Below are 144,179 nucleotides of genomic sequence, written 5' to 3' on the forward strand. Positions count from 1 at the left end.
CATGGTTACCATAATTTAAAAGTGATCAGTATTTATACTGATGTTTGTTTGTTCTTACTATATATTGAGACTGAATCACTTACCTTTTACAGAATAAAAAAGATTTAAAGCAAAAAGAAAAGAGCGGTGTTTTTTAATTTCTCTTTTTAGGCCTTTTCTACAGAGATCTCCAAGTTAATTACAGCTGTTAATTTGAAGTAGACTGAGCTCTATTAAATGTCTCAGTATGTATTTTTCTTCAGAATTAAAAATGCCCTTGATTCAATTTAGCCTAACTCACTTTGGAAGTGAAATAGGCTATGTTAAATGAAGGTCACTTTAATTCTAACTGCAAGAGTTCGCACAAAGAGTTCACCAGGCTTTTGTACATACTCTGCACTCAGTAAATTAGGAATGATGAGGACCAGTAGTCATATATCTAAATCTAAGCTTCACTGTATTCTGCTCAAATGCATGTCCTGTAAATTGTGTCCCACTGTCACATGTCACTGTATTGGTAAAGAAGTCTAGCTAAAAAGGTTTTTAACGCATAATCAGCTCTTAAGCTGTAATATCTTTAGTAGTGGTATCTAAAAATAGAAAAAAACAGTTGAGATGTTTTTCCTGGTTTATTATTTGTATCTAGAAGCATATTTTTTAAACAGAAAAAAACCCCACTTTCCTAAACCTGGAATTTTACCCATTTATCTTTCTACAACCTGTTGATTTTCTCTTAGGGTTACAGCACAGGTCCTAGAAATACTGGGAGTTGTACACATATGACTAATTGAAGGTAATACATCCCATTTGCTCTCATGGTTATTATTTCTTCTACACACACCATCTTTTTCTGCAAGTGTCCTTTGTTCTTAAGAAAACAGTCGTCCAAAGCAGAGGTGCCAGCAACATGCAGTTTGTTCATGGTTCAGACCCCTGGCGCTTGCAGTCAAATTAATACAAGCTTTTGGTTAACGTTCGGCTTCTCCCATCTGCTTTATTTGTGTTGTTATTCTTTGGTTATGATTTCAAGCTCTGCATGCTTTTCTGCTTCTAATATCTTTGTCTTATGCTATTTTAAGCTCTTGGTTATATCTAAGGTGACAGAGCACTCTAGTCCAACACTTATTCAAGTTCTAGTTTCTTGGCAAAGTCTAAAGTGCCTCATCTGGAGCCTGCTTCTCCCAGGAGTCTATTTCTGTGTTATTTGCTCCACTTTCTGTTGAAAACCAGTGGCTTTTTAAAGTCAGAAGGTGGTGGGGTTTTTTAATCCATGAATCTTCATTAGATCTTGCCCTAAGGAAGGCTAATTCCATGCTTTATCATAACACCTGTAACAGATAAAATTGTCTCCCCAGTCTTATAAACTACAAAATATTTTTAAACCTTCAGGTTCAAAGCCTATAACTTTCATATGCTTCATTTTTATTTAGAATATATTACTACTCAATTTTCTGTAACAGCTTCATGAATACCCTCCTTCGCTTGGATTGCTGAAAACTGTTAAATACGCCAAATGCATCAGCACTTGCTATTTTCAGAAGGAAAACCTCCTTCTGGTTGACTTGCTTTTAAATAACACTTACTGCTTCCAGATGTACATTGAAGTGTTCTTGCCTTCTTTTCCAGTAGTTTCTGGTATTTCCAGAGTTTGAGCTTTTAAATGCTCCAGTTTGTTCTCAATGTCTTTCTTTGATTTCTATTTATTGCTAGTGCCATGAATGAGGAGTCGTCCAGGCTTAGAGGATTACAGTAGATGTTCTTTAATCCTGTGCATCTTCAGTGCCTTTTCTTCACACTTACAAGCCACAAAACTAAACCTCTTAAAGAACATTTAGACCGGTAACCTTTAATTAAGAGAAAGAATAAGCAAAAAAATGTTTAGTATCATATTCATAGGTGTGAATCTATCAAAAAAAAAAAGTGTAAGAAACAAACACTAAAAGCCACTTTGCATCTGAATAAAATCAGCCAAGAAACCAACTTAGAAAGTTTATTTAATATTTACAGATCTATTTTTGGTTTGTGTTCGACCGACAAAGCTAGAAGGAGAAATATCTATGGTGCTAGCCAAGAAGAACATATTAATCCTCAGCAACACAAAGAAGTGGATATTTTAAGTGGTTGTAATGCAAATGTCAACATAAAAGCTTTTTTCTCTCAGCTCCAGAATCTGAGAAGCCTTTGGCAGAATGTGCTTTGATATTAGTAGTATTTGATATTGATGTTCTGTATATTTGATAGATGCATGACTGATCCACCAAGAGAGAGAAATTGAATGTTTTCAAGCATTTTGTTTTTAATCTCATGAAACAGAGAACCTTGACTTCTACTTGCGTTTAGTCCAAGCCAGATTTATTTTAAACTCAGATTCACATTTGAAATGTTGAGCTATTTTCTAATAATAGTTGAAATAAATATAGTGCTTCCAGTGAAACTTTATTTTTTTTTAATCCATATTAAAAGATGGCAACCATGTGAAATACATTTTTTTCACAGGAATGTGAAAGACAGGGCTTTTTAATTGGTATTAAGTATTACCATTTTAATCATCACAGTTATATGAAAGAACTTCATTCATTCCACTTTGTGCAAAGGGCAGGTCCATTCCCAAGTAATATATTAACCAATAAATGTCTACATATAAAAATTACCCTCAAGCATTTTTTGTTTCCAATGCTGTAATTTCTTTCAAATAATTTCTGGTAAAGACAATTAATCAGGATCTCTAACAGAGGATGTATAGAAGTCTGACCGTGTTAGGCATAATGCCTGCACTTACTTGTTATGCCCAAGTGCAACATTGTAACTCAGAGGTGATGGGGTTTTGTGTGTAGATCACTTGAAACAGCTGCTTTTTGTCCTTGATATCTTTTCTCAGAAATCTTCCCTTCTGTCTACTTCATTGATCACAATAAAAAAATCCTGTTATTTAACCATAATTTTCTTTTGTTCCACCTAGTTTTCTTTATAGTGCTACAATTAAAAAAATACATAGATTTCCATTCCTCTCCAAGTAATGTCATTTTCTGTACCCTGAAGACTTAATATGCCTCTGCTTTTTCCTGCTTTTCTATCCCTTTTGGCCTCCCTTCATTCCCTCTCCCACCCTGTTCTATTTACTTGGTCTTTCCCTTTGCTGTACTGCAAACATACTACCAGAATCGTTATTTTGTAAGCATTCACAAAGTTAAGGAAAGTCAGCAGCACACTTTGGTGGTGTTTAGCATCCCTTGCTTCATCCATATAATTGGGACATTAGATCTTACCTTCGCTAATAGGGTTGAACATAAAGATTCAGGCATGCCTCAGTCAGCTGAGGCCCTACCTGGCTGTTACAGAAAAGACACACCACAGGTGAGATTTCTAGTGCCCTGAGCTCAGACGTGCAGGGGCTAAGGCCACACAAGCCACTGTTGAAGAGATTTTTTTTTTTTATGAAGTCTCGAATGAAATCTTGCTTTGTTCATACTTGAATAAAGTTCTGCCATCAGTGAGATCAGGATGTTACCTGCAACACTGGGACTAGGTTGGTTTTCTATTTTCACAGCTGTTACTTCTTACAAATCATCCTAAAGAAAATACTTTGCTTACATGCTCTTTTTCATTTCTGCTATAACATTCAATCACTTCATTGCAAAGAGAAGAGTATAATTAGCCATATCCATTCTCTCAAGCTTAGCATAGGATGGTAGACTGAATGAGCACAAAAGACATGTTAGAAATGGTTCTCCTGGTTAAATAATTTATTTCTGTAATTTTTTAGGAGCGATAAATGCAGGTTACATTGCTCTCCTACAGTTAAAAGCACTTTCCATACGGAGGGCAGGGGAGGGTATTTCCTTTCTACCCACTACCTGTTTGAAGGGGGAACTATATGGTCTTTATAATGATCCTTTAACATGGAAATATTATTAATACAGTCAATACCAATGTTTATCATTTATGCAATGCTTTTTCATTCGTAAGTCTCAGGGTGAGACAGCCAGATGAAGTCAGAGGCTTCTGAAAGGTTCTGTGGTGTTGGAGGGTGGCAGTCCCATAGCAGTTGGGATTTCAAGAGTGGAGAGAGGAGACAGGCCGGAGGAGGTTCAGGCAGAGCAGGAAACCCCTCGGGGAGGGTGGCTTCACCCTGCTGTGGGGAGGAGGGCATGGTAACTGGTGAAGGAATGAAATAGCGCAGGACAGAAGAGAAGAGGGTTTGAAAATTGGTAAAGGGAGGTAAACAAAGCCAGGAGAATTGGAGCACATACATGTGCAGAGAAAGGAAAATAGGTAAAATCATTATGGAAAAGAACAGGTAGAACTTTCCTCATTCAACAGGAAAATATGCAACGTGGTCTTTTAAGAAAGAAAATAGTAGGGGAAGTAACCTATTTCATTTGGAGAGAAAAACTGTTGCTTATGACTAGGAGAACCTGTGATTTTGTTACAATCTCGGCAACACACGCGTGGTCCAGGATCATCCCTGCCTGTGTGCCTGCTCCATGTGTGGAGCTCTCTGCTCCCTGATGGCTCTGAGTGGAATAATTTGAAGACTTCTGGTCTGGAGACAGTCTTTTCATATATGTTTGGACAGCTGCATCACAATGGGGGCCTAATGTTGAATGAGGTCTCTGTTTTCTGCCATAATTGAAATAATAAATCATAATCACTCAATAACATTGTCACTATCACTTCTTGGACATAAAAATCCCACGAGACCATAAGGAAATGCACATCATGTTAATATTGTCTATTGCAGTCACAGAAATTACAACCCATAGTCTGAACCAAATTAAAAAACCGTCATGTCAATGCAAAGGATAATTGTAGCAGTCTTTTGTTTCTTTGCTACAACAAGTAATTGTGAAGAATTGGAAGGACTCTTTTACCCCAGGCTGTGTGTTTCTCCATAGGCAGGGTGCTCTGCAAAGCTCCTTGCCTTTTTGTGATTCTGGAGACTACAGCACAGACAGGACAGGCGCCCTTAAATCTCTCTGGTTTATCCAGACCAACCTCTGTAAACATCAGTGGAACAACAACATGTGATCTTCAAAAAGCTGAGGAAAAACCAGGTCATTTTGGGATGGACAGATCCTGTGTACCCATACCTGTATGAGGAGGAATATGTTTTTGCAAAGACTTATTTTGCACATTTCTTCTTGCTGCCTCCTGACACACCGCATCCTTGTAATATAAATCTGAACTCTTAAAGATTCATTTAATTTGTGGAAGACCCTCACTGTTGTCCAGACACAGTAAGTACTTCCATTCAGTGCCTTCCTATGTCCTGTATTTCTTGCATGCGGAGCTGTCCTATCTAAGTAGATACTGATGCTGCGCTACTTAGTGTTGTATGGCACAAAATCAGATTTGGTAGGTTTTACTACCTGTTGCAAGAGAGACTGCTATAATTCTAGATTTAACTGTTCCCATAAATGCAAATGAATAGTCCTTGTCTCCATTACAATAACTTCCACTTTCTCTGCAGAAGTATCTTGCCACTTCTATCACTCATGTCCTCTGCTGTGACATCCCAGTTTGAGTGGGTGAAAAACCGTGTGTGCTGACTTCAGGCTGTCCTCCTTGCCAGGGTAACAGGCACTGCAAGAAACTCAACTGCACTGTAGAGGCACCTGAGCATCTGACACTATGTGTATGAGTAAGCAAGCCCCGACGGATCAGAATTCAGTACATGTAGTTAGATTTTTTTGCATTATACATCCTACTGCCTCTTGTAGTACTGGTATTAGGAAGATTTTTTCCTCATGTAATGAAATTTCTTTATCTTGCTGCCCTGGAGAAGTTAGTATTGATTCTAATATCATCTCACTATGTTGGTTTCTCTCAAACACCCATCTAGTAATGAGATGACTAGGGAAATATTTCATCCCTTCTTTACTGTACCACATGGTACAGATACATCTATGATGCCTTTGTAAAGAAGATTATTTCTCTTTTATAGTAATTATGTTGCAATACATCAAACGAACTGATAACTTCAGACTTATTTCAATGAACCCGTATGAAACAATTTTCAGTTACACCTGGTAAGGTGTGGATTAAACAGATACTGAGAACTTTCATACTGTGAAAGGACACATTAACTACATGAGAAACAGCGTAACTTTGGTGGGGAAGAAGTCTCCCTTGTTCCAACTTTCCTCAGAGGTTCCTGACCATAGTGCTTAAATAATGGTTTAATTCCTATGTCCAACGGCAAAGGAGGAGTGGCTCACATCCCTCTACGTGGGCCTGCAGGCTGGCAATAGCATAGGTAGCCTTTAGCAACACTGTATGATCCTACCCTTGTTTGTGAATATTTATGAGAACTGTTTTTATTTCCTGGATGACCACATTAACTTACTTGACCAGCAGATATAAATTTCCACTTTCCTTCAGCTTATGCCTCATTTGGTCTTACTGCCTCATACAGTGGAACTTTTCTATTTTTTTTTAAACTGGCTTGATGGCTGCTCAACCGAAAGAAACTCCTCTCCAAACTGCTGAAGTTCTGGGATGCCCTTTGTCTTAAATGGGGGCAGACAGCAGATGGGAACTCAAAGATATTATTTGAAAAAAGCCCTCCAAGCTTTGATTAATAAACAGATAAACTCTGAAATGATATTTTATGTAGTTAAAAATAGAAGTGCTCATATATAAAAGCTGTTCAAAACCAGGCCTGAACCAAAGGGGGCCCATTAAGCTTGAGAGTAATTGACTGTAGTCTACGGATACCCTTGGTGTTACGGTATCTGCTTACATCAGTACTGAATTTCATCCAGAGCATGTTTGGAGTGATGAGGACTATAAAAAGTTATTGTATATGAAATCTGCGTTATGTCAATATCATACTGCTACAGCTTGTAAATTCACATTGATCTGTATAATAAAAGATGTTTACAGGAGTAATGAATTCAATCAAGTACATGTTTACTGATATATAAAAAGAAATAGCAAACCATCTTGCCGGGCATTTGATTTCCAGGAGATAATCCCAGACACTACTCTGAAGATTAGAGAGATGGGAGATAAGAAGCTGTGACAGGCTGGCAGTATCTGCCTGAAACACCATCCCCTATTAGCAGGTGTTGGTGCTGCTGGGAAGCTGTTGCATGGATTTTGCTAATGGACTGAGCAGATGGCTTATAAAAGAAATGGGTGTTGCTTTTGGAAGCAAAAAAATATGTATGGGCTGAGAAGTCTTGTAGCAAGAATCCTGAGGGAATATGAAGTATAGGGAGGGAACTTGAGCTGAACTTTGTTTCTTCATTGGTAATGTTTTCTAGTCAGATGCTTGGAAATGGGTGGGTTTTGACAGCACAAACTGTTTGGACATAATTTATGTTAAGTGGGAAAATGCACCTGTTCAGAAAAGCATAATTAACTACTTCGTAAACATATTCCAAGATGAATGTCTTGTAAACAGAACACACACTTGGAATAGCTAAGTTTCCTGTTATACAGCTACATGCTAGTTGAGTTCCAAAGCTTTTTGATTCTTCATGATTGTTACTTTCTGGTGTTTTGAAACACTGTCTTTTTGGCATTCACCAGCACGAATAGTTGCATGAAGATACAACCTGTTTCAACAGCAGAGGCAAAATGCAACTTCAAGTTTTCTGGACAATATCGGACTGTGCATCCTACTGCGGCTCTGTAAGCTGATGGCTCAGTGGACAGGAGAAATAGGTTTGCATTTCAAAGCCTTTTTTGTGGCTTTGTTCAAAGACTAATATTCTTGAGAAAATTTAATTATCCTTTTTGTAATTTGAAGAAATTATATTTACTGACTTTGAGATGGATTATACATATGCAGCATTACAGTGCTCATAATTATTCAGGGAGTATGTTACTAGTAACAGGAAAGGTGAAATAAGAACTGTGCTCAGATAAATAATCAACCTTTCTCTAAAAGATAGAATTGATATGATTTCCCCCATCATTTTTCTACTACAAAAATTTAAAGTCCTAAAGGTACACACAATCCCTGGGTGGAAAAACAAAAAAAAAAACCTAAGAAAAATCACAGAAACACGTGTTTTCTCAGAAATTACATTCTTCCTGATCTCTGGTTTTCTGTTGTGTCTATGTTTGTTTATTTGTGAAATTCATAAGATGATCTTCATGCCATAAAAGGTATTTTTATTGCTAGTTCTATTTACAGTAATTATCTAGGCACATCTGTTGTCTCAAATGCATCAATGTTCAATATTTAAACTAGCTCAATATTAAAAATAAAACTCTCTTTAATGCTCCTAATCAAGCATCTGTGTATTTAATACCCTGTTTTGGTTTCTCACTAAATTTTGTAAGCTCTAACATTTCAACATGGAGGTAAGGAGCACCATTTACTTCCAGTGATTCAGAATGTAGATCACATTTAAAAAAAGTAAATCTGATCTGGTTCTGGGAAACAATAACAAAAAGCACATTCTGGAAGAGATTAATGCCTCCTGCCTCCCAGGAATGGAAATGAGAAAAAGCATTTATGCTGTCGGCTCTGATCTTTGCTGGAAGGCTGTGTCATAGGTTGTGATTTCCCAGCTGAGACTGGCATCCATTTGCAGCAGTCCTCCTCTGGAAAGAGGAAGCATCAGCTGCACCTGGAAGGGAGGCTGTTTGAAAAAGCCTCCAGGAGCAGAGCAGGGCACAGACATATTGCCAAGCTCCAGGTTTGCCTGCGGAGTATAAAGCGACAGCTGGGTACAACCTCTCATCATGAACTCTCATTTGTGATTTGCCATTCTTCCTGCTATATAACATCAGTTGCTCAGCAGAGATGTGCACCTCAGACTTTGGGGTGTGGAGAGCTGGTTTAGGGTATGGAATGCGGACATACATACAGCTGAAACAAAGCAGGCAGGATCCGCTGTAGGCCTGAAGCGAGCTTTGACCTGGAGATAACACGCAATGCATGTAAACCTTGCAAATGGTTTCATCTGCAGTCAGTGGCACCGTTCCAAATGACTAACGGAAAGAAAATCAAACCTTTCCTTATGAGCATCCTGTAACATAGCTTTCTCACAGCTGTGAGAAAAATAAAGAATGCTTACATGGGGATGGGGACAAGCTTAGATCCCATTGCCTCTGTTTTAGCATGGGATTTCTAGCATTAAAATGTAGATCTGTTCGTATAAACTTACCTACACAAACTGGCATGTAAAGTTCTATGAGATTACATGTTTGTGGGCAGAAATTATACCTCTGCTGCTTCTTTTGACAAGCCTAACAAAGGTTTGAGTGGTAAATAAATGATAATTTATGCATATCAGTGAAAACCACAATGTAAACTGTAATCATACCCAATGAAAAATACCATGCCTGTAAAAAAACCTTCAACTTTAAAACCTACAAATCCATACCATGCGTAAGAAAATTCTGATATCTCTTTCAGACTCCCTAAAGGATTTTTCACATGGTTTTCTGTCCTTAACAAATCATTCTAGTATTTGCAAGAAGCTCACAATCTGTTCCCATTAAAATACCAGCTTACCTTCCAAGACATTAAAAGTAGAAAAAACCCCATAATGCTAACCAAGCAGTTACATTTTCAACCAAATTACATCATTTAACATTGTCAACACAAGATTTAACATTTCTGATGCAGTTCTTTCTGACCAAGGAAAAGAAAACTTTAAACTAAGCCTACTGAATATATTTATTTCTAACCGCCTTAGAGAAGCAGTCATTGAAATTCTCACAGAGGGCCTATTCCAGCCAAGAGGTTGTGCAGAAAAGGTTAGACTGAAATCGGTTTTAAAGGTATGTAGTAGTGAGGAACGTGCAATGTAAGAATGTAATAGTACAATAAAGTTGATTAATTGATAAAACAGAAGAAACCCCAAGCATTAGCAACCACAGTAAGTCAATAAAAGATTACAGCTAGCTCCATGGCAAACATAAATCAGCCCAAATCCAACACTGTGATTTCCCTTGCTTGCAAATCTGCCTCCTGACCTTGATAAACAGAGGGTACCACATTACCTACTGAGATAACGGATTAAATTTCAATCGGGCTTTTATTTATTAAAAAAAAACAACCACCATTTTTTTTAAAAAGAAAGTCTTTTATTCTTTTGATATTTTCTTTTAAATCTTTGACGTGTTTCTCCAATTTTTAAATCTTTATTACATTTATCTGATTAAGTCAAGCGCCTTGTGCTAGGGTGCAAAGCATCTCAGGGAAAGACCGAAACGGCTCTTTCAGAGCGGCGAACAGCAGGGAAAACACCGCCGTGAGGGCCGGGAAGGGGGAAAATGGTCTGAAAACGCGAATAAACCGCACGGGCCCAGGGGCTGCGGCGGGACCCGCCAGCGCCGCACTGTCCGCAAACCCCCGCCGGCGGCTCCGGCGGCCGCGCCCCCGCCGGGCCTCCCGCAACCCGCGGCCGCCCGCGCAGCCGGGGGGGTCCCCGCCGCCGCCGCCGCAGGCTCCGCGCACCTGGCGGCGACGCCCGGGCGGGGAGTGCCCGCCCCGCTCACGGCCGCCCTCCCGCCGCAGGGCTCCCGAGGCGCTTCCCCTCAGCCGGAGCCAGGCCCCGCCGTCCCCTGGCCCCGCGGCGGCCGGGCGGCGCGGGCTGTGCGGGGCCGAGGGGAGAAGGCGGCGGCCCCGGCCCTGAGGGGAGCGCGCCCCGCGCCGCCCGCCCGGGTGGGGGATGCGCCGCCCGCGCCGTTGCCAGGTCCTGCCGCTCGCGTCCTCGCGCAGGCAGACAGCGCGGGCCGCTCCCACCGCGAGCGGGGCGGGGGGAGACAGGCGGCTCGGGAGGGCTGGCCCCCGCCCCCGGTCAACCGGCCCCGCTCCGCGGACACCGCCCGCCTCCCCTCGGGCGCTCTCGTCGCACGTACCTGCGTGGGAGGGCCCAGCCGCCCCGCCCCGCCCGCCCGGCCGCCGGCGGTGCCCCCTCGCGGGGAATGGTATGTCCTAGCTCCCCGCCGTCGCCTCCCGCTCCTCCTCCCGCTAGTGCCCGGCTCGGATGCTGCCGCCCGGCAGAGCCCCGCCGCGCCGCCCGTGAGGCGCAGCACGCGCCGCCCGGCCTGGCCCCGCGGCACCTCCGCGCCGCCCGGGAGGACCGGAGCGCTCGAGGGCCTCCTGCCCCGACAGGTAACGGCCCGGGGGCGGCGGGCCCATCGCCCCCTCCCGCCCGCGCTTCGCCTTACCCGCGGCCCGCCGCCTCCCGCGCCCACGGGGGACAGGCTGCCGTCGGCTGGGAGCGCCGCCTCCGGGGAGCGCCGGCGGGGCCGCTGCCCGTCGTGATTCAGCACCGCCGCCCGCGAAGGAGTGCGGCGGGGAAGGGCAGCCCTGCACCAGGCCGGGGGCTGCGGGTGCCGGGCAGTGGGCAGGGGCGGGTTGGGCACCCGCGGGGGTGCGGGTCCCGCTCGGGCCGTGCTGGAGCGCGTTCTGCCGCCGGCCCGAGGCGATGCTCCGGGGGCGGGAGCGCAGGAGGGGCCGCCGGCCCCCGCCGCTTCTCGGGCGCGGGCTGCGGGAGGCGCTGCCCGCAGAATCGGGCCCGGCCCCGGGCGGCGGGGGCTGCGGCGGGGGCTGCGGCGCGGGTGCGGGCGGGACCGCGCGGGGATGGCGGCGGCGGGACCGCGCGGGGATGGCGGCAGCGGCCCCTCGGGCAGGGTCCTGAGGGCGGGGGCGGCCCCGCGCCTGTCGCGGTGCGGGGCGTGTGGAGCAGGAAGGCTGTTCAGGATTAAAGGTGTTAATTTTCTACACCCCCCACCACCCCCGCGTCCCCCCACCCCCCACCCCCAGCTCTGCATGCGAAGCCCATCATCCGTGCAGGTTGTACCTCGCGTACGGCCCGGTCTCTCCGGAGCCGGTTAGGGCTGAAATGGGATCGTCTGTCGGCAGTGGTACCCAGCGGAGGCTAAAATGTAGAACAAGTTAGATCTCTGGGGATGCGAGTCAAGTATTTTCCTGTGCTTTCTGCACTTAGTTGAAAGCCCGTAATCTCTGGGATCTTCTTGAATTTCTGCTATTGAAAACACATAATTGTAAGTGAAAGGGAAAAGCCAGGGATGCTGGAATTTGAACATACTGCTGAGCTCTGTGAAACTGATTTAAGGGCTTGATATTGATCGCCTTTGTACATTGCTTACGTATTTGCAGTTTGAGTACCAAAATTAGATTTTATTCCTTCTCAAAACCCAAAACCCCTAAACCAAACAAGCACACCCCCACACCCCACACCCTCCCCTCTGTTTCAGTATACTTTTCTGCCTAAATCCTTCATTAATTTTATGTACCAGGGTGTTAGTACCTGTCTTAATAATACCCAGAGAAATCCTGCTGGTTGCTTTCACAATTGAAGGACTAGAAGCACTTTTTTCTGTGGGAGTTGGTTGTCCCCCAAATTCTACAAAGTATCTCAAAATGTACAGTAATTTGGCATCAGTAGAAGCTTTTGTCCCTGTTTAAGTACTAGGATGTATTTTTTAATTGGAATAGGGTAGGTGTCAGTCCCACTTTGAAGAAAAAATGACAGAAGCAGTTGTTATGACAGGAGTTTTCCTATATGGTGAGTAAATATGACTGTAGTGACATATGGATGTATTATTTTGAAGCCAGATTCTCTGAAGACAAATGTAAAAATGTTTCAGAAAATTACATGAATTATTTCATCCAGAATGTGGCATTTCTTTTATAAGGAAAGAATGTGCTTTAACCTGTAGGTATCATAAGTATCGACAATATTGTGCAAGAAAGTCTAGAAAGATTGTTGTCAGGGTGTGGTATCTTTCTATATTTCTGATGGTTTGGATACATTCCACGTACTTCTAAAGGGATCTGCCCACCAGTTCGGGAGTGTTAGAAGAGGCCAGGAGACGAAGCCTGTCAGCAGTTACTCGGTAATTATTCCAGTAGTCTAGCAATCATTTTGGTAATCTGAGGCTCAGGTTTGCAATCAAATGAGGGTTTGTTCCCATGCCCTTCCAAAGCTGACAGTGTTAAATTGGCAGCATAGATTAAGCTGTGGACAAGTCTGAGGAACTGGGAGGCAAACTGGTCAACAAGCAGTTAGACATGAAACCATCTTGCATTCTTGTATATAGTCAGGATTTTTTCGAAGGTCTTTGTAATTCTGTATGTTGGTAATGAAAGCCATAGATATTTTTTTAAAGGTGAAATATGGCAGACTAATGTTGACTGCTGAATGTGCCTGCTCTGAATTGTCAGCATTAAGAAAGACTGAAATACAATTTCTTGATCTCCATTTGCGGATATTTATTACAAGTTTTAGAAACCTCTGTAGGAAACGTGTGGTAAATGAGTAATTTCTTGAACTTCCACATTTTCTAATGTTCTGACTTTTTTTTTTTCTTCTTTTTTTTTGCTCCCTATGTGTTAATGTTTTATTAAGGAGTATTTTTACATTTAATAGATACTTGCAGATGTATCATACAAATTGAGAATGCAGTATTAATTTAAGGATGGAAAAACTTAGAAAACCAAGAAAATTGGAATGAAAACATCTGAAATGGAAAAACTGATAACATTTCCCAAGCTACCTTCCATCTACTTTTATAAAGCTCCTGTCTTAACAAATGTGTATGCCAACATGTTGCAAGATGATTTTTTTATGTGTGTCACTAATGTTTTTTAGTTGTGTGCTATAATTTTATCAGTGTAAAGACTGCTTATTGAAACCAATGATGCTTATTTCTCATATATCTATAAGTTTCTTCAAACTTTTGGAAAATTTTGAGTTTTACTACTGCCTTGAAGTGTTGTGACTTTGGGGCCAATCCTAAATCATGAAGACACTGAATTGTATCTTTAGGCTTTGTATTGGTCTCTGAAGAAAAAGGTGAATGCATGTCAGTCTTTTACTTTTTTGATGAGGTATTTCCATTATCCAGAGTCGACCCAGTGACTCTGTAATGATCTGAGGGGGCAGGGAATAATTGTATTTTACTTAAAAGAGGGCTATAATTTATATGAAGATAACAGGAGTTCGTTTGTATGCGTTTGGAAAGATGCATACAAACTGTCAAGTTACAAAAATTCATTGCAGTTACCACAGCATACATATTGGAGGATACTAGCTGGATTTTGCTTTTCCCTGGTAAACTTTAGAATATTTAGCCTCAGATTCACTTTTATTTTCTACACACCTGGGAATTTAATTGGGGCCATTTGACTTCTTGTGGTAGGATTCAAATGGCCCTTATTAAGCATGTGGAAGCTCTTTAGAGCTCCATTAATGCTTACCTAAACCCCTGCCAGAATGGTACTTTGCAGCTACTCCTTTTGCAGACATTACGAGCTTCCTTCCAAGTTTACTGGAACCGATGAACCTTTTTAACATTAATATTTAAAATACTAATGTATTTTAAATTTAGAATGGAGTTCATTGATGTCTACTACACTGATGGGTAAAAGAATCATCTGTAATTGAGGATGGATACAGGAGAAAAAAAATGTTGTGACATACTGAATCAGTCAACCTTTAAATCTATTGGGTATTAGAGCAAATCTTCCAGTTTCACAGTAGCACCTCCCTTGGAGCCAGGAGCTCTTTCAGACCAGGAGGTTCCATAATGCCTTGATCTACAAGATACTCTTCTTCATGGTGGTGGATGAAGAAACCCACAGGTTCTGCAAGGGTTAGAGTCTTAGCTTTTTGCTTGTTCCCAATGTTCTTCCTTGCATTCTCTCTTAAATGTGCATACAGCTGTACAAACTAGTTTTAAAATACTACCACATTAATTTATACTCATTGGTTGACATTTTTGCTCTTGCCTTAATTTCCACATATCGGGAAACAAGCTCTAACGTAACAGACTATATTTTTGCTTTTGTGTTTTAAAGGACTAAATGAAGCGGGTGCAATCGTTCTTGCCCTCCATATCAGTTTTACTCACAATATAGGATCTGCAAAATGAAGAGCAACGTATGCATTTGTAACATTTCTTTTCCCAATGTTAAAAATATAAGTTTGAATAGTTTAAAATTTTTAAAATTCAGGCATTAATTTTAAAAATATCTTTGCTTCAAAGGCAATATTTAAGAATATAATTACATGTTTTTTGATGAGCATTCATTTCTGGGGACACAGAAACAGTACTGCCTTATGGAGAGCCCAAGTTAACAATAATGGAAGAATACAAAAAGATTCTGATTCTGATACATTCTGATTTAGGACTCACTTTTCACTTTCCTTTCTGTGGAGTGAGTGCCATGCCAATTCCCACTTATGCTTGTATTTGCTTTTGGAAGGGTTCCATATTGAAGTCTAATATGCACCACTGCTCAAATGCACCTTAGATGACTACATTACTGTTAATTGATAGAAAACCTGTCTGCCTAAAAGGATGGAAGTGCTTTACGCTGCAGTTCAGGAACCCCTTCTGGCCAGCAGTAGTAACAGTACTAACAGTCGCATAAGATGACAGATAAAATTAACTTTGTCATATATAATAAATGCTACAGAAAGAATTGAGTGGGGTGTGGGGTGTGGGCTTCAGTTAGACACAGTAATGTGTTGACAAGTTTATTTTCATCCTTGCTTAGTAGCAAAATGCTAAATATATTCTTCTTTGGTTACATTAAAGTATGTTTCCTTCCAACTTTGTCCTTGGGTTGACATGTGTTTGTTTTATTTTTAGCGTTTGAAAAGCAGCACAGTAATATCCCTATAGGGTGCAGTGGAAGCATTGGAGTATAGCATCAGAAAATGAAGTCAGATGCTTAATACTGAATTCATGTAGGTGAAGAAGCAAAGATCTAGATAGCACTAGATAGCATTTATGTTGGAAAAAAAAAAGTGGACTGACAGAGCAGAGGATTGTGAGATTTGATGGGAAAATTGCTCTTATTTGCTTGCTCAGAATGGAATTTTCTTGAAAAATACGGAATAGAACTATGCGATGGAAGCTTGCATTTTATTTGCATTTGTGGGTGGTTGTTGTGTATTTTGTGTCCACTGAACATGAAATTTCTGTGAATTTGTTGTATCATTTTGTTCTTCCAATCTTATCTTGGTGGTCTTGGGAATGGGAAAAATGTGGTAGAGGACTTTATATGAATTATTGATGGAAGAGATCTGAAAGATATGCAATTTATTCACCCAGGGAAAGAAACACTTTCTTTTATTACTTCTATTTTGTGTGGCTTTTTAGAGGGGTATAATATTAACCTAACTTTTTATTTTTATGTCATCCTGAAGTCTTTGAAAGACTAAATTACTAGTGAGCGTTAACAATTCGGCATTAAATTGAATAAAAGATTTTTTTGCTTAAAAGTGAACAAGAGTGATGTGAGAACATGGCTTTCGTACATTTTGTGCTGTTTTAACAATGGAAGCATTTGCTGAAAAGAATGTTTCTAAGGATGGTGAGGATATATTCAGTAAGAAAAATAAAGAGTTACTGCATGATGAGACAGGATTCAGTGCTGTTTCAGACTGTTGCAAGTCTTTAGTAGAGATGGGAATCCTGTAGGATATTGACCCAGAGCAGCATCCACAAGTGAAGAAATAGAAGAAAAGTGAACAATACAGAGTTAATTTGAAATTCTGGGCACCAGTTGAGAAATGATGTAGTTAATGACCCCAGGCAGTCACTTAAAAAAGCCTGCATATTACTTTCCTCTGTTGCCTCTAGGTACGAGAAAATATGAAAGGGCATTGTGGCCTTTCTGCCAAAAGCAACATTCAGGAATCCAAACACATATAGGAAGCAAGTCTTTGATATTTTCTGAGAAAATGAAATAAAATGTTATGAGAAATGAAAATAAAAAAGAAGATATTTTAATGAGTGGGTATTCAGGAATGTCTGATGCCGATAGTCAGCACTCCATTTAGTTTCATTGATAAAGAAGAAATACCTCTCAGTCAGTCATGGGACATGCATGCATGTTCCAGCTGTTTGAGGATGGTAGATTAATGGTCCAGTTGAGGCTGTCTCTGCAACAAATGGATGTAAGAAAATTGGAACCAAGACAGTATGAGGAGCTTGTGGGGAAATTGTGGGAAGAGATGTCAGGAGAGATGTCCTGATTCCACTCCCAGTTCTGTGCTTTCACAGGACATTGTGTCTCAGTTGGTTGCACTGAGTTTCTTCCTACAATTTCCCACTTTTTCAAAGTCCTTGAATTCACCTCTTCTTTGATTTTGGAAGATGTACCTTTCTAATCACGGCCCAAGTAGAGGCCTTAATCCTTGATGGGTTGCATTTTTTTGTTTGTTTGGTCATTTTTTGTTTGTCTTAAGTAGAGTGAAATTTTCATGCTGAACAACTTGGATGGGATTTGTCTCACTAAGTTTATATATCTACAATCCAGATACCTGTAGCAGCTGCTCACACTATTTGTAGGCTGTCTGTGAAGGCAGCCCAAGGAAACCAGCTCAAAATCTACATTGTAGGGCTCTACATTTATACAGATGAATCCACTGTTTTGTCTTTATATTTGAGGAACAAATGTGCTTGCTATGTCATCTTTGGGATTTCATTGCAGTGTTTTTCCCTGCTGATTTGTGTGAAAGGGGGAACCATACTTCTTATGAACTGGGAAAAATGGCAACAAACTGTTGCAGAGCTATTGAATTTTCAGGGCCTTATTTCATTGTACTTATGGTGCAAATATGCACGGTTTTTTTTATTTTCTATTTCACTTGAATGAGCAAACAAGGGAGACATTCTCTGTAGTTCAGAGAGAACATCGACTCTTACAATTTGTAGACTAAAGGGGGAAGAAGTAAGAGGAAATGTCTTTTATATGTATTGTAGCCTTTGCATGTTCGGCTCCCACCTTCATTCTACCTGTATATGTTCCTGAAGGATGGCACCACAGCTCATAGGAACTAAAAACACTTTATGTGACTATACCAGTCACGCTAGAATCTGGCTGTCTGCAATACCTTTGTCTTTGTAGGGCAGGTGTGACAGTAGTGGTGCAGCTGGTCTTGCCTGGCACATGCAATAGGCCTGACTGCTGTATAACTGACACAAGACAATGGAGTGTGGTTGATTTCTCCAGAGTTTTCTTCAGTTTTGTTTTGGTTTGTTTGTTTGTTTTTCCCCTGTGAGGAAAAATAATCCATTTGAACAAAAGAATATTTGAAACCTTTTATTGTCAGGTGGCCTCTGTGGTCCACAGTCCACCCTTATTAAAAGGTACTGAGCTGTCAGATCAGACCAATCTTTTCTTAATGAAAAAGAAAAATAATATGACAAAGATCTTGTGAAATGATGTCAGAAAACAATTTCTCATTGATATAAATTGACATTGTAAAACAAAAGAACCAAATTTAAGAAATGAGAATGGTTTCATAATGCTACAGAAAGAGTTATCCCAGGAAAAGAAGTAATATTTCTCTTTCCATCCCTTCACTTAAGATTTCATTTGGTTTAAAAATTGCTCTGTCAGTCCTGGCCTCACTGAAACCAAATAGGTTTGATTTCGAAACCCAAATCTCATTGGTCCAAGGCTGGAAGAGAATCATAACCATTTTTCATACAGTAAATTATGAACTATTCGTCTTCTTTAGCTTAACTTCTCTGCTACTATTTTATGTTATTCTGGTCCTGACCTCTTACTTCTACATTTAGAGAAATCATTGTTCTGGGTACAGTACCTCATGTCTCTGGTATAATTCCTTCCTAGTCACTGAGTCATTTTCTGTTTTTAGATTTGACTCTTCTTTAGCTTATTGTTATGACTAAATCCTACTGACTTTCTTCCCACGGTTCTTGTCACACTCTAAGTAAAGTGGGAAATAATGCATTCTTTTCTTATAATGTGTCTTGCCTTTCTCTTTTCACTTAAAACACAGGGAGAAGGTACCTAGAAAGGGTTAAGAAAGATCTAAAAAGGGCTGGGGATAGGCTAAATGAGAAGGAGCTGCTGCTGCAGCATGTATGTCCCTGGTATACCAACACTGCCTGAAACTGTATCAGCTGTCAATTATTGAAAGAAAAATCTGTTTCCAGGGGGCTGACTCTTCAGATAGTTTCAGCAATGCAACACTAGCGGTAAGTGATATCATTTTGCTACTTGTACTGCAGAATTATTTTAAATCTGTTTCCATATCAGTGGGAGGTCCTGGTACGGCCGTTTATTCTGCAGTATGTAATCTTGTCAGTTAATTTCATGATCAATAACAATTTTGCACTCTTATCAGTAATTTGTATGCAGAATAACTGGTTATATCTTCCTGCCATATGCTGCTGCTAAGGTGGTTTTTTTTGGGCTGTGTTCTGCTCCCCCTACCCTCACCTTGCTCTGTATTGCAGCCTAGGTTAATTGAAATACATTGCCTTTAGTTTGAATGCTTATGCATTTTGTCCATAGCATGTATTTTGGAATGAGTCCTTTTTCCAGGATTCTTGGTCCTTTTCTCCATTTTTTTGCTCTTTCTCATCCATCCTTGAGCTCGCACTTTGTTGTTCCTTACAATAGATAACTAGATTCAGGAGCATTTTTTGAATACAGTAATTCTTGACCCATAGCTAGACAAAATATGCTTCTGGAGAAGAGCATGAAGCTTTTCCTGTGGCGATGTATCTATATATCAGCTGCACAATATTCCCTATTTCTGAACCTGTGAATCCTACAAGAGCTATGAAATATGAAGCGCTGTTTCTGGACGGCCAAGCAGTTCTGAAAGTGATCATTGAAGCTTGTAATCTTTGTCAAGAAAGGGAGAAATTCAGAGGCAACTCAGTTATTTTTAGTTGTAATCTACTGTGATGAAGGTTTGATTTAAATGGACTGTAGTTGGGACCTGGATGATACATGGGTTAGTCTTGTTACCAAATGAGTTTGTGTCTTAATTATATGCCTGAATGGTGCTACTGGCAGGGCTGTTCTGGAACTGAAACATTGTGATACAAGGTCCACAAAAGTCAATAGAAATGTCTATATTTACTGCACTGGGCTACACAGAAGGTCCTGTTACAGAGGGCTTGATCTCATTTATGGTACAGACTTGAGAAAAATTTTGTACTTTGTGTACATTTCTTCTGAATGATGCAACTAGGAAATTTCCTGGAGAGAATCTCTTTCTTTGAGCCATCAAAGCAGCATAGAAAGTTGGGAAGAAGTTTCATATTTGTGTAATAATGTGCAGAGTCCTGGATCAATAACTAACTATGAATCCCAGTTTTTTCTCCATTTCTTTCTGTTTGGATTATTAATGGTCTTCTCCTTCATTCTCATCCGTACTAACATTTCGCGTTAAACATTTACTGAAAGAGTTGTTCTTCTGGTTAATAGGTATGTTGTAACTTTTCCATACCTTTTGTATTTATAAATGCTATTGGCTTGGCTTGGTGCATGTCTTTTTTCTATATCTGTGGTTATCAGGTAAATATGATACTCCCTGGCTACAAAAAATTCTTCTATAATATGAAGGGTGTGATGTGTCTGAGAGAGTCAGAAGCACAAAACAATGAACATTGTAATTTTCAGCCTAAGATAATATGATTATTAAAAGAAAGAGCATAGAGATCAGTTTTCAGTCCTGTTTTATTTTGGGTGGTGGTGGTGTGTATTGCTATTATATATAAGAAATAAATGTAGTTTTTTCTTTTGAATATTTGAAAACCTGTTAACTTTGCAGCCAGCATGTATTTGACTGTATAAGTTTATGCTTTTCTGCTTCATTAAGAATGCACCTTTAAAAAAATAGGAGATTAAGGCAAGGAAAAGTCAAATCAAGCCCTACTAAATGAATTGAATATTCTACTGCTCTAGCCTCTGGCTGAGGACTTTTTATTTAGTACATTTCTCAATCACAGCTCTTAATCAACACACAATGACTTTGTGTTTTTTGTTTGTTTGATTGGTTGGTTTTTTTTTCCCTTGGTTTTTAAAAACACACACTCCAGAGCCAATTGCTTTGAAGTGTTGCTTTTTGGGAGTTGACCAAGATGGATGAGGACAGGACTAAATGTGATATTGTTCCAAACTTGGAACTATGCTGCTGCTGTGATTAAAGTCATGAAGGCGAATACGCGTGCTTAGGGCAGTTATCACCTCAGATTTTGGAGTTATTTTCAACTACGTTAAAAGCTGAGATGCTATTGTCAGTATGGTCTCTGTAGCTCAGAGACAATGTATGATTACTCAATAAATAAACCGTTCAATACTACAGGGTTGCATCATTAATGCTGTACTTGTTCAGAAGGTACATTCTGATCCTATGAGTTCAAGCATATCCTGGAAAATTACTTTCTGGTAGGCTATTCTCATGCTTTCTTCTTTTAAGCACGAATTAAAGCTAGTGTATATGAAGTCTGATGCACTTTATTTTTCCTTCTTAGTTTTGGTATTCAAAGAATTCATTTTAGGGTCAATATTTCAAGCATGTTATTTTTCTAGGCTTTCTGACTACATTCTGTATTTCTTTACAGGTGAGCAGCATATACGCAAAATATTCCTGTAGTAGGATAGTGGAATCTCATTTCATTACTGATGAGGATAATGGCTCTATTTAGATCCCCTACAATAATAGATAAAAATAGCGTGACACAGAGGGTTTGGAGCCAATTGAGCTTTTTAAAGGAATATTTATAAATTGGGTCAGTTTCAGCTGGAGAAGCCTGGACTCACATCCTTTTGAAACTGTTGATTTTCTTCTGTTTTCCTTTGCAAAAATATTTTCAAATAAGTGGTACCCCATTGAGCCCCAAGTACTAAGCTGTGGGGAGGAAAGCATATTTTTGCTGATGTGTTTTGTAGCTGCTGGAGTTTCTGGCTGGTTTTATCAGCTGTTTGTAAAGTATTACTAGCACTGAGTGTTGGTTGCAGTAGTCTTAGTGATACTGTAGGCCAGCTATGAATATTTCTGATGTCATTTATTCTTTACCGAGAAGTATATGGCATAGTCATTATAATATTAGATATTAAATTTGATATTAAAATATTAGATAGAGGTCTACCAACCTTCATACAAGCCCACAAGTATTCCCAGTGGGAGCTGAGCAAATCGATCTATAGTTGGAAGTGTCAGCATAATACGAAAAACAATTCAGTGATCATGGAAGAGCACCTTTCTTGGACTTTCACAGTCAAGCAGACTTTGAGTAGATGTTTCTTGTGAGTGCACTTGGTAGCTTATTCAAGGCCTGATTTTTATTTGAAGTGTGCACATCAGGTGCTGAAACTGCAGGCTAACGACTGCCTGTTTATATTTCAGGCTGCTGTGGGCGTGTTGCTAAACTAGAAAACATTGTTATATGGCCACACTTGAATTAGGATGATGTAATCCTCAATTGGCGTCATCGTCAGCCATATGTGATGACTGTGGCCTGTGTCTAGAGATGCTGAAATAGATCTATGAATTGTAGGCCTGTAAAATATGAGATGAAGTGGGGCAGAATTCATGTGGGGCTAAGGGGGGTGGCTCTTGCAATACACAGAGGTATGTAGAAATTATTTTAATCATGTTTGTGTTCTTGTAACCCTGAACTTGAGGCTGTTTTCATGCCAAGCCAATGCCACCAACTTGAAGCAAGGGAGGGAGTATTTGATGTGTGAGGGGGAACCTTTTAAAGATATTCCTTTTGCATGGTTTTGCTTTTCTTCCTCAAGATCTTTAGTAAATCTCCCCTCAAGGGCTAATTATAATACAATGAATCATTGCAGATATTTCAGCTTCATTAAAGGATTAGTGCTTTTTCTGTTATACTAAGACAACTATGATGATACATGTGAAATATTAGATTGTCCTATCTTGTAGATATCTAAGATCTGTAGTTTTCACTAGAGAAGTAAATCTTTTGAGGAGTGAATGACAGAGAAAGAAAGGCATGGTTTAATTCCTGCAGCGATTAGTGTGTGGTGTACACAGTTTAAAACACCCTTTGATACGTGTTGGTGGATGTTGACATGCTGTAATGAAGAGCATGGATGGTGCACTGCGGAGTCAAAAGCAGAACAGAGATGTTCCCATAGGTGATACAACTCAATTCCTCTCCTAACTCTCTCATTTACCTTTTCCCCTACCAAACCCACACTCTTAATGTCACACTTAAGTGTTGCTGTTACATTTAATCATTATTGCGCATTATTATCTCTGTTTCTTTCATTAGCAGCCATGGCTGTCTCACCCCAAAGAGCATTGGCCCTTTGTGTGCGGCAGTCTGGCAGTCAGCATGGCTTCCTGCAGTTATGGTCCCCAACACAAATCAAACAATTGTCCTTCAGCTGTTTGTTTTGAAGGAATGATTCATTTGAGGTGACAGGGGTCCAGCCCTCCTATGGGTGGTAGGTATCATGCTGCTCAGCTGTTTCTTGCAGAGCTGATGTAGCCAATGCACTCTAATGTAGTGTATGTTTCTAGGCTGCTAATGCCTAGATGACTCCAACGCTATTTTAAATGAAGGTGGAATGATTGTTGGGGTTGCTGAGGTGGGTACTTAAAATAAATAGAGATGCATGTCCATTCAGCAGTGTTCAGTGGAACTTCCTGTGATCAGAGGCTGGGAATACTTTCTGTTCTGGAGTTGGTGAAATGCTGTCCTGCTGACAGATTTATGGTGTTATCAACACTTACTGAAGTGCTGAACAGTAGTATGAAACCTATGCATTGTCTGGGCTTTTTGCTGGCAGAGAGTAAAACATAAAAGCTGGTATTTTTTTTAGCAGCAAATGCCGCAGATATATATTTCTGAAATAAAGATTCTACTGTATAAAATCTTGGTTACACTTTGGGTTGTTTGGGCTATTTTGTCAATATTTTCCTTGCCATTGTGAATGCCAAATGATGTTTATTAAATTTACTTGCATTTCATTTATGAATTATTGATTTGTAAGTCATACAAGTTCTTTTCACTTACCTTTTCAATTAATGTATTTCCTATGTTTTACTGAACAAGAAAAAGGTTCAAGCATTGTCCTTTTTATTGGAGCCTTCTAATTCTGTCTTGCTTTCTTTCACGGCCCTCTTTCAAGATTCAGAATATAACTATGAAACTTTATAGTACTCAATTTGCTAACAGTCTGAAATATGTTATCGCATTAGAAAGGGCTTTCGAAGGGTGAGAATGAGCTGACAGTCACATTGTCTGCTGTGCTATGAAAGACACTTTGGAGGTCATTTTTTAAAGAGAAAATTGATCTTCAGCTTTGAAAGCTTTGACATTGATTTAAATTCGGCCAAGGATTTGAAGTTTCCCTTTGGAAAATGGATGAACACAAAAAGAAGCAATATTGCTTCAAGACAACACTGAAAAGAAAAAAATTGCTTCTGTGCCTAATTCTGATCTCTGTATATTGTGAATAAGAAATTATTAATTCCTGTGGAACTCTTGTCTTGTGACACTTCCACCATCTTAACAGCTTCTAATACCTTTTCTATTTTATGAACTGGGGATGTATACTTACCATTTCATAGACCTTTTGTGATAATAAACGATGAAAAAACTCAACCCAAAGCTGTAAAGTGTAAATTCGGGAAAAACCAAAAGAAAATCTCCTACAAACTGAGACTGCAAAGCTCCTGAGGCTCTGTGCCGACATGGGTGGCTGAGCTGCAGAGCTGGCACTGAAGGATCTGTTTTCTGACCAGACTCCAACAATTCAAGATAACACAACTTTTACGCACTCCAGCAAAAGATACAGGTTCACAACTGTGATGCAGACTCTATTTCGCATTGTGTTTTGAAGTTGTCCTGGAAGGGTCAGGATGGTTTATGCTTTCAGTATTACTAAGTAGACGCTGTAAAATTGTGTTTATTATATATAAGCGGCATTGCAGAAGGTTAAGACTGATTGGGGTCTCGAATGGGAAAGGGCAGCTGTAAGGTTAAACTCACACTAAAGTGACTGTAACTTACCGATGCAGAGGAAGAGTGCTGTTACCGTAGCTTGGTTTGGTTGTTTTGGTAGTTTGTTGGTTCGGAGAAATTTTAGAAGTTTTGGAAATGCTGGCCATTTAGATTATCTACTTCAGAGAACTGTTTTGCAGAACTGCATGATTCAAAAAGTTTTAAGTTGTGTAAATCATGCTGTTTGTATTCTTGTGTAGCTTGTTGCTATCCATTTGGGAAATCAAGCACCTGAGAACTCTCAACATTCATTCTGCCTGAAAGAACTGCTGAATAGACATCTCCTCTCGTTTGGTCGTGAAAGTGAAGGGTGTTGAAATTGATAGATTTCATTTGACTTCAGAATATTTTGAACGAAGCCCTAATGTGTATGCATCTTTAAGCCAGCTGACAGCCTTTTGAAAACAAGCTTATCACTTTGACACATTGAGCCTCAAAATGAGGATTACTTTTTGCATTTAGAATTTCTCTGTGAGAGTAAAGACTTAAAAACACCAAATTGTTCTTTTAGCATGATACAGTAAAACTGCTCAGCTACGCTTGCTTGTAGCAGGAACACTTCAACATACATTTTGTGAAGATGCATATTAAAAAAATTATGAAAGGATACGGGGCTTTTAGTTTTACAGTTTAATTACTGCAACTTGTTATTACCTTGCTATTTGAGGGTGGTACTGAAAAAGGCATTTTTCTCTATTATAATTTCTGTGAATGTCTTAAACTCATTTTGAATCTGCATTTTATAACTTAATTCCAGATCAGCAGTAGATTATAATTCTGTATTAACTGTAATAAAGAGCAGACTCCCCACTATAGTGCATCCAGACTTTCATGCTCAAGATGTAAGGAAGGAAAAAAAGTATTTTAAAGATTAGATTGACAGAACCAGAACTCAGATGTTTGCTAGGCCAATGCTTTGAAGGCTATTTTAACTTCTTTTTCATGTTTCTGTGAAATTTTTGTAATCTTAATTTTCCAGCTAATTGGGGAGTGAGGATTGCAGTGCTGTGGTGTTGTCCTTCCCTCCCTATGGTCATCTGCCAAGTTCTGTAACTGTATCTTCAGTGTGTCTCCGTTTCAGAGTGAAAGCTCCTTATGTCAGGAGCTTTGTGGATTTCTTCCCAGCTACTGTGCGTTTCCAGATCATTTTGACAGCACTAAGTAAATTGCACTAATGGGGTCAGAGGAAAGCAGTTTTCTAGTTTTGAAATCTATTTTAAAATATTCTACTGTTGGTGATTACTTACCTATACACAAAGAATGCAGGAAAGTAGAATAAACCTGACACATTTGTTTTTGTAGCATTTCACCTAGGTTAATAAGAAGATGCTTAAGAAATGTTATTTGTCTTTGAGAGGTCTTGCATGTGCCATGGCTTCAGATCTGCAGTCATGTTTTCAGTTCACGTGTGTAAATTTAAGTGCATGCATAGCCCTTGGAGCTTTTCAAACTGGTCACCAGTAGTGTCACAATAGCTAGAAGGAAGGAAGAGGTTCACATTAAAAACAGTACATGGGTGATAAAGTATTGTCTCTGCTTTGGAACGTGGAGTATTTTGATAGTAGATGATTCTACCATTCTTAATGCTTAAATCTATTAGATGAAATCTATTTTAAATGTGCATATGCAACCTAGTCTCTTTTTGTTAGGGTACTGGTACTTGACTTGAGAATCTAGTTGCATGACTTGATTTTAAGTTTGAATTTGACTCCCCCTTCTCTATTTTGATCTGATTAATTCAACCTTTTTCTGGGATGCTTACTCTGGGGGAAAAAAAAAAAAAGATTCTGATGGCAATTCCTTTTCAGAGGTTAAAAATAACCTTTTCAGCTCCACGCTGCACCAGGATGTAAAGTGAAGCATCATGAAAGGCAGAGGTCACTTGTGAGCAGTATAGAGCAAAAAACTTAGGAAATGAGAATAATTTGTTCAAAAATATTTCTCTATAATCTAGGCCAGAAGAATATTTTTCAGGCAATAAACAAACTTCTTATGATACACTTGATTTGTGAAAAAAAAAAAACAAAAAACAACTGCTCTTAATGTTTTATTTTCCACAACATATTATAACTTTTTATCAAGGAAACATGGATCATTTTGTTAACTATGAAACCACTTCTTCCCACTTTCCCCTGCTCCTCACGCAGACACCCTTGTACCTTTTCCAGACTGTTCCCTTAGATGGACTCAAGCATCTGCTTTGGCCCTGACTGTGTGTAAGACTTCACTCTCCAGCAAAAGTACTCTACCTCTGCTGTCCCTGGAGGAAAAAAGCTCCTTCCCTCTCTTCCCCCCTTTATTTTTTTCTTTTGTCTCTTTCTAGGACAGGATTGTGTGCGGTGTGTCTCTATGGCTGGCTTTCTCACACCTTTGCCAGGCAACAGTAAAGAAAACATCTAATCTATTCCCCCACTTAGAACAATTTTATTCAAAGTGCTTGTTTGTATAAGAATGTGCAAACCTGATGAAGATGCATTTATTTCCTCTTCACAATTCTTTCTCCATTTATAGGTTAGCCACTTTTGTTCAGCCACCCTTGAATCAGTGTGGGTGAGCAACAAACTTCGCCAATTTGTGTGTATTATGATTTCAGGAGAGAAATGATATATACAGCAGGAACTGAGATCCTTTTCTGTCTGAGTGTGAAATCAGCGATTCCTGCTAGCTGACTTGCTAAGGTTAAGCAAGCTCCATCAGTCCCAGTTTGGAAATAGAATACTTTCTTCCATGTTATTAAAAGCAATCTCATAGAAACAGGTTTTTAAGGTGGGTTACTAGAGAGATACCCTCTACATTGTTGTAGCCGAATGCAGGTTATAGGTTAGGTAATGCTTATTTTATAAGTAAAAACTTGTCACAGTTATAAGAACTGACTTGGAATTTGATGTAATTGTAATCCAGCAATGCTGCTGCCATTACTCTCGCATGATCCGCTGGGTCCTGCAATCCGCTTTGCCCTGTAACTGGCAATTCTGTCGTGGCAGCAGAGGCTGTCCATGCAGCGGTCTGCGCTGCGAGTCTGTTCCTTTCAGCGTGCCTGAGACAACTGTGCTCTGGCCTGCACGTAGGGCTGGACAATAATAACAAATCAAGAGATGTGAGCTAGGAAAAGGTGCCTGGGGAGGACCTGGGTCAGAGAATGAAGTAACTCTGGGTGACTTCTGTGTAGAAGTCAAAAAGAGGAAAGATGTGTGTGTGAGCTCATGGCTGCCACTGCATTGCAGCATTGCAGCTCAGTGCTCTGTCAGCGTGCGCCCCTCTCCTTCCAGCTCCCTCCCCTCAGCAACAGCCCTTCATTGATTGCTCTCAGAGGTGTAGTTCTGTCTCTTCCAAGTGACCCATTCCCCCAGTTAGAGAACTGCTTATCTAAAGTGTAGTCTGAGGGACGGCTGCAGTTTACTTGGGAGGACTGCAGCTTCGTCAGTAGCCTGGTCTTAGATTTTCTTGCTGCAGAATTGGAACTTCTCATGGTACTGCACGAGGGATCTACAAAGCACGGAGGTCTAAGCAGGAGCAAGTCCACTGCTCCCATGGCTTAGCTTGCAATGCACAGCTAGTGCTCTGGGTAACGTATTCCCCCAGATGAGGTGCTGTACCTCTCATCTGTCGCTTGTGGGGCACGGTAGGGAGGAAAGCTGAGACTGTCCGATTTCATTGGACCTGTATTTGTTCTTTGCAAAGGAGGTGGTTCCGGTAGGAACAAAGGAAAGGACTAAACCTTATGCAAAATATTTTGGAAATCTACTAATTTAGAACTGCTGGTGTTTTGGTATTCAGTTAAGTTATTGTTTGGAGATGGGTGACTTGAGAGAAGTGAAGCAATGATAAAACAATTTTGAATTATAATATACAAGCCTAAGGCCGAATACAGTTGAATTTATTGGTATAAGACAGTGCTTCTGAAAAGTCAAAATCCCAGAGTAAGTTTGACTACAGAATACAGTAATGATCCCTTTTGTCTTTGAAGAATTTAGTTTAAATCAGGATTTGACAAATAGAATACATTTGCCTTTGTTACAAGATTTGGCATCGAGGAGTGCATGCTTCAGCTGTGATGATAAAAATGATTTCATTCGTAATCTTCTGAAGAGTTACTTCAGTGATCAATTTGCAGAGGTTTTTGTGAGGGTCCAATTACTTAATTTTCCATGTGGCCAAACTACTAATTGCCCATAGAATATCTTAAAGGTGACCATACATCTACCATCAACTCATGTATGTGTGTTAAAAAATTGGTTCAAAGTCATGGACCTTGACTGTTGGTGCTTTCTATTTAAACCCTAAAGAGTGTTCTTCTCGGAGTAGAACGGTTTCTATATGAAGAAAACCAGCAACTCAACAGTGCGGCGAGGTTTGGAGCTTTATGGTCCACCTTCAGAATACAGTGTGTTATAGTAACTTTGGGCAGATATTCTTCTGTGATTATAAGCTGAATGCAAGCTCTATGAGCTGCTTGGGTTTTATTACCGTACCATAGCTTCTAAATCATGCTGCATTAGGAAGGGCTGGCGTTTCTCACAGGGAAAATCTTAGTGGTCTTGACATTCTTCCAACTTTGTTAAAAGATTTTAGCCAGTACAGGGAAGGAAGAACTGCTAGGCATTGGTGTATGTGCATAGAAGTCCTTAATTGGCTAACAGATGCACTTCAGTATTATTCCCAGGAACTAAACACGTCTTGTACTCTGATGGTATTCTTAGCTTGAGAAGAGTATATAACATGCAATATTCAGTGAACCATTGTGCCCAACACTGCTCTTCCTTCACAGCGGTTTTAAGGAGGATGAATGCTTTGCTTTCCCATCTCTGTGTCTAATTTGAGTAGGACAGCAGGCAGGAGGACTTTCAAGACACCTTCTCAGATAACGTCATCCAAAACATTAAAACTTCGAAATGACCTGCCAGTTTTAGTTCAGTTTGGAGGGATTTTCTTAGCGAGTTCTGGTTCAGCAAAGTATATTGCAGGTAGGTATAGCTGGATGCTACTGCTGTGCTGGGGAACCTTGTATCTGTGTATAAACTGTCTCCTCTTCTTACTTTCTGGATAAATACGTAGGGTCGTGTTTTAGCGTTAATTTGTGGCACTCCACTAAATCAATATGAAGGATATTTGGCTGTCTTATTAGAAAGCAGAGTTTGTCCCCTAGTAGATTGGTGACAGTCATAAAAGAACCATAAACTGTTCTTTTTATCCTTTTGTATTAATGGACTGTTAAGGGTAAATTTCTGTCTTGAAAGGAAATAAAATATTGCAGGCCAAGGTATCTGCTTTTCTATTTTCTTACCAAGAGGGTGGCTTGTCCAGAATTTAATTGTGTATCTCTCTCTCTCTCTCTCTGACATGTGTGTACACACATGCATGCAAATAAAAAATGAGGATCTATAAGTAATATTTTGGTAATTTTGCTAATGCACATCCTGTCCAATCTTATGACCAAATATGTTTCACATCATAAGCCATGGCTGAATTTGACTTTACTGTAATTTTCTGCTATTTATAGCTTTACATAAAGCTATTTATCGTGAGTTTTGCAATCACAAGTGGCAATATAAACTAAAATAAAGCTAGAGTAAGAAACTTTAGCCAAACATATGATTGCAGAAAAGAAATAAAAGCATTTAAAAATCAGTAACTTACATTGTATATGTTTTGAAAACTCGTAGATTTGTTTGAGACAGCCTGCCAAAGACAGCATTTGTTTCATTTTAAAAACTGACAATTTATATACTTGCCAGCCCAAAGTGTCTTTGAAACTACGCCCGTTGTGTCATGAAGTGGTCATGAACTCACAGCCAGGTGTTACCAGGTATTATTGGACAATTGCTTAAAAAAATGTTGAAAAATAAGAGGTAGAAAATTATTAAGGTGATTTGAGTTACTTCCCATTTGGTACCTGAAAACACATAATACAGTGTGTCTGATTTAAAATTTTTAATTAAAATACGGTTTAAATTTACTAAAAATTCAGTGAGTTTTGTGGAGATAAGTGTGCAGTATTGATTGAGTTGTATTACCTATTTTCATGCCCCAAATCTCCCATACACATGTGAAACTAAGATAATGAGGTAATATACTGTCATTTTGAAAATTAATACTGCAAAATTGTTTTTCCCAGAAACAAAACAATTCGATTGTAGTGAACAAAGTTTTGTATTTAAAATAACTTGATCAGTCCTTTAAAATAAGCATTACTTTTGACTTGTTATTAAAAGCATTTCCATATTTAGTTTTCTGCTGTTTATATTTTTTCAGGATTTCTCTATAATATAATAATATAGTCTCTCTTATCTGTTTACACAGATATCTGTTCATTCTAGAACTAATATTTGCTGCAACCAGAGACTGAAATGGTATGACTGGAGCTTTAAATAACTTGGCTTTGACAACTCCATTATTTTCTCAGAACTTGGAACGAAATTTGGGCTCTGCTTCTGCACTATCCTAGGTTATAATGCCATCCTTGCCTAATGAGGGAGGTATGCTAATCCTGGATTTTTAATATAACCTATTAATTATTCTGTATGCTTGTACCTCTAAGTTGCGATGAAGTAATGTTTGTATTTGTAGTTCATTTGTATATTTTATTTGAGATGTAAAGGTGTTGATAGTTAAAACATTATTTTTCAAAGATAACCATGGAACTGCTCCTCTGACTTTAAGTTCGGAACTACCCTACCAAAGCACAATTAAAAGAAAAGTCAGAAAGAAGAAGAATGGAGTCATCACTGCAAATGTCGCTGGCACAAAATATGAAATTGGTAGGAAGCTACATATTTTATTTTCATCCTAATAGCCATTGACATGAGTGAGTTATTAACTAGTGGGGAGAATTAATGGGCTTTGCATCAAGCTGACAGTGAGACATTTCCAAAAGATTTTCTTTTGTAAGAAACCTTTATTCTTTTTTTGCAACATTGAGTTTTAACACTGTCTATCTATTAGTCCCCATTTGTTACTCAGGGAAGGGCCTTGAAATGCAAAAACTAAAGTAATCAAGAAGGCTGTGGAAAAGCCCTCTAATTATGAATTACATATGTGTTTGAAATTTTACTTAAAGCCTTGAAAGGTGAACAGTGTAAATGTAATGTTAAATTATTATACAGGGATTTCTCAATAAAATCTAGTAATGTTTTGTATTTTGATGCTTGGCACTACTTAAGAAAAACCTTTTCTCCTAGAACCTGAGTTATGCCTGGCACAGCATCAATCTTTTTATATATATATATAAATAATGTATGCATTTGCTTTTGTAACTACTGTACCTTGACTAAGGAAGCGTTCTCATCCCCTGTCTGGTGACACAACAGTCATCGCTGTTTTAAAATTAACGTGTGTGATAGCCAAGATTAAGTCTAAAAGCTGTGCAAGTGCACTTTTACTGGATGGTTGTGGAATGCCCTGAAACTCTTTACAGTTCCCGTCAGTGGTTGTGCTCCAATTCCAGCCTCAGCACAGCTGAGTTATCGCTGTAATGTAATGACAGATTTGCAGTAGACTGATGGAAATATTGCAAGATAAGTATATAGCTTGCATGCTAACATTGTTCTCAGATGAAGGGTTGAATATTGGAAGTCTTTAAAATCTTAATTGATTTTTTTTTAAATTTTGAAAATTAATCTATTCTAGAGTTTTAAAGTATTTCCTAAGTATGTGATTTCTCTGTAGTACGAGTAGTCATACGAGAAATGGGATTTGTGAAAACACGTGATGAAGATGAAACAGCTAATCTTATATGGAGTGATTCTGCTGTGCAACAAGAAAAGATTGCTGAACTTCGGAACTATCAGGTAGGGTCGTGGTTAGGATTTCTGGTATATTTCAGTAGGCTTCTTCACTATGAAATATTCAGTAATATATCACTTCTGGCCGTTACATTTGTATGGAGAGGAAACAAAACACTACCAACCAGATTGCAATAAGGCTATACCACTACATATTATAAAATCCTATTCTCTTTTCTGGAGTTATTTGTTCATACCAGTTAGAATCTGGTGTTTAAATATTTGGGGCTGATCTTTCATGCTTTTGCTTGCCAGTTGGGTGTTGTGCATGATCAGAGTTTGAAAGAAGATGCAAAACATCATTTGTAAGTTGCTCATAAGCTTTTAAGCAGTAAGTTAACACACAGACCTCTCTCCACAGTTTCTGTGAATAAATCCTTTTTTCACCATTACTTTGTGACAGCATTGTTTGTTTCTAGGTAGTCTTGTGAATAAGAGTATGATAGTCTCATTTTATGTCTGAAATCAAATCAATGAGCCCTCATGTTTTGGAGGAGAATACAATTTACAGCATCTTTAGTTTTGCTAAGAATACACAGTGTAATTTAAGGTATTATCTTAAATAATTTATTTGTAACACTGATGTTTGCCTGAGCATGCCATTGGACATTTTAAATGATTGTATAAGGTGTGCCACGAAAACTAAAAAGTATCATCTAGCTTTCTTTTTTTTTTTTCTCCTTAGAGAATCAACCATTTTCCAGGAATGGGAGAGATTTGCAGAAAGGATTTTCTGGCGAGAAACATGACTAAGTATATCTTTCTTTTAATATTAGGATGTTTTGCTGCCATAGTATTTAATGTGTTACAATACTAAATTATTGCTTCTAACGTTTGTTTATTTTTGCTAAGAGGCTATGAAAGTACCAAGAATAATTTCCAAGATTCCTTAAGAACTTAAGCTTTGGTCATGGATCTGTAGTATCTGAATGGGCTACTGTATCTCTCCAGTTCACTTCAGTGGAAAATGATATGGCTTCAGTTTTCTGTCTTCATGTTGCAGAATGTAGGAGAACCTTAAATTTATAATTGTATAATACACTTAATACATAATACACCCAGGCATATATCCTGTAGTGGTAGAACAGAAAAAATAACTGGTATGTGGATGGATATTATTTCTTTAAAATAACTAATGACTGTGGTTTTGTGTATATCAAATTTTAAAAATGTGAAGCATTTTACTGTTTATATAAGAAAGAAGTCAGAGAGGCTCATTTGTGTAGTTCTAAATTCTCCTTGCTCTGATACAGTAACTGGGTTCTGCAGAATTATCCTAGCTGAGAATCTGTGAATAAGACCTGTAAGAAAACAGTGCTAACTAGTGATTCACCAGCCTGGTAATAACTAAATGTTTAGGGATAAATGTGTGTGAGTATTTTGATTCTTCTAATCTAAATTAAAGAGCAGTTATTAATAGAGTTAATCTTTTGGACCTCAACGTCACCTACGCTGCATTTCCTGTTACCAGAACAGAATTTGGTTTTGTAAATTAATGTAATTAATGTGAGCTCCCCTCTCTCTCTTACTCTATTGACTTTTCTGTTTCATAACTACAACACGTAGCATGTAGAATGTATGCAACTATTATGATGCAAATATTATGTGCATTGCTATGGTGTCTGTGTCCTACATGTAGGCCAGAACTCCCTTGTGTCAATACATGCTACACAAGCACTTTTCACTGCCCCTTCCAGACTTACACTCTAAGTACAAACATAGAGGTAGTGCATGGAGGCAAACAGCTATTTGGAGAGCTCTTGGAAACAGTGGAACAACATTAGTTGGTTGGTAGGCAGTGGTATCCCTGTATTCTGTATTATAAAAAAACTGTGCAAAACAGACAAAAGACTTGTTATTATGCACACATTGTTATCAAATACAGTCTGATTATACCTCTCTCAACCGACTGAATTCTGAGTTGGAAACAGTTTAAAGGTACTTGGTGTGGAAATTGTACATATTATAGATAAGATGGGAATAATTTCTCTGACATGGTCACTCTGAGTCAAACATATCTATGTTGTGACTTCAGTTAATATCACTAGATATATCAGGGTTTTAATCAGTCTTTTTCACAGTACTAGCCTCACAATTCATTACTTGGTATTCATATTTTATAAAAATCAAAATGAAATGCCTTGAGACTGTTTGTGAAATAGACATATGTATGTGAAATCAAGTCAGTTGGGATATGTAGTTTGGCAGGCTTTTCTCTGTGGAGTGGAGGATTTTGTCCTGTACAGCTGCTGCTCTGTCTTAAAATTTATTTGAACAGGATTGTGCAGAAACACTAATTCTGTTTTCTTGATTTTCTGCTGCACGCAATCTTTTCTATTCCTGCTACTGACTCATACAGAATAGCTGTGGGTTTTGTACTGTCGAGAGTTCATGAAACAACTGCTGAGAAGAGGTGGAGAGTAGACTCTTCTTTTTCTTCTGCATCTACCTTTGTTGTTACACTGTTCTCACCCTTCCGTTTCATGCAAGCTGTTGGGAATGGATCAAAAGAACAAATATACTGGATTCTGAGAGGCAAATGCTATTCAGGAGGAATTGCACTTCAGGAATTCTTCTTACAGCCAATATCCAGGCACTCCAGATCACAAGTTTTTGTATGCAAAGGGTGGAAGGGAGTGGTGTAATACGTAGCAGGTCAGATATGAAAGAAGGCAACTCAGGACAGAAAGTATGGGGACACAGAGTAGTGGGACAGATTGAAGCAGGAATGTAATTGAGAACAAAAGTAGGAGCAAGCATAATTTTCAAGGGGAATAATCAGAACACAGAAAAGAAAAAAAAATAGAAGTGCCATTGTAGGGCCATCCAGATATTAATTTCTGTAAATGGTCTCTTAGATGAGGTCTCCTCATGTGAAGGATAAATGTGGTTACAGAATGAATATGGTAAGTGGGGGAGGAGGTGTACAGGATGAATGGGAACAGACCTATGTATGAGATGGCCTTTTTTGCAGCGCCTTTGTTGTTTATGTTTAAAAGGTTTGTGAACTGATCATGGGCCAGGAATAGTTCTCATCTCTACCTATCCACTAACTTTCATACTTGAAAAGTCAGAGGATCATGAAATCTGGGCAGTGGAACCTGTGTTATTAGACTGACAAGTCATGTCTTTAGTAACCTATGTTTTGTTCAGCACCTTTGATTCTTTTGCACAGAAAGTGCTCTGAGAAACAAGAACACAGTCTGATAACATCCATGAACTAAAATAGCCCTCAGAAGAACAATAATTTGCTGTTTAAATCTCAGACCTCCTGATAAGGACTGCAAAGGCTAAAGGATAGAGCAGCACAGTGAAGAAGTGGTTACCCACAGTAGTGGATAGCAGATGTGCTGGAAAATAGGGCTATTGTAATGGAATAGGTCTTGATTCTGCAAGCTACTTGATGATGTTTCTAAGCCATTTCTGAACAGGGCCAAGCAGGGAAAGAACAGAGCTGAATTCTTTTGTCAAAAGTTTTAGTGAGCACCAGAACTTGTAAACAACGGTTAAGTGTTCTGCTTCATATTATTGTTTGTAGTCTACTCAGTTATGTATAGGATAGAAAAAGGCATATAGAACTAATGTACTTGCAGTCACAAAATAATATATCTAGAATACCATGAAGCTATATTCACTGTCTAGGGAGTATATGTACTGAAACCTGTAGGTTAGTTAAATGGAAGTCTTTATCTTCAGGATGGATACGGTAAGTAATTTCGAGAGGGATAGAAACTAACACAGAAATTGCATTTTGCCTAAAAGTAGAATAATTTCTGCCTAGATAAGCTATTCACTTAGCAAGGTAATAACATTTGTAAATATATAGTAGATGGAGAGCAGTTATGCATGAGTCATAAATTATACCTATTTAAGTTTTTTAAAACTTTTTCTGAATATTTGGTGGCTTTCATGAAATGAGATTGGTAAATGTAACAGTTACAATGAAGCCGTAGAAACACTGAACCTCATGCAGTACTTCAAGACTACTGTAGCTATTGTGGTTTCTACAGAGTGTTTGTTGGGTAGCTGGCTAAACAATTTGGTGACAGTCTATCTATTATACCAGTAGGGCTTGGCTAGAGTCCTAGCCTTACAGATGTAGTTGGCAGCTCTGTTTTTTTCCCTTATTCCTTGAGTCACTTGAAGAAAGTGTCTTATGCTGCATCGGGAGTATTATGTAGGCTTGTAGTAGAAATTAAAAATTGAAATGCTATTGTAAGTCTCTTTTACATTTATGTTACCCTGATGCTGTTAGTTTTCATTACAAAAGGAAAAGTAGGCCTACATCTGTAACTAATTAAAAAGTATTAAAATCCATCATAGTGTCACTTTTAAAAAAAATTAAAGCTGGGGAACTTCTTATGTCAGTTAATTTCTTTTTAAACACCCAATCACTTTCTGTTGGTCTGTGGATATTTGTATTTTAGATCTGTTCCACCCTATGTCACAGAGTAGTTTTGAGTTACCCAAACTAATTTCATATGAGGTTATGTATGAAGTTTCAGGTACTCAGAATACCTGAAACAAGCTAGCTGCACCAGTATTTAACTCAGCAAAGACCACATTTATTCTGCTGGGAACTATGGTATACCAGTCTGCATAGAACCACCAAGTCCACATTGCTCCTGTAACTTGGCTGTTAACCAGTATTAAAGCTACTTTGCTTAAAGCTAATCCACATGTATGTAGCCCATACTGCCAGTCTGGTGGGGGTATATGCTTCCTGTCTGCCAGATACACAGCTTCGAGTGATGGAAACTTCTACAAACTGAATTCTTCACCATTTTCCCTCTTCTATTTGACTTTTCTATACAGAAAACAGCTCTAAAGTGAGATATGCTCACTACCTCTTGTGCCACAGCTGTTAAAGCATGGAGATTGGAACCTTGCTCCATCTTTTAACCAAAGTCAGTTTCAGAGATTGTTCCCTGTGGTGTCTTAACAGTTTTTTGTTTTCGTTCTTCTGTTTGCTCCTCCCCCAGCCTTGCTTTGCATTTCTTTGCTTTCTTTTGATTAAATAAGGTGTTCAGGGAATGTTATTAACAATATGCTGGTACCAAACACAAATCCAAGCTTGTGTGTTTTACCCTATATTGGAGGTGCATGAGCAGTTGCTTGGTCTGTATCAAAGTGTATTTACCACAATTCCTTTAGATCCTTTTAAAATTCCTTCTAAAGACTAGAAAGAAACAAAGAGCTCCTCCTAAGTTGCTTCCATTTTAATTTTAAATTCAGTCCTTGTTACTAATGCTTTTTTGAGCCACGAAGAAACTCCAGATGTCCCAGGTTCTCTTTTTTTTTTTTTTTTTTTTTTTTGTGTGTGTGTTGATCCTCATACATCCCCAAACACAGAGCAATATGAAAATTAAAATACTTGCCAAATATCCCCACCTCTCCCAAGGGGAACAGGAGGAAAAATAAAAGAAAAAAAAAAAAAAAAAGAGAGGAACCCTGGAGTCTGTTAGGTAGGGACAGATCTATAATCACATGATCTATTTTACGTTTAATATTTCTAAGAATAGGAATAGCATTAAATCATCTAAGCAACTGAACAAAAAATCTTACCAGGATTGAGGTGGATGCCAGTAACATAATAAGCAGATATGGCATGATAATAAGCAAAAATGCACAAGATGGTCTGCTTTTGTTTTTCTTAAAGTATGCATATGAATATGTTATAGAGCTCTAACTATTAAACAACTGCAAAAGTTTGTTTTCATGTTATAGCATTTTACTAAAAAAGTTTTGTTGTCAAGTTTTATTGTAAGTGCTTTTTAATCCTGAGGATTGAAACATCAAAGTAGTTAAAATATTTTAACGCACACTTTTTTGCAGAATGATCAAGAGTCAGCCTCAGGAGTATAGTTTTATTCCTCGAACATGGATCTTCCCTGCAGAATACACACAGTTTCAGAACTATGTAAAAGAACTGAAGAAGAAGCGTAGACAGAAAACTTTCATAGTCAAACCAGCTAATGGTGCGATGGGACATGGGTAAGTTGTGTGTTAACTTCAGTCATCTTACCCATTCAAGGTTAAATCCAGTGCTATTTACAACACTAACAGAAGCTGTGTATTAGTAAAAAAATTGTATTTCAAAATGTATGATGTGTGAAAGTTCATGTACTGGACAAAGGCTTAACAAGCAGAAACAGCTAAAATACAAAGCTAAATCAAAGTGGTATTTTAATGTTGTTCTGAATGTGGCATAACTAGTAAATGCATTTTCTGATGAAGCTCAAATAATTCTTAAGATCACAGTTATTTTTATTGTGAATTTATCTGTTGTGCTTAGATGTAGGGGGTGAGATTGTATTGGGCATAAATGGCAGGGTTTTTGTGGCTGGGGGCTGCAGGGGTGTCACGTGTAGGAGCATGTCAGGAACTTCCACAGCTCTGAGACCAGCCTAACCACCCCATTGTGTGCAAAAACTGCAGCTAGTCGGAGAAGCACATATTTAAGAGCAGCAGCCATGAGGTGTAGGAGAAACAGGAGATGCTGTTGGGGGATGTGGCTGGAGGTGCACTCTTGGGAGAGGTGACACCTATGCTGGAGGAGGGACATTCCTGAAGAGACCGTGACCTGCAGTTGGGTCAAAACAGTTTTGCCTGTGACAGGGCTGCACAGTCAAAAACATTGAGATAAATATTGCAATTTCATTCATAACTCTGTTCTTGGTTTTAGATATTTCAATTTTAGCTTTTATTGCTTTTAATATCAGTTTGGATTATACAGTATAGTAAGGCTCTTAGTTATTGAAAATATTTCAGAATCAGTGTAAAAGTAAAGCCTCCAGACTTTTCCATTTCCTTATTTTTCAGTCCTCTTGATAAAAGGCAAAGATAAGCTGAAGTGAAAGGCAGCAGCGTAATTCAGAGAAATGTCTAGAAAATACTTAAATCTATTAGGAATATTCAGTACCAGAACACTGAAATATATCATAAATAATAGAGGGTAAGATTAAGGCAAGAAAGCTATGGGAATTCCGGGTTAATAATTATACACGGAAAAATATTAGCTATTACAGTTTTTTAAAAGTCTATGTCGTTAGGGACTGCCAGTTTGTAGTCCATATATAAACCATTTATCATTCTGATGTGGAAAAAGTGGAATACAGAAATACGGAGACACCCTTAGTCATACTGCTCAGTGTCCTGCTTTGCCAGCATCGTTACTAAGTCAGGTTAGCACTGAAAGTTTTCTGCAACCTGTATCTCGGGCAGAAGTTGTGACAAAGACTGGAAGCCTATTTTTAGAGCTGCAGGGGGAATAATCACAGAAGCTGGAGACTGGTCATTCTGTCAAACAATTTCTAAGTGTAGAGGGAACCCATTATTACAAATTGTTGAATCAAAGGAAGCAGAAAGTTATTTTGAAATGGGTCATTGCCTTTTTTTGATCCAGTGAAGCACCATAAAGGACAGGAAAAAAAAAGTGTAAGTGAATGGAACTTTTTCTCTACCCTATGAATTAGACATGTAAGTCTCTTTCACCAGGTAGACCTTAGCCTGACTACCTGGCTGGGTGACCATGAAAATCTATTTCAAAGACTAATGTCAGAGTTCCATGTTTTTAAAATAACTTTTGTTTTTACCAGGATCTCTTTAATAAGAAATGGAGAAAAGTTACAAGCTCAGGATCATTTGATTGTTCAGGAATATCTTGACAAACCCTTTCTTATGGAAGGCTACAAGTTTGATTTACGCGTGTATATTCTTGTAACCTCCTGTGATCCTTTAAAAGTATTTTTATATCATGATGGACTGGTGAGAATGGGCACGGAAAAGTATTATCCCCCCAGTGACTCAAATTTGGTAAGTTGGAGTTCATTCCAATTTGTTGCTTATGCATGTAGACTTTTACCTGTGTAGTGTTTGGAGCAGGTAAAATAAGTTGTGTCATGAGGTTTAATTTGGAATTCATCTGGCTGAACTTTTGCATTGTCATTGAAGAGAAAAAATTTACATGAAAGGTATTTAACTCATGCTTTTTTATCAGAATCACAAGTATAGCCATATTTTTGCTTATGTATAGAAATTTTATGTGACTGTGCATGTATGTATGCTAGAGTTTAAATATTTCTTAAAAGAAAGCAGATGATGTCAATTATTGACATTCAACCCAGAAAAAATGAAGTAAATTAATTTCCAGAACAGTTCGATTGCTTTTATATTTATCTGGGACTGAGTTTGGGGTGGGAGTGAGGATCAGGTTTGTCTCCTGCTAGATTATTGTTTGACATCTCTGAAGTTTAGAGCTTCTGCTGAGGACCCAGCAGTGTTTCAGCCATTGTGTGGGGAGCCTATGCAGAAAAGAGAGAAACGGCAACACAAAAAGCCAGTGCATGAGAGTGGCCCCTGCAATCCCTGAGCGTGAGGGAACCTGCTGCTGGGACTGTTTGTCAGTGACCGCTTCAGCAGGGAGAGGTGTATGTACTTGACAACTTTAGGATAATACAGCAGGGCTGCCTGTAAACTTGCAGAGAACCAAGAGATGGTAAGAGACATGCTAAAGTTTTTGGACACTTTAATCCTCCTGTTCACTCTATGGCATCTTCCCTTGTTGAGATGTGTTACGCCTCTCTTCTGGCACAGACCAAAATGTGGATGTCTGTTAGGGAAGAAGTAGATCTGAAGCATTGGGAGGCGTCAGTAGATCTGAGTTTCTTATACCTCATTCTATGCTCCGTAGATACAGTATCATTTCTTTTCTATACCATATATGTTTAGAGCTGCTTCAGTGTACTTACGCAATACACAACACATGGAGGGGCTTTTTCCCTACTTGCCAATTAATATTGTGACTGTCTTTTAGCACACCTTCAAAGAATAGAGATATAATTTGGAGCCTAGTATAAATGGTATATCTGGAAGTGTTCCAAATTGGAATAGTTTGCTTTTAATGTTTTTTTTATTGTTATTAATCTCAGCATTAGCAGCACTCAAATATGCCTTGAGTGGATAAATACAACAGGCAGTTGTTTCTGTGTTCTCATAACCGTTCATCTTATAGTTTGTCTATTGTATGAAATAACCTGGCTTATCAATGATGGCATTGGGGTTTTTTTGGATGACATTGTTCCACAGTGACATTGTTCCAGATAACTTCAGACTAAAGATTAGTTCAGATGTTTATTAAAACACTTTCATGTCTTTGTAGTGTGAAAAATCATTGTTTTTTTCTGAAATAATTTGGATTTCATGGAAAGATGACAGTTACAATGACTCAAAAACCATAGGTGTGGTGATAGGCATGATTCTCAAAGCAGTAATTGGAAGCCATGGGAGAAATTAATTACTTGTAGTGCTAATACAATGTAGTGTTAATTAGCCTGCAATTAAATTGATTTGTTTTGTTAATTTCATTAAGGTTTTTTTTAAACATAAGTAAATGCAGTGAGATAAATGACAGAGGAAAGCTCGTGTTATCTGTTGGCTAGCTGATCGAAAAGGAGCTGGAACAGAAAGTTTATGGTCAGCTTAGAATATCAACTAAACTCAATAAGGTATAAACATGACAGAGAACTGTCACAGTGATAAGGACACTCATCATGGTGTAGTGCAAGTGGAAAGCTGAATTAGTATGTGTACTGGGAGACAATGTAAATATATAAATAATGATTTATAATTTGGCCTTGGAAAGGCAATTGTTTTGTTTTTTTTAATGCAACTGGTATCATGAATCTATTGCTGGTGACATTTTGCTCCATAAAGGAACTATAGCACTCACTCATTTATGTAATCTCTATCTTGAAATTTACCTCCCTCTGATGTATGGCTACCAGACAGTCAAAATGAGCAATTTTGGCAGGTATCAACATGGCAGATGAGTTTATATGTAAAAGATAAAGTACTGCTATCAGGAGAACATTTCTCATAAATAAACTACAGTGAAAACTGAAATGTGGGATTTTCTGTGAAACAGATGCTGGAGTGTTAGCATGTTTAAAGTTGCACTTCCAAATACCATCTTTATTGTTCGTTTTTTATATGAAATTGAATATAATCGTTCTGTAAGTTATGATAATTCCTCTTCACTTCTTTAGGTAGTTTATGTACAGACCTGTAAAAATGGCAGCTGTATTATATTGCCTAACCAGATGTTGAGGGGTAGATTAGTTGACTACAACTGGTTTAAATACGAGTGCGGGTTTTATTATAAGAAGTCTAGAACGTTCAGTAGGTGAAATCTCCAAGAATCAGACCCACTAAATCTGCACATAGTGTATTTGCAAATACAAACTGTTTGACTACATCATTATTGATTTAATGTATTTTTTTCTTTTATTTATTTTGAATTGACCATTCTAGAGCTGTATTTAAGGTGTTTTAATGTCTTTTTTCCCTTTTTTAGAGTCAATTGTATATGCATCTGACTAACTACTCTGTCAATAAACATAATGAACACTTTGAACGGGATGAAACAGAAGACAAAGGAAGCAAACGCTCCATAAAATGGTTTACTGAGTTTCTAGAAACAAATAATCTTGATGTCTCCAAATTCTGGAGTGATATTTCAGTAAGATAAAGCTAATACACTTTTCTTTATTTTGTGTATTCTTAGAAAATTAATTGCTTCTTCCACCCACTTTACTGGAATCCAGAATGATTTTTGAAACTTTACTAATCCAAATTCTCAGCAGTGCATGCCACAAAGGACATACTATAAATGATTATATTTTTTAAAAGACTAAATTCAGACTGATTATAAATGTAATGTTAAACTTTTTCTGAAGGACAAAAGCCCTTTCAAACAGTTATTCACATAAGTAATACGATAGAAAGGAACCAACCCATTTAAATTCTTGGAGGCTTTTTTAGAGTATAAAGTGAATTTTATGTGTGAATATTGACAAAATTGTAGTCAGCGTTGCATATGTCTGTAGACTGGACCCTGTGCCATTGAAGTCAGTGGTTATGTTACGGGTGTCCTTAGTTGAGGAATAGACCTAAGATTGTTAGAACTTAGGCACCATCTGTGCGTATGATCCTGAGAATATCGAAAATTATATTGCAAAATGAAATTTGTGAAGAATGGCTATACTATACTTTATTCCCAATATGTCTTTAGTATTTAAATTAGTACATATCTAAAAGTACGTGTGCTATGGAAAGTATAACAATATACTCTAGAGCTATATAAAAAAATATATCCGTTACTCCATAGGAATAGTTTATCTATTATAGACCATTTATTTGGTAATTCTTTTTTTTTAGTAGATACTTTAATGAATTTTAAAAAACTGAAGTGTGAAACACATTAGTTCAATATATACTGGTGTCTTCTCTCCTGATGAATTTTTCTGAAAAAAATCCCTACAGGAGTTAGTAGTGAAGACTCTCATAGTTGCAGAGCCACATGTTCTTCATGCTTATCGCATGTGCAGGCCAGGGCAAGCACCAGGAAGTGACAGTGTCTGCTTTGAAGTCCTGGGATTTGATATTCTGCTGGACAGAAAACTAAAACCATGGCTCCTAGAGGTAAACCTCTTTAAACAAATGTAAAGTAAATTTTTGAGAGTAAAGTTAACTAAGCCCCAGTTGAATCCATATCTAAGTAAGAAAACTCCAAAGAAAATCTGTGTGTTGCAGGAGGTACTGTTGAAGAGTACATAGATGGTGCTTTTTTTGCAGCATCCATGTGGAAACACTGCCTTGCAGTGATTTTTGGAGATTCAGGTAAAGGTAATTGTTTTTCTGGAGGAATGTTGCATTTCAGAGGTTTTTGAAAGTTCTAATGAGAAACTTGATGTTGATCTGGGTGTTATTTTAGCTGAAGGGTCTTATTAATAGCAATTGCATGCTACATAGATTTCCTTCATGAGTATGGCTCTGTAATATGGCTCTGGCAACTTTTGTGAATATATGATTTTTATTTTTTTTTGGGGGGGGTGGGGGGGGGTGGGGATTCATTTCATCCTGTGTTCTTTTCTTCTCCCATGGCTTTTAAAAGAACACACATAAACAGAGGAAACTAATTCAGTATACGTGAAATGTTGTCAAAGAATTGGCATGAATGGACTGGAAGAAACATTTCTCCTCTGATATATTAGTGGTACAGTTAAGGATAAGTGGTGTTTGCACACATTTTCAACCAGGAATGTTTGAGGTTTGTCTATTGTGTCTCTTTAATTACACTACTAATAACATATAGATGAAGTTCTTGCCTTTTTTCAGATTGTCTTATGTCACTGTGTTAAATGATCGGGAGGAAAAAAGCAAAATGTATTAAAAATCTGTCTATTGACAGTAAATCATGAATATGATTTGCCTACTGATGAGCAAAATGTACACAATTTACTGAATTATAGCTTTCTTCTCAGGCCATTAATACTGTCAACAGGTGTTTTGTTGTGCTTGTTTCTCTCAGCAGTTCAGTATAATTTTATTTAGAAAAATAAAATTCCTTCACTGTTGCCCTGCAGACAGACATATTTGGTGGCTTTGATGTGGTAGCCAAAAGCAGCACATGACATGAACTTTGTCTGTACTACACTGACATCTTCTGTTCTTGTTGTGCAAAGCCCACTGTCCATTTGATTTAGCTTTACACTTCCAGATTATCATCTATCTATAGGTCGCCTGTAGCTTGCATATAAGTGTCTGTATTTGTTCAAGTACAGACTGAAGTTGGTCTGTGTATGCATTTCGTCCAGCTTTATAGCATATGGTGACAGACCTCTTCTAGGAGAGATGGTGAGTCAACCTGCGTAGTGAATCTGTTCAGGATACCCCTCTATCTCCTTTACATGCAATATGGAGATTTTAGGAGAGCTGATTCACCATTTGTGATAATGGGTCTCAGAGGAGAATCATACTATCCCAGACTCCTTGTTTATGATGGAGGGATCTCATAAAGTATTAAGTGCTCTGGTATTTTGCGTTGCTAGAGAATACTTCAGGATTTAGAATTGCATACCTGGTTATTATTTTTTTAAATACAGAATTCCAGTTATTTCCTTTTCTGTTTTTGGTGATACAGGTATCCTTCAACTTATTTTGCCAGACATTGAACTAAACTTAACAGAAAGTTCAAACTTTGAAACTTAATAATTCAGTTCTTATACTGATCCACTGACTTTTACTGTGCTTGTTCGTGTATTTTGCAGCACTCCCAAAAACAAACACACAGTATGTACACTATATATGTGTAGTAAAGATCAAATATGCGGTGTGTATATATATATACAGTACACATACTCTGTGTGTGTATGTATGTATATTTATATATAATTATTTATCCCCCCCCCCCAAAAAAAAAAAACCAACAAAACAACCGTTCTGGCTCCTTCCCCAGCTTTCTACTCTTTTATCTTTCCACCATTTCCATCTTGCCAAAACCCCCTTAGGGGAGTGAATCATTCTTTTTAACAGTGGTAACAAGAACTAATCACAAAGCCCCAAATGTTCCCAGTGTTACAGGAAAATTGCCAAAACAGGATTAGGATGGTAAATCTAGTCTCATGTTTCCATCCTCATGTAGATTTTCTGTTATAAAGATAGGTTAATAAACTATTATAAGCAATAAATTGTGCTACATTATAATGACTCTGCTTTCCTAAGACGACTTCTGTTTATATTGCCTTCATGCTATGTAGCTCTCCTGCTCCTTGATGGTACTGAACTTCCGGAACCTTCTATCGAAATGAGGGCTGTGGGAAATGCATGATTGCCATCTTGTGGCACCAAATGTTTCTGGCAACCATCTGTGCAGTCCCAGCAGCCTCCATCCTTTCTGAGTAGCAACAACTACCTAGATCTCCTGTCAGTTCCCAGAAAATCTAGGTTTACGCCTTTTGACCAAATTTTCCAAACTATGTTATTTTATGTAAGTGAGAGAATCATACACTTGAAGTTCTTGGATGGACTCCAGCCTTGTTCAACCTTATTATATCCAGTTGGGATCACAAGTTGTGATTGTTGGAGAAGGTCACATTTTAATAATTGCCTCAAGTGCAGGGTACCCAACTCCCCTTGTGATTTATGTGGGTGAGAGAAACTCACCTTATATACAGATCACAAATTTATTATTTAGTGTAACTGAACTAGCAAAATCTAGTCAAATCAATCTATTATCAGTCCAGATAAGATGACTTTGGACATCTTAGGCCAAAGTATCCAGTTTCTAATTTCTGTTAATAAAATAGTTCAATTTTATTTTTACATACACAAGCTTTCTGGTATTTACTCCTTTCTCTTGTGTTACACTTACTTGTGCCCCTGGGGATCCAAACAAGGAGCAGGAGAGCTCTACTTCTCAAAAAAACCCTGGGTAGCTTATAACAAGTAGCTGATAGCAAGTTGTCAGAGTCTTGTGTTCTTCACCAGGAAGAACACGCTGTTGATGGTGAAGGTTTCTCCCTATTTGCTCTTAGCTTCACTTAGGGTTATTTTTATTCATTTGCTGCCACTCTCCAGTGGCTTACTGGCTGTTCATTTGCTGGCCAGCAACTTTGCATTGTCTCCAAGTTTTACCATGGTTTGTTTTACATTCCCCGGATTCTGCTCTGTGTTCTCTTTGTTATCCCCAGACCCAGTGTTATCTAGTTAACAAGGCTGCATTCCTGTGGTGAACGCTACCTGGCCACTGTGATTGTTGTACATCTCAGAGTCTCTGGACTTTCAAAGCCTTTGCTATCATTGTTTGCTTGTACTTTTGAGGTCCCTCATACAATCCCGTTTTTTGTCAACAATCTTAAAGATGTGCCTTCCTGATAAAAATACTAACATTGTATTAACACAATCTAGTCATGTGTATGTCCCGGTTCTCGGGTCATTGAATCCAAATAATTGTGTCCCGGCTGGCAGATGCACGTACAATGCTTTGTACAGTTATTGTGAATACCTATTGTGACAGTATCACTGATTAGTCATCAACCGTATGTCTTGTCTGGAAGCAAGGCATAGCCACATGAAAAATAAGGGATAATACTTTTTTTAAAGGGGTATTTGAAAGGAGAAGCAATTTTCTTAACATTATGTTTTTGCCCAAGACTTCTCAATATTTTTAGCCATGAAATTCTGACAAAAGAAGACACTTTGTTCTATTCAGTATTTAGCTCCTTACATAAGTAAAATTACATGCCAATATCAAGCAGCTGAATATTTAGGGTAATTGTATTCGCATTTCTTCTACTACGAAGACTAGAGCTATGTGAAAACACATTTCAAGTGTATGTCATTGTATTTTGGTGGCACTTGAATTGTTCCTGTGATACCATTTTTCATAAAGCTGCTGCATAAATGTAATCTTTTCTGTTTGAGATGAAGTTCTGCATCTCAATCAGCAATGTGGCTTGTGGAAAATGACCAACCTTCAGCAAAATAAACCAGATTCAGTCACACCTTGTCTCTCTCAAAGTGTGGAGCATGAGTCAACGTGCACTTACAGTGTTGTTAACTAACTGGACCTGCAGGTTGGTGGCAATGATCTGTTTGGCACCTGTGAGGCCACATCTGGAATATTCTGTCCAGTTTTATGCCCCAGAGTAAGGGAGACACATTGACAACCTGGAATGATTTTAGCAGAAAGGTGCTAAGGTACTTAGAGGGCTGGAGGACATGCTGTATGAGGAGGAGCTGGGGGAACTCATTTTACTTCACCTGGAAAGGGAGGGCTTTGTGGGAAATCACCAGCTGCATGAAATTTAACAAGAGCAAGTGCTGGATTTTTCACCTGGCATGTGGTAATCCTGGTTATACGTACAAATGGAGGGATGAAGAGGCTGGGGAGTAGCCCCGTGGAAAGAGATGTGGGGATTTGGGTTGATGACAGGTTGAATATCAGCCAGCAGCGTGCCCTGGCACCAAAAAGGGCCAGCCGTGTCTTGGGGTGCATCAAGCACAGCATAGATGGCTGGGTGAGGGAGGTGGTTGTGGCACTCTACGCTGCACTGGTGCGGCCCCGCCTCGAGTGCTGTGTGCATTTTGGGCACCTCAGTATCAGGACCTCAGACTATTAGAGTGTGTCCAGAGGAGAGTGACCAAGATGGTGAAAGGCCTCGAGGGCAAGACTCATGAGGAGTGCCTGTGGCCACTTGGCTTGTTCAGGCTGGAGAAGAGAAGGCTGGGGGGTGACCTCATCACAGTCTACAGCTTCCTCAAGGGGGGCAGTGGAGGGGAAAGAGCTGATCTCCTCTCTCTGGTGACCAGCGATAGGACACAAGGAAATGGAACGAGGCTGTGTCAGGGGAGGTTCAGATTAGACATTAGGAAAAGATTCTTCACAGGGGGGGTCGTCGGTCAGTGGAATAGGCTTCCCAGGGAAGTGGTCATGGCACCAAGCCTGTCAAGAGTTTGAGGACCATCTGGATGACACTGTTAGTCACATGGTTTAGTTTTAGGTGGTCTGTGAGGAGCAAGGAGTTGGACTTGACGATATTCTATGATCTAACTGCAGACCTGAAGTGGGCTTTGAGAGGAGGCAGGTGCTCCTCAGAGATGCACAATGAAATGGCTGGGAAAATTCAGGAATAATGCTGACATCAGGGACATGATGTGGGAAAGTTGTTTGAATGAAGAAAAAGAGAATAAGAGAAAAAAAACACCTGGGAAAACTTTCTTCATGATCTTTTGGGATTTCTGTTACTATTTTGAAATAGATAAAGATGTCCTTTGCTGATGCCTTGATAAATGCATAGATGACTACGCAAAGCAATTATGCTGCAAGTTACTTGTTAAGGGGAAAAAACTTAAACTTTTCTTCATACAGAGAACTTAAAGTGAGATTCTTATCTGAAAAGTAACTGAACTGGCTTTGTGAGCACCCTAATTTATTATGCCTCGGTGGTTCCCACACAGGTCTAAGCCCATTTAGGTTTTACTGTGAGGCTGGCTATTGTTCCTTTGTAATTTAGAACCATTAAAACCAAAAAATTCTGCCAGCTGCCTATTGTGTCAGCTTTCCACAGAGCACATGAATTATATTCACAGTTGATGGGGAGCATCTTAAGTTATTCTGTAAGGTACAGACATCCTCTGCGATATTCATATTGCTCTTAACAGTCACAAATGTTAAGAGGATTTAAAAGCATTCTGTTTGAAGGAAGTGTTCACCACCTAACATGATCAAACAACAGCTCCTGGACTGCTATTTCAAGAATATGTGTATTTATTATATAAATATCTACTGAGCAGACCACGATGTTTTCTCTGCTCTGAAGAGAACAGAACCTCAAACTATTCCATTTTCTGGCATGTTTCAAAATACATAAAAATGTTGTAAATCAAATTTCAGCTTTTTAGAAATAGAGAACCTGAGTATTCATGTTGTTTCTTACTGCAACAGCAATCTCTGGTGTCAGGGTGAGCAGCCTGCGCTGTTATTCTATTGCAAAGTGCTCAATTCACACTTCGTTCTCTCCCTTTAAGTTATATGAATCTAAATAAGAATAGTACGAAAAGTATAATAGTTACATTATTGTGTAAAGCAGAATTGTTAACTACCCATTTCTGGGTGTAATGTTAATAACTTTAACAAAGGAATTTGAGCTTTGAAAATATAAATTTTAAGCATGGGAAGTTTACTTTCTTGTACTTCCAAGAGTTAGTAAAAACATAATGAAACCTGAAAATGCATCTCTATAAAAGCACTGGATTTTTCAAATATACATTGATTTAACTAACATTTCATTAAGACCTCTTTTGCAGCTTGTTGTAAGTTTGAAAAGGAAAAGCTTATTTTCTCTGTAGGTTTGCAACAGCGAGCACCTGTTTTACTTTTATTCTTCGGTAAAAAACTGTCTGTTTCACATAGAACTTCTACAACAGTCAATGAGGAAGCGTTAGCAAAGGAGCAGTGCACAGGCAGTAATGATCAGTTAGGTGAGCACAAAGCACCATTAATACTGCCCTCCCATGGTCTCCAGCAAGGTCAGCATTTCAGTTATGTGGTGAGTTTATATATATGTATATATGTTTAAAAGAAAAAGCTGTAAAAGCTCAGTTGCCCCTTGACCCAAGAGATTAGCAATGTTTAGAATCTTTCCGGTTACCATTGGGAAGAGCAGCTGATGAGACTCTTTCATTCAATCCTTTCCTTCTTTTTAATTCTATTTGTTTATAACAAAGACGACTCAGTTTCAGTGATTCTTGTGCCCAGGTGGCCTCTCCCTCTGCTGCCTTGGAGAGCCATTTTTGGGGTTCTTTCTCCTGCTGTCTGCTGGCTTTTTCTTCCCTCTGACACTTGTCCATGGGTTCTCTTGCTCTCAAACAGTAGCAGTGAATCCACTAAGCACACAGGGCTTTAACTGACTCAGTATTTGCCTTCAGTGTAACTCCTACTCTTCACACTTTTCAAGTGAATGAAGAGTTAAAGAGTGCAGTTTGATTTAACATATGATACGGCGTTACTGTGAGCAGTGTCCCAAAGAGCTGGTCTAGCAACTTGCATCTATCTGGTGGTCACGTTTCTGGTTGCTGTTTGGATGAACATGTAATTTATCATTCCAAGCAAACTATACTTTTACAGTCAGTCAGCCTGCAGAGCTTCCTCACGCAGGGACTGCACACCTCTTGGTCTGGTGTGGGGAAGGGAGAAGTGACGTGAAGGCAGCACTAAGAAGGGGACAGCACCAGACCTTTGTGGCAGCCTGCAGTTGCACCGGACTAGGTAAAATGTGAAACTGCACCTGTACGAGGCAGTTCTGTGGTGCTTAAACTGATCAATGTACCTACTGGAAGATCTCTGCCCTCCTCCTTTGTTGAAGGTGTGCTCCCTGCCCTCTTCCCTGCGATGGCACTGGTACTTGTAGGATTCCTTCCTGAGATGATCAAGGACCAAGGAAAAGTAACTTTTGGTGAGGTTAATCTTTGTGTGGATCATTGGGATCAGCTTCCTTGTTCTCTGTGAATGCCAGTGCCAAGACAATGAAGCAGGCAGAGTATGACAGCTTGGATTTGTATTAGTTTAAGCTGCCATGGAAAACCAACCTTCTGCTTAAGCTGAGAAAAAGGCGGTTAGCACTCTCACAATTGTGAATTTTAGAAATGAGTGATTAGAATGAACTTCATGATTGTCTCTAATCAAAGATCTGCTCAATGATAGCCACTAACAGCATTCTGTGTAATAGGATTTTTTATGGCTTGTAAATTTCTTTTGCTTTTTGTATTCTATTGCTAGCAATCTCAATTACTTTAATAAAGAATGAGATCATTTCCAAAATATTCATGCTGTCGTACAGATTGAACATGTATTAAATCCCTGTTATTGAAAGGAGATAACATTTTATTCCATTGATTTTTGGTTTATAAAATCATTCATATAATCTCTCTTTATATTTGAAAGGGTTTTTTAATAGGTATGTGTGACAGTGGAAAATTTCTTTTCCTACTCCATGCTAATAGGCTGCAGCAGTGGGAGGTGAGAATATGCTCTTTGACTGTTTTGGTGAAATGCGAGGCTGAAATTTATCCTATGTCTTGGTGAAGAAGAAAATGGTGTATGTTACACATTTACAGATTTTAATTTTTGTAGAATCAGAATCCTTTGCAAGTGTAACTGGATAGGAGCCTTCACAGGAGGTACCTCAACTTATGCTTCTGAATTTAAGCATTAGAGATATGAGGTCCTCTACTGGCAAGTATGTAATTATGAAATACACTGGGCTACACAACTGCTGTGCTTACAAGAAGTTTGATTAATTGTATGTGCTCTATTCAGTGAAATTTTAATTATGAAACCAAAATTGAAGATTTCAGTTGGAGGAATTAAAAATTTATGTGGACAAGTTGAGTTCTATACCTATTGCAAAGTTGTAGAAAGTAAAGTATCATCACCCCTAAAGCAGGTATTTGGGAGATAAAACTGTGCTATTGTAAAAATAATGATGTGGGAAGCATTATGTCCAGGAATCTATATAGAGGAATAATGTATTTGTTTATCAAGCAGGTTTTCTTTTCTGTGCGTTGTTGTATGCAACAGATTGGATAAACTATCTTCAAAACTTCAAACTTCCTAAAGAAACCTAAGGCATGACACTGCCATAACTCCAAAATTAGCGTTATAAAATCTGTCATGAGTAGATTCAACCGCTTAGCTGCTAGTTTAAGAGTAGTGCTGATCGTGGAAGATATTCAGCTAGATCAAGCATGTAATTATTTTATTCTTTTGAGTGAGGCCCCAGGTAGTCTATAGCATGAAGACACTGTTAAGGAAAAAGGCATTAGTAACCTTTGAGAACAACTGAGTGGAGCATTGAAAAGGTATTGTGTGGTGAGACTGTAAAATGTTGTGGTCTGCAGTTATTTCTGCTCTTTGCAGGGAGCACATTGTCTGTATGCTCTAGAGATTAGATTATCTGCTGCATCTTTTTTTTTTTTTTTCCTGGCATTGAAGAGGGTTTTTCTCTTCTAAAAATGTTATTTGTGGATTAAACCCTTTGTTTTTTGTCTTAATTATGATTTCTTGCAGATTTACCCCAAGGGTATGAGTCATTTTGCACATCAGAAACTTAGGCAGTTGGTTCAGGTTATGAAGTTTTGGGTAGCAATGCTGGATGAAGATATTCCGCATTTTTATACCTTCCATAACTCCATCTACACTTAGTGGCAAGTAAACTTTTGGCTGGTCAAAAATAAAAGGTCAGCTGTCAAGACTGCCTCTTGAAGTTTCTGTAGTGAGAAGGGAGATGCATGGAACAGATGAAGAAGGTTAAAGAGAAAAGTTTGTTAGTGAAGCATCCTTGCACATAGTCATACTAAATCAAGAGACAGTTCAAGTATACACATAGAAAGTTAATGTGGAGTATCTAATGAACTTTAAATTCACACCTGCTTTCTATGTATTAACTTTCTGTTTGCACGGATTTTGTTTGTACTGGACCTGCATCTACTGCTATGTGAAAGATATTCCACCAAGCCAAGTTTGCGGTAGCTATCCAGAACTGGATCACTGTTTTTACTGCCCCTCTGGTTACTCTTCAGGTTTGAAGTCACAGTAGGATTGGGGTTTCAAACAGTCAGGAATGGTGTGTCAAAAAATGGAGGATGCGGGTGATACAGTAGTGCTCCAGTTTCAACTATGCATGCCATAGCTTTTCAGCCTCTTAAATGGCCGCGTTAATTTAATGCAGAGTGGTTGTCTAATGTCTCATAATAGCATTTTGCTATTTTGCTTCATAATAGCATTTCAAATTCCTTCTTATATCTTTTTTAACTTTAATTTTCTGCTTAATAAACACAGTCAGTATGGTTTTGTTTGTTCAGAAGTGCCAGATGTAGATTTTTGGCAAAATTCACCCAGAGGAAAGAAACTGTTATTTAAACTGTTGTACACTTTTCATGGTGTTAATTCTCGCTGGTGCTCATATAATTAACACATATTTATAAAATTTTTATTAATGCAGAATATATGCCCAACAATATACTTCAAATTGTTGTAAATCTAGGAAGTACCTAAGCCAAACATAAATACAACAGTGTATACTTTGTATGCTCTCAAGCTGGATGCTTCAGTGCTGTGTGAGCATGTGTGTGCATCTCTAGGAATTCAGTATTGGGCCAACACAACATTTCACACGTTCCAAATAAGTCCCTGTATTTAACTGCAGTCTCACTGGATTTAAGGATTCAGTGTACATAAAAAATTTGAAATTAATCTGTTGAAGGTTTTAATAAATGTATTTCTGTCTGTTCATTTGTAATGCATGCAAAAACTTTATTTTGAAGTAGAATATTGTTAGTTGCTACATGTTTGTATGGAGTAAGAAAAAAAGTCAATACATGGTACAGATATAATTTTGTTCAATACCTAACATTTCTCCTGAATAAGGAGTTGAGGCTTGCTTTTATGTCTCTGTTTTCAGTCCAGTGAGCTTTTTGCATACTTAGGTATTTGCTGGACTGAAGCAAAAGGCTCTATATTGGATCTTCATGCATATCTTTTTAAACATACATAAATTCTTCCAGGATTAGACAATATAGACAAGATCATAATTATTTTCAACTTTTTTTTTCAGTTATCAACTGCATTTAATCAATGCAGCTCTAGTGAAAGTGTTTTGTTTAAACTTCACATTGAAAATAAGATGCATTGTGTCTGTGGTCTCATCAACTGCCAGTATTCTCCAATAAAATGTTGGAGAACTGGGTTTTAATCCTTGTGTTTGTTTCTCTAAATGTCTACATGTTTGCTTAGCTGAAAGTGGAATGTTCGCATTTATAAAACAACGGATGTCAATAAATGTTTGTACTATCACAGTACGGAAGAAAAAAGATTGAGCCCTTGGGATGTGATAGGAGATGAACACATCAGTCTAGGGAGATTGGTCAATTAAATACTTGGATGACAGTCTTCCAGAAAAGAATATGTATATACCTTTTCACCATTTCTGCCGAATTTTCATGAATTGTCTTTCAACATCAGATCTCATTTTGCACTTGCCAACCTGTCAGCAAAACCAGCGAACAAGCTGATTCTTAAAACCAAGAGGTACCCTTTGGCTAAAAGCATAAGTGATGGGGCATCTGGGGCTCAGCAACAGGGCAGTTGGTGGCTCACCCCAGCCAGAATAGTTTTGTCCCACAACGGCAGAGGCTCTAAGATGCTCTTATGTATCTGAAGTGTTAAACCAGAATTTTAATGACCTGGTTTTGCTCTCTGCTTTGAGCATACTAACTGTATTGCACTTTTTACTTGTGTGGGGCACAAGGTGTTCGTTTTCATTTCTGAAGCTCTGTCCCTTCTGTAACCAGCACTGCCCATTCACTATCAAGGTGAGATTCCTGCCTCTCAGTAGCACCCATTGCTCATGCATACATTTTTATACCAGCCTGGAAGGTGTTGCTAGAAATGCTGATGCAGCTACTTCATTATCCCTGCTCAAAGCTTTCTGAAAACTGCAGTTCTTCTGCAGGGCCTCCAAAGCGTGGCAGTGGTTATGTGGCGGTTGGTTGAGACTCCTGGCTGTTAAGCATGTGATTGACTCTTACTTGTTCCCAGTTGCATTTCCCTTGTTCCTCTATACTTACGGTAACATTTTTAATCTCTTATTTTGTACATAGTTTATAAGCTTTTTGTTACTGAGACTATTAATTATTTTATGTTTTCACAGTATTTACTGATTTAATAACTTACATCTCTAGGTGTTGCTGTAAAGTGTATCTGAATAGTTATTTAAATACACTTGAGAAGACCTTGAATTAGAGCCTTTTTCTGTCCTTATATAGTTGTTACTGTTTAGAGAATTGTTCAAAGTTGCTTTCAGACTGGGAACTAGGAAAGAATTTAACTCTTCTTGTGCTGGACTACCATAGCATGGCACATGGTCTGTTACAATGTGTTTAACAACACTTTGCATGGTAAATTTTCTGGTTGCAGTAAGCAAGAATAAATCAGACTGGATTCACAGTGCCAGTACTTGATGGTGTTCATTTTAAGTGTCTGGATAACTTGGTGGCTGAAAGGTACATCTCTTGGCTCCCGATATCTGTGATACTCAATACTCTTTCTGTTATTTTTTTTTTTTTTAATACAAATGGAAATGAGCTTCTCAACATTTATTCTCTTAATCTCTGCTATATTTGAAAGAATGGTTTCTCCAAAGCCTGTTAAAATATATACATGTGTAGGTATTTATAGACAATATATACATGTACATCTTGTAGTAAAGTATTTTTTTCAGATAGTTTTTTTTTTTTATTCCAAATTGGTTTGGTTTTGTTTTTTTTTTTTTTCAAAAAATACAAATGGAAATGAGCTTCTCAACATTTATTCTCTTAATCTCTGCTATGTTTGAAAGAATGGTTTCTCCAAAGCCTGTTAAAATAGATGTGTTCCTAGTGAACCTGAACGTTCCTGAGTCTTCTGTATCTCGTTTTTTCAGATTAATCGTGCCCCAAGCTTTGGAACTGATCAAAAAATAGACTATGATGTAAAAAAAGGCGTTCTGCTAAATGCATTAAAGCTTCTCAACATACGGTAAACTTGTCCTCCTTTCTACAATCTGGCTGTCTTTCTGTTGCTTTGATTTATTTATTTATTTTTTAAAGTTTGAACTGGACTAGAAAATGAAAACCTTTTTTTTCATTTTCATATTTTCAAAACTTAAATGTTTCCCTTGCTGTCAGTTTTGCTATTGAAATTAACCCAAAAATATTTTTTCTTGTTGCTCATGTGCTTGCAAAAAATGGGAGTTTTTTATTTTTATTTATTTATTTTTATTTAATAGTAATTTTCGTACATATATTTTAAATGACTTTTCAAACAGGTCACAAAGTGGGAATATGAGTGCAGTCTTGGGCATGTGGCCACACAGGAAATTTGCTTTAGTTTGCTTTAGTTTGACATAAGGTCAGAAGCTATACCCCTCTGCAAGAAAACTTTGTCATTGGGATATGTTGGAAAAAATCTACATTTCAGGCAAATAGATATAGCCAAAATGATACATTAAATTACAGTACAGAGTCATTAAAGTACATCTTAAAGTGTGAAAATATTGTAGCCATAGAAGTTGATATTTTAAAAAAATTCCTAATGAATGTTTCAGTCCTCAATTTATATCATAACCTGCACATGACTGACTGGAAAATACAAATAATATACTTGAGATGAAAGTGCATCTCATCTCAGCTACATTGGATTGACATATTTTAATATCATCTGTGTTTCAGGACAAGTGATAAAAGGAGAAATTTAGCTCAACAGAAGGCTGAGGCTCAAAAAAGACTGTATGGTCAAGGTTCAATGAAAAAACTGTTGCCAGGTTCCTCAGACTGGGAGAAGCAGCGCCATACACTGGAAAGGAGAAAAGAAGAACTGGTAGGAAGGAAGAAAATGTGCTGTTTCTTGCCCATGGCTTGTGCTCTTGGTTTTAATTGTCTTGTTTTCTTGATTTGTAGAAGGAAAGACTTGCACAAGTACGTAAACAGATTTCCAAAGAGGAGCATGAAAATAGACACATGGGGAACTACAGGTAACTATTTTTGACTGTATTAGTAGGAAGTATTCAGAGCATTCTTTGGGAATAATGGAAACAAGTGTTTGTGGTAGATGATAGTTTTCTGCCAAAATTGTGTAGGTATTTATAGACAATATATACATGTACATCATGTAGTAAAGTATTTTTTTCAGATAGTTCTTTTTTTGATTCCAAATTGGTTTGTTTTTTTTTTTTTTTCTCCAAAAATACAAATGGAAATGAGCTTCTCAACATTTATTCTCTTAATCTCTGGTATATTTGAAAGAATGGTTTCTCCAAAGCCTGTTAAAATAGATGTGTTCCCAGTGAACCTGAGCATTCCTTGTGTAGGTATTTATAGACAATATATACATATACATCATGTAGTAAAGTATTTTTTTCAGATAGTTCTTTTTTTGATTCCAAATTGGGGTTTTTTGGTTGTTTTTTTTTTTTTTTTTTTAATACAAATGGAAATGAGCTTCTCAACATTTATTCTCTTAATCTCTGGTATATTTGAAAGAATGGTTTCTCTAAAGCCTGTTAAAATATATACATGTGTCGGTATTTATAGACAATATATACATGTACATCATGTAGTAAAGTATTTTTTTCAGATAGTTCTTTTTTTGATTCCAAATTGTTGCACGTATTTAGGAATTTATATGACATCAGTCACTCTAGTGTTTGTGCAAGATATTTGCTTGAAAGACTTGATTGTTCATATTCAGCGTATCAGGAACCATGCTGTCATTGTGAATCTGTTCTATAATCACATATGATGATTCTTATCTTTAGGGTGGGGGCAATATAGGGATGTGAGTATTCCCCTATTTAAAAAAAAAAATAATCTCAATGTTATTTATGAGGCTTGCTAAAAGTTTTGAAACATTATTAATGCTTCCATAATTTTTGATAGGATGGCATTTGAAATACTATATTCATATTTCTGCACTTTGATTTTGGATCTTAGTAGGCTTACACTTAAGTGTCTTCAGATTCCTTGGAAATATATGTTCAAAAGGAAGCTTTAACTTGTTGGTTATAATAGAAATTGGCCAGAAAACAAGATTTTTTGTGTGTGATGTTTTTGTTATAATTATTATTTCTTGATATTTGCTTCAATGAGAAGTGAAAGCAAGCCTATGACTATTTGGCAAAAGGGAACAGAGTACAGCTAGGAAGAGATTTACCCACTCTTTATAACATTCGTCCAGGACGTGGGAGGTCTGAGTTCACATCTTTTATTCTGAATTAGTCAGAATGCCTTTACTGCTGTTCTTCATCTCTGCTTTTTTGAGCAGATGTTCTGTAATTCCCAGTAAAGTTCTCATTTAAATAGGTAGATGTTTCTGTGAAATTTTCATTTTTGATGAATTAACATTTTGCTTACAAAAAGTCTTTCTTTGTAACATTCCATTTTAATTACATCCTTTCCTGACATATGTGGAGCTGAATGAGTGCATCAAAAAAACCCCACACTGAAGCAGTTATTTTCAAGCTGCTTAAACTATAAGAACGAGAATCATCATGATGCTTTAATACACTTTGGTTTTTTGACAACTTTAAAGTCTAACTTTTTAACTGATCACATTTTAGGTTACTTATTCAGTTCTTGACTGAAAATGAGCCAAATGTTCTCTTTATTTAGCTTTTTGGTTAATGTAAATCAATACATATACACACGCTTTTTTTTTTTTTTTTTCTTCCTCCGGAAAAAGTGTCATTTCATGAGGAATGTGCATGTAAAAGGGCAAAACAACTTTGTGTTTTCTTATTACCACGTGTTTGCAAAAAGGCTGAAGAATCAGCAGAGCCTCAGAAGTAAAGGAATCTTGGCTAGAGATGCAGAGGAATTTTATTTGAGCTTTATGCAGTATTTTCTGCTTGTGATGTTTTCATGCAAAGCAGGACTAGCTTCTGCCATGCATTGCCATAGAATCATGGAAATTTTGAGTGCTAGTATTGCTGCATTGATTATTATTGTTTTCTGAATAAAAATCCAGAGAAATCTCAGTCGACCTCAGCAGGCTTTGGTTGAATCTATGGATGCCAGTTTAGCAGTTGGCTTAGTCTCCCGTCTGTCTGCAAGCACAATCAGCCCACTGATTCCAGTAGGAGTCCTGGGCAGTCAAAGTAGGGGCCATGCTTTCAAGCTTTTGTGAATTTATGAGGAACTGAAAAGGATGTGTATGACTTTGAAATGGCCTTTAGATGCAGTGTATTTCTACATATATTAAAATGAGTATCCTTTCTTTAAAGTATTGTTCTGTGGCACTTTTCAGCAGTAGAATCAACACCATTAAGAAGTGTTGACTGCAACTAGATTAGATCTCCTACAGGTGTTTTATGCAAACTAGAACCATCTTCATTTTGCCCTGGAATGGCCCCGAGTCTAATGGGTTCACAACCATCCTTTTTATATTGCAACAAAATAATCAAGGACGATACATTTTCAAGGAGGAAAAGACTGAAAAGGAAGAAGGAGAAAGAACCTTGTATAAAGTTCAGGAAAGATCCACAAAAACATAGAAGTCACATAGTGCCAGTCAATATATGAATGGTACCTAAGCTTTGCACAGTGCAGGCAGAATGAACTTACGGGTTTCTCCTTACAATACGCTAGAAATTAGTCTTCCATCTTTATAATTTCTGGCTGTTTTTCAGGCATTCATGACAAATGGATTGAAGTGGTTTTCTTCAAAGCCCGTTGTGATGATCATGAACAAATCATCAAGTCCTGCTTCTCTTATTGTCATAATCTCGTTAGCTGTGATTTTAGAGATTAATGGCATAGCTGCTCTAATGGAAAATAAGAGTAACCCTGTACATCTGTGTACCAGAAAACCTTTTTTTTCCCTTATAGTATCTGTTTCTTCCCGTTCATTATTTTGGTGGATTTAGTATTCAAGTGCAGTACATATTCATCTTTAAGTTACCTCATGCCCATTAACTCCAAGCAATTGCTCAGATTTTCACTGTTTTGTGTCCTTTTATTGCTAATACAGGTTACTTTGTGGCTCTGCATTTTACATGCAATATTTTGTTAATAGAATCGTTCACACCTGCATGCATCATTCACACCCACTGAAATTTCAGAGTACTGCAAAACTGAGTTTTGGTATATCTCTGGAATGACCTGCATAATATTTCTTTTGACTAGCTAACTGCTGGTTTAAACAGGAATGTGTTCACTGGGTTAAAATTAGAGCAATGTCCAGAGTATATGTTTTATGATATGATATTATAAAATTATTATAGGTGGGATGTGCATGTATTATAGAAGAGGCTGTGAATTAGCTGCATTGCTTTTGTTCCTAGTGTGATAAATAGCTCAGTTTCTATATTAAACTCAGGTTTTTTTTCCCCACTTTTAGGCGAATTTACCCTCCTGATGATAAGACATTACTTGAAAAGTATGAGAGTTTGTTAGCTACTGCTTTCCAGACGTTTCTTGCTGGGAGAGCAGCTTCACTTCAGCGGGAAATGAATAACCCTTTAAAAAGAATGAAGGTACTGAAGCACAAGATGTATTGGCTTTAGGACTTATTTATCTTTGAATTCATGACCTCGTGGATTAGTTTCATGATAATCATGTGTGATGGCTAAAAAATAGCATTTGATAATGTTTCCATCATTTTATTATTATTCTTTGTGCAGCTTGTGGGCCAGATCCTTGAATCTGGATGAACTGCAGTGGACCCAGGGTGGAGACAGGCTAGATGGCTTTAAGCTACTTTACCATTTCCCTGATCCTCAGCCTTACCCCTGGCCAAACCAGAGGTTGGCAGAAACTGCTTTTGAGCTGGTAATTGCCTCCTTCTTCCTCCAGTAATGTCCCCAGCCTATTCATCCACTTGTATGGACTAGAACAAGAGATGTCATAAAACCAGCTCCAGTAGTTTAAGGCATTCAAAAACTCTGCCTCATTGCCTACTTGTGTAGTCAGAGACAGTAGGACAGTGGCTATATTTACAATAACCAACTAACATGGTTTAATTTGAAATCTGAGAAATAATTTCCCATGTTTGTAGTTGGCATAATCCAGCAGTTGTACAGGAATCTTTGCTCAACTATTTCGTCAAACTTTTGTCTTTAATAAATGTCAATAATTGATCTTAACTTTCAATTTCATGTTGGTTGCAAGCAGAGATGCATGCATCTGAAGAAATACTTTTATATCTTCCTGCGTAGGGATTCATAGTCTTATTTCAGGAATTAGTAACCAAAGTAATTTCAAATTCCTACCACTTGGTGCTTGAATTTTGGAAGGATGGCATATGTCCTACTTTGAATTAATTGTAGTGGAATTCCCATTTCTAGGAGGAGGACATTTTGGACCTTCTGGAGCAGTGTGAAATAGATGATGAAAAACTAATGGGAAAATGCACCAGGCAGCGAGGACCTAAGGTATTTGACTTTTAGATACCAATTTTTTATTTGGCTCTCTAGGGAGGTAGCTTGAGGATTTTAAGTGGGGAATTAGTTAGCTGATCCTTGTGGAAGTTTTATTCCTCAGCCTGCCATTAGCCTTTTTTTTCTTTCTTTTTTTTTAAATATGAAAAGAAGCATAACTACCATTTGTCCAACTAAATCCCATTAAAATTTTAATGGGATACGAGATCCTTCTTTTGCTTTTTAAGCTACTTTGAGGAATTGATGAGCATGGCAACAACTGTTGTACAAGAGATTGCTTGATTTCAGTGTATGAAATGATTTTTATATCCATAGTCTATCTCAAAAGAATGCTTTCATCTTTAATCGATTAGTTCCACTAAGGAATTTTGAGATCATGGGATAAAAGGCAGCGTGGAAGTCAAAGGATTAACTATGATTATGATGTATCTGTAGCTTGCTGACTTGCTAAAATGGTTGTACAGTATATCTTGGAGCCTGTTTCATATCCAAAGTCTGCTTTTAAAGTGAATGTATATTATTTTTAGCCTAATGCTTTCTGGTTATGTGCATAGTTCATGCAAGTCTTTGCCTTAAATACACTGCATATCTTCTTTAAGCCAATAAAGATAAATAGTTTGGGCTTGACTAAAATAAGTATGTTTCTTATATCCTGCAAACACTTTAGGTCAGGTCTGTTTAGAAGAGCCTACGTTTATGTGTGATGGATTTATTTATGGATGAATGTGAATTTTTTTTATAGCATTTTATGTTTCTGATTACATGGTGTACAAATCTGGGAATTCCTATACAAAATGAATGCTGACAATTGTCCTGAGCTTGCAGGCGTACTTCAGATATGTGCAAGAATTCAAAGAGGTACATCTTGTTACAGGCGTGCATACTGGAAAGAGGATCTGCATACCCAGTCTGGTATTAAGACAGATTTGCAGGAACCTCGTTACAAAGATGGGGATTTTGTGAGCTCGTGCTTTAACATTGGTGGATTCATTTTAAAGAGGAGAAAAAAAAAAAATATCCAGTCCACCCTAGCAACGCACTCAATCCACATTCTTCAGGCATTCTTTTCCTTGAGATTTTATTTTAAATTCTTTAATATAGGGTCACTTAATTCGAGTTTAACATCTCAGTCATTTTTTTTTCCTTTTTCCAGAAGCCTTGTCTTTTCCCAGCAGCCCTCAAAGAGCATCTGTCTGGTTGACTGTACGCACACAGAGTTGATATGTACTATCTCTACACTGGGTGCACACAAGCCATTCCCAGGCTGGAGGCTATAAGGATTTCATAGGGTACCAAGGCCAAATTAAGAAACCTCTCCTAATTAGTTTTAAGGTGAAGTTTGATCAATTTATGAGTGAGACTATATGACATGGTGTTCTTTTATAGCAGGTAAATGGATTTTGTGGCTTACAGGCTGCTCTACCAGTACAATATCATTTGCCCTTATAAAAGAAAGAAAAAATTGCTTATGACCAAAGTTCTGATGGTTTTTTTTTTTGCCATAACATTGATCAAATTAAAAGGGAAGGCAATGAAATAGCTTATCCAAGGAGACTGTTTCTTTTCCTTGCAGTGTGCACAGGATCTGTATTCTTGCATTTTTTTTAGGGTCCCGGTATACTTCTCAAACATTTAAACCATTGCCTACAGTGAAGCCATGGGACTGGAGATTCCCCCGCTTGCATAATATCCTGGGCACTTCCTTTGAAATGCAGATGCTCATTGCAGGTGGTCCTTGCATTTTGTACCAAAAGAGCATCACCTCTTTCCTGTAAGGGTTAAGGTGCATATGACTAATAATATACATTTGATTGGCCACCTTTTTGTAAAGGGTCTCCTGTGAGATATGTAGTGTCTAAACATCTATCTGTATAGAAATCTGGTGAGTGAGGTAGGCAGTAGAACTTACTGTTGCCTGTCAGCCTGTCAGGTAAGAGAACAATCCAGCTGTAAAACTCATCTTCTTGTGATCGTAAATTCCTACAAATAAAAATGCGTTAGCACATCAAAAAAGTAACATATGCAGGATCTAATTGACAAAACGAACTTGGGGGAACAGTACTTTTCATGTCATGTTACCCAACGTGAAGGGTTCTTTCAGAAATTTGTGATGTCCTGTCCTCCCCTAAAAGTCAGTGGCTGGCCTGCTGACAGAAGTTGCTGTTAGGAGGTAAGTGCTCTGCCTTGGGCACACTGTTTTCCTTGGAAAATGGAACAGTTGGGACTCAGAAAACTTGCAACTGGAATAGAAGAGAGGTCTTTTCCTCCTCATCCTCCTCCATAACTAAAGACATATATACATGTAACTTATACATACAAATATATATATATTTATATGAGGGGTAGAGGGGGATGTGTGTGTGTGTATAAATTAGCTTTGCTTATTCCAAATTTACTAGGAATATCAGCCTTATTATTATTTGAACATGATCAGGAACTCACAGTAAAAAACAGGTCAAGAACTTCCCAGAAGGAAGGCATTTTTGCCTGCAATTACTATATGACTGGATTCTACTTTGGGAAATACAATCCGGAAACGTCTGGTTCATTTGTAGCCTCCAGAGGGCACCTTGTACTCACACACTGCAAGGTTTCCTCATGTTCATGACATTGCACTGCGCAGGAAAAAGAACTAAGGAAATAATATAACAGCCGTTTTAGAGACAATAAGCAATTACTTTTATTTTTCATCTTCTGATATAAAATCAGATTAATGAAAGAAAATTCAGGTTAGCATAAGGGGGAAATCAAGGCGATTAGAATTGCTAAAAGCAGTCAAATATCTATTTTAAGAGGTCAATTTAAACCCAGATCTAGCTGTTATTTGTCATTATTGCTTTTTGTAATTCCTTTGACCTTTATATTTAATTCTTCTTTGTTAAATGGTGTGAAGTCTTGGTCAGGATGTTCTTACTGTTTAGTGTAGAATGTGTGAGGAACATGCATATCATAAGTGGGAATGAGATCTGCCTCAAAGCCCCTGTGAGTTTTGATTGAAAATTTTTGTTTTACCTTGCATAACTCATCAGGAATGTCTGATCAGTATATCTCTGACACGTGTAATTTCATGAGTAGGACAGCTATTCTTGAGAAAGCAGTTAAGTGTTGAGGCACCTTAATTTGTCCTTTTGGCAGGTAGATAGATATCAAAATATTCTTTGTGTAATTGAACAGTTGCCAGGGCTGTCTCTTTTCAATGGAATAGTTGTCTTCAACTCTTCCTTATCTGGTCTAACAGCTTGGGCTTGCATAAACATACTGGTGCTTTTAAGTCAGTGGCAGAAGTCTCTTTCCTTTCTTGACTGGAATGGAATTTTAGGTAGCATATGTTCAGTTATGAAGTGTATCTTGCAGGAGAAGTATCTTTGGGGCTTTTTTCTATTGCCCTTCACAATAAATCTTGGTGCATTACATTATGCTAAGATAACAGGGCAATTAAAATTCATCTTGAGACTTCCTCAGTTTTACTCTGACCCCAAATATGTTCAGAAATTATTATATTAATGTTTTTAAATCAGAGTTTTAATTGCAGTCCATTCAATAACCAGGCAGATGAGGCCATCACCATAGCTTCTTATAGCTGAGCATTACTGGAAAGAAAATGCATAGCGAAGAAAAGTGACCGCATGAGCCGCCTTAGGAGAATAGATATAATGGAGGATATTGCATTTTTCTTGTCTGCCTTGATGGTAGATGGAAGAATAATAATTTTCATTTGTAGCTTCTGTTCTTGCATCAGTTTCTCGGTCTCCTACTTCTTGATTTTGGTCTTGCAGTATCCTTGGTAATAGCACAAGTTTAAATACCTGATGACACGGAATCCCATGTGCACATGGGACATGAAATACACCTAGCATAACTTGCTATATTCTTCCAGTTCTTGCTTTCTGCAGGATGTAGATTAATCACTTTCACTTTCTGAAGTCTATCAGCCAAAGTTCCCTGGTGTATTTCTTTGCTTGATGTTGATTGTTGTTGAAGTATAGCTTCAGTTATTGCAAATATCAGTGAGGGATTGAAACTGATTGTAAATGGTGTTCTGATTCACTTGATTTATGATTTCAAACCATAATTCAGTATGTCTGGTAGTGTAAGTCATACTTGAAATAAAATATTTTTTTTCCTCTTACTATATTGTGCTGCTCTTCATGTGAAAAAGATTAGGACTACCATGTACTGAATTTAATGAAATATTTAAGCATTTATTCTAAAATTAAGGACAAACTTCCAATCTAGTTTGGGAAGGTTTAAATATGTACAAATGAACCTGCCTGAATCAGGGACCTAATGTGATAGTAATGTGTTCTTCTGGGATTATGAATGAATTCAGTAACTTGAGCGGCTGTTGCTTTTTTGCCCCCTCCTCCCCCCCCTTTTTTTTTTTGCTTTAGCCTTTGTGTTCGATGCCAGAAAGTGCACAGCCTTTAAGAAGACTGAAGAACTGCAACAGTGATAGTAGTTGTGATAGCAGTAGCAGTATGTCAGAATCAGGAGAAGAAAATGAAAAAGAAGATCACAATGAAAAAAAAGAGAAAAAAGTTTCATATGATCTTGAAGAAAATAAATACAAGTCTTTGGAACGATCAGGTAAGTTAAATGATCGCTTTTCCAAGTAAGCCTGGCATTCACAATGAATTATATAAAATGCTTCAATATTTTAGAATGCATCAACATTTGTGACTCAGGGTTAAACACTGGTTTGCTTGTTCTGTCTTCTTTAAAATCTTTCCTAAATTAATGAAAGTGGCTTTTTAAAAAAAGAAAAAAAATTAATATTCTTTTGCCAAGAAAGCTAAAGAGAAAAATACACCTGGGCTACACTTGGAAATAGTGTGAATGTTCCTCTTTGCTCTAAGATTTTTTTTTAGTAGATTGTTACTTTTTTCCCTGTGAAAGATAGTCTTATTAAGCTTGCATTTGCTGGAATATAGAAAGGATAAATAAATGTATTTGGAGACGTATAGAAGGTAATGTACTCTACATGAGATCCCTGCACAGATTTTTTTGATGATTGTTTTCTTGTGTGCTGCAGAGCATTAGTGTGAGCATGTTCTGTTGAACATGGTATATATAGCATGTTATTTTTTGTTTTAGCAGTGTGTTTATGAATTTCATCACGTAATTGCACGCAGGTAATGCTGCTTCTAAAATTTTATTTTTCATAGCAGCATCCTTTATTTACCAGAAGACTGAATTAAAAAACTGTACAGCCATGCAGGAGCTGATGAGGGAGACCAGATCTGCAAATATGGGCTCTATCAACCAAATTTCCGCTACTCTTTCCATATTCTTACAGTCTGGAAGCCACACACAGTAGCCACATACTTTTTGGACCTGTAAGGCATATGCACTCTGTCATAAATCTGATGCATGTTACAGAGGACTGGAGTCTACTTGATTAAATCTGACTATGAGGAAGAAATAAATGGTCTTATAAAGTATGTAAAGTATGTATTATTAGGGGATCTGACTGCTACATATATAGTTGTTAGTCAACATGTAGTGCTACCTATGTGCAAGCATGTTGTTCATTTATGTTATTAGTTGGAAAGACTGAAAAATGGGTGTTAAGAGAATAATAAGTAATTACATCATTTAATTTGTCTGCAGGCAGAATGAACTTGAAACCTTCAATTAAAAATATAAAATCTCCATCATATTCATCCTCCGCATCATCCACGGGTCCAATAAGGCGTTCTGTAAGCTGCCCTCGTTCAATATCAATATTGACTATGCAGTCACAGGCAGCAGAGACACGTCCCTTTTCAGCAAAAGCATCTCTGCAAATCCAGCGTGCATCCTCAGTGAATAGGTCTCATTCTTTAAATCGTAGCCCATCTTCAGCCAGAGTCTCTCAGACACCCAGTTTGGGAACTATGAACTCTTCAGGGGTGAGTCAACACAGCAGTTGCTTTTAAAATGTGTTTGTTTCCTCTAAAACTCAATAAATATATGACTGATTTTTACAGTGTCAGAAAACCTGAAGTACTGTAGTCAATGCTATGGCAGAAACTCGGGAATAAAATCTGTAGACCTGCATATGACTTATAGTGAGTGCTAGCTGGGATGTTTCAGTGTTTCTGGTGCAGCAATACAGCTGTCACATTTTGTGAGAATGGAAATGTTTTAAAGAGTTTTTGTGACTGGGAAACCTTCTCTCCTAGATAGTTTATTGAAGATTGGAAGAGTTTTTCTCTCTCTCAAAAAGTTTCTGTGATTTGTTTGGGGACTTTGGGGTTCTGAAATAAGGGTGTACTTGCCTTTGAAATCTTTACAGCAACAAAAATACATCAGTATTTCAAAACCAGCATATACTCCAAAGGTAACTACCTTGTACCAGAATAAAACTGTAGTTAGACTTTGTATGTGTGTCCATTGTAGAGGAAGGTGTAATTAATTTTCAACCTACTCTACCTATTTTGCATAGGCTATACTACTGCAGTAGTGCTCTACTTCCAATGTGAGCAATTTGAAATTTTTAGGTAGTTCTTGTTGTCTTTAGTATTTGCCACTGCAATAACTGTGTCAGAAGCCATCTTTCTTTTTTAAAGTGAAGATAAAACTTGTTCTTTTTGAAGCCTGTCCCTGAGACAGACAAGCATTTAGACTCAGATAGTCTAACTAAACAATTAATAGAATAAATAGATGAGATTAAACACTTTTACCTGTTTAGAATTTGTGTGGTTGGTTGTAGTTTCACAGTATATTTCTGAACGATACATTTTTTCCCATTTGTGACCAGACTGACATTCTCTTTGGTATCTCCTTCACAGCCCAGGCATTTCTTTTGTGTTTGCACGATGGACCACACACCTACCTACCCCTAGGCAGCGTTTGCTGGGATCAGCCCCCAACCTCATTCAGTGTTGTATTGTGTGCTGGTGCCAGTGCATTTCCATTCATGCTTTGGTGCCTGACCTATATATTTCCTCACCTAAATAATTTATCAGAGATGGGACAAAACAAAGTGGCACTTTTAACCCATATTTGCAGCCTTTCTCTATTGTGGTGAGCTTTGATTGTGAGAAATCCTTTTGCAATGCTAATTAACTTGCTTCATAGTGTTTACTATCTCTAATCATCATTTTTAGCAGGTAGAATTCTCATTGTCTGTTTTGCCCATGAGGCTTTGTTTAAATGACGAAAAAGGATCCTTTTAAAAGTGTGTGTGACATCTTGTGAAATATTCCTTAACATGGTTTTCCATCTTTAAAGTCAGCTAATAGAATTGGAAAGACATTAAGATTGTGTCTTCACCACAACGTGTTAAAGGTATTTTTTATCACATTAGCTATCTCAAGTTTAAAAAGTACCCTTTTATCATCAAGATGTACTCTGAGAGCTTAATGAGACAGGGCTAATATAGATCTTTCTATTCACATTAACTTTATATCAAATACAAATTACTGAAAGATTAAAAACAGTCTCTTACCATCTGACGTTAAAAATGGGCTATTCACTTAAATTAACGTTAGCAAGACACCATACTCTCTTTTTCATTGAGAAAGCTCCACCACAGAAATGATCTTGATATGCAGAACAATTATGTTGGGTGATAGAGCTTAGGTCATGCTTCTTAAAATAATGTGAATAAAATTACTTACAGAATGGATAAGAACTAGTCATAATTTAGCACTGTATTGTGAATGGAACTCTGTTCATAATAATTTTTGCAACTAAGAATAATATGCTATATATTACTGCTAGAATAAATTTAAAATTGATAAACTGTAACTTACTAAGAAGAAATCATTTGTGTGTGATAAAGTATCAGTTTATCTATCCTTTGGGCAAGAAAAGAGCAGTGGGCTGCCATTTTTAGAGGCTGCTGAGATCCAAATGTTCTAAAGGTATGGAAACTAAATTTAGAGTAAGCCATTTACAGTTGAGAACTGCAGACACATTATCATAGCAGTAATTGAAAAAAAAAAAAAAAGTGGATTTGGAAATATTTGCTATCATATTATTTCAGTTATGTATCATATAGCAAAATATTTTGTTATGCATGCAAATATTTATCAGTTACTTAAGCAAAAATATCCATAAGTAAGTATTGTAGTTCTTACAAAATACAAAGAATTAAAATGCCTAAACATTTTAAATTTTACTTTTGAAAAAACATACAATTATGCTCACTTATTCTTCCAAATAGAAAAGTATGCAAAAGTAAAGAAAAAGGATCAGAAATACTTACAACTAGTGTCTAAAATCTAAAGAAAACCCCAAAACCCTCCAGGGATGGTCTTATGCAGACACTGTAGGGGCTCAAGTTGGTGTTGGTGTAAGAAGCACTGATACTTTAAACAAAATCCTGGACAGCTGAAGACGCTGTCAGAATCCCCACTGACCAGAGTAGAAGCAAAGCGTCCTTACTTTTTTATGCTTTCAGAAATCTTAGCACAGTGACATATAATTGGCAGTTTCTGTTAAATTGGTGCAGTGAAGTACTGAAAGGAAGTTTTTAATGATTAGTATTTTTTTTTTCATTATGTTGAATTTAATCTCAAAGTCTGTTATCTGAATTTCAAATTTATATTTTAAATGGTGGGGACCAGAAATATCAAATATATATTTGTTTATCCTGTTTCAAGCAAACTTACATTTGAACTGTTTTTCTTTATTTCTTGACAACTATGAGTAATGATGATGCATTAGTGTATGAGGTATATGTGTGTATATTAGTCATGTATTAGATGATATATCTATATACTTTACTAATATATTTTATGTCACCCTATTTAGAATTTATTTTTGTCAAGGAACCGTCTTTGTAATGTGATCTAATGACACACCTGAAATTTTTCCTCCACTTCATATTGGTTTTTAGAGTGAGTCGTTGCTGCAACAGAAAACAAAAGAGCAAGAAGTTGCTTTGATAAAAGAGACTCTTCTCATTATCAATGACATGAGAATGAAGTTCCCAGGAAAAACAGATGAAGAATCAGAATTAATTATAGAAGATGTAAGTATCTATATAAATAAGAAAGAAGAACTGTTTAGGCCACTAACACGAAGGCAAGTAGAAAGCTCAATTTATGATTCATGAGCTCCTGTGGCCTTAAAACTTCCAAAACTCAGGATAATTCAAAAGATTTCAAAAGCTTGGAGCCTTGCATACTTTCTGACCTTGAAAGAGCAGCACTGAAAACATTCCTATGTCTTTATAAAATACATGAGAAACAATCAGGAAGGTTAGGAAAATACAATTTTTCATTGTGGAGAAAGTTCAAACTTTTAAGTAAGCTAAGAAGAATGTTACAACTCATATTTCATCTGGTGTTGTTAGTACAGAGCCTGACATGTTTAACTTGCTCTAGAATAGGCATACTAGAGAACTCAGAACGGTATGCTGCAAGGCAAACTGGAAGTTTGCTAGTCATAAAGAAAACCAGTCATATGTTTTGAATATTCTAGTCTGCCAGCTTACTCTTTCTTACATCCAACATTATCCTGACCCTCATAGTTTGGTATCAAAGACAGGCGAAAATGCCCAATCTAAAAGGCAATTAAAAAGCAGCACCTAATATTAAGATACTAAGCAGAAAATACATGCTATCTAAATACCTTTTAAATATCTACTGCAAAGAAACTAACATCAGCTTGGAAAAGAAAAAAAGATCATTCTTTTCTCAGCCTAGTAGAAATATGGAGGGATCTAGTTCTTTAAATTAACACCTGTATTCTGATGTAGTAAGCACAGTCTACTGTGTGTTAGAACTCATCTAATTCAATATCTGACTTGAAATGTCCTTTGCCCTGTGAGCTTTCAAAATGTTGATTATGTCTCTAGCAATCTGTGCAACTACATCACAGTGGAAAGGAATTCTCCTGTAATGATGGTTGTTTTGGGTGATTCTGGAAGACAGCATTCATAACTAGCATATTGAGTCTCTTAGCATAGAAACAGAAATAAAATGCTTCGTTAAATTTTTTCTTTCAGACACGTGGGAGCGTGTGTATTTATGTAGGTCTGGGAGTGTGTGTGCGTGCACACATGCCCGTGTATGCGCTCCATCTAGTGGTACTGGCTCATACAACGCTTGCGTGGTTATAAATGCACTTATGGCAGAACTCTTTTATGAATTCATCTGGCCTTAGCTAGTTTCTGATGGGAAATAATACTTCATCATGGAAGGAAACAAGTAATGGTATATTAGTTGTCAGTGAGGCAGAACTTGTCGTAGGTCTGCAGTAGAACAAAAAGGTAAAATAACAAAATGAAAATAAAAATGTATGTTCACAGCTCAAGCTATTTTGGTAGCACTTAGACATCATAAAAGAAGAGTATTGCAGTTCATATATGACCATTTATAGTAAGGATATTTTCAAGGTATTCCTGATGTCCTTTATGCAGCAAAACCCCTCGCTATTTAAATAGGTTAACAGTTATGCATTATTGAACTTATTGCTGTGTTCAAGGAATCTGAGCTGAGTCTGTCAAAACAAGTTTCTACCTGCTTTGTGGTGTACGACTGTCAGAATCAGGTGGAAAAGAGGGTAGGATTAAACTGAAAGATTGCACATATCTTTGCAAATGTTCCCCCCCATAAATTTGCAAATGTTTTCCATTTCTTTTAGAGAAAATATCTTTTCACAGAGGTCTTATAGATGCTCAGACTTTTTAGCATTAGGAATGCTCATGAATGAAATGTCAGATTTCAGTTGGTTTATGTGTATTTCTTTCATCTTGTGTTTTGCAATGACTACAGATTATGGATAATTGGAAGTATCATAAAACAAAAGTGGCATCCTATTGGTTGGTAAAACTGGATTCTGTAAAGCAACGAAAAGTAAGTAACGTATTTCATTTTTGGCAGATTGTCTGAAGTAGACACATAGCAGTGTTTCTGCTGGTGTTCAGCAGTACCTGGGACTGACTTGAGATACTAAAATACTGGCTGTTAATATTAACCTATATATGAATTAATTAAGTTGCAGAAAATTATGTTGCTCTATATTTAGACAAGCATAATTATCCTGGAATATAATTTCAAAAACAAGTTCTTAAGAAAATAGTTTGCTGAAAGAAAAGTAAACAAATAAATGATTAATTCTGCTTATGTACTTAATTTTTAGCAAACATTCTTAGAAGTGTATTGATTCAGCAGATTTGATTGATAAGAGACAAACCAGTCAGCAGTTCCAGACCAGACGTATTAAAACTCCATTAGTCTTTGTGATATTGCACTTGGTTATTTGAGTCTTTGACCCACAGTATTACAACAGATGATGCTGAATAAAAACCAGACATGCCAACCAACGATTATTGATATTGTTAAAATGCTCAACTAACTGGTTTCGTCTTGCAAAGGACTAAGTATATTTGTTTATCCTTCTGTCTTCACTAATCCTCTATCTAGGAGGTATTGTAGTACATAACATCTAAAGAGTTTTAGTCTGTTTACAACCTGACACACAGTAGTGTCAGTCATACCTGTATGTCATATGTCAGTCAAAATTATCTTCCCTGTGTAATATTTATTTTCCTTAATGTAGCAGAAATTGTATCTATTATTAACACTTTGGTGCCCCTAAAATGGTATTTTGGGTCTTCCTTTCTGCTTTGGTCACTGACCAAATTACATGGTAGCATATCAGGTCCAGGCATTTAATCGCTGTGTGTCTCAGTTTTGCAATCTATTTTTATAGACCATAAAAGAAAATAACTTAATCAAAATGCTGCATATGTGATAAATATTATCATTGGAAAATGTTGGGAGGTTGTTAAAGGAGAATGGAAGAATCATTTCAGATCCTCATCTCAAATTACTTTTAAGAAAATCAGCAGTATGATCCTCAGTCTTTCAAATTGTATTTTATTGAATGTTGCATTAGCTGCTTGTATTTTCATACTGGACAGAAAAACATGTCCATTTGATGTGACGTCACATATATTTGACTATTGAAGTTCAGACATTAAATGGAGTATGTGTCCACACAGCTTTCTAAAACTAAATTAGACATGACAAACTAAAAAAGAATTTAGAAGTATAGGAGGCTATAATTTAATTAGAATTCTTCTCAAACCATGTCAAGGGGCAGCACATATCTATGATTTAGCAGAATTATTTCTTCTGCCATTGACAGGAATCAGTAGAGCAATCAATTTCGTTGGCTGAAATCGTAATTTTTTGTTTGATGTCTACAGCCATTCTGCTGAATAGTCCTTCGCTTAAAATGATCTCGTATTTCTTTTTAATTACAGGAAAGAATGCAGTAATCCCAGTGTACATGCACATAGGTCATTTATATTGTGTGCATATGGCAGCTGTAGCCTTTTGCCCAAAACCAGGGAGTGTCTTGGTGGGGACTTGTAGAAAATGGTGATATGCAGGAAGAGCTGCTGGGAGGGAGAGAGGGAGGGGTAGATACTTACATAGATAACAGGGCCCAAAATTCATACTGCTGCTGCAATGGAGATCTCATTTTCTCAGCAGGAATCCTTGGGACAGTTGGGACTGGTGAGGGACATGTTGCTAGAATTGCTTTCTTTGATCTATGATGCCACAAATGTGGAAAGGAGTCATCAAACTGGGCCCATCATTGCAGCTGAAATACAGGGCTTTCACATGAGGCTGGTTAAGGTGTCTTTTTTTATCCCTTCCCTATAGCTCATTCCCCAAAACTATGGGAAGGAATCACCACAGGGAGTGATAAACCTGCTCTTTGAGGGACTGAGACTGTTTACTATACATTCTTCAATTGCCCTTCCTAAGTTCCTTTTGGCCATCTGGCTTAATTTACCTCTGTCTGTCTGGTTTTTTGTGTGGTTTGGGTTTTTTTCTTTTCTTTCTTTTCAGTGTAGTCAGATTTTTCTCCTTTAAGCATTATTTCAGAAAGCCAACAATAAAGGGTGGTCCTGTCCTTTGTTTGACTGACAATCGTGTAAAGCCAAGGGCATGTACCCAGTCAGCATGATACCAATTGATACGCTAGGTCGTTATTAGCAAAAACTGTACAATCAGAAATGTGCATTTTTTTGCTCTTCTTGTGAGGACATCTTTTACAACTTAGGAGACTTAGAATTCCTGAAGCACTAGTGGGCCCTTCATCTTTGCTTGCACTGGAAATGATTTGCCTTTTTTTTTTAAAAAAAACCCTGCTTTTAACCTCAATCCCTTCAAGCAATCAGATAGTTATTCTTAGAAGGGTAGTTTATAAAAATGGATTAACTTTGACAATGACATTGCAGCTGAGGACTGCCAAATGTGTAAGCTTTTGTTGATCTGAAAGAAGTATGTTTTATATTCCAATGAGGTGGGTAAAGGAGAAGCAAGCTCAAGGTGGAGAATATTTATGCAAGTAAGGAATCTGTCTCAAAGGTACTTTCTACAACTTTGTGGAATACAAAACAGAACTCAGACCCCTTCACTATACTTACTGGGAAATTCTAACACACAAGAGGAAAATACCTGGGCAATGTACTAGATTTCACAACGTTCATCCCTGACAGCCATATTTGCTTAACAATTACTCAACACGAGGTAGAAAAATTAAACTTCGGCTCTTCTTAGTGTGTAATATTCTGGCATTACAGCAAAGATACAGGAGGCATTTAGAAGCAAGTTCAGAGTAAACCAATGAAATCAATACGTGCTAAAATGACATTTAGTCTCCCAAGACTTTTAGGAAAAAGAGACTTTTGTATGGGAGGAGTTGTGACTGCTTCATGTTACATCACTTTATATAATTTCTTTAAAAGTGTTTTGATGGTTACCAGAGGCTTTGGAATATGCTCTTTCATAGCATCTTGTTCTGTTGCATCTAGATAATTTGTTATGTTAAAGTAAATGATGTAAATTAAAGTAAACAGAAAGATGAAGGCAAACCAGGGAAATTAACTTAGTAAAAGGAGGATGTAGGTTTCCTGAAGTTTCGGCTCTTACGCAGTGCCTTGTCTCTTTTCTTAAACGGGTGATTGAGGCCAGTTTGCAAATTAAGAACAATTAACTGGGACATTTTCCCCTCTGGCGTATTGGCAATATCAACACAGTAAAAACAGCAAGAAGTTTTTTTTTTTCATAGAATACCTGACAGACTGCAGCTTGCTTTAGGATGCAAGGGTCAGTCCTTAGTTTTCTTCAGCTCTAGGTGCTAAAGTAAAACAAAAAGCTCTATGTTGGCATCATAGTTCTTTGTTCAGGTCTTTTGGACTATTGAGAGAATCTGTAAGGAGTGGAATTATTCTGTTTTACACAGGAAGATAAATTACTGTTAGTCAGTGTAACATTGCAAAGAAATACATGGTTGATCCTTTATGGGACTTGGTTGGTTCAAATGGGTGCACACCATCACAGCCACTAGCCGTTGTGTGGGAAAGCCTTAGTCAGGCGGGACGCAAGGGAAAGGCTGCTTGAGAAGCATTAAGACAGTAGGCTAACACTGCTAAGAGATTGTCTGAAAATCTGGGCCCATTCCACAAGTGTGGGGCAGTCAAAAACCTGGGTTTAGCTCCTGTAGTGACTAAACAAGATCACCATTCTTAGATTATGATTTACTGCTCTTTCTATCTCACTTTTTGGGAGGAAGAGACCACAGGTGTGGTTTTAGTGTGTTAGACACCTGCATTCATAAAAATTCCCAAAAGAGAGGACAGCATATTTGCATAGGATAATAACGTGCATGGAATTAGTGTGAGTTCTATGCATGCAAACTAATCCTGGGTCTTCAAAAAACAGTTTAACTAACATGTAAATGACATATTTCATAGAGATTGTCATTATTAGATATCTATAGATTTTTCTGCCCATTAAGCATTATTCTTTGCTATGCAGCTTCATTGTGCTATTGCAAGCATTTTTTTTTATTCTTTGTTTCCTTCATCATGTCTGATCAGACTATTTATGAACAACGGTTTGTTATGCTGGACCACAAAACTGCAATTCCGCATCATGCTTCCATACTTTACTGTTCCCCTAAACCTCCACCTTTTTGAGAGTCAGATGTTTCACCATCTGAATCAGTTGGTCATACATATCTGAAAGGTTCCTATGAAAGCATTGTACCTTCTAATTTGCAGCATCATATACCAAATAAATGAGTACTCCATCAGTGTACCACCCACTTGAGTCTGACTGGTTTTCTGGAAGATGCTGTTGAGAGAGAGTCAGTAAGGGCATCTCCTTTACAGGAAATTATGTTGATTTCACTGACTTTTTTGTTAATAGGTTACATGCACCATAGGTGGGGTTTTTTTTGTTTTTGTTTTTTTTGTTTTTTTTGACAGATTTTACACTGTTCAGAGTGCTGGTGTGGGGCCTAAACACTACTTTGGTCACAAAACTATTCCCAGTCTTACTGACAGTATCTAAACAGGCAGAAGCCAAGACACCCTGGAACCTGTTGCTCTCCAGTGACTGTGGAGGGAGCCTAGAGGCCTGACTTAAGAGAACATACAGATGCTTAAAAGCAGACAAGATGAATCCCACCTTCCATGTACCAGTTCAGTGGGCTGTGTAAAGGTGTATCCAAGAGGACTCTGATGTGTTGGATGCACAACTGCGTATAAATCTGTGTGTGTGCACCGAGTAGCTAAGGCTTACTGGGTAAAACTCTCAGTGCTATACTGAATGCAGCTTAGCATTTTCTTCATCCACATCTTTACACATTTGCATTTAAATGTAGTCCATATATAATAAATCCATTGCATTCTACAAACATTGCTATTTTAAAAATCTTGCCAATTATTATCTTACTGATTTCACTATACTGTTTCCTGCATGAAAGGTTAACTAAAATGGTCTGATCTAGGCTAACACTGAGCTTAAACAGACAAACCAAAAGCAGTTTGTAGCTTTTTAGGACATTTTAGTTCTTTCTAAAATAGATGGTATTTCACAAGGGAGTGGGAAAAGAAGAAGATATAATCTTCAAATATGTAATATTTGGGTTGTTAATTATGTTGCCTTTAGTCTGTAAATCTGTCCATTTTGTTTCTTTTTAAACTCTTTTTGTCATTTAAACAAGCTAGTATTGAACAGACTGAAGAAATAGAAATGAACTTCTTTGTAATAAAAATGAAATATTTTGATTTGGCTTTGCAAAATGTTATTGACAGGAAAAGCATATCATAAAAGTTTGCTGATGAATGCACAGAAATGAAACATAGACAGCTGTGGGAATTTATAGCTATGCAGTCATCTGTGTGTGTGTGTGTGTGTTTGTGTGTGTATGTGTGCAGTGAATCAGTGAACAGTTGGGTTTAGGTTCTGCAATATGCCTTTGCTTTGATTTGCTTGGAATATTCTTTCCTAGGTTTTGGATATAGTCAAGACAAGTGTTCGTGCAGTACTACAGCGTGTCTGGAAGGCTCCTGATATTGAAAATTTACATCTATACCGTCTTTTTAACCGTGTATTTAATCGCCTACTTTGGAGCCATGGTCAAGGTCTATGGAACTGTTTCTGTAATTCAGGGTAAGCCTTTTCTTACCTTAGTCTTCTTCATAACTTCACTATTACAATCTCTGCTGAGATACTTTGCTCATTTTAATTCAAAAGGATGTTGTAATATGTTGATCTTGTATTAAAACCATCTAAAGATACAGAATAATTAGAAATCTAAGAATCTAGGCCAACCATTTCAGTAATGGAATCAGACATTTAGTAATGTATTTACAAATATAAATCTGAGGAAAAAAAAATCTAATTTCCAAAATATCTGAGCTTTAGGTCAACTCTTCTGTTGGATGGTGCACAATTTTGAGGCCAGACCACTGGAAGTGTCAAATGTGGACTTACCATCAACAGAAATCATTGCCATATCTATTTGAGCTCAAGACTTACAAGGGAAGAATTGAGTCACAAGTGCATCTCATACCAAATGCAATGTCAGTTCTGTGATTTACAAATAATGAGTTGGAATTTCTGTGCTTGATTACATTCACTGTTTCCCACACTGGTGGGAATGTAAGTACATGCAGAATAGGAAATGTCAACACTGAGGTGAGCAGATGCTTCTGGTTTGGGTAGTAAATACAAGTTTTCTATGGGGAAACAAAGATCAGGCCACATATTAACAGTTCAGTATCCTACACTTCAAAACTACATTCCTGAAATCGAAGGCATTCATGTAAGAATAGGTTTGGAGGATCAGATCATACCCCTCTCCACCCACCAAACTTATTCATAAAATAAGAATACAAATGTTTAAATACGAAAAATATTGCATACAAAAAGACATTTTCTCTGTAAGTATATACAATGTATAAAGAATGGGAGGGGGGTTTGATTAGCTTGTGTAAGGTGTTCTAAAAGGTCTATTGAAAATGAACTACAGCAAACACAATAGTGTGCTGATAGATCTTGTACGTACAAAGAAATCCGTTCAATATGTTCTTCACATGTAGTCATTTGTCATATGTAGAGAATGCATGTAATGCACTTGTTAATTGCTTCCCAACAAAATGGGTAACAAGAAGAGGAGGGAGGGATCTGAGAGTATCCAGGCGGCCATCGGTTTTCTGGGCTTCTTTACCACTGTCTTATCATTGCTGAAGGCTTGTTGTTGTTGAGCAAGCTGTTAGGAGTCCACATTTTGTTCACTGAGATGGGCTGTGGGAACCCGCAGATAATGTCAGCCTTAAAATTTGCTAAATGTATGTATTGGGAATGCAGCACACTCCAAATGTTTAAGTAAGGTGAGAAAAGATTTCCGTTTCCAATCTGAAACCTCTTCTTTTTTTTTTTTTTTTTTGAAATAATCCTCAGCCCCTGCAGGGTCCCCTCTTTATGCCAGTGGAGGTCCTGAATCCAAGCTCAATTGTTGTTATCATAAAATATTATCATTACTTTCCATTTTAATAATGCTGTTATTATTTTGAATGTTACTTCTAGTGTGCAAATCTTCTAATATGCATGAAAATTTTAATTTTAGATATTTTTTTCTCTACAAAGAATGGATTTTGTTTAAAATCCTCGAACAACTCTGATGCTCACTTGGCTCGGGAGAAGAGTCTTTGAGCCAGCAGAAGAGTTCAATCAATAATAGGATTTCTCATCTAGCAATAATTTCATTCATGCAGAACAAGACTCAGCTGACTCCAAAGTGGAGCTAAATTCTTTGACAAAGATCCAATTCCTTGTAAGAGAGTTACTATGTAAAAGATTCTAAAAATACTGCAAAAGTAATATACAAATATCCAGTATGCGCAGAGATCACTCTCCATGTAATATACTTAATACAGAATTCACAGAAGAAAACAGAAGGCTGTTAGTACCTTCCCAGTATGCTGTTTATTCAGTTACAAGCATCCTGGCTGTGTAATCCGCAGCTGAGAACTCATGAGAGCACCTCTGTAGCAGAGAGGCCATCCTCTCATCACTCTCCCTAGAGTTCATTGTGCCATTTTAAAGAACAGATTGGAATTAACATAGGGCATGTGTAGAATTTGGGGAAATGTGTCAGGGAGGGGTATTAATGTGCTAATTCAGAAACAACATGAGTATATGAAAATATATTAAGGAGTGCACGGTACTTTGACTATTCGTAAGATAGATGTCTTAGGAGAATAGCGTAGCTAATAGCTGTAAGGTTTTCTCTTTCTGGTTAGGTCTCTGCTAGGCATATGCTATTTTAGCAGAAAGAATGAACAAAGAAACAAGGAAAACCTCAGTCAAACAACTATGATACAGATGGTTTCATAAAGTTACATTTGTTTTACTGTGTAATAAACAATTAAAATTAATAAGAGAAAACTGGTAGAAACAGTTGACTTCAGATGGTTATAGAAAGAATAACATGTAATTGACAATATTGCACAATCAAGCAATATTTTGATTTTCTGGATCTGATGAGGACTCCATGATTTCTTACTAATGTATGGAAACTGAAGTTAAGACGTAATAAATTAAATTTCCTTAGGCAGCAGTTCTCTGATGCCTGTTGGCTGCAGTATAATGGAGTATGAACTGAATCTGCGTAGCACATGGAGTAGGTTGCATAGATACATTTATATGTAAGCTCATTAAAATTCACATATATATTTCTAAATCTCAATCTTTGTTATTAAGGTAACTGTATACTGCTATGTTCATAATCAGCCATAGTTAGAGCAGGCCACATATTCTTCACTGATAAATCTCTCATAACTGTAGGAAAGTGATCACAGACCTCGAAGCCCAGAACTTAAGGAATTTATCAGGAGAGTTTCTTCCACAGGATTATTGAGGTTTATGGATTTAATTAGAATATAATTAAATGTAGCATTGTGAATCTGTTGAATGAATGTAATACTTAGAACTTCATCTTGCTGCTTTCTACCAACCATCACATGATTTAATGAGGAAAGAATGAAGACAATAGATTAATTTCCATGTAAAAATACATGTGGAATATTCCCAGATGGGAAACAATATTGAGAAAAATATATTAAAGAAAATAGTAGCTCTTCAAGTAGTAGGATCATTCTGTTTATGAAATGAAACAGTTATGGTGCCTTATAAACAATATTTCTTAAATAATTTGTTATATGGCTAATAATTAAGGGGAAATGCTTGCATCACTTGAAAATTATGTGTGCGATGGAAATTATGTAGGACTGAGCAGTGTCAGCTGGAATATATCATCTAGACTGAGGATCCAGGATGAAAAATCAGATAGCTATACATACAGCTTATCTTTTAGTCATTAATGTTCCTAATTCCATCCTAATACAGTATACTTTTAAAAATATCACTAGGCAGAAGTAAGCGTGCTGGTTCTTTAACGTTGTTTTAAGGACAAACTTCTTGCATCAATGTTACGAAATCTACTGCTGATCTCAGTGAACAAGGCTAAATCATCCTGGATGCTATGCTGAAGCCAGATGCAGCAAATTTTCCTCCTTCTATAAAGTGCTTCTTTCATGAACAAATAAACCTCAGTCTTACAAACTGTCTGTGCTACTTGATTATGAAAAGTCTTCACAGGGATCATGTTGCCTTTACAACAGACTTAATGATCTGTAATCTAGTCAGAGTTTTGCACAAACGGGAGCATTGAGGTGTCTGCAGAGAACTATTGTATTCTGTGGTACTGGTCTATACTGGTATGTTAGGGTTTGAGGCTTTTTTGGGCTGAGAAATGGCTTTTTAAGAAAAAAAGCATGATAGTCTGCATTTCAAAATGGAATGCTTCTATAGATACACTTTGTGTTGCACTTAATTGTGGAAGACCAACTCCACATAACCAGGTGGAACAATAACTAGTTTCTGAGTGACTAAACTGAGAAACTGTCCTCATATGTTTAGTTGGATAATGAAGAGGAGCGCATACTAATCTCCTGTAAATTAGTTTTGTATTTATTTCTTAGTATCATGTACTTAAATTAGAACAGTATTATTATGCTGTGTAGACATTTAGAAATAATTTATTGGGTTTTTTTAATTCCTTTAATATCACATCACATTTGCCTTCAGGTGGTAACCTGTTAAAAATAGTAAGTGTTTTTTGTTATTCCTGCTGGAAGACATGCACAATTATGTGACAGTAAATCTTTATGTGCTAAACCAAAGTAATGGCCTTATAAATGCTTTAGGGAGCAAACCAAGTGAAAAATGGCTGTGGACATCTCACATATGAAGATTAATTTAATTTGTGTTTTGAACTCTGCATCTGCCAGCATTGTGTTGCATAGACCTTTCCCGTAAATGGGCAAGGGCATGCTTTTTCTTTTGTTCCTCTATTGTTAAATCTGATATAAAGCAGTAAAGCTCTCAGATTGCAATTTGTGACAGAAAACATAAAGTTGTGTCTTTTTCCGTAACAGGAGCTCTTGGGAAACCATATTCAGTAAAAGCACAGAGGTGGTGACTCCTGAGCAACTCCAGTGTTGCCAACGAATAGTACAGCTTTGTAAACACTGCCTGCTGGTGGTTTATAAATATTCATCAGATTCAAGAGGCTCACCAACTGGGATTAGCCCCCACTGGGATGATACAAGGTATAAATTTCAATATTATTTTCCTAAATTATAAGTATAAAAGATAATATAGGAACAGGTTTCAGTCTATTTTGCTACCACTACACTTCTCTTTAATCCTAGTTCACTATGTATTTAGGAAAAAAAAAAAGACAAATCATCCACCATTTCCCATGATCTGAATTTCCGTCATCCTGATCTTTCTAGCCCACTCATGAAGTGCTACTAAAAGAAGACCTGATATACACATTTTGTGTGAAACTGCACTTATTAAAGTCTTGATGGCCTACTGCCTAAGTAGCTGCAGCAAAGGCTTTCCATAAATTGAACTGAAAATTTCCTTTCTTCCCCTTCTCAGATCCCTCAAAGTCACTGATTCCAGATTTGCATTCCTAGAGGTATCCTAACATGTGTGATACTTCTGGCTTCACATTCGCAGTGGGATGCTATAGGGGCACAGCTCCAGCCAATGGTCAGGTAAGTGCCATCTGATTTGCTGTATTGCACAGTTTTGCAAAGTTGATTTCCAAAACCTACAGATTGAAAGTTTTATTAATTCATTTTACAGAGCATAAATATATTTTCAAACCTTGCAAAACAGCATCATATAGTAAAAAAATTATTTGGCACTTACCCGATTCTCCATTGGCTGACCTAGTTCTCCAACTGGTTACAATAGAGATTATAATATTGTACAGGGATATAATATAGTATAGGGATCACTGAAAATACTCCAACTATAGGAGTCAATAATCTGCAATTCAGCAGTTGTAGGTGGAGAATTAAACCTAAGTTTCAAGTTAGTTAGGTTCCAAATTCTATTAATAATGGCAATTTGTACATAAACTGACAAATGCTTTGTTTACATAAAAAAAATCTTACAGACATTATTTCGTAGAAGGGCTTTATGAGTTAAATATTACGTGAAAAGCAAACCTTTGATATATTATCTGTTAAACTACTTTTATGACAATTGCTTACTTGCTGGATCTCAGACTAGTTATTTGATACACTGAACCCATTAGTTATTATCATATGGATCTTAAGGAACTCAACATAATTTAAAACCAACCAGAAACTGAATTTGTTTGGTTGCAGCAAAAGTAGAAGTATGTTAGCCACAAAAAAAATCATATTCAATATTAACATCTACTGAGCTATAGCAGGGGTATGGTAAAGTCATTTGGATTAGCTAATCCTAGAAAATCTTCAACCTTGACGTTTTTATTGCTTTTGCTGTTAATACTGCAGAAAATTTTTCATCATGACCAACCACAAACTATTCAAACTGATCAGATTACTCTAACATACTGCAGCTAACAGGCTTACATTTGGAAAGCAGTGAAAGGGATGGTCCAAAAGAACTTTCTTGTCTCCAGTTTCTGTGTTTCTTTGGATATTGAATGGAAGTTTATTCATAAATTTTACAAGCTAGAGGAATCTAAGCCTTCTACATCCTAAATATCAGTATGTCTTCAGCAATGGAGTGCCATAACAATTCTGATTTATTAAAGTTACAGTTTTTATATTAATCTCCACAAATGTTACAACTATACCGTGGATATAGTGGTTTGATAGTTAACCATGGCATTCTGAATTCATGAAATGAAAAATATGTGTGGAAATAAATGCTCTTGCCTGTTATGCCCCACAATTGTAAGGTAATGAACTATTTTTCTAGAAATGGGAGAACCACAATAGTATTTCACATTTCATCTTTCTGTTTTTAAATGATATAAGAATCTGTACTACTACTAATAGTTTTCTTGACTTTAAAACTGTGAAGTGCAAGAAAGGATAGAGAATATAATTTTATAAATGTACAAAAAGTCAATTTTTTCAAGACTATAAAAGCTAATGTGAAGAGCTTTGCTTTTTCTGAGCACAAACCAATGGTTGGTTTTGTTAGTGTTTATGAAACTAAAGCTTTCAAAGATTACAAATATACCTCTTTAGCTGGGAAATTTTTTTGTACAGGGAGAGACAAAAAGATAATGAAAACTGCCACAGAGTTCTTTTTACACTTTTCAAATTTGTTCTCCATCCCATCTCCTAGCTGTAAATCCACTATATGTCATGAAGAGAATGAATAGGATTATTAATGCAAATATGTATTAATGTCATTTTTCCTCACAAAATTGAAAGTGTAAAGAAAACAATAGGAGAGCTCAAAAACTATACCAAAATCTCTTCGAAAGAATAGCTAAAATCAAACTGTAAAAAGTCAGACTTTTCATATTTTGATAAATTCATCTGTGTTACAGATTTTTTTAAAAAACCCATCTAGTGCTAGGTCCTTACAGCTTGCTAAATAATCTTATGTATTACATGGCATATTCTGTAGGAAACATTAGAATTTTTTACTTTATCATCAAGCAAGTGTAGATCTCAGTCTGGTGATGTAGAGAGCTGTCAAGCTCACCAGCAACCCATTCCAAATCAGCCTTTATTTTTTTGTAAATTTTTTAAAAAACGCATTGGTGATCATAGTTTTATAACAGCTTTTCTCAAAGCTTAAAGAAACCACACGTGTACACTTCCTTATACAGATTGTCTCCCATTGACAGTATGATGCTATGTCTATCCATGTGATTAGTAGGATCAGTCTTTTAACTTATTAATACGATTCACTAGAACGATGCAACTATTTTTAAGTAATAATTTATACAGTGTGTTCTGTTAATCCATCCTAGCACTGACATAATTAGTTCTGAAATTCTGATTTAGTGTGGATGTTATTTTTGCACACTTACTGTGCTCATCTAGTGACATACGATTAACTATTATGAAATGATAACATGGAAAGATTTAAGAATGAATATTAGGCATATGATAAATTATTGTTTGGAGTAGTACATAAAATTCAGGCTATATAGTTGCCTGAATTTAAAGGGTAAATAGTCACTGATTTAACTTACTAGGTTGTAGCATCATTGTTTCTTTCTTTAGTAGAGTAGTGATGATAGCATGTCTATTTTTTGAGAAGTTGGAAACCAAAGATGGAAATCTCTGTTTTTTCCTTTTTTTACAACTTGACATTTTACAAGCTGATTAACATCAATTACAGTTTTTATCTAGTTTAATTTAAATAAATACTACTATAACAGTGGGTAAAGTATTAAGTTTTGGTAGTAGTGTTACACAGGACGCCATTTTTTATTTATCTGCTTGCTTTAAACTAAAGGACTGGAAAGATGTTTGATCCTCAGACATCTTGAAATTTTGGTAAGAGTTTCTCTGAGTTTAGATCTGTTTCCTAAGTTAGCTAGTGCCTAATGCCCTGTATGTTTTGTAAATAGTATTTATTTGACATAATTTCTTGCATACAACAATTATAAAAGCCATGGTGCACAAACAACTAATTCTTTTGCTCTTGAGTGTCACTTTGCCTGTAAACTCTGCTGTATTTTTCATATCCTTTCTAGGTATTTATTGCCAGGACCTTCACTGTTCATCATGAAATCATCCTCGTCAAATCTTAGCTGCAGTTCATCTGGAATGCCTCGCCCTAACATTGTGTTCACACAGAGATACAGTCACTTATGAAGCGAAAGGGAAGTTGGCGTTCTTTGTAAATAATGACACTCCATTTTTTTTTCAAATTAAAATTTGTGATGGAGCTACATATAAGCACTGTTATATATTTACTACCATATTATAATAACATTTAGCTGAAAACCTACTGTAAAAGCATAGTTTTTTCTGGAAACATAATAAACCTTGTTAAGTTGTTTACACACACATGTGGATGTGTAGATCTTGCTAGGTTTATAAGTAATTCCTTCCTACTAGAAATGTTATTTTTGCTGCAGAATATATAAAATGGAATCGATCTTGAAGATCCTATTACAGTGTTACATTATTTTATAAGTACAATACTTTGACTTGAATAGTATGTATTGTAAAGTATACTATTTATTGTCTGAAATGTAACTGATCCTTTACCAAGGCAGATGATTTAAAAACTATAGTAGAACAGTAAAACTGTAAGAGTAATCAAAAATAGTCTGGTCATTTCTTGAACATTTAAAATAATTCCCAAAACTCTGTAAGCCAAACCTAAAGCACACATCTTTTTATTTCTCCTCTGAAATTACAAGATCTATTTAATGCTGCTAATTTTCTTAAAGGACATGGTATAGTATCTTTTAGCCGAAGTGAAGGCATCTAGTGTACAAACAGTAAAAATATCAGTTTAGGCATTCAGTTTCTAATTGGATTCTTGTAATAAAATGGAAGCCAATGTTTGTTACTAGATTTCCATTCATATTACCTATGTCCTGTGCCTTTAGGTTTCCTTTGGGAGCAAGCAGTCATCTGTAACTCGCACAAGCATGCATAGTGCATAGTTTTTCTGTTTTACTGCACGAGTGGTAAATCAGACATTTTTTGGAAATACTGCAGCTATAAAGTATTATTTCAACCTAAACTAATTTGTTTGTTGTAGTTTTTATCATACGGTCCAGTACCTACCGTCTATGGCAAGGATACATTCCACAGTATTTTCTAGATTGCTGATACCTTTAAATGTTGAAATCTAATTCATTAGAAAGCTCTTGTTCAGATTCAGCTTCCTGGGCCTGGCTGAAGGGCGAAAAAAAAGAAAATGAGCCAAAGCAGGAGCCTTGTATTAACGGGATCCGTAACCTGAAAACATCACTTAGTTTTGCTACATACAGCCATTTATCCCACTCAGCATTGTGCTATATGAGCCTTATTCATTATAAAAATAATTATTTTTAAAAAGCAGCTATCTAGATTTAAAAATGAATTAATTTTTTTTTGGTTTTTTGGTGTTGTTTTTTTTTTTTAACTAAGTAAAGAACAGAGTAGTTATTATTTACCAAAGACTTGTTTACTTACCAATCATGTAACCCAGAAACATGTTTGTAAATTTCTGGTATATTTCAGGTATATTTCAAAAAATAATTTGGGGGCTGATTAGCCTCAGGAGCAAGTATGTTAGAGGTTTTTGATATCCAGAGGTTTAAGACAAATTTAAGAGACTTAAGAGATTTGAGACTGAAGTCTGGAAATGACTGGTTTTGAATTTTAGTCATAGCGTATGTAAAACTAGGAATTTGGGTGAGATTTTTGATGCCTGTGCTGTAGTGCCTCAGCTCTAAAACTGCAGGATACATGATAATGAGACTGTGTAAACAATTAAAACCCTCTTAAGATTAGCCAGATATAAGCAGTCTTCTGGTCTGGGAAAGTAATTTTCATTTTTGTGGTAGTACTAGTTTAGTAATATAGGATGTTCACGGTAGTTGTATGTCTCTCTTGGTCCACGCAGTGGCTACTGATAAAGTATACTATGGTTATCTGTAAAAGACTTAATAAAAGCTTTAAATTCCTGTCTTCTTGGGGGAGGCTTCCAATGCATTCAGCTTTTGGCCATGAGGATAAAACCAGCTTCCAGCTTGGCTTGCCAGACTCCAACAGCGCCTTCTGATAGCAGGTTCACATGTCTTCCCCCGCCACCCCCACCCCCCTTTTTTTTTTTTTTTCTTTTAGACTCCGTTATGATCGCTATTTTTGGAAACCAGTGCTGGGACGGGTCGATCTGTACAGAATGCTCTGCCAGCAGAAAGAGGGCTACAAACCGCACCTGCGTGGTACGGGCAGGTCCAGAAAAAGCACCGCGCTCGGCGTGTGCGAGAGCGGGCCCGCGGGGCGGTTTGCACCTGGCGGTACCGGCTGTATTCATGGTTCCCGTAACCTTCCTGAAGCGCTGCTGCCTTTCACAGCGTGGGAACCGGTGCTGTCAACACGGCGCAGCGCTTCCCTGCCCGCTGCGCGGGGTGCGCGTGCGTCCCGGCCCCGGGCGGTGCCGCCGGTGCCCCCCGCCCGCAGGTGCGCGCCTTGCGGACGCGCCTGTAGGTGGGTAATTAGCGCTGGCGCCGGGCTCTGCACGCGGGGCGTCCCTCCCGGCGGCCCCGCCGTCGAGCCTCTGCTCGCGAAGCAGCAAACGAGTCGCACACGCGGGTGGGACCGGCCTCCCGCGCGCCTGTCGCGGTGCAGCGGGGGCGCTTCCGCCTGCGCGAGGGTTGCGGTTGGAAGGAGAGCGGGAGGGAACTGCCTCGCTGCGGTCGGTCGTTACCCGTTTCAGACGCTAACAAACCCGGGTGATGCCGTTTGTAACGCTGCGCGGTTAGCTTCGCAACCGGGCGGAATCCCGCTGGCGCCGGGCTGAGACGCTCCGTAGCTCTCACGTGGGAGCCGCGCGCGTCGGGGCGGGAGGGCGGCGGGAGCACGCGGGGGTCCGGGGCAGCGCGAGCCCCCAAGGGCGGGACCCCGCGCTCGCGCAGGGGCGAGGCGCGGCGCGGGAAGGCGGGCGGTGCTGAGCTTCCCTCGTTAAGCGTTACGGGTGACTGAGCCTCCAGAGGGCCGCCGGCGTTTAGCCAAAGTTGTTGCCCTTTACTGGAGAGTTTGATTTTCCGTTACGTCATCGTTATAATTTTATTAATTGTATTTTTTTTTAATTTTATTTTTCTCCGAGCGGGCTGGCAGCGCAGGTAGCAGGGTGCCCCCGGCCCTCCTGCCGCCCGGTGTCGGAGCGGGGCCGGACGCGCCGTGAGCCCCGTGAGCCCCGTGCCGGGCTGGGCGCTGCCCTGCGCCCCCCGGGCGGCCGTGGCTGCGGGGAGGCGCCCGCGGAGGGGCCGGCTGGGAGGCAGCGGCAGGTAAGGGGCAGCCGAGGGGGGCGGCCGGGCTCCGGGGAGCTTCGGTCACCGGCTTCGCTGGCCTGGTGGCGGCTCCTTACCGCAGCTCCTTGCACAGCGTGAAGACGCCAGGCGCGGGGCTGTGGGTGACCGTAGTCACCACAGAAGATGCCCGTCCCCCGTGCCTGCTGTCTTCAGGTAAACTCGCGTTGGGAACGGTGCGGTTGTGGGGAGCTCGCGTGTCGAGGAGGTGTTAAAGGAGGAGCTGCTCGCGTGTCCAGGAGGTGTTTAGGAGGAGCCTGCTCTGGCACAACTGTTGCGACGTGACTGGATGGATGCTGGCTCACTGCCCTGTGCCCTGGTTCTCCTATGGTGCTGATGCAAGGGCAGGATGAACAGCTATGGGGATAGGCTCAGAAATGCCGATTATGTAACCTTACAAAGACTTCATGCTTTATTTGTGGTCTAAAGAACAAGAAAAATATATTTTCAAAAGCATTGCTTTGCTGAAATAACGTTAAGGGAAATGTTGCTTAAAATACCTCATAAGGATACTATTTGGTAGACCTTGGCCATGGGTTAATGTCCTGTCTAGAAAGGAAAGTCTTGTCCTTGTTATGGGAATATCATCTCTAATTGTTGATTGTCTGCGCAGGAAAGTAGACAAGTTCTTCAAGTCAAAATTATATCTGAATGGTTCCTTAGCTGGGCTGAGTTCTAGAACATATTCACTTTTCAATATAAAACCATAACTTACAGTTGTTGACTTCCCTGTATACTCAAATGGAAAGACTGAATTGCATTGACAGTTATAATGTCTAATTTAGGTGCTAGTAAATGTGAATATTTGCAGGTTAGCTTTGCATGCAGTGTTAAAACAGTTAACTTGAAGCTGTTGCATTTATTCCTGTTTTCAGGAGAAAATAACTTGCTGTTAAATGGCATACTTACTGGAAAATCTTTCACTCCAACATTTGGTGAAAACATTTGTAACTTTTCCTGTGTGTGATAAAATGCCCGTGCATTAGTTGTTGTTCTGCATCTGTGTTCTTTGTTCTCTGCCAGCCACCTCTGTGCAATTCCCTACGTTGTTGAAATGGCTTATTAACATAGAGGAGTCTTTGTTGGTGTGTAAATAGCTGTAGCAATTTAGGACTCGGGTAAATCAGGGGTAATTTTACCATTTACGTATATGGAACACGGGAGAAGACTGCTTGTGGGAAAACAAGACAGTTATGTTCTTGGTGTGTTTTTAATATGTCCTCATTCCTTCTTCTAAAACAAAAGTATTTGCTTAGTAACGAGATCTCTTAATGCTGCCCTCCTTTCACCACAGGTGTTACTACTCATACTATTAAATGATACAGTTAAAACTGCTTTTTATGGCCCCTAAAAGTGCCCTCTGAATGGGTCTGCATGCTCTTAGTGCTGTAGAGCCAAGTGGAGCCAGTACCTGGCTGAAATGGTGGCTGCCACAGGTGCCCAGAATCGACTCCGTATGCTATGCTGGCTCAGGTGGCTGCACAGTGGTAGTCACCCTCTGCACCTGCCTGTGTCAGGAGTTACTGGCAGCATTGCAAAGGGTAGAAGAGTGTAGGGAAGTGGCATGTACCTGCCTTTCCTGCTGTGCCCTCACCAAACCACTGCTCCTGGCTACTGTCACGTGGTTTTGCTGAGCATCATCACGCAGCGTGCTGCTGCAGTGAGGACTGGCAGTGCAAGCAGTTCACTTGCTGCAAAGCACTGGCTTTCAAGGCTGAGGGTGGCAGTCATGAAGTAGAGTGGAGCCCAAAATGGGTATAAGTCAAGACACCCGGTGCGAAAGGGCGTTATCCTGGAGTAAGTTTCACACTAAAGGTTTTTGTTGTGTCCATCTTTGTCGAATGCTCTGTTGCAGCAGAACAAAAGACAGTTTCATTTAATGCCATGTATGATTTTTAACTGAGTGGTATAGTGTCATCTGACCATCTGTAGCATTATACCCACTCAGTTGTTCCTGTCATAATTCCCCATAATCCACTGTTTTATAAGCTTCTCAGAGGGACATAGAGGACCTTATTTTCTAAATAGAATCTTTTCATTTCAAGATAAAAAAATGTCATGCAGTACCTGTGTTGCAAACTTCTATGTAGCGCACAGATTTCTTCATCTGACTCGGGTATTCAAAGCACTTTTGTTGTCATTGCACGTTAAATTACTTTGCAAAGAGAAATACAGCTCCGAGTGACACACAGATGGACTGGGCAATACTCATCAATGGTGGATCTGGCACAAGAATAGATGGAGATGGGAATTCAGTGTGTCTTTCCAGGAGTGTGCACCTGTGCCCCAAGCAGCCCTTGGGTGTAGATACCTCTCTGATGAGCGTCAAGTGGTCTCAGCTCTTACTGGAGTTGCTTCCTTGCAGCTCTGACATTGCTTGCTCTGCCAGAGACTTGTGGGCCACACAAACTGCAGGTTTCACTAGCACAAGTGTTTGGTGAGTTAACCGATATGCAATATTCCTTACAAGGGCAGTAAATGAGTTAAAAATTGTTAATGAGAAGCAGGGTTAAACTGTCCTGTGCAGAGATCTGTACTTTCTCTGGTACCTAATGAATTAGGGGGTACTGTGCATCGTATACATATTTTTAGTAACTATGTTGGTAAATAGCAACAACCTCAGAGATAGATATGCGATGCTGAGCAGAGTTGGGCTTTCTTCCAGCCCAGCAACCCTTTCCCATTCAGCCCTCCTGTTAGGTGATTGCAGGTGTTTGCTGATAAGGTCATCGGGCATACAGCCTGCTCCCTCCCTGTGCAGGGTTTGTGCTGGTCACGGGAGTGAGCTCTTTTCACGATTCTGTGGGATTCAAGCCATCTGATTTCTTTTATTCTGATTTGGAGAATGAATGAAGTAGCTGCATCAAAATGACACAGTACTAGAGAAATATGCTATAGGGTGGTTTAAATTTAGTGACGTTGTTGGTAGCTTTGGTGTTTAATATATTATGTAACCAGAAGCAGTTGAGAAAGCTTACTGGCATGCTGAAAAATAATTTCCTCTGGCACTTAAAATAATATCTACCAGAACGGGTAAGCTGGACCTGACAATATTTTTCCAATCTTTAGTTTACTTAATTTGTGGAATGATTTGCCAGATTAATGAGCATGATTGCCTACAGATGTGTGGTTGGGTTATACTCAGGGTGCACTAAACTTCACTATGTCGCACACCAAGCATAGAGTTTGTGCATACCTTTATTTTTGTCTGCAGTGGTTTCAGAGCGTGTGTTCCTCTCCTGTCACCACATCCTTTGGTTTTATTTTGAAATGTGAACCCGAGATGGCTCCCTAACTTCCTTCAGCCATGAAATGCCTTTTGACATACTGAGAAGCTAAATGCTTTGCTCCACAGGTTTGCCACTGAGTATGACAGTACTGGTCAAAACTGGTGAATAACAGGAACATAGGTAGCAAGAGAATTTTTTTGAAAAACAGTGTACAGTGCAGTAGTTTTGTACTTGCCAGCTTACAAGCTGTTGGTACCTTCCTTGCATGCATCGTTACCGCTGTCAGAGTAGCATGGCTGTTTGCTGTGGTAGAGGAAGGCACCGCTAATGCAGACCATTCTTCCTGAACTGTGAAAGTCTGCAATTTTTCTTCCCCTCCTTTCACCCACCCCCAGCCTGCTCAGGTGGCGGAAACGGTAAGCTTTGTCAGTCTTACAGCTTCCAAATGTTGGCAAATCTAGACTTGAGGAAAAAGCTTTAATAGCAACATGAGTTATCATCTAATGTGAATCAGTGTTCAAACTATCCCAGTATACGTTCTTATCTGTATTTGAATACAACTTTTTCATAGAAAACATGTTTGAATTGCCCAAGCACTATCCATTCAATATATTTATAACCTCTCTGCCTGTTATAGATCTTCTTTCAAGCACGCACATACATGTACTATCAGTGATAATAGAAAACCTACTTAGGATTAGAAAGCTGAAGTAATTGGATGGCTACACTTAACGTCAGAAACACCCATCTTGGGAAGAAGCTTGGCTCTCAGTCGAGCTTTTGGAATGATGGGATCTGCTTCAGAGTAATTTTTTTCTCCTGCACAGGCTGCAACAGCTCAGTGAGGATAGCTTTACTGACTATTACAGTCAAGTCAGGTAAATAAAATTGGTATACAGTTTTGATTTAGTTGGCTGCTGTATAACCTGTTCTACAGTTCTAGGACAATTGTCTATCTGCTTTTGTATCAACAATGATAACAATATCCAGTAACACTAATATGCATACTGTCATGTCAGCTTTTTTGTTATTTAGGAATTTCTCACCTGAGTTGCGGTTTAGCTTGCAGAGCCTCAACAGGAAGTATAACACTGTACTGTAATTATTTAATCAACAATAAATTGTACTTTCCTGTGTTGTGCTGTTGTGGTTTATTCTTTCCAAAGAAAATAACCATATCTTTCAGAAGCAACTTTGCTTTCATTGCACATCTGCTGGTGAGCCATCACTCTTCAATATGCTCTAGTAACTGGAGTCTAGCAATGTTTCTTTTCTTGTGTCCATACCCCTATAAAATCTAATACCAAGTTTTGCTGTTCTATGAGGAGAAATGGTTCCACAGGTTGACTGTGTTGGTCTTAAGACTATGAAGTGTTGAGATTGTTTCTAGTTCTGGGAACTGTATGTGGAAATCTGAAAGCAACTCAGCCATAAGACAGAACCAATGTACTGCAGATTGCAGGCTGTCATACTGCCTATGCAGTGTTCTGTCTCACCTCCGGTCGTTAGTAGGTGACAGCAATGTCACCAGTTACACGTAACCAGCATTTCCAATAGCAAAGGTGCTGACACCAGGGCCTGTCAGGCAGAGTTTTGTCATCTGCAGGAATTCCCCTTCCTCCCATCTCTCTAATGCTGGGTTTCACTTGTATTTTGGTTCTGTAAGTCTGCATAGACAAGCTTATAAAGAATAATTCTCCTTTCAGAGAAGGGAGGGCTGCCTCAGTCTGCAGGATGTGCTTGTTCAAAACACTGGTGAAATAATCCATTTCCAACCCCAAGCCCTTCAACACAAAGGGCTAAGGTTTTGTGGTGCCATGGCAATAAAGGAACTACTTAAGCATTACTGATGATTTTTCTTAACTATTGTTACTGTTTTCTGCAAAATTGCTGGGGAAGAGAGGGAGATTTTTCCCAACTTAACTTTTTCTTGTTGCCAGGGTCAAGTGAAAGAGCAGTCTAGCAATAATTACCCTAGCCTTTTTGCACTGGTGGTTATTGGTTACTGGGAGAGATTTCTTCTGGAAGCTTAAATTCCTGTGGACCCTCTTTTTACGTCAAATGATGGAAACGACCCTACCTCTACTTTACTGTTTTCTTAAGAATTGCTCCTCAGCTGTTTTCTGCAAATTAGTATAAAGTAAGTATATTTTTTTAAAAAGAAAATCTTGTGCTATTTTAGCAGGCAGAATATAAGGGCCAGCAGCATTTCTGCAAACAGATATTGTCAGCCAGTAGTTTGAGAAGCATTTATCTACAGGAACTACAAGACAACCAGGCATGCACCAAACCCTTCAGGGCTGGTGGTCCCAGCCCTCACAGATAACAGAAGGCAACCACAGCCGCTCTGCAGCTGCCCTGCTGTCCCTTCCTGGGAGCTCTGGGAGGCCGTGAGAGCTGTGGGCAGTCAAGCTGCTGAGGAGGTGGGCTTGGGCAGCAGGAGTGAATGGGTTTAAGCTATCAGTATTAGGCTGGCAGGTTGCAAGGAAAACTGTCATGATGGTTTCTGGAAAACCGTATGCTTTGAATTGAGTTCAGTCAGGCTCCACTGGGTTGTAATATTTCTCAGGCTGTGTAGTTGCTAATATCAGGGCTTCTTTTTGAAGCATGGTGAGTGGCACTTAGTAAAAAAAGATTTTGGGATCAAGCCTATAATTGTCGCATACAAAAATACAAATCAAAGATGGCATCATTAAATTTACTAGTTTTTAAAAGCAATTTGCTTTTCCTGCATATTTCAAGTTGTTCTGGCATCACATGAAAATTACACCTTTAGTATCTTTTCGTAATGCAACAAAATATTAGTGTTCCTCAAGAGTCTGAAATGTCACTAACCTGTAACTTATATGAACTAAGTGTGTCACAGATAGTTTCGGGGTTAACTTGCAAACCTAATTTGTATAATCTTAGCAATATGGGAAAACTGCAGTTTGGAAGATTAAAACACAGATTATCAGAGGTGTAGAAAGGCCAAGTATTTTCTAATTACTGCTCCAGTTAAGGAAGAAAAACCCAAAATCTTCTCAAGCTCCCCCCAAAGGAGATCTCTAGTTTAAACAAGAAATTGTAATTAAGAACATCAAGTAAAAGAATTACATAATGCTGCTCCATTTTGCTATTAAAAGCTTAAACTTTTTCTCCATTAAAATTGAAAGAGGAAAAAAAAATCCAAAAAGGATTTAATTAACTAGTAAACATCAGTGTTTATAAACTGGGAAAGTGATTTGATTTCTGTAGCAATAGAAGTCAACTTGCAGATTTTAAAGATCAAAGTTAAAATAATTGCAAAACCCGTGATTGGATATTTATTTATTTATTTATTTTAATTGAACTTTTAAAGTCGGTATTTTGGGATGTTTTTTTCCCCACTTACTATGGGTTATTGGGATTTGGTATTTAACCTTGCATTTATTCTGTAAGCTGTAAGTTAAAAGGCTAAATTATCTGGGTGACCTTTAATAAAAACCTCAGTGGTAGAAAGTTGCTCTCAGATACATCAGCTATGTCGAGGGACTGTAACCCGCAAATTTCTGCCTTCTGTTTGTGTTTGGGCTAGACTGTAACTGAAATTGTTTCAGTTAGGTGTAGTTCAGATCAGCAACAGTGTATTAACTGGTCTGAACTATGAAGGGTCATGGATGTAAAGGCTGTATCCTGCCAGCTGCTGAGAGCTCCAGCCTGAAAGAGTGAGCAGAGCCTTAGTTTTCCCTTTCCCTTGGTCTCGAGGCTGTGGCAGCTTCTCTCCCGCTCTCCAGAGCCTGCTTCCAGGGTGGCAGAAATGGAAGAGGGGCAAGATGCTGAGCTGTACAGGGTGGTCCTTCCAGGGGATCAAGAGGCAGTAGTGTTGAGTAGAAAACAGCCTTGCAGTTTGTCAGGGCTGGTTTCCCGAGGGCTGCGGCAATGGGTGGTATTCTGTGGAACCCGATATTTTAGAAACTTAGGGCGGGATGCACGGACGTTACTGCGACTCTTCTTGTGTTAGCAAGCATTAGATCTAAACTTCTGTCAAGTGTTTGAATGAGTGAGCTCTTGCACATTGCAGCACAGTTTTACAACGTGCTTGCTTGTGTTGTAGTCTCTCGGTAGTGAAAAGTCTCTTACCTGAGGGTAGCACAAAGCTAAAAATGTTTTTTCTGCCATTATTTCATGGAAATTCATGAATTGTTCCTTTAGAGCAGCACCGCCTGACTCAAGGTGATTGCACAATACCCATTGAGGTGCTGGCAGGCAGTATTCAAGAGAATAACCAAAGAATTATGGCTGTATGGCAAACTGCAAGAATACCTAGTGAAAGCATAGGAGCAGTGAGTGCAGATACCAAATACTTCAGCTGTGACCCATGAGGTCTGTCCTGGTGATGAGCCCAGGTATCTCCTTAGTTTGTGCCCTGAGGTACTCTGAAGTAGTAGCAGTCTGATACTAGAGTTGAGTAGAATGTTTCCTGTGTACATTTTGCTATCCAAGATGTGGCCCTGGAGCTGCATCCTCATGGGTGGATTGATGCCCCAGGACAGAGTTCTGAAACCACATGCAGGAGGAGGGGCCGAGAAGATCTGCAGCAGACTGTTTCTCGGGGTCCTCCCATAACTCTTCACATCTATTGATCTAGGGCAGTTAGAAGTTTCACGTTAGATGTACTTGTTTGATATCTTGATTCAACCTTGAGTTATCAGTAATTGATTTTATTATTTTTCTTTAATGCAGATAATGCTTTAAATAAGCAATAGTTAGGTTTCATTCTAAAACTGTGTTTCTGCACTGTGGTAATTTCTCTGTGTTACCAGTGATCATCTTTTGTTTCAATAACATTATAACCTCAACTTTTCATATAATCAGATTTTCATTCTGGTGCTCTTGATACCAGTTTCCATTATTACAGCTCATCTGATATCCTTTCCCCTGAAATATGCTATTGTTTTGATTTTGTTGTATGTTGCAAAGATACACATTGGGGCAGTTAATTAAAACAGATGATTTTCTGCTCCTGAGGTGTGGTGCTGTTTATGAATTATACAGTTTATGTTCTTACCATTCATGACTGGCAGAACTGTTTGACTGTGTTATGGCTCCATTAATCTCTCTCTTAACTATTTATAGGTAATAATTGGTTTAAAATTTCATTTATCAAGCTAGCTACATAAAGTGTAACTTCTAGTTACTCCTGGGGCAGCAGCTGTAGTGGGAATACTAATCAAATGGCATGGTCACAACAAGTCTGCTATTAATCTGGTCTGTGTATGGATGCAGCAATTTAGCTACACACGTTCCCTCACAGATTTTTAAGGAAGTTTTAAAGGTGTTCAGAAACTCTCATCTGATTTAACTCTTTTGCTTCCTGGTGTGATTTCCTTTAATTTACAGATCAGATGGGTACCTCTGGATCATGCAGGATAAACAGCTTTTTGAAAAATGATAAAATATGAGATTTTTCTGAATATCAGCAAGTTCTTTAGTAGCTACTTTTTTTTATGCTTATGCAAAAACTGTGTGTTCCTTTTTATGATGTTCACAGAAAAGGGAGGACAAAGCTTTCAAACTGTGCTGGCTAAAATCGTATGGCAAAAACATATTAATATATCTCAGTAAAAGAGAAAGGATTTAAAGGTGCTGAGCATTCGATTTTGTGCCACTGAAATCCACGAGCACCGTTAAGTGTTTGGAGAAATGTATTTTTCCTCCTTTAGTACCTGTAAGCCCATGTGTACCCTAAGGATTAATCTCTTTAATTTAGATTATTTGCCCCGAATGAGAAACAGCCTGAAGGTTACTTGGCCCTGTATAACTACCACATGGAACTGGTTGTAAACATTATTACTGCAGTTCTGTTGCAGCCCAGGTGGAAAGGACAAGGATTATTATTAAACAATTTTATAGCACAACAGATGCACATGCAAACAGTCTTAACGCAGAGGAGACAAAATAGGACAACAGCTCAGGGAGAAAAGGATATAGGGATATCACTGGTGAGAAGGCATCAGGTAAGGAAGACTCTAAACCAGGTGGTTTGTGAGGGTAGGGAGGTCCGCTGAGGACCACATGCAGGAGAGTACACAAAGTGGGAAGGGCTGTGTTAGGATGCCCCACACTAGGTTTCTTCTGTATGAACAGTGATGGGGTTCTCCCAGTAAGCTACAGCATGAAGTGAATGGATCAGTTTAATTGTCAGATCCTGGTTATTCTGCCACTGTGCACAAATAAATGTATTTACACTGAAATTTTCAGTGAATGCTTTACTGTTCGTTGGTCTTTGCTTTTCCTGCCTTAACCTCAAGCATAGTAAAGTACGGCTGCCATTGCCATATGAAAGAACCAAAACAACTTATAATCTTTTTTCCCCAAAGCTGTTCTTTCAACATACATATTTTTGATTAATATTTTTGTGCATGTAGGTATCATATTGATTGCTTTGGTAAGGTAGCCTGTTGTATATAAGACCTAAGCCTGATGAAGGAGCTAGGACCAAACCAGCTAACTTTTTGCACCATTAGCCATTTATTTGCTGAAATAATGGTGAAAAAATAATCAGCTTTTCAAAAGTACATAAAATTGGAATATATGTGTTATTTGTAAGATCAGCTTTGGAATTAGAGTTGAATAATTTTTTTTTTAAAGGGCTGGAATTGTTGCACAGATAAATTTGTGTCAGTACTGCACATTCACCAAAAGAGAGCAACAGAGGCACACTGTACATCCTTAAGGCAAGTGGCCATTTTACACTGTAAGCAGGAACATATTGTCCTCTGTTTTAGGGTCTATATTTTACCTGCCTCTGAATGTGTTAAAGTGGTGCAATTATTAGTTAGGTTTATGGCTATTGATGATGTATGTTTTATGGATCGTATTTTTTCTCTCAGATGTTTATGTACATGTTTCCTCACTCATTATGATTGCATTTAGGATACATATTTATACATTTGCTGAAACATTGCTGCCTTTTCTTCTGTTAGAAACTTTTTTCAACAACAGACTTTGCCTTCATGAATTTTCTTTGGCTAAGATTAAAATGTACTTAACATTTTTAGTTTCCTTAAATGCTTTGGCATGATATCAGCTATATTGAAAAAAATCTTGTGGACTTAGAAATGTGAATTTTTTAGTAGTAAAGATTTTTACCGTCCTGTGTAGAGACTCTTTTATTTTACATTGTTTCATTCTGCTCAATAATCCTTTTAGCCCCAAAACTAATAAATGTACTCAGATTGTCAAAATACTTATTTAGGTAAGCATGTGGAAGTACCTTGAAATCTCTTTTCTAAAATATTGTGTCCATCTTAAGTTAGTAACTGTGAATTCTTTAAAATAAAAACTTGAGATAGTGATCCTCAAAATAAAATAACAAGGGATTGTAGTACATAAGGTTGTTTTCAGACAAGTACTTATCTGCAGCATCCCAAACCTACTTGTCTCATTTCTTGTAACTTGGATTTGGGATTGGTTATTAGTAACTTGTTTTTTTTATATTGTCTATATATTACTATATCTTGTGGTCCTTAGCTGGCATAAAGGTGTTGGGAGCATGGTCTTGTGACCTGATTTAGAGCAGCACTAGATCCTAGGATCTATGTAGGCTGAAATGAGAGTAACTCTTACTGCAGCAGGCAAGGGAAAGGGGGAGATGGCAGTTTTTTTCCTCCCTCTTGTATGCAGGGGAGAATGAATGGTTTGACTCCTTTCTCCTTGTTTTATTTCCTGTGTAGCCCAGAGGTTGAAATAAAACAGATCCAAGTTTGTTACAGCTATATTTCTGCTAAACCAGTAGAAACTGAATGTAAAGTTTCCAGTCAATTCCAATGTCCTAATAATAGACACTTTTTCAGTACAGTAACATGGACTGCACACAGTAGGCTTGTGTTTGAGAGGACATACTGTGAACTGGGGCCCTTGGGTGGTGACAGTGCCGGAGGTCCAATGTGCATCTTGTGCCAGTTGCTGCCCTGCTCAACAGCACGGATGCCCTCAGGCGAGTCCCGAACTCTGCAAAGCCGCTTGAAAAGATCCTGTAGTCCAAATGGCTTTACTAGGATTCGCTTAAGGGGGTCCAACAAAATGCCATCTGAATGACATCTTCAGGCCTGTGGAAGGATGGAGGGGGTCAGAAAACATGAAAAATGGAGCTGCTGAAGAACTGCTGTAGCAAAAGCAGCATCCTATTGCATTTATTAGAATGTGGATGATGCATAGTAACAGAAATGAAATAAGAGATGTATGTAAAATAGGAGTGAGTTTGAATCTAAATGTGGCCACAGGCGATGCAAATGATAGTATGCTTTTAATAGAAACCTCACATGAAAGGCTTGCTGGAGCCTGGAAGTGCTAGGTGTGTGGGTCACTGGAAGGAAAATTACGTTCTTCTGTAGCCTGGATTTTTGAATGTATGTGCCCCTATTTACTTCTATTTAAAATAAAAAATAATTAATTTCAGAGTTCAGTATTCTGTGAAAGTTCCCTGTGAAGAACAAAAGGGTAGTTTTGATAGATGCTTGGTGTGGGAGTGAAAGTATGTTGGGCTCTGGAGAGCTAAGCAAAGATACAGCAAGATTTGGCTGTGCCGGAGGCTTTGAGCCCGCTTTTGTTTGTTGTGGTGTGTCTGTTGGAATAAGCCGCTCTTCATCTGAGACCTCTGCGCACAGAGAGTGACCCTGTGTGTGCCAGGCAGACTCTGCCCCTGAAGAGCCACTCTCACATCTCTTTGCCAGCTGTGCATAAGCATTGGATTGAACCTGGTTTTCACTCCCATTAGAAGAGATGTCTGCATAAGCTGCCCAAAGCCTAAATGTAGGGACTGCGTGTAAATAAAACAAAATATGTGTGTATTTACAGATCTATGTGCACGTACAGACAAGTTTTGTTCAAAGTATTTAAATCCAGAATTCTAGAATAATAGACTGTTCAATAAAAATGTTTTTCTGACTGTTAGCCAAGACATTGTCCTTTTCCCAAATATTTTCAGACTAAATAAGCATTTGAAAGAAGTATAGAGTAATAATTCTGAGGCTGCCAAAGCATTTAAGGCTTAGGATTCTGGATGCTTCACATCTGAGATTGAAATAGAGCATTTCTGAAACTCCTGTTTCAGAAGTATGGGCTTTTGTAAAATAATCCGGGCTAGTTTTATGCAGAGTGGGGGTATACTGGCTCTGTCCAAACGAGAGGTTTGTGGCATAGTTTAAAAAGCTGAATTCAGAAAGGCAGTTGTAGGACCTTGTGGATCACTCTGTTTTATAGACTGAACTTGCTTTCCTAATGCTGACTCCCAATATGTGACAAGGCTATTCCCTCTTTCTGAGTTAACGAAGTTCATCGTAGGTTATACAGCCAGGCTAGAACCCTGGCTGGTTCCCCTCAGCATAAGAGGCATCTAAATGAAAGACCCTCATGGATTTCTGAATCTATGTTTCTGTACATAGTTCTAGAACAAAAAAAAGGATATTTCCTAGAAATTATTTTTTTGTGAAATATTATTGAACCGACTGTTCTTTTGACTTGCTATATTAATTGTCTGTGTACACAATCAATTAGGAATGGTATTTTAACTATTGTGTAAACTTATCAATGTGGATTAAAATTACTTCAGTATGAATGCCAGTGGTACACAGAGAGAAAAAATATGACTCAAAGTTTCCAGACAAAGTTTGTACAATTGCTGTGAACAAAAGGTGCTTATCCTTTACTAACAAGTTATATAATGGTCAATATAATCTGCAGTGTCGTTATTGAACCATTCTTATTTAGAGCAAGGTGTGTAATATTCATGACTGTCACTGTTCTGTTCTTTTGTCGGTGGAAAGCTTCTGCTCATGATGGTCTGGTTTGCAGGAATGCAAACAGTGAAACCACCAGTCCTAGACCAAAAAGTCTGGGAAGTTTTGCTAAATGAGTTTGTGTAGCTGAGAACATGCTTCCTTTAGGTTCCCACTCACTGAAAGTATGCAAAACTAAAAAATGAGGGCCACTGTGTAGGTGGGATGATGTTTCTGTAGTAGTAAGCAAATGAGTGTGTCTATGCTGAGAACTTTGTGTGCACAGGGAGCGCCCTCATATACACAGGAGCTGCTCAGAAGTTCCTTGCTTTAGCCTGCACCTGTTGAGAGTAATGGGCTAGTGCTTCAGACCTGAGCCCTGTTGCTCAAAATTGTGATGATTTCAGCATAAAAAAACAGTTAAGTATGATCCTTGGAATACTCTTCATGGTCATACTGTGCTTCTGTGAAGGTCAGATTTGGAAGGAACTTTACGCATACGCATGCATGCGCACACACGGATGCGCACACACACACACTCACTAAAAAACAACAACAACAACAAAACTGTCATCTGTTTCCCCCATGTTTTGGCCATATTTATTAGTGATCCAAATCTATAGTGGTATTCCAAATCTTTGCTGATTTTTAGTCTACCTCTTTCTAGTTTCCCTCTATTGACAACTATTTTCTGCTCATCTGTCTATGCAAAGCAAAGCCTAAAACTATTTCTGCAGTTGGTAATGGAATTTCTGGCAAAGGTAGATTTCAGCTGCTAAGAGAGAGAAATTATTGGAAGGGGAGAAACTTCCAATTCAACTCTTGCTGTGTTTGCTTCTATGATTTGTTTGTGTAACACAGCACTGTAGCTCTTGCCACCTAAACAACCCTGCATCATCTGGTCCCCTGCTGTAAGGGTGAGATGTCTGAAAGAGCACAGCAGGGGTATGAGAGCTGCAGAACTTGAAGATCAGAATTGACCAATACAGAACTCACAATAATTGTTTAAATCTGTAGTATCCAACTGGTGGTGGATGATGGCTTCAGACTTCTGCTTCTCATAATAGTTTTAATGAAGCTGCGGCTTTCCAGCCATGTATGATGTGAATTTGGAGATTGGTTGTTGCTCTGCAGTGCCCTCAGCAGCAGGATGTAGACAATGCCGCCACACCACTGAAAAGATATAACTGTGTTACTGAAACAAAGCATGTGAGTAGTAGGATGATGTTAGGTATTTTTCATGAAATCATTTTGGCTTTTGTTTTATACAGGAAAGCTTCCTAAGACCAGCAGTGATTTAAAATGCTTTTAAGCATATGACTGAAATGTAATGTGAATTATCATTTCATATTTCATTGCTATTCTTCGTGTGCCGTCAGTGATTCCTGGCTCTGTAATTTGTAGCTAAGTTAGGCCAACCTACAAATCCTGATATTTTTGCATAATCTCTGTTGTGAACAGTAAAAGCATGTGTATTCCGCTAATCCATATTCAGATACAAGCTTGCAGTCAGAGCACTAAATATAGCTTGTTTTTAGGCCAGGAAAAATAAGTTATCATTCTTTTCCCATGAAAACACACTTTGAAGCAACTGAAATATTGCCTATTTTGTGTGGTTTTGTTTTTAAAACTATTTTTAAATATTCCACCACAGAGATTCTGCCCACAGAAAACAGCAGGAGAGTTTTCTTACATAATAACCTGACAGATGTGTCATGGTATCTAATCCCTTAAACCTCCAAAGCCCTCTGATAGTGGATGTTTTAAAAGGCCAGATTGAAAAGCATGCTGCTCTTTTATTGAGCCTTTGCCTTCAGTGCCCATTCCACACTCAATCGCTTTATTTTGCTAAAGCAGAGTATGTGATAATTTAAAGTCAAGAGAAAAAAAATATATCTTAGAAAACAGAATTAAAAATACTATTAAAATAATTAATGCTTAGTGAAAACACAGTTTAAAATCTGCATTTACATCTGGATCTTCTAATTCAAGTCTTTTTTCCATGCTTTCTCTGAGGTTCTATCAAGAAGTAAATCAATAATAATTACACACACAAAATGACCAGCAGACTTGCAACTGAACCATCAAGATTTTCACATTCCTTAACTATGCAACCGTGTAATCATATTACTGTAACTCTTGTACTCTTTAGTCTCAGGCCTTTTTGTGCCTTCGAGCATCCTGGCTGAGTACACCGTGGGCCATTCAAAGTTGGAGACTCCATCTTCTGCTTGCCTGGGGAGGCACCTGGCATTCTTTTTAAAATAACGAAGTCATTAGAATGGTTTTTGCCTCTTAGCTCATTTTAGCCTTTTCTTTTACAGAGCAGTTATAGCTTTAACAATACAAATGTCAGAGGGAACATGAATTCAGAGGAGCAGGGTTTCAGTTAATCACATTAAGTAAGTTCCCCTGATAGTTAGATCCAGCAGCATACAACCATATTTCAGCTAGCGGGAACTTTGGATAACTGAGGTTTGGGTAATCAGCATTGCAATACATGTGACTACTGCGTTTGCCATAATTTTGTGTTCTACATAATTTAAAAAATCATATCATATAATGTTATGTGCGAGCTGCATCTGAACTTGTATCTAAGCTTAAAGGAAGCAAAGGTTTAGAAAGAAAAGCTGATTTATTTGAGATTTTTGACATTTTCAAAAGTGCAATGTAGTGTTAAATGTTTAGATGAAAAATGGTGTTTTAAAATACATAAGTATACCTAGAATTTCTCTCAAAAATATTGTTAATGGTTTTTTTTGATAAAATCATAGCTTTCTAGTTTTTATAATAATCCTTGCTACTTTTCATAAGGCAATTATTTAGGGCTTTTTCTTTGAAATGTGAACTGACTTGAGATATCTCACCTAACGAGCTTATCAAAGATTTGTGAAATGACACTCTGGGACTGAGAAACTAATCATCTCTTTGATGACACAAACCGGTCTGTCTTTTTCATGAATGCAGCGGCTAACCTTGGCTTTACACATGGTCAGTTTCTACATATTTTTTTTCAGCTTTAAAAAAACCCAACCATTTCTCAACAGACTAATCCTGTAATTCAGTGATTTCTTTTTCAGTGAGGATTTCTCGGTGATTTTTAGTTCAGTTCAGACTAAGGTTCTTTATATACCAGCTGTATACACATAAAATGTAAGATAAAAACAAAAGAGGACAGACAAGAAATGAAGATTATACACAAAGACTTCTAGGTTAAAGTGGTTCTGCCAGTCTAGCAAATGTGAAATACAAGGTTAAAAAAAGGTCTTTGTTACTCAAGTGGCACATGTTGTATTACAGACAAGAGCTTTTCTTTGTGTAGATTACAGTGCTGTCTAAGGATGGCCTCCATTCACTGTACAGCTCTCCTTACGGGGTCAGGCTTCCTCTGTATTTCCACTGCTTTTCTTGTGGAGAGCTGATGATTTCAAATTATCGCCTCTCTTTTTAAAAATTATTATTATTATTAATTTTATTGCTGTGAATAACTTAAAAAAATCTATTGCTGTGAGGGCAGCTTGATGCTTGATGCCTCAAATTATGATTTTAACAATTGGGCTTAATATTACTGTATCCTATAGCATGTGCGTTCCTCCTACACTGATGAGATTGGATAGTGGGTTTCAGACCTTTGTCCCAACATTCACACATGTTGTTTGGGAATGGGAATCAGTGATAAAGTGTAAATGCTGCAGTCCAGGCAAATATGGCAGCCCCTTGCTTGATGTGACTGTTAGGCCTATAAAAGAAAGGAGAATGTAGAAGAAGGAGAAGTTGTTCTCTTCATTTCAGGCTGGCTGAAGCAAAGGAAACCTCTGTTGGTTGGTTTGATGTTAATTTTACTGGCTGTTGAATAATAAGGGTTTTCAGAAGCAAGGGTTTATCTTTTCATGGAACCACTTCATTCCAGAATTGGTGCTTTATTCCGTACACATGTCCCTTTGGTACTGTTCTAATCCCTCTGTAACAAAACAGCTGTTACTGGGGAGTGCCTGCATGGAAAACTGTTACAAAAACCTCTGTTGTACAGTCTTTGGCTGCTATTTTGGTCACTTTACCTTAGCTGATGTGTCCTCAAGCCTGATTTCCCATTGCTGGAAACACTCTACCATTTAAGTTCCTCAGTTAAGGGAGCACTAGATTTCAGCCCTGCAGTACCATAAGGAGTTGAGGGCGCTGCTCAATTCTGCTGCCTCTCTAAAATCGCAGATACACCTGCTCATGTATACAATATGCTAGAGGAAAAGAAGAGGCTGTGATAAAGGTGCTTTGGTTTTTGGAGGCTCCGACTTTCTTTGTGAGTTTTGAATGATAACTTGGTTCAGATTCTCAAATGTACTTGAAAGCCATGTAAGCCCTTAGGCATTTGATTTGTCTTTTAAGTGGCAATGACTTTTTTGAAATCATCCATCCCTTGCTGCCTCCACCAGTTATGAATACCTCGTAGCCAACCATTTATTTGAAGCAGAGGTGCTTTCTAAGCTGACAGCAGCTGAATACTGCTCATGTGCAGAGCAGCTGAAACCAAGAGCAGAGAAGCTACGGTGTGCTGAGATGTTCTGAGCAGAAAGCTTACCCAGAGTGAGAAAAATTCTGGTGTTGTTTTTTCACAATAATAACCTAGATACTGAGCTATAGATAAAGTGTCCGTTCTCATTATGAATATTACTTGTATCAAGCAGAGGAGTTTCAGTGGGAAAGAAAGCTCGTATCAATATTTTGGTAGAGTGGGTTTTGGTTCATGCTTCACCTTGATGGGTTGAATGCTCATTCAAAGTTCTGAGGTACTTAGTTTTTTTAAATTATTTTTTTAGGAGTTTGTTGTGCTTTTTTTTATTATTTAAATATAAAGCAGTGATGGGCTTTTGGTTGTGGAGGAATGGTACTTAGTTCTGTATTTTTAGCAGGTGGTTAACAGGTAACTGTCTGTGAACTGGATCAGGCACCTGGGCTTGGCCTCTTTCACCTGTGTCACATCTAGCTGCTGGAAGCTTCCCACTAGTGCTGGCCCAGTGCCCAGTGGGTGGGCATTGCACAGCCCAGCATTAGCTTTGCAGGCTGCTCTTGTAGATCAAGCTCTTAATTTCTTTGCACCTTTCCTCTCCACTTGTAAAACACAGCATATCACCAGCCTTTGTCACGTCAGTGTTATACGGTGAAGATTAGAGGGTGTTCAGATACTGCATTGTGCTGGTAGGGGCTATACAGGCGTTTCAGCCAACTGTGAAATGGCTTTGCTAAGCCAGCTGTAGAGGTGCACTAAACTGGCAAATTACCACACAACTTAGTTTTGGTTTAAATCTACTGTTTCTGCCTGGATCTTTATTCAAAACCAGCTGGTTTTGCTTGATGAATGCCCAACTTGCACAACTGACCTGCATTTTATGAAACGTGACTGTGAAAGACCTTCACTGCTCAACATCTACTGTCCGGTTGTTCCTGTCTAAAACCATAGTTGCTTGGGAAATATATTATTAAATGAATAATTGCATTTTTACCTGTGTAATTATCATGAAAGTTTCTTATGTTCCTCTCTTAATTTTGATGTACATCTTGACGTAGTTTATGTAACAGAAGACCTTACTTCTGTGATTGAGTTTCAATTGTGAAAAAATCAAGACATGATTTTTTGGTTTTGTTTTTTTTTGAGGTCCTGGGTCCTGATTTTTTCACTCTGCTAGTGATACTTACATCAAATGTAGTCAGCTTGCAAATAGGAAAAGAGACCTTAAAAGTACTGTTTATATTTCTGTGAACCTTTTGCTACATTGTTGATGCTCTACATTTAAAAAACCCCAAACAACAAACCAGTTCCCTGATTCTAGAATCCTGTTACAGCACTTCCAGATGTTACCATGTGCAATATTTTACAGCAAAGCTAAGCCTTGTGTTTCATTGCTTTGTATACTGAAGGGGCCTTCAAGAAGGAAACACAAACCAGATTTCTAGAATAGATAAAAGCTGAAGGACAAGAGGATGTGCAGGCAGTGCCTTCAGACAATGTGTCATCCTATTCCCCTGAAAATGGGGCAAGAAACACACTGTTCCTACCCGAACATTCAGGGAAATTACAGGCAAGAGGTGCATAAGGTGCTCCTCTGCCTTAAGTCTGTATTCCACTAGATATATAACCACTTTTATTTAAAAGAACCTTCACAGGTTTACTGCATGTATTTGTTAGCAGAAAGGTTACAATCACTGAGAAACTGTTGAAATGTGCCATGGCCCATCTGTCCCCAATTAGATTCACTGTTATCTTTCTACATCCAAAATTTAGATGCCCGGAAATCATGCAGTCAGCTGGCTGGCTATAAAATGTTGTGTGAGAGCATACGTAGAATTTCTTATGTTGAATTTTTTTTTTTTTTTTTTTTTTTACAAATGAACTACTTGTTCCTATGGCCAAAAAGGGACACCTGAGATCAGACATTGGAGCAGCTATCTAGAAGAGGAAGAGGTATGGTCCTGCTTCAATAAATAGTTATTTAAAAGAGATACTTTAAGTTGATTTTAAAAAATAATGTTCCTAATATAGAGTTGCGGATTCCTCCAGGTACCTATGGTTAGGTGGCCTGTTGGTAGGAAGGGTATGCAGCAGGAAGAGCCTGGCTCAAGGGGAAAGGAGGTGAAACAGCCAGGCATACCCTTCTGAACTGGCAATTCTGCACAATTTCTGTGGGATGTTTTTTGTGTGCCATCGCCAGCAGAAAGATTCATCAGGCCAAATTGCTTGCAACTATGAAGAGCCCATGGGCTTGCACAGGTGTAATGGGTTGGAAATTAGTGAAATTAGTCAATAATTCTGCTGGCAATTCAGAAAGAGGAGCAGAATTCACAATCCTGTGCAGTTGAGTTGGTTGGGGTGATTACCTGCACAGGGCTAGCAGGAGTAAGTGTAGGAAAAATATTTGTCAGAATAGACATTTTTTAAATGAAGCTAATGGTTAAAACCAGTATTATCTCAAGACCACTTTTAGTGAACTATTAATCAGGAAAACTAGAGATACTAGGTTTAGTTTTGCTATGTGACTCTTCTTTGTTACCTAATTGTCATGTAATTAGCCTGCTGTTCACTGGGAAGGCACACAGTGTGACAGCTGTCAGTGGTATCTACTTCTGTTTTAAAAAAAATAATTAAAAAACCCTATCACATCTTGTGTTTAATGTGGAACTTCCATTATGATACTTTGTGGGGGGCTGTTTGAAGATGTGTTGCAGCTTGAAATCAGAAGTATCAGAAGCTGGGTAGCATGGAAACTTCCATACCGCAGATGAGTTGCAGAGGTTTCTGGCTTTGTGGCAGAGAGGGTTTTCTATTACTGTTGTCCTGCTTGGTGACTGAGGCACATTCACAACGACCAGAAGCAGGGGGTGCCACTATTTCAACCCTTGGTGCAGAATCACAGAGAAATTGGGGTAGACGGGGACCTCTGGAGAGCACCTAGTGCAACCCTCCTGCTCAGAGCAGGTTCAGCTAGAGCAGGTTGTTCGAGGCTGTGTCCAGCTGAGTTTTGAACATCTCCAAAATGGAGACACTGCCGTCTTTCTGGGCAATGTTTTCCAGTGTTCAGTTCTGCTTACAGGAAAAAAAAAGGTTGTTCTTATGCTTAAATGAAATTTCTTGTATTTGTTATGGCCAAATCCTTTACAGTCTGGGTAAATAAACCCCATGGTTACAACACTGACAGTCTTTAATAACTTTTCTTCCTTTCCCCATTTTCCCAGCACTCATCCATAGCAATGACTGCAAGTAGTACAGCGCAGGAAGATTTAAAGATAGTATTCAGTTGTGGAAAAGGCCTCACTAAGAAGAGCTAGACTTCATTTTAATACTGAAAACTGATATTGACAGGCGTGTACTATTCAGTCATGAATGCTGCAGCTCTTTGCTGGCATCATCCCCTGCAGTGAAGGTTGGAAAGAACATGGGTTCCTAACCAGGCAGACCTGAAGCTCGAGACTGGCAGTAGTCTCGTATGTAAGAAGAAAACGGTTGTAGTCCCCATTTTGGGATGTTTAATGTCAAAGATGTAAATTGCTTCTGCACAGTAACTGTTGAAATGAACGGATCAGCCATAGCTTGTAACACTGGATGGTTTGCTGTCCTATCATTAGCAGAGTTGTTTTCATATTTCAGATTACAGTAAAGTTGCTTCCAGTGTTTGAATGTTTCTGAAGGTGGCTGTGGATGTCTTCCACCGTGGTTCAGCTGGCAAGCTATTGCAGCTTGCTGCTTTACAGTTCATTCAATGAGTTGTCATTTCTTTCCTTCTGAAGCTCTGTTCTGACAGTGCTGCCTCTCTCACCGTTCACATGGAGAAAACTTGTTGCGGGATCAGGATCTGAATTGGGACCAGTGGTCTGTGCTTATTAACAAAAATGCTTAGGGAGTGCAGATAGGTTAATTGAAGTTAGTTGTGTGTGACCAGGTTGGTTTGTCTTTAATCTCTTATGTTTAAATTTTATATGCATGAAGACAATTAATCCTCTTAACTGCTGTAGACTTTGAATGCTTAGTAAATAAGTGGCCTCTTTAATTGATGCTATGGTGTTTGCCTGTTTAAGCCAAAATAAAAGTAAAGAGCTGCACTGGGCCTTGAGGGAATCTTCCTTGGTGCAGTGAGAGGTTCTATTATGTAAAAGGCTTAAGAGTCTTCCCAGCTCATTATTTTTATAGTACTATCCGCTTTGCTCTTTTAAGACAATGCTCTTTTTTTTTAGCATCACCAATTTTGAGATCAGAGAGCACTTCCTGAGTCAAGGCAAATTGAGCAAGATATTTCAGCACCTGACAATCAAAGATTGCACTTCTCGTGCATGCAGGTTAACACTGCTTTTTGCTTGCTTTTTTTCCACTGAAACCCAAAAAGGTATTCCTCTCAAGTGAAAGGCTTGTTATCTTTGCAGTGTATGCGGTAAAATAATGCTTCAGAGCTTATTTCGTCACAGCGAATCACAAAGTGCTTTACAGTGTATATTTAGGGATTACTCACTGGCCAACCAACCAAAATACTGATATTCTGACCAATAAATCTGTGTAACAGTTTTAATGAGATGTGAAGAATATCTTCACTTTTAATTGCATCTTGATTTTTGTTCAGGTAGTGTGTTAACAGTTATTCCACTGAATGCCACGTTGGTGACAGTTAGCAAACATATCCCTGTTCATACCTGTGTTTCTTAAATCACTGTTCAAGTGCTGTTTTACTCTGGCCTGTGTGGTGAATAAATTAGAAGTAATAAGGTGGAGGGGAAGAATCCAACAGTTAGAGATACCTCTTCATACATGAGGTATGGTGGAGAAAGGGGTTGTTGTCTCATTTATGAAATCTAAATTCAGATGAGTTTTGCAATAAACATTTTGCCAGGCTGCAAATGTCCTCGATATTATGCCAGACAGCAGCTGAGCACAGATGAGAGCTGTTAGTGCCTTGACTAGGCTTTTTCTGTAGGTGTCACACTCACTCCCTGCCTCAGCCTGATGCTGCATGGCTGTGCTGTGAAGTTCTCAGATCTGATCACGTTTACTTATACATGTAATTGTGTTCATAAGTAACTTGTTATTAAATTCAGCCATATTGAATAATTTTGCGGAACTAATAATGTATTTTAAGTACAGTCTGTATTTTTGAATAACTTTTCTTTGAGGTTCTTAATTTTTTAACACAACTTTTAAGGTCAGTGGTCCGACTGCGTAAATTATTAAATACTTCTGAATTTTTTATAACTTTCCCCAGCAATGCAGACTGGATTTTCCCTTCACAGTTCTTGGGTATGCAGTATGGAGGGTAATGTTGTACATACTTCGTTTTTTGTTTCAGATCATAATTGTTAATGTGAAATCCAAACTTTCATTTTACTAATTGCATAAGTAACACAGAGAATATTTTTCTCCCTCCCGAGAGAATTGACCTGCTGCTTTAATCTAGGTGAGATTGAACAGCAAGTATCATATTCATGCCTTGGTTTGGGCTTCCCCTGCAGCAGAGATGAAGTACAGCTGTGGATCAGTTCTCAAGGCAAGGGCCAGCACTACACCAGAACAGCACTACTACAGCAGTATTTGGCGGTCTGCATTTTTGCCGACTCTGAACTTGAAGATCCTGTCCTAGGACAGACTTTGCTTTGAAATTGTGGAGCAACATGATAGTACTTGTTTTAGCGAGGTAACAGTACAGGAAAAAAAAAATTGCAAGGCAGGAAGAAGTCAAGGTGAGATCCGTTTGAACCAATTGGTGAATTAATTCAAAGAAAGAAGCAGCCATATGGAGATTTTGCTAGACGCTTGTAGGGTACCTCTCGGATCGTTTTAGATTTCTGTAGTGATCACATATTGGGTTTTCTCTGTTGGAGATCCATATGCACATGATCCTGACTCTCTTACTTCAGCATCTAATTGACTGAATCCATGGCCATGGCAAATCTGTGGAATGGGTGCCTTCTCTATACTCTTGCACTCTAAGCAAGGATCAACCTTTAGCAAACACTTGGCAACCCCTGAGAAAAAGCCTTATGATTTCGTAGGCATGTTTATAAAGTATCTCTGTAATATGGGGAAAGAGAAGCTTCCAGATGCCTTTGGGCTGTAAATTGCCTGAAGTTTTACCCCTCATCCTGACCCTCCTCCCTGAGAGTCCCATAAAGGCTGCTAACAAGTCACACCACAGCCACATGAGTGACGTGGAATGCGACTGAACGGAGCTTCTTGGGCTGTCTGCACAATCTATGTTATTTTGCTCTTCCTAATTCTTGAGTGGAAGAGATTAACAACTGCGGGTTGTAAATTTTATTTATTTATTTATTGGAAAGTGCAGTGCTTATCCTTCTTTTACCACTTCCATGAAGAGTAAATGGGTTTACCTGGTAACAGCATATTGTGATGGGCACACAGGATATTGATTATTTGTGAAGGATATAAACACACTGACAGTCACTTGCTGTAGCGATGAAACTCGTAAGTCACGATGAGCTAAAATTTTCCCTGTGTAAGATTTTCAGCTGGACTAGTTTATGCTCATGGGAATTGAGAACTATGCCTTCTGGTATTTTAGTGTCCGTTTCCTTGCACGGACTGGAAATGTTTGTCTTTAAAGCAGTAACTCTGCTAGATAAACTATAGCTTTAGTTACAGTTGTCTAAATTCAGAGGCTTGTTTCACTTTCCCATGAGCACATGTCTGGAACAGTTCAAATAGTTGTCAGCTGGAGACCACCTTTGGAGGGTTTGGTGTCTGCCTTCCCCCTCAGTGGGTCTATTTTAACATTGTGCCTACATTGCCCTGTAGTCAAAAAGTTAAAATGCAGCTGAGTAATTGCAGGCATTTAAATTCAAGTGTGAATTCAAATCTTTGCAACCATGCTATCATTTTTGCTTGGGTCAGCCCTTGGATGCTTTCTGCCCTTATTAATAAAAATCGGTGCAGTGTCCTCCTATCAGTAACAGCCGTGTCAGCTGCATAACCAGCATCTATATAAAGCAAAAATACCATTCACTAGATTTTCAAAAAACAAAAATTACACACTCACTAGGAAAAGTTGCCACACTAGCTAGACCAAACGCTTGCTTCTCTGGCTTGTCTAAATGTAGAAATTTTGGTGATACAAGTATTCTATCTATCCTGTGGTACTCTGAGTAAAGGAAATGTGACCATTTTTGTTCTGTGATCAATTTTAGCTGTCTTAACACCTTGTTTGCTCTTTTCCTGACCAAGAAAAGCAAAGAAAGAATATCTGTTTCTTTTACTTCAAAGTGCTGGGGGCATAAGAGGTTCTTTTCCCATATTCTTTTAATTCTAGTTTTAACGAAGCATTTTGTAAACTTATCTAAATTTCTTTAGTTTCATCCTTGCTGTAAGGAATGTTTTCAAGTAGTGCCTGGATGTACCTCATGATTGCAAAATCACAGTTCTGTGTGTAAGGAATCTTAGGGTACGAAGTAGAAACTAGGAACAACTTAAAATGTAGAGAATATGCACCAAGATAAATGAGTCTGTGCATGGGATGCTGCTCATGCTTAACTCTACAACAGGTACATACCAACAGATGCCACAGTCTTCAAAAGAGCAATTAAAATACAAAACAGGAATTTCCTTTTCATTTTGCTTGTCAGTTAATAAGAGGCTTGATTTTATGCTGACGGAACTGGGCAACATGTAACATTTTCTGATGCTGCTGCGTGTGCATGCAGACTGCAGTGACCACCCGTTACGTGTCTTGTAATGCCTAGTCTTCTGAAGCATCCCTGCCTTTTCAGGCTGAACTGCCTTGTGCTGTTGCTGATCCAAAGCGGGCTATGAATGTTCAGCATTTCGGGAAATCAGACGCAGCTTGTCTCAAGTTGGGTGCCCCAAATCTTCAGAAAAGGCTGCTAATTAGGTATTTTGCTGGAGGGCGCTCTCTGAACCACCATGAGATAGGGTTACTATGATTGAAGTCCCTTCTACTTTGGCATCTAATTTCAAAATGAGTGACAATAAACACGGTGCCTGATCAAAAGACATGCAAAGCATGGGGTCCCCTCCTGCTGCATATTTATATGTTGCAATGTGTTATAAATACATTTAACTCAGTAGAAACCATTGTAGTTTATATAAATCAGCTGTTATTGAAGAGCTAGCCAGTTCATTAGTGTGTGTGCTTCTGCATATGTGCTGGGCTGCTGGAGACAGAATTTCTGTAGTGTCAGACCTGTGATGGTCCTTTTGCATCCTTTTCCATTCAAAGATATCAGCAGTTAATTACCAAAAGCTATGCAGTAGGTTTTGCAAACAAAATACCCAAATCTTTGTCTTTTAAAGATACCTTTAAATCAGTTACAATACAAGCAGAGAAATAGATATGAAATGTAGGTGACCTGGGGAAAATATCTCTACCTTTCAGAAATAGGTGTTCCTTCCTTTTAATGTCTTTTTGGAACATTTTATGTCAGTGTTTAAGAAGGAAGCTTTGTCTCTCTGGTTTTATCTAAATCAACATGCCTATATTAGGAGAAAACAGGACCCAGTGATTTGTATGTGGTTTTACCTCATAGATGAACTTTATTACATTGTGAGAGGAGAACCATGAGGCTTTATTTGCCCTCCTTGGCATTAGGACCACTGCCATGATGCATGGCTGGGAAAGTATCCATGGATGGAGTAAAATATTTGTGTATCTCACAGTTTTATTTGACCTATGTAAGAGATAGAATTGTACTGTTCGAACTAGCTGTGCATTTTAATTCTCTTGCATTGTTGTATGTCTCTGAGAACAAAATTAGGGAAGTCTAGAACATATATAAGCTAACATATATATATATAAAAAAATAATTTTATCTGTCAGCTACTGTATAATAATGTGTTATAGTCCAGTGGAAACACTTGTTTCTAACATTAGCAGGCTTCCTCGAAAGGAGGAAAAGAAAAAAGTAGGAATACATATGATACAGATGTAATTTTCCAAATACAGAAATAGCTCTTTTCTTTTAAATGTGTTAGTTCCTCCTGTGTGTATCTGTGTATTTTCCCAAGACACACCAGTACTTTTTTGTGAAGTTAAATGTTAATGGTGGGAAAATACCTGTCAAAATGGGGATGTTACTTCTTTGGGGGGGATGGTGGTAAGGGGAAGGAATGCTCTTTCTCACTATCTGTTTTCCGTAGCAGGTGGTATATGTAGAAAATTGCACGTTTAATTGTAAAATCAATTGCTAATGAGCTACTGGGGGCTGTCTTGGAGTAGAAATATTAAGTTTTATCAGTCTCCTGCTCGTTGTGCTTTATGAACATTAATGTTTGCAATATTCCATGAGTTAGTGAAATGTTGTTATGCAAATATTAGTCCCTTTTCTATACTGGTAACAGAGCCTAGAAACAAAAAGCCTTCTCACAGTCATAGGGAAAATCACTGCTGGAACGTGGTGTAACTCTTAGGGAAACATCTTTGCCTGCCCTGTACTCACAGATGCATCAAGATGATCCTTTTGAGTGTTTTCTCAGCGTTTCTGTGTAGTGTGACACCAGCTTACTGCATGTGCAATGTACTGCACCTCTGCAATAAGCTGCTCTGGCAACCATCTGGAGAACTACAAAAAGAAGCAACCACTGAGCAAGTCTCTCAAGCACATATTTAACTTCAAGGCCATTGGACCTGTGTTTTCGGTGGGACTGTTGTCCTATTTAAAATAGCTTACAGAGCTAAACAGCATGTTGAAACAAAGTATAGTTGTAGGCAAGAAACTCTAAAAATCCAGCTTTAACAAAGCTGCCATAGAGGTTTGCACCTCTGCAGAAGTACAGAGCCAGAGGGCAGCTGCTACCTCTGTGCCTCATTATCAAGAGTTGTGTGTTGGCTCGGGAGGTAGCGTGGATCCGCTAAACCAGGGAATCTGTAGACATACATAATTATCAGCTTCCACTGAGCCCTGATTTAGACACCTGGTTCCCTTTCTAGCTGGAGAACTAGCATGTCAATAATAGCTGCTCAATTTACAGAAGACAAGTGAAGCCTGGAGGAGAAAAAATAGTTCCTAATGGTACCATTTGTAAAAGTCTGGTGGAATGTGGCTGAGGGTTGTCGCAGTCACAGACAACATGGTGGGATATTATTTGTGGGAAAACATTAGCAGCTCACATTTTTTTTTTGTTGTTTACTGACTCGGATAAATTAGATTAGTCTTATGGAATAGATACATTAGTGCAGCTCAAAGTATTTAAGTTTATGAAAGTGTTTACTCCCTGCTCATTTTGTTTAGTTACACTTGCTAGAAGATAGCCAGATTGACCTGAACTGCATATATCCAGTAATTTTCAATTGGTTTCATCTGTGGGCCTTGTTTATTTAATGTCCCTACTGCACTGTTTTTAATAATTTTATGTGTGCCATGATCTCAAAAAAAATTAGTGGACTTTTTGTAGGGTATGATAAAGAGAATATTTTAGTTCAGAAGTGTGTGATGAGACACATTGTGTAGAGAATATTTTTCTCACATTAGGCAGCTGCTTAGTAGATTAGATTCTGTTGCAGAGCCTTGACCAGATGTTTTCAGTGTCAAGCTGTGGCATCACTGCTCACCAAAGTGAATCCTAAAGTGTTTAATTCAATCCTGAAATAACAGTTTGGGACAGTGATAGTTTAAATGTAGGTAGGATGGGGAAAAGGACCCTGAGCAGGAAGAATTTTTGACAGCAAAGACTGTGCCAAGGAGCAGTGTGCTTTGTTTATGTATCCCCTTTTTGTTATTCTCAGCAGATGAAAGGAGGTTGTGTTTTCTCTGTTTTAAACATAGTGATACTACATGAAGAACTTCTTACCCACAGACTGATTTAAAGCATCTGTAATTTTAGGCTTGTCTATTTGGAGAGAAGGTATTTTCCAATGTTTCCTGAGGAGACTTTCTGAAAAGCAATAACTATAATATTAAAAACCTCTAAGTCACCTTTTTCTCCTCACAGGAAATAACAGAGCTTTCCTTGCATTTCTAGCAGTATTTAATTATACCCAAATTCTTACAGAATGACAAATGGCAGGTTGTCTCAGTGGTAGAAGATTTGAATTTTTAGATGCGAAGTGCAGATTGTATGGGTCCTGGATTATCTGGGCTTTGCCTGTGCTTTGGAGACCTGACAGATTTTTCCATTCTCCTTTGTGCTGTAGAAGACACTAAATGAAATGCTGTGGAGAGATGTGAAGTTAGCAGTGTGTCTATAATGTTTGTTATGAGCTCCTGACCATGACACCTCGGTCCAATTTGTTGTCTGACACTGGACAACTCCATGCCCCACACAGGGAGTGTGCTGGGTGGAAAGCCGTGGTATATGCAGATTTACTTACAGAAAGCCTCCTTGTTCTGTCTGTTCTTTTTCCTGCCTTGGTGACTGCATGCAGAACCTTCTTTCTGATGGAAAGGAAACCATCTCGGTCTGGGTTTCCTTTTGGGCATCTCACAGTCATTTTGCAAATAGCTGCCAAAGAAAGGAGGATTTGCTGACCAGAGCGTTCTTTGGCAGCAGGGTCAGAGGCAGGTTAATGCCACAATAGAAACTTGTTTGCAACGTGGGTCCCCAGTGTTTTGCACGTATTCCTAGCGTGGCACTGAAAAAAATTTCAAGGCATCACCTTTTCGGAGATTTAACGGTTTGGATATGACAATATTTTATCCCCCACAGCAAGCCCTCGAGAGCAGTGCTGGAGCTCGAGCTCATGGTTTCTGTGCAGCAAGCCCCATGTGGCTCAGAAGAGCTGTACCTGAGCTGGCTGTGCCATGGGGGACATCTCACACGAGTGACCTGTCCCACGTAGCAAGGGAGAATAAAATGGGGCCATTCTGCAGCAGAGGATGCCACTTGCGCTGGCTCCCCGTTTGGCTGTGTGTGCTGAGGGTCTGCATGTCTCGGGTGAAGTCTGGGCACGCAGCAGGGTCTCGGCGTGCTTTTGGCTTCTGCCCCTCGGTTTCAGCTGAGGAGGGGAGTGGGGACGGGCAGCGCAGGGCGGATCTGCGGGTCCCGCTGGTTTGTTGCACCCCGCAGTGCTGCTGCCAGCAAGTGCCCCGCTCCCCAGATGCGACTTTTGCTTGAGAAGCAATTTTGGATGGAAGTGCCGGGTGTTTTCCTCTGGAATCCAGTGACCCGCGGCGGGAGGGCGGGCTGCGGCGACAGGTGGCGCTACGGAACCGCGCAAATCCGTCCCGGTTTGCGTTTCGCCTTTTTTCCCTGTTTATCAGTTTCACTTCGCGAATTCAACCACCCTGTTCTGAGATAGAAAGACCGTTTAACCTCCCCTCAGCTGAAACTGGCGGTGCCTCACTGCTTGGCAGACTGCAGGACCAGCTCTGTGGGTGCTCTTTATACTCATCATTTGAGGGGAAAAAAAAAAAGTAATAATAATAATCACCACCCCATTAAAACACTTCTTTTTATTGTAACTGCTGGTAGATGTGAATGCCTGCACAGACTGGGTCTGACCAAAACTAATCGTTATACCGCAAGAATATTTTTGATGGATTTTCAGCTGCTCCAATGTTCCTGTCAGCATCACTGTGTGGCTTTTTAAAGTTCTTTCCTGTAATGGGTCCCAGGACCTGTGAAAACATTCAGGTCAGTTTAGTACCTGAGTCTTCCCAAGTAATTAGCAGGTAGAATTACCTGGTAGCAGTCAGTGTTTTCTGCTGTAATCCATCCACAGAAGCTGCAGCAGAGTAATTGCTGTCTCTGGTGGGCCCTGCAAACATGTCTAATTTAATGTGTGAATAGGGATTTTTCTCTGTTTTTTCATTCCCAGTGCCAGGCTGTGACTTTTTCTTTCAGAAGACCAGACTCAAAGTGAGATGGATATATTGAACATGTGGATTTCAAGGAAATGCTTTTCCTGGCAACTGTAAATGTGTAAAAGCATTCAGAGCTCCTTCTCCTCTCCACATGACTTTTCAACAGGTTAAATAAATGTATGTAGCAGAGATTCTCAACTACATGATCCACAGTTACTGGAGCAGATAAATGCTAAGCTGGCTGTGGTGTCTTCTCACCAGCAGTACAGCATTTCAGTCGTCCTGGCTTCTTTGGGGATGTTCTGGTTTTCTCTGATGCTGACTTGATGATATCAACTACTGGTAAGACACATGTAACTTTTTAGTCTCTCCTTGGTAAACATTTGCCAGTAGTGAAGGAGCAGATGGGGTTGGATCTGCTCTGAGATCCAATGTGGAGTGAGGGTATTTACAGGGTACTCCACAGGTGGGTTTTCTACCAGCAGGTTCTCTGTCGTGGCTGCCTCCCTGGGTACTTCCACAGCTGTGTTCAGTAGTGGTGGGTCAGAGGGCTGCAATTTTCTTGACTGCTTCATTTGTCTAAATACCACTTTCTTACATGTTATATTGATATGACTGTGAGTTCTGTATTGAAAAAAAACAAGGTCCTATTCTGCATGAGGGAAAGCATATATTCTAATGATAAAAGGGGTCATTCCCAAAAGGCAGATAGAGAGATATACCCATTATATATTCTCTGCAGATCTATAAACAGTCCTTTGAGTCTATTCACATCATGCTGTGAGTCACTGATGTTTCCTGTTTAGTTTTCAGTGAAGACCCCAGCATCTTGGTTGTAAAGGAAAAAAAATAATAAAATAAACTCATCGTGAACAAACCCATTGGGCATGTTTCTGAACAGTCCTGGATACACAACACACTGTATTCTTAGCTATTGAAGGAGAGGATCCCTGAGAATCAGCTGCATTGTCTCAGGGATTATAAGCATACAGAATAAAACTATCCTTCTTGAGAGCATGAGCAAGACCTGATCCTTGGGTGACCTAATTGGCATTGCTAAGCTGGAGGCAGCAGACCCATAATACACTAGCCACTTGATAGTAGGGTCTTCTCTTCCTTTAAGTTTAAAAAAATCCCCTTTTGAAAGAGTAACTAGTGTAGATTTGAAACACATGAGGACTGTGGTGTGCTACTCAAGGTCTTGTTGTTTCCCTTTTCTTAATTTGAATTTCCCAGCTTTAAAATGAAACCTTTGAAATTTAAAATACTAATTCCACTCATATATGTAAAAACTGCAATTATGTTGTAAATGGATATCAAGATTAAATAACTGTGGCAGACTCTATAGTGATCATGAGCAAGCAGCACAATATTATTAATAAATTAAGACTATAGTTTCATACAAAACACTAGATTTTGTGTGAATTAAAAGATTACTGCTTAAATAAAGACAAAATTGCTTGTCATCAATAGTTACATTTTTAATATAAAAATTATTTGTATTTTGAAGCCTTAAATCTATGCAATATAGTAATGTGGGCCTTTTCAGACAGAAGACACAGAAGTTTTATAGAGAACTCACTCCAAACTGCCTTTCTATTCAGCAGAATAAAAATTGAGGTCCTTATGCGGTTTAAATGGCAGTCAGAAAATCCACAGGTAATCCCTGTAACTTTTCATATAAATTTGATAACAAAAGAAAGTGTGCTACCAGTATCTCTGTAACATAACTAAGCTTCATTGCATAACTCAAACCATGATGGAGATTTTGACATGCTCAGTGGCAACCTGACAGATGTGTCATAGCGTCTAATCCCCAAAAGCCCCAAAGCTCTTTGAAAATGGGTGTTTCTGAAAGATGGGATTGGGAAACATGCTGCTTTTTTTTTAAGCTTTTTCTCTCAGTGCCTGTATTACTTCCAGCATCATCTTGTTGCCAGGCTGACTACAGATGTGCACTAACTGGGCTGGCAACTCTGTTTTGTTAGCAAAGAGTTAGAATATATATAATTATGTATATTTAAACTACATATTTTATATAAATCATGTAAAAATGTAATTTGTTTTCAGTTTGTAAAGGTTGAAGTTGGGAATTTATGGCGACTTTATCCCACATTTTCCTTTTCTGTACAGATGTACCTTTGGTGTGACCCAGCCTCAATATTTCTGGCATTAAAAAAAAAAGTTAACATTTCTGATAAGTTCAGAAAGTATTCTGGAGCAATATTTGAAATGCCAGTTGTAGGGAGGAAAATAAACTATGTGCTTGAAAGTAAATTTGACAAAATGACCCCCAAATTTAAGCGCAGACAGCGTCTCTAGTCCTGGGATTTGCTAGCATATCTCTAGGCCAGACTCGTGGGAGACTGGAAGGAGGTTTCATTACAACATCACCATGTCCTATAGATTGTGCTCACTGGCGTCTCCGTTATTTGGATGACATCCACAGTTGGTAAAAAGAGAAAATTGGGCCAGTTTACATTCTGTTACAGAGCAGCTTCCTGGATGACAGAATAATTTCCAATCAAAGTGCCCTGAATTACTCCCTGCTGTGAGCTAATAGGGTGCTAATTAGCATATTTCTTTTATTTACTTAACTGGGATAAAAACAATTGGGCACAGGTCCCATTTACAATGGTTTCCTGGGGAAGCTGCAAACTGCTGTATGTGTAACCGTGCTGCATTAAAAAGATATAAGCTCACATAAACATAACATGCAGATTGAACACAAACTGGCATGGCTGTCCAATCACCTCATACACAGAGCGGTTTAGAACATTAAATAAAGCTGTATTTCTGCTTCCTTCAAGTCTTTAAGTGGGCTAAATGAAATTAGAGCAGCATTTTTCAAATCTTTGCAGGTCCACTGCTGACAGTACTGAACAAGTGCTGCACTATGGACAGCATCATGCTTTGCCTTGTGCTCTCTCGTGCTCACTATTGCCTTAATATCTCATGACTATAAAGAGTACTGAAGGCTTTTGCAACTACTGGATTACCCATGAAATATGAGTTAGGAATTGTTGTCCTGTAACTTTTTTCCAGCTTTCTCCTGTGCATTCCAAGGGTGGGGCATGCTTGTCCAGCACTTTTTGCCATTGTTCAAGATCTTTCTAGTTGCAGAAATGTTGGAAGTGCCCATTTATTTATTCCTCACCCCCCAGCCTCCCCTTGCTCCCAGTTTTCTGCATGTTGTAAAACATCAAATTTCAAGCACCCAATAGTAGCTCATCTAGGGAAATTTTTCATGTATATTCTATGAGCTTGTAGAGGGTGAGGCAGGAAGGAAAACTCTTCTCCTGCTTTGTTGAACAAAGGTCTCTTTCCAAACTGTTTGACATTTTAAAACACATCTTTGCATTTTTATATCTTAAGAAAGAGTTTTACTTAGGATGAAATTCCTTATCCATTTTGATTCACATTGTGCTTAGTTATGAAAATCTGGATTTGCCCTAAGGCACTATAATATCTCTCTGCATCTGGGAGGCAAGTTCATTAAATGAAATGGAGAGATTTTACGATCAAGAGACCTGGGGTCTGTTTCTGCCCTTTTTACATCTTACTGTGTGACATTGAGTAATCTGCCCTTCCATTCTTCAGTTTCCTTATCCGTAAACTGGAGAGAACACTTTATCCTGCCCTTCTTAAAATGCTTTAATATTCTCAATTGGAAGATGCTTTTTGGCAAAGATGCATTAACCCCTTTCCCACTCCCCCCCATCCCAACCCTAGCTCACCATTTCAGTACACAATAAATAACCTCCTACCTGAGTATTTGTGTCATGATCTACTTTTTATTGTTTGTCTTGTTTCCGGATTCAACTGGTACTAGGGTTATCAGTCTTGTTACAGTCATTGTTCTGGTCTGAATGACCTGCTTCCTCCTCTCCAGGTAGCCTGGGAGGCCCCTCTTGTTCTTTTCTGTGGGAGAATTTTCCTCTTATTTTTCTGTGACTCAGAAAGCCCCTGAGCTGGAAAAGAGCCATTCTAGGGCATACGTTTCCTGCACTGTATTAAATGAAATGCCACTGTGGAAGAATATTGCCCTTCTGCATTTTCTGTGCTTGTAAAACAGACTTAGAACATCCAAGCATAACAATTTATAAACAAATTGGAATAGAGGTCTGAGCATTTGAGGAGACAGCACCTTATTTCAGCCTAGTAAGGCCTCTTCCACAGGAGATGTGTTTTCTGTGGTTCTTAAAGTTATCATATATTCCATAAAAGCATCCTCTCCACTGTTCAGTACCTGCCCTCTCCTTGGGGATCACAATACTATTCTCTTCTGCAGTGATACATCTTGCAGAAATAAATATTATTCCATTTTGGTGTTCTACGAGTAGACCTAATTGTTATAAGTTAGACAACAAAGGGAATTTCAAAATTAAATGAAACATTCTTTGTTTTGTTTCCTCTAGACCTGCCTGAACATTGTGAAAAAGCCAATGGAGGCACCCACTGAGAACTAGCCCCAGAATTTAAGCATGTTCACTAGTCAGTTTTGTTGCTACGGTATACTAGTACAAATTCAGGAAAAAGTAAAACTAAAAAAAAATTCCCCAAGGTTTATGAATTTATGACCACAGGCCCAGAAATGCAACTGTTGATCTGTGTGCAGAAGAAACTACTGGTCATGTTTCCAGGGCCATTTGAATTCCATCAGGGGCCAAAAATCTGGATGATAGTTCTGTATAATTTTAGTGTGTACCATGTTGGAGAGCTCATCATTGGTCAGTGAACCAATTTTTCAGTAATCTTTGTCACAGCAGGCAAGATAGAAATTGGTCTGTAATTTGTAATCATTACTACTTTGCTTGAGATTAATCCTGGATCACCCACAGTGAAAAAAGATGCCTCCTAACCTCAGGAAGGACCTTTCTCCATGCAGAAGGCCACTGAGGCTTGCTGTTCACAAAAGACACTTTGTCTTGACCATCTTCTTTTTTTATGTCAGATGAACTTTTATCTATGTTCTGCTTTTCTCTACAAGACTGAATACTCTAGACTTTTTACATAAAGCAATTTTCTCAATTCTTATTTCAACGAAAGAGATTGGAGGGTTTGAGGGAGAGCTTTGGAGTTTTCCTACTGATACATTTTTCAGAACGGACAAAAAAAGTGCTGTAATGCACACAAGTAGATGTGTGAAGTGAGTAGAAATAATCTTTATTAACATAGAAGGGCTCTACTTACTAACAGGTAGTTAATATGAGGAATTTGGGCTAAAGGGTACTGTGACTAAAGATCTGAATTGTCTTCTGAAAGCCAAGCATTGACAAAGCAACTGAGCTAGTCTGGCACTGCACTATATATAGTGAAACCTGTGCTTTGGAAAGCCTTTGATATTCAAAATTATTTTTTAACTGACCTCTTTAAGGCAGTACCAAGGTTCTTTATACAATGTTGTTCTTTTTTCGTGCAGTTAAAAGCTACCTTAATTTGGTAATGGATTCCCCTCCTTCCCCCTCCGCTCCTGGCTTTCCTTACACGGACTAAAGGAAGCCCTAGCTTAGAGTTTGGTGTTCTGACATAAAATGTTCCTCAGTTGAAATTAGATTGTTTTCTTCAGTATTGAAGGGCTTCAAAGTAAGACATAACAGAAAAAAGAGGGAAACCCCCACTCCGACAGATATGTGAATTGGTTGCAGGGGTGGCAGTGGGATACCGACATTGAAAATGAATGTGGTCATAGTACTCACCAGGTGTTGTATTTCCAGTAAGGACAGGTAAGTATTAAAACCATTGTACATTCTTGATCAGCCCTATTCAAGAATGATGAATTCAATGTAGGATGGGTGAGAGAAGTCTTCCAGAGTTCTTAGGGCAGTGGAGAGCCTATTTTCTGACAAACAACACAAAGGAAAAAGTTGTGGAAGCTGAAGGGTAATGTTAAGTACCAACAAATAGATATGAATGGCCTGCAATTAAACTGGAAATGAAAGATTTCTTAGCATCACGTACCATCATTGGATTATGCACATATCTATATGGCAATATAAAACACATGGTGGTATAACCATCACTGAATAATCTAGGACGTCCTTTCCAGTATGTTTCCTATACTGATGTGTTCCTAAATAGCTATGTTCATGTAATTTTCTTGGATTGGGATAAAATGTCAGAATAATGTTTTGAGATCTCAGTTTTCAAAGAGTCAATATGTGAATTGAAATACATACATAACTTAAAACAAGCATTAGGATTAAGAATCTTTGAATAGCTTGTTTTGGTTAAGTTTTCTCTTGATCTGTAAACACCAGAGTTACTGAGCCTACTATAAAGAGAGCAGCATGAAATACTGGAAAAAGAAAAAAAAAAAAAAAGTCTTATGTAAATTACTGGTCACATCTTACTGACTACTTGTTTTATTTAATTGAGAAGTTAGAAGCCTCTGTCTTGTACTTCAGATTTAAGGTAATTCCAAGAAGGGGCACTGGCAAATTTTGATTTTTCTAACGTATCTATTGAACCTGTTGATTTGAAATGAATTGTTATAGTGTCACTGGAGGGCTGTAGCTTGATTTTAATTTTCATTGGTGTTTGTCTTTGATGTGGGATGTATATACTTAACAGAAACGAGATTCATTCAGAAGCTGGGGGAAACTGGCAACTTTTTAATGTGTGTTAGAGACAGTCTTTGTCTAACTGGGATGTCTCTGGTTTGGAGACTTTCCAAGATAACCTTCATTTATCAATTGTGCCATGGTGTTTTATTATGGTTTTCTTACAGTCCTTCCTGATAGATCTGTTCTGTTTGATTATTCACCAAGACAAGAGAGAGGCAAAAGGTTTGGAATACTTAGGAAGAGGGTTTGTAGCTCTGACAAGTGCCAAACATTTGCCTTCTCTGTGCCCTGTTCCTGGGTTTGAATGAAGGGGTGCCCCTCGTGAGAGGAAAGGTAGTAGCGTGCTGAGTGAGCTAATGCTGGCAGGTTCTTGGAACATGGACTGAATGTGTGAGTACCCTCTGTCTCTGCTTCTTGTCTCTTTATGGTCCAGGAACACAACAGGGATCCAGCAAAAATGAAAGAAAATTGAGCAAAGAGTGTCTGTTTCTGTCCCATTTCTCAAAATATTTCTGAAGTGCAATGGATTTGCACACCAGTCCTTGCTGCCCGCTATGTCTGCATGTCCTGACTCAGGGATATGTAGTTGAGAGAAACTGAAAGCTCCTCCTGGCTCTAGATGATTTATAATGTGAATATATAAAAAAATTGGGGAGGGCGGGACATTGTGTCAACAGGATGACTGCTCAGAGGAGACAAGTGGGCATTTATGAACTAATGAAGTTTGTCTGTTTCTGCTTCCGTGCACACAAGAGATGTACTTAAGTACATTTACTTAATTAATTTTTGCTATTGTCTCATTTTCTGTGTTGCTTTGTTGCCTGATCAATCTTCTTGTTATTTGAGCTTGCTTGTTTTCTTCTGCAGAAACTGATAAAACTGATATGTGCATAAGCTGTAGCAAAGAGAGCTGAATATTGGAGATTTTGCATCTGTGACTCATTCTACTGTGAACTGAATATATTATTTTCTTAGCCTCTTTACCCTTTAGAAAAGCGTTGAGTTATATATATATATTTATTCCCCACCCCCAAATGAATAAACCCCACCTCTGGTTAAAGAATGATGATGAAGAAGAAAAAAATCCTGTGGCTTTTATTTTTATATTTCTAAATTTAGTAATTTCAGTGAATTAGTGATAGTTTTCTGCATACATCCTACTAAAAATCAAATTCAGAACCCCACTTGATCTATCCCATAACAGCTGAATTCCTTTGAATTTGAAGTTTGTATAGGTTTGTATTTTGCATTGCTTGCAGGACTATATTTCTTTTTTTCCATCAAATAAATCCTGTTACCTTCTGTGGACTCAGGAAGAGGCTGCGTGACCTACTGGGGAGTCAGGAACCCCCTTCCCTGTCACTGAGCTTGGCCAAATCCATGTTGCTCTGCTTGCCATTCCTTGCTTTTTCCTGCTAATTCCACATTGAGGTGTTCAAAACAGGGATTCTGCCTTACACTTGTTCTGGAGTGGACATCTCCCAGTGCAGTCCTGTTCTCTATCAATACTCCAGGTTGCTGAATAAACTGTAACTTTTTTGTTTTGCTTGTGAATATTATTAACTAAGAATGCTTCAGGAATAAAACGTAACGTCAGTATTGACAGCATGTGAATTGTGTAGTAGGTGCTACTTGTAAGCAGTTCAGCCAGAGACTCATTCAGCTTTGTGGATACCAGCTTTTACTTTCACATTGTTAACTGGAGAGCTAAATGCTTGCTTTCTTAAAGCAAAATGAGGTTCATGTTTTTCTTTAGTGCAGTAAATGACCATGACTTAGAAAGTGCTGGCAGCTGACATTGTCATGACTTTGATATGCAGAAGGAGTTTTATAACTCGTATTTTCTATTAATACTGTTTTTCTCATAAGGTGATGATTCTTAGTTGTGTACAAGGATGTATAGTAATGGCTGTTTTTTTGGTACTTTATCAGAAGTCTTCACGCATCTATCCTTCTGTAAATATATGAAGCTGTAGAGAGAAAAGCAAAGTCACAAAGAGAATTGTTAAATCAGACTTGATGTGCTTTGCCAAATGAAGGAAAATTTCAAACTGCATTGTAGATACAGTGCAAATGAATTTCTTTGCAGCCATAGACACTCATCCATGATCTAATAAAGACCATTCTAATTCTGTCCTTTCTTAAAGACTTTACTGTCTGTCTGGGAATCCTTATCAGAACCACAGCAGATGGGGCAAGAACCTGGATCGCCCTGGGAAGTCGGTCAAGATCTGAACAGGGCCCAAAACCAGTGCTAATCACAGGCCATTTCAAATAGCCTACCATAAAAATCTGCTGGATTAAAGAATAATGTTTTGAATAAGAACACAAATGTTCCTCTTTGTGAAGTCTTGACATTCATAAAAAAATTAAGACAGTTACAATATGCTTGAAAGTGCTGGGGGAGGAAGAAAAAAGAGTGTTCACAAAGACTAATTGAAGCATAGAGATAAATATCTTTTTGTATGTTCCATTTATTATTTTCTGCACTTGCTTTATTAACATGCATCTTGAGTTACATGTTGCTTTAATTTCCTTGATTAAGACTTGCTGAAAGGTTCTGTCATTATTTATTGTCCGAGTGCCTCAGGTCACACTTTTAGTTTTACATTAGCTGTGCCAACTACATCTGACTTGAAAAGGAAATACTAGTTTTAGTAAAGTTTAGTAGTACTGAGTGCCTTTTTAATTATTTTTTTTTTTAAACACAACAAAAACCAAAATCAGTTGCACAAGTAAATATTCTCTTAATGCAGAAGACACCACTTTCCTGCAACTGATATACAGGAAATATTTTTTTGAACAGCCTTTCAGAGCTGTTTTCCATGTTCTTACCATAGGTTTGTTACACGTATTGTTTTGCTAATGAAATGCCTGTTTTGCTCTTCTCTAGTAAATACATGTCTTCAAAGCTGAGATATGTTGTCCTTTCAGCCAGAAAGAGTTAACTCAGCTTGCCAGTGCTTTGCTGCTGAGCCACATTTTAGTAGTTCATTGGGGCATTGTGACTGTAAATGAGATAGAGCATCCTGACAACTGTTCATGATTTTTTTTCATAAATAAACTGCATCAAAAGATGTTCTGCTTCTAAGGAATAGATGGTTAAAGATAGTGCTCCCCCCATCCCTAGAAACAAATTCACAAGAGTTCGCTATGGTTTCAGTCTAAGAGGGGAAAATATGATTTTAATGTAGGATTTTTTTTCCCTGTCAGTGAGTTCAGGAAGATACTTAACGGAAGAATGAAATAAAGGTCCATTGTAAAGGTGGCTAACATCATTACCACATGCATGCTGTGCATTTCTGCTGTACTGTTGTATTTGATATTACAGACTTGATTTTTTTTTTTTTTTTTCTCTAAATTGGCTTATATATTCAGGAGTATACCTGGAATGATATAATTTAAAGTGTATTTCTAATATATGGTAAAAGTATTTGTATACATAAAAATACCACCCTGGATCCCCAAACTAGCCATTAGATATCATATTTTGTTTTTTCTTTATATGTGTGCATGTATTGGAGAGAGAGGTTCTGGTTATGAAAGACTCCAGTTATAATACCTTTGTGTTATAGAACATGAGATCTGCTTGGAGAATTGATAGCTGAAAATACCATTTAAATATTCTGCTCTGTTAATGCTTCAGGTTAATAAAAACTGCTGTAAGAAAATATTTTAGGATATAGATATTTAGAGCAGTTGGATTACTTTTGACAACAGTGCAAGGAATCCATTCAAAGCTGATTTCCCCCTTTTGTTCACTGAGGACCTGCAGAATCTAAGATAAAAATGGCAGTTGTCCTCAGGGCACCCTGAGGCATGTCATTAAAATTGGAATTTGATCCTCTTTTCATGGTTACTTGGGACAATCAACCACAGCAAACCTGAAAACTCATCAGTTTTCAAAAATATGACATGCCCTTGACTTTGTCAGTTTGGGTTCAGTGTGCAAGATTTGAGTATTTCAAAATCCCTTTAGATGTCACTCTGTCTTCAAGAATACAAACATTGTGCCGTGTACTATATAAAAGATACAGTACTTCTAAACGTTTCTGAGTGCTTACCCTATTTATTACAAAGGACAAACTAAATTATAGTCAGCACAGTAAAATGCTTTATTAATTGAGAATTTTGAACACTGCTAATTGTAATAAATAGAAATATATGGAGTCTAGTTCTTTTTAACTATTAAAACAATTTTGAAAATTAGATTTTCTGAAGTAATCTGGAGCTTTCTAAAGCTGGTTGAAACTCTCCATTCTACCTGGCTGTGTATTTCTATTTGATAACTGCATTTTTTAAAAATATCTGGCAAATGGATGCAGCACAACATTTTCCTGTTTATTCTTCTGTACCTGGCCTCTTACTGCTTTGAAGCACCCTGCCTTCCACCATTCCAGGATTCCAGGTTTGAAGAATTTACACACGTATTCATATGGTTGTGGTGTTTTTTTGTTGTTGGGTTTTTTTTTGTTATTTTTTTGGTGTGGGTTGTTTTTTTTTTTTTCAATACCAGAATAATTGCTTTTCTGTTCTTTGCAACCGGGCTGCCAGAAAATTGCATTTTGTCTCCATGGCAGAGAAACCATGAGCTGGCCATTTTGCCATCATGCAGCTTGCCATCGGGAGCCCACTGATGCTTGATGTGCTGGAAGCCATATGGCCTCCTCTCTCTGCTCTTCCTCTTGCTGCTCCCCTGAAAGTTGCGAGTGGAGGAGGACCAGCTGCTGAAACCAAGGACAAACAGGGACTTTATTCAAGAGAGGAACAATGATGGCAAGAGACCCTTGGCTGTACCTCAGCTTCCCCAAGACATTTTCCTTCTAGCTACCTGCTGTCCTTAGACTTTCTGTAATATGCGTATGTTCCTTCTTTCTGTTTTTGGTTTTTTTTTTGTTTTTTTTTTCTTTTTTTTTTGTATGTCTCTTTTTACTTAGTCTGTAAACTAAAGTTCCTAGTTAATATGCAGATTATTTGTAACTGCAAATCAGTTCATTTAATAATTGGCATAAAAGTGTTACACATGGAGCAGCACAAAACTTGGCAGCACTAGGCAGGGGGAGGTTTTGGTGCCTAATCCCCACCAGGCACATGGGTTAAAGTGTTTACTTACGCCATTTGTGTGGGAAGGAGAAACCTTGCCTATTCATGTGGAAACTCCTAATTGCTTTCTTCATTTTGACAGATTTATGGGTTACAGCAAAACATAATTGCAAGTAACATAACAAAGTAACACTCTCATGAGCACCTGTAGTGTTGCTATTTATAATAGGACTACCAATGTACAGTGTTGATTATTGTAAGAGTGCATTCATCTGAAGTATTTGATTTCTCTTGCTGTGTGGGTTACTCTCTTGGTCTTCTGCTTCAGTTTGCAAGAGAATTCTTTTGGTCTTCAGCCCAGACAGGCAACATCTGTTGCCTCACTTTTCTTATCTGTTCAACACTGAAATGGTTAGTAGGATGTGCTAGAAGTGAGTACCTGGTAACCTGTTACTTGTCCTGAATTTCCGCTGTTACTTAAATTAATCCTCTTTTTTTTTTTTTTTTTTGAGAATGCTCTGCTTTGTAAAGTTGTCCTTTGCAGGAAGGTGTTGGACTTGAAGACAGAATAGAATAGAATTGTGCCTCTGGCAGCTGAGGAAGCTACACATTTATATACACACTGGGGAAAAAAAACCCAAAGAGATCCTCTGATCTGCTGTGATGTCCACTTTTCTGGTGTGAATGTTGAGGGACTTCAGGTGTATAAATGAGGGAAGGAACCTAAGGTTGGAAGAGGTCATGGAGAGACACCTCTGTTGTCTGCTTACTTCATTTACTGACTTTCCTTTTGCAGTAGTTGACAAATTATCCTATTTCTTTGCGCCTTGGTGTCCTCTATAAATTGAAAACATTTCCACATTTTAAAAAAGAAATTTCACTGGGAGAATGCTATAGGAACACAAAGGTTTGCAGACACTGTAAAACTACTCGGATTAGTTATGATGATGACATATAGTGAATATGTAACATCTGTTATAAAACCATATAGGAATATAGCACATCAAGAAATTGACAAAAGAGTTCTGCTTATTGAGGCAGTAAAGAAAGAGAAAGGGAACCTGCTCAAGAGAGCGAGCAGCTCTCTGATTTAGAACTATCTAATTCTTGGGCTTCACTGTACGCTGCACCAGGAAGTGTGCAAACCTGGCTTTCGTCTGGTCTGTGCTCTGCACCTGAGATGTGGTCTGTACACTCACAGGCAGGTCTCCCACTGTCTCAGTCCCTGCAGTAGCCTCGGTTGCTTCATGACCAAATGAGAGACAGGCAGAGGGGATGTGGAATCCTTGTTCAAGCTTTATTAGAGATGAGGTAGTATTCTTTTGCAAAGAAATGAACAATGTCCATACTTACAGCACAGTAGATTCCCTCCGCCCCCCCCCCCCCCCCCCCCCCCGAGCTCTGAGGTCAAGGTCATTATATGTACAGAGAATGAATGAAATTTTGATGTCTGAGGCTGAGTATGATGGTCTAATAAAAGGGACGCTAAGTGTGCTTGATGATGGCAGAACTAAAAAATGGCTTTGCTTGTGGCAAATTTTTGGTGAAAGTCAGACCCTGTGAACTTCAGTTTTCAAAATTCTTCCAAAAATTCTCCAGCGTACTGACCCCTGAAAAGTTCCTTGTGTCTCTGTGTTATATTGGAAAACCTGTCTGTGGGAGGATAAGTAATGCAAGTGCAATGACAGAAATTAAAGAAAGATTTATTAGGAACTGGAAGTATGCCTACAGGTGTGTAAATGGTTTTGCTTCCTGTGGAAGATGACTTCACATTGGGTTGAAGAGTAGATATGCCAAGAGGTCATTTATGTTGATTTCTCCTTAAAAATTATAATTAAGTGCTATGTGTTACTTTTGATGGGAGGTGGTATGTTCTTAGGGATTGAGAACCACTTCTTAATTTTTTTCTAATTGATTTTTTTGTTTTCTAAATTGAGCGTTATGATTGTCAATAAAATTTGAGAGGAAGGTGAGAGGAGTTGAAGATTAATTAAACTTGCATTTTTATTCAAATTACAGATTTTAATTACCAAAGGTTATTTACATTTATATATTTGGATATCCCTAAAAGACAATCCATAAACTCATGAAAGTATCATAAACTACCATCAAGAATGCTGGTTTAAATAAGAAGAAAACATATAACTTATAAAGGGTTTAAACATTCTACATTTTCTTAAACAGCAGCTGAGGAACAATATTGGGAACCAAAAAGCAAATTGGCTGTCAAAGATGACTGGGGTGGCGGGAAGTGTGTGTGGGAAGCTATTGGCAATAATCACCTTTTAAATTAAAGACTGATTTTTCAACAGAAAATGCACTTGTGTTGCCTGATTGCTTGCCTCATGCTACCTTTTTTTTTTTTTTTTTGCAGAATGTTGCCCCTTAAGTTCATATTAGTATTAGAGAATTTAGAATTTCAAATTTCATTAATTGTAAGGAAAAATGTCTAGGTTAGAAAGGAAAGCTTAAAAAAATGCTTAAAAGTGAAAAATGAACCTTGAAAAAAAGTTCAGAAAGGGGAGACATTTAAAACAAGCTTTATGTAAGTTATTTTTAAATACAAATTTTTAAAGTAAGTTCATTGTTAATTTTTCATAATTTTTATTTATTTATAAATCTTCTGTTTGCTAGTGCTCGTATTTAACATTAATTTTGGATGGATTTGAATTTGTTGACAGAATTTGTTAGAATTTGTTTTCATTAGACTAAAGTAGATCTGCAATAACTTCATTGACCTTGAATAAGGGGTTGGAAAGTAGACTCCCACTCATTCTGTTTGCCCTGCCTGTTCCTCACTTACACTATTTTACAAGAGCAATTTCTCATATTTTTTTTAATTTTTGAACATGTAGATGTTTTCCTTCTCATAGTTCTGTGCCATTGTGTTAAATACCTCGTAAGAGGTAGGAAAGGTATATGCATGTTAGTAAACTGAAAGTTATATATTTTACACCATCCATTAAGAAGTAAATTATGCTGATACCAAAATTGTCTATGGAAAATACAATATAAAATCAGAATAATTTCTGCTGTTACAAATCATGTATTTGGATTGCAGTTGCTGTGAGACTGAGCCATTACAGATTCTTAAACTTTCCTCAGGATAATTTTAAAGCTTCACTCAGCCTAGGATTTTAGCGTAAATCTGTTAAACAGAAAGGTCTTAAGTTTGTCTGTCAGAGTTTTCTGTAGACAGTAACCTAAACACTGGGCTTACTCAAATGCTGACCTCTCTGGAATCTAAGTACCTTGAGCAAGGTGCTTCAGTGCAAGATCGGAATCTAATATTAAAGATAAAATATTGATTGTTTTGATTTCTTGCTGAGAAAACTCATTAACATTTTAATATGAGCATTTATGTATTTTCATATGATATTATTTAATTTATGTTTGGTCAATATGAAAAGCCCTTCTAAGCCTCAGAAATTCCTATCCTTAATTTTAAAGAGACATAGTTTTAGTTCTGTGACCTTTATCATAGCAACAGTGAAAAGTAAATCTCATTCAAAGCATTTAAATGAGGTCAAACATAACCTGCAGAGTAGGTAGAATGGAAATTCAGCTTTTTTTTGTAATGCTTCTGATAGCAAAACCTTGCCTTTAGCTCTTTGTTGTTAAAGCACGACATAAATGTGTTCTGATACCAGTCTAAATTGATACTGATGCAAGTGGCTGTGCTCTGAAATCACTGCAAATGAAGTCCAAATCCAATGCATTAAAAAATGCTCCCTTTAAATTTTAGTGGAAGCATTGTCTTCACACCCTAATAGTGGAAACGTTTTACTGGTAGGGTGACAGCAGAAAACACTACAGACAGTGTTAATATTAGTTATGTACAGATATTTTTGAGTGTTTTTATCATGCTAAGCTGCACTGTGATATATCTCAACAAGTAGTACCAATTAATCATCAATGGTATGCCTTAGTTTTGGTCCATTCGCTTTTCTGACACCGAAAATGTAGACTTGAAGACATTTAATTATGAATATATACTGAGGGATATCTTATTAAAATTGAAGAAGACCTTTTTTTTGTTACAATAGAACATTTGTGAATTCAGAAGTCTGTTTGTTTGTTTTATCTACTGTATCATATTTCCACCTTAGTTACAGATTTTATGATGGAAAGGAAATAGCTCAGTGTCTTGGGTAAAAATGGTGTTGTAGATCACATTATGGGAACGTGGCAATTGGGTAACGATGGGTTTGTAAACTTCGTAAAGTATATAATTCTCCTCCTAGGTTCTTATCTATCCAGGTTTTTTATCTTTAGAGTACTTCATGATCAGTAAATAATATATTCAATTTACTGAAGTTTTGTCATTTAGAAATACTCACTTGGAATATATATTTTTAATTGGCATCAATGGCACATTTCCCAGGGAGCATAACAAAATGGATCATTTAATAGATGCCCAATCTCTCCATCCATCTATCTATCAGTGCAGCACATGATGTTTTGACTTTAATATGGTAATTATCTCAGGCTGACTTCAGAGGAAGAAGCTGCCACCCACACAGCAGTGCTTAATTACTTTAGACTTCGGTTTGCCAAGAGAAAAATTGACTTTTTTTTTGCACGTTGCATGGAATTGAAATGATTTCATTGTCATTTTATTTGAAATGCAGCCTGACATCACCATGGCATCATGGGAAAGAGAATGCAAAATTTCTCTGAAATTCTTAAAATAGGCTGAAAGCTGCCTTATATTTTAATGGTTTTCTATGAAGCCTGTGTTCATATTCTTTGAATGTTAATGATGAGCTGCTTCAGCTTATGGGGGAATTTTTTTCCGTGAATACATTTCATTTGCAAGCCAATGAATGCATTTTTTTCTTTTTAAAGTTGCCAAAACGTCGTACAAACTTTGGCATTTTAAGGGCAGGTGATTGTTCAGATTAATGTTTGCACACTGTACAGTTTGAGAACATAACTAATAAGATGAAAGAGATAATGAATTAATGGTAGTGTACAGGCAGCTTAGGAATCAAATAAGTATTTGATTAGCCGTTATCCTGAAATGAGATAAGAAAGGTGCCTATATTTTCAGCAACTGAAAGCTAAATTTAATATCTATGAAAATTAGTACAAGGTTTTATGTATACGTTGTTAAACATGCTGCTAATTGATTTGCTACACAAGTACTGGAGGCAACCTGTTTGAATTAAACACTGTAGACAGATTTTTGTGCTCAAAAGAGAACTTGATTCCTAGATGTCTTACCCTATGTCCACTGAAGACAAAGGGCCATTTTGGGATTGATTTCAAAGGCTTTATTGCATCTCTTGCAACCGCTAATGCCAGCAGCATCAAAATCCTAGAAGCCTAGGGGACAGAAGAGGAGGCTGAGCAGACCAGTAGCCTGGGTCCCATAGGGAAAAGCTCTTTGTTGCCAGGTTGGAAAACGAAAGGTTGGGTCTGGGCTCTGAAACCTTACAGTGCTTGCTGTGGGTGGACAGTGCTTCGCAGGGCTGTGAGTGACGCTGATGAGGTCTGAAAAATATTTAAAGCAGTCGTTCTCTAACTACGCAGCACACTGCTGGCTGTGAGCAGTTGTAGGTTTTGGCCAGTGTTTGGGCAGCATATTCTATGCCCATTTCACCTGGCTGTGCATGCAGAACTGAGGCAGGAAAAAACATGTATTGAAATCTGTAATAAATCTTCACATGGTGAATGCTGCCAGTCTTGCTGTTATAATTTTACCCTCAACAAGAAAATTCAATATACTGTCTTCCCAAATGGCAAATGAATAGTATCAAAAGTTTCCTTTTTAAGGTAAGATATATCTTCTTTTTAGGTTTAGACACCTAAAAGACCCACTGAAATTATTATTTCATTGTCACATAGACTTTTCAGAAAAGTAGAATGCAGAGAAGCCTTTTGAAATAAATCTGGTGACACTAGAGAATTTACAAATACTAGCATATTAATATACAGCTAAAATAATAATAAAAAACACCATGCTGCTAAAGATGTTTAGTATTATCCACTCGCTGCAGGAGTTTATTAGAAACTCCAGCTTTCTTTTATTAAAATTTCAATTGGCTTGGTGAATGAGATCCTATGTTAGTGTCATAAAGTGAGAAGCCAGAAGGAGAGGATATTGGCATTTAAGTGCAGATTTAATTTTGAAATAGTGTATATTATACAAGAATATTACATATCACAAATATTGTATATTAGTGGTGTTAGAAATAGTTGCACTGATTTCTATATTCATCGAATTGCCGTTGTTTCTGTGCCATCTGGTAGTTTATGCATGTCATTTTTAAATATATGCTAAGAGGTTTTTAATATAACTATAAATGGAAGGCAAATACTGCATAGCTCTGTGAAGGTTTTAAAAGATGGCTGGCACAGATGATCTCCCAGAATTGGCTTCACTGTCAAGGGATGAACTTTAAACCAAATGGCTAGACTTTTCTGAACCATTATAGGGAGATATGTGATTTAATAGTGATTTTTATTTAAGACTGCTCAGTGTTTTTTCATCTACGTTCTCACATAAAATAGCCATGTGACTGTTAGCTTGCCTCAAATGGAAATTTGGTTTGGTTTTTTTTTTTTTTTCTGTCTTTTTGAAAACTGATAACTAGGTTCTCTGCTCAGCTCTTTGTACTGCACTGAGCTTTGGTGGATAGTATTGTATAATGACTCTATAAGCATTGACAAAGATTTTTGCTGCATATCAGTCTCTATTTCCTGGCATCTTCAAAGAAGATGAGCTACAAAAGAATAGATGACCTGATAGCATGTGAGAAAATGGGTGTGGTGTGCTTATCGCTCTGTTTTGTCTTCCCAGTATTATTCTCCTTTGTGTATGGTTACAGCGACTGATCGGTGTTGGTCCTTTCAAACATGCTGGGGGTGGCAGAGGTTGAACAGAGGTCCGGAGCCAAGCCGCTGAGCCGACAGGGTTAGTAAGGGAGGAACATGACTCTGCTGTCCCATTTCTCCACAGTGATGAAAGGACTTGGGTGAAGAGGTGGTCCAAAACTTTATTGCACCTCAGACTCCATGGAAGGACTGTAAGGGTAGGGGTCATTTTGAGACTGAGTGGGTTTGTGTGTGTGTATATATATATATATGCACATAGACACAATATAAATACATATATTTCAAATCCCAGTTTTGTACTGTTGCTTTTGAAGAGTGTGTTTGGATTCTGTTTAATTTTGAATTGATATTTCTGCTTACTTTTTTTTGGTTTCACGTAATATAACATTGGTGGTCTCAGCACAGTGACATCTGGACATGTTGCAAAATTGTCATAAATTAGCCCACAGTCTTTCACATACTGGTGTAATCAACTTAAGATTTGTTTCTATTTTATTTTTTAAAGAGATTCCTCTGTTCTGTTGTTTGTGATTGGATAATCAGTGTTTCATTACTGGGTGAAGTGTTACTTTAAAAGTTGATGGCACCAACAACTCAATCCAGCTGGAGCCCTCCATGCTGGGGGGGAGGGGGGGAAATCTCTCACATCCCCCCATCTGGATTTTTCAAGATGCAGTGAGAAGTTTGCACTTCTGCAGCTGCACTTCTCTCATGACAGGTTCTGTAAATTTTACACATGGCTGCCTGCTTGGAAAATATTTTCCAGATTTACATGTTTACAGCATTGACATGTGAAGCTGAAGAGCCTTCCTTCTCGATTATGGCACAAGTACTTACAGATTGCACACTAACTGTATAAAATCTGGAAATGGATCATTTACAACTTTCAAACAAATCAAAGTGATCTTTGATCTTGACTCCAAGTTTCCTTAAGAGCAACAAATAAAAAATAACTTTTTTGGTGTTTTTCCCTAAATATGGTCACTATTAATGTAACTGTTATATCTCTCTGCAAACTCAAACAACACATTTAATCCATTTTTGTTTCAAAGTGTATGTCCTTGGAAGAGAGTTATTAATGTAGCCAATGTAGTCACCATTGAGAACACTGTATGGCTGGGAAGTGCATCTGTAGAGGCTTTATGAACTCAGGAAGAGATACCCTGGTCCTTCCTTTATTCACTCCTCCTTGTGTGGCTTTGTTTTCACTAATGTTATCACAAATTTGGAAAGCTTTGTTGGAGGAAAAAAACCCCGACAATGCAAAATCTATGGAAATCTGTAGTTACTTTGATGCAAATTAATTTATCCCATAACTGTAAATTACATTTTTCTGATTCTTATATAACCACTAAACAATTTTAGTGGTTATCAACATTTCTAAACCAAGCATTAAAAATGTATGCTGTTGGAAGTGTAAGAAATCTGTAACAATTACAGAACACTTGAATTTTAAAATGTTGCATTCAGACAGTCATCATCCACAATGAGCTTCAAGTCACCATATTGCTTACAGTCACTATTTTCCTTGGCCCATCATTTATTCTAACAATATCTTTTTGAATGCTATAAAAGTTTAAAAGGAAAAAATACAGCTTGCTGACAAAAGAAATACGCATCGTTTAGTATCACTGGTGGAAAAGTTATTTTTGTCAGACACTGTTTTTTTTTTTTATTACTGTTTTTGCAAACACTTCTGTGTCCTGCAAGCTAGCCTCACTGGAAGCCATGGTGCAGTATCCTCGTATTTTCTTAATGTCAGTCACGGTGCTGCCTGAAATATGTTACCTTTATAACAGATAAAGCAGAAAGGACATTAAAAAGCCATTTTCTGTAGTAAAGATAGACTTTAGGAGGAAAAAGCTGGGCATCTGAAAACCAAAACCAGCTCTGGAGAAATGTGAAGTCATGTGGGTTAGTAGAGCAGGTGTCAAATACCTCATCTGTGAGGGAGGAGTGAGGGGTCAGTGGGCACCTGGGTCATTTTATGACCTGCTTTGAGAGAGCTGAGTTTGGACAAGGTTTGATCTGAGCCCTGCGTGGTTCGGGGCAGCTTTTCATTCAGTAATTTTTATTGAGATGGATAGGGGCTTCAAAAGGGTTTGTCTTCTTTGATTTGGGAAGTTTTGAGGGGAGATTGACAGCTTGGCTGTGGCTGCCTGGGCTCTCCACCCTGGCTCTGCCAGCAGCGGCCCCCAGTGAGAGGCTTGGAGGGCTCCGGCGACTGGCAAGGATCAGAGTGTGGAGCTCACCCTTTTCATGGATAAGACGAGCCACAGGAATAAGTTTCAGATGGAAGTACATCTATCACTGTAGATCATCTCCTTCTTATTAATTTCCTGACACACGTACACAAGCCATTTGCAAACAAGTAAATGCCTTAAAATATTTGATGCTTCTCTTACAGGATGAGGAGAGTGAAAGATCTGAATAGACCCAGAACCGAGCCTATGTCTTCCCTCCTTTTCCACCTTAATGTTTATGAGAGAGCCCTCCCATACTTTGTGGTGGAAACTGCAAGTATGAGAAGATAGCAAATCAGATGACTTTTTGGACACATTTTTTCATGTAATTTGGGTTGATGAATGGCTAGAATAACCTAGAGGAGCAAGATGAGCTAACGAAGGGGTGATGTAAAACGCAAGTCAACTGTGGTTTTTTTTTTTAAAAACTGGCATCATCAGTGTAAACAAGAAAAACGGGAACTATCACTTTGTATTTAGTTGTACAGTATCCTCATGATGGGCTGCAAAGCTGTTTAAAAAATGAACAAAGCAACAGGCTTAGAAGGAAAATGTGTGTCTGCTTTTCTTCAAGGAAAAGATCTGGTTTTTAACAGAGCTGTGATGCTCATAAAACACTTAACAGTGATCTCTCAATACAAAAAACCACACTGTATACATGCACTGCACTAGACTGTACACAAGCAAGGCGGTGTTTCTGTGACTTGCTTCTGTCTGGAATTTCTACCCAGTACTATTTCATCTCTCTATAGCTTTCTGATACATGGATAATTTTATTTGAAAATGAGTTTTACTGTCTTTGGTATATCTGAAATAAACAGCCCTAACTGTAATGCCTTAATCCAAAATTCAACAGTATACAGTTCATAAAGATTTGTGTTACTTTATCAAGTATAGTTGCAATTTATGGTTATTTGAAACAGCTGCCATACAACTTCCAAATCCTTTCCCCTGCTGCTTTAATATAGAATTGCTTTATCATTTTTACATAAAATATTTTTTTTAATGCTTGTAGTAAGACTTCTGTAGTGGTATACTGTTGTCCTGTTAATGCCTGAAAAAACAGCTGTTAATAAAACTCATAGTCTGTGGGCTTGTATATTGTTAATAGATTTCTTTTTTTTTTGAGGAAAGAGAATGGACTTTGTGAAGCTAATAGGCATTAATATGTTAAAGTTTCTTTTTGAGATTATCGCTGCTTGTTTGCTCATAGTTAGGATTAAACCTAAATATAGCGGGTAGTCATTATGTGAATGGCAGTGCTGAGTAGAGAGAAAGAGAAGAGTATTCTATTTTTATCTCTGTATTCCATACCCCAGCAGTCATGGAGAGGGAAAGTTTGCAGCTCAAGTGCTCAGGGTTATGCCTGGGTTGGGATGGTGTGGGGGATATTTGCAACACTGTCTGCAGAGTTCTGCTGATCCTCCTGTCAGTCTGATGCTTGAGAACAAAAAGGGAAGTTATTTTCGAAAATCTTAAAATATATGCTGCACTTCTGCACCATTCAAACCCCTACAGTGATCCTGACTACTGCAGCTGGGCTTCACTGGAGGGAAGTGGGGAGAAGCTGTACTTTAGTAATTAATATTTTACACTGAAAATTAACTTAGTGTCACAGTGGCCACTATTGACCTCTTTTTGCCTTCTCCCCCTCCTTCCCAAGCTGGAGAAACCAGTCCTCCAGGGTGGCAGGGATAGTGGAGGAAAGGCAGCATACTAACCGTGGCTGCCAGCTTCTGGTTAGTATATGCACATTCTTTCTTCTTTCCTCTTGTTGAAGCAGTGAGTAGGATTTTATCTACTAAATGGTCATGACTGTATGTGCTTTTCTAAGTTCTCATGCCTAATATGAAAACATTTTATTAGATCTATGTGATGCATTTTATCAAGCAGAAGTTGGAAATAGTTGTTTGCATATATTTAAAATTTTAAATTAACAGAACTCATTGCCCATTATTTGTGTTCCCTGAAAACAAAATGTTCAGACATTAAGAACAGTCCCAGAGTTCTTCAGTGGTTTGCTAACATAATGACAAAGTAAGAAAATTTATTTATGTAGAGCTTACACTGTTACTTAGTTTCATGCACCTGGGTAGTTTCTTTTACATAACAGAAGTATTAGTGTGTGCCATTATGCACAGATGATTGTAAATCTGAAAGTATACTAGCTTTCTTTGCTAGTAAAAAGTAAGTGTTGCATTTGATTATTGTCATTTGGAAGCATCTTCCTAGTGGAAAGAATTTCTGGTCGTTGAAACTAGCACAGATCATACAGCCTTTATTTATTTATTAGTGGCAGGTCCAGTACTTGTATGACTGGGAAAAGAGAGAGAGGGATGGTAGTAGTAGCTGTGCCTGTGTCATTTCATAACTTGATGAGGGCAATTTCAAATATCCTTTGGTTCAGATCCAGCTGAAAGAAAGAGTGGTGTGATAGCTAAGAGAACAGAAACTACTGACTTCATTCTGCTTTTTTTGCTTTGCATTATTTTTTTTTCTTTAGAGACTTGAGACATAAAAAAGATCTCTGTATCCCAGTTTACCTCTCAGCTAAACGACTGTTACAATACTTAGTGTCCAGGGATGAACTTTATAGTAGGTTTCAAAGGCCCTGAGATTAATGTCTAGAAGGCGGTTGATAAATTAAATTGTCATCCAGATGTTTTCCCTTTCTGCTACTTTATCATGCTATAAAATTTTTTAATGAGATATATAATGCAACTAGTTGTTGGTTTTGTTGTTTCATAATTCACAACAATTTTTTTATTTCCTTGCTAAATGTCTTGTCTCAGAGTGGTAAAGAATATAAGCCATGTAATCTGATAACAATTAAATATTTCAGTTTTCAGTAAACTGATTCTGAAATATAGGAGGTGTTTTGAATTCCAAGGTACTTGTTAATTGAGAAATTATCTTAGAAGATGCTTTAAAATTCCCTCTGGAAAGCATGGGATGCAGTATGTTATGAACATAGCCTCAGTGTGAGCCAAAGTGCTCTGGCTTTGTCACAAGGAACATATTCTCCTAATTCCTCGTGAGTTTTTTGACAGTGATTTTTGACTTCCTGCTCGCTCTTTTAGTGGAAACAACTATGGTAAGTGTGGTGGTCTAACCCCACTCCTGTATGCTACAGAAAAGGGAGCATGCTAAGTAGAAGGTGATATTCTTGCTAGATCATGCTATGCTTCCATCTTGCTGCTGCCATAAGCGTCTGCAAAGAGGTCTTACTTGTCATGTATCTGTTGTTACATGTTGTAACATGGCCAGAGCCCTTCCATGTTAGTTTCTGGTCCTCCCTTTTCACCTCTTCATAGCTGGCTGGATCCTGGCATCCTGAATAAAACTTTCACCAAGGTATTGGTTAGAGAAAAAGCTTGACGCCTGGTTCTCCTGGAAATCCACTGTGTTCTCATATTTTTCCAAATATTATGATCGAAAAAAAATCATAAATGACATTATAAGGTACAAGTGAGAGTAGATTCTCCTCCCCCCTACCCCCACCCCAATGAGTAAGGTTCTCCATGTTGTATGACTGTGAGAGTTTGTTTCTGAGCCCTTCTCAGGAGATTTCAACTGGTTTGTTTCCACTGGGGATTGATGGATTCATTCTTCATGTGCTTGGGGAAGTACTCAAAAAGAAATGGGAAACAGAGCATGGAGATATCAATAAGCAATTATTTCACAGAAAGCAGTCACAAGTGAAGGCTTCTGAGTGTTGAATCTTGTGAAGCATGGTATCTACTTAATACCTTTTTGACCAAGTGAAAAAAGCAGCTGTTAGGGATTTTTCCCTGCCTTTCTATTTTTCTCCAACCAGGAAAATCTCTAGCACAGTGTGCCCC

At 38.2% G+C, this 144,179-nt stretch overlaps 1 protein-coding gene across 7 annotated transcripts; it reads left to right on the forward strand.

Annotated features, from left to right (window-relative positions):
- The first annotated feature begins 10,034 nt into the window (after positions 1-10,034).
- TTLL7 (tubulin tyrosine ligase like 7) lies at positions 10,035-87,200 on the forward strand. 7 transcript variants are annotated; one of them, XR_008734774.1, is made up of 23 exons: positions 10,035-11,062; positions 31,039-31,214; positions 31,368-31,496; positions 32,404-32,525; positions 33,205-33,272; positions 38,355-38,513; positions 40,118-40,334; positions 42,874-43,038; positions 43,842-44,000; positions 56,342-56,436; positions 57,129-57,276; positions 57,357-57,430; positions 60,793-60,928; positions 61,739-61,825; positions 66,223-66,418; positions 67,442-67,722; positions 69,047-69,103; positions 70,659-70,793; positions 72,541-72,621; positions 78,086-78,246; positions 82,578-82,751; positions 83,089-83,207; positions 86,156-86,293. XR_008734774.1 is itself a non-coding variant. In XM_055725026.1 (23 exons), the coding sequence occupies exons 3-23, from the start codon at positions 31,190-31,192 to the stop codon at positions 86,274-86,276; spliced, it is 2,790 nt and encodes a 929-aa protein (XP_055581001.1). In that variant the 5' UTR covers positions 10,036-11,062; positions 18,741-18,939; positions 31,039-31,189; the 3' UTR covers positions 86,277-87,200. The 7 variants fall into 7 exon arrangements, 6 of the variants coding, with proteins under 6 accessions (XP_055581004.1, XP_055581001.1, XP_055581000.1 ...); XM_055725026.1 differs by lacking the exon at positions 83,089-83,207 and adding an exon at positions 18,741-18,939 and having other exon boundaries at positions 10,036-11,062; positions 86,156-87,200; XM_055725025.1 differs by lacking the exon at positions 83,089-83,207 and having other exon boundaries at positions 10,036-11,062; positions 86,156-87,200.
- Positions 87,201-144,179: the final 56,979 nt, after the last annotated feature.

The sequence above is a fragment of the Falco cherrug genome, chromosome 12 (assembly GCF_023634085.1).
Source record: "Falco cherrug isolate bFalChe1 chromosome 12, bFalChe1.pri, whole genome shotgun sequence".
NCBI classification, from domain to species: Eukaryota; Metazoa; Chordata; class Aves; order Falconiformes; family Falconidae; genus Falco; species Falco cherrug.

Bases quoted from the DNA above. Each gene is read 5' to 3' on its own strand.
- TTLL7 (XM_055725026.1), top strand. From the start codon at position 31,190: ATGCCATCCTTGCCTAATGAGGGAG. The intron at 38,514-40,117 runs GTAAGTTGTGTG...TGTTTTTACCAG, and splicing joins AATGGTGCGATGGGACATGG to GATCTCTTTAATAAGAAATG. The intron at 78,247-82,577 runs GTAAGCCTTTTC...TTTCCGTAACAG, and splicing joins AACTGTTTCTGTAATTCAGG to GAGCTCTTGGGAAACCATAT.